The sequence below is a fragment of the Anser brachyrhynchus genome, assembly GCF_964034855.1.
Source record: "Anser brachyrhynchus genome assembly, chromosome: 12".
In the NCBI taxonomy this organism is placed as follows: Eukaryota; Metazoa; Chordata; class Aves; order Anseriformes; family Anatidae; genus Anser; species Anser brachyrhynchus.
The window spans coordinates 3993991-4138169 of NC_137707.1; the positions used below are offsets into that span (position 1 = coordinate 3993991).

Here is a 144179-nt window from a genome sequence, read left to right on the forward strand (position 1 = left end):
ACAGCAGTAAGTTTTTTTATGAAAATGACTGGTCACCAACGATAAAACAACCTGAGTGCTTGCCTGTCTAAATTCATGCGAAGAGACCCAAGTACAGACCTCAGTCATGTTATTATCTTTTATAAACATGCCTCATTCCAGTAACTGAGGATTCTCAGTGAATGTTAATGTGATATAAGAGAAAAAATAAAAAGAAAACCTTACACTTTATTCAGTGAAGCCAGCTTGCCTGCTGTTAACACACAAACACAGAAAAACCATTATAAATAGACCACACCTTCTTAAAAATTAATGGGACTGCAAATGTTAAAATTAATGACAAATGCCATCGACATTTATTAGAAGGGACATCACTGGGATCTCCAACGAGTCAGGCAAAAAATTTAATCAGGTTCTTATCAGAGGGTTACAAATAGATGTGTCATTTTAATAAATTTGACAAGTGTACCATGCAACTGAGAACTGGGTGCATCTTAAAAGACAATTAACCAGGCCTCAGTGCTCTGGAAATTCTTTGCAAGTCCTTTTTCCAAATTACTAGTGTTACTCTGTTGTGTGAGGAGGCACAAAGTTGTGCTCTTCTTCATAAACAGCCCCAATTCTCACCTTTTAAACTGAACGTTTGAACAAAAAATGTATTCAGAACCAGCACACAATCCTTAAGCAAGAGGTCTTCAATTCTTTCATCAGTGTAGGGTGGCAGTGGAGGAGACGATTGGGGTACTTTTATAAACTGGTTTTACAAGCACTTAGTTTTATTTCTTTACAAATTCTTCGCACTGATCTTTTTCTTTAAGGTCAGAACCATTTGAAAATAAAAATCAAGACAGCAATTTAAGAATTTACCACTGGGAACTGGGGAGGTGAATATGACCATGAAGTTTTAATCACCTCCCAGAGATCCCGGACGTGCTCAAGGCCTTCCCCCACCACATCCTCACCAAAGACTTTGTTTGGGATTCAAGGTGACCGATGACCTCAATTATTAATGTCACTCATCAACAAGAAATGTACTAAATTGAAACCCTTGAAGAAGAGGTCTGTCGCTCGCATGATAAAGCTCTTGTTTAAATTCCACTTTGAGCACTTCTAAAACAACAGACAACAGTAAACAGCATTTAGCAGAATGACACCATCTGCCATTTATTTTTTCCTATCATCTTTCCAGTGTTTTAAGCAATGATTTGGTTAAAAATGCTGACAATTGGCACTATAAATTATGACTTTCTGCTCTCTGAATAGTCAGGAGTAAAAACAAAGTGCAGAATTAAATCTCGGTTTTCACGCATTATCATGCTTGCAAGATGTCTCTCCAAATTAACCTGCTCCTGCCTCACAGTCATGGGAGGGGATTTAGATACTGCTGGAACAAATTCGGTGAGGTTTGTCATTGGTTCTACACTTGGTTGGGCTACCCAGAACCACAGATAGGGTTCCACTTCATGGAGATAACAATGAGATGAATGGCTGAAGGAGAGGAGCAAGACAAACCAGCCACCTTTGCATCTTTATTTGGAGCCCCGTTATACCGCAGCGCTGCTCCTTCTAAGGCTTAGAAAAGCAGAAGTGTACTGCTCCTCCAAACACCGTGATATTTACAGGGGCTTTGTGTTCTTCCAGTGATACAAGACAACAAGCAGAATGTAAATTTCTACTGCCTTTACGCCTGTGTAGCCTCCTCGTCCCAGAGTGTTTTATGAAACCCTGCTCCACCCCCCCACAAACACTGAACAAAATTTGTTTCATACATCATGCAAAATTAAAAACAAATTTATTGAACCTGAGGCGTATTTAAGGATCAGGAGGCTTTTCGTGCTGTAAGCTATTTTAAAAGATCTTTGAAACTACTCCATAGACTGAAGTTAAACAATTAAAATGCATAATCACATTTAAAAAGCAGCACCAAAAATGTAAGTCGTTTTGTCACAGAGGCTGCTCCAGTATGGTTTATTTTTTAACGTTATGCTGTAAAACCAATTTATACCCGATACCCTTGATCTCTATTTCAATTTCAGGATGTTAATATATGCACCATTGCTGTATTAGCTGATAGGGCAGAACAAATACTTAGGGAAAAGTCACGAATGGAATTTGAAATCTCTCTCAGCCACGTTTAATACCCAAACGTACTCACCTTGCTGGCTTCTGCTGTAGATTTTCTCCCCTGAACCCCATGTTTTTTTCTTTCCATGCCTGGAAAGAATGATTAATCAGCATCAGTAACAGGTGAATGAGGAGCTCTACAGGGAGGATATAGGTGCAGTCACACCTGCAATGAATGCTAAAATCCTCAGCCATCGACCACATCTCATCAACGTGAGCTGTTCCACAGCCCAGGGGCCTCTGTGGCAGGGCAGGGAGAGCAGGCAGCCACCACGCAACATGCTACAGAAACGTTAGGACCCAGATAGCTCAGTCTGAAGGTGCCAAAAGCTGTTTTCTCATTTTACTCATGGCATTACTCGCACCTCCAGTTTCTGCAAACTTTCTTCTATTTCCTGCGCTTTGTTTCACCGTGCGCAACCCTGCAATGAGATGATGTGAGGGGGTTGGATCAAGCTAAAACAAGCCATGCGTTTTGGAGCCTCTAACACAGTCCAAAACTCCACTCACCCACTTCCAGAGGGTACAACACACCGGATTAATGAGGAGACAGAGCCACCCTCACAGAACACGTTATTTTGTATTCTGAGCACTGGCAAAGATATCAGGGAAAATTGAGCAGGAATTTAGAGGAGTTTAGCCGGCAGGCAGCGTTAACACAGGGGCTACCATCCCCTGTATTGCTAACGCTTTATTAATTGCGTGCATACAGCCTGAAAAGTGATTCATTACCTTTTGTTGTTGGAGACACATTGCATATAAACACAGCCCACTACTGGAATACACATTCCCAAGCGTTTCAAACTAAGGACTTGTCTAGAAGACTGATAACGCGTTCTTGTGCTCCCTGAGGAAGGCACAGAGGGGCAACTGCTCGCATCCTCCTTGAATTCCTCCAGGAAAGGAGTATTGCAGATGGCTGCTTGAACAGCACAGGGAGGCAGGGCAGTGTAGAGCTGTCTCAAAAAACATCTGGTGGAGATGCAAGTCCTTTCCCCTTCAGATGAGCACGTGGCTATGACCCAGTGCCAGTTTCCCACAGGGCAGCTGTCATTTCAAGGAAAAGAGGGACTTGCACTGGAATGGGGATTTACGAGGATGCCTTGGAGAAGGCAGAAGCGTAGGGAAATGCTCTGAACAGCAAAGATTGCAGCAACTTCTTCCATGTCTGCAAATGGGCTGCTACTGCAGCCTGCTAAAATAAGCCTGATTCCCTTAAAAAGGAGCAGATAATTTGGAGGAGACAGCTTTGCCTGGAACTAAGTGAACAGTCATTTTCACTGTGTACTACAAATCCGCTCTTAAGTGTCTGCCTAGCGTTTCTGTAGTAAATCTTCATTCTGAGAACAGAAAGCTTTCACTTTGGTATCAGTCACTTTTTCTCAACGTTTTACAGCTTGTATCAGAAAAGGATGGAAATCTCTCCCTACAGCAGCCTCTTAGAAAAGACAGAAACAAGTGGCTCATTCTTGATAGCAACACCCATATATTTTCAGAGGCAGGTTCACTAAGCAGAGGGACTATGACACTAACTCTGCAAAAGTTCTGCAGTTTTTCTTGTATAAGATAGGAAGGGATGGTGAAAGTAGCAAGCTGTCCTTCAAGCGCCCTTGCCTAAACAAAATGAACAGCTTGAGTTCCTATCATTAGCAGGCAGAACACCTCTGCAGGAGGCACACGGCTTGAAACCCAGAGAATTCTGCATGATTACAGCTAAGCAACTCCTCAAAAATCAAACGAAGTTTTCCTGAGGGAATTTTTCTATGAAAAAACTGTTTACACTAAGGTTAGCATGTATTAACTAGGTCTGAGTAGAAAAAAATGTTATTTGGAGGTAAACAGGGAGTTTCAGCTCTCAGAGGGATAAAGGGTTGAGGGCACATGCCCTCACTGCAAGGACACATGATGTATGCTTCACCTCGGGGTACTGTGGGCAGCATCTCCAGCTCCAAGGTGATGAGCAAACACATGCACTCATAACGGAGCATAAATACACAATTACTGGAAATGTGTTTCTTTGAAGCTAGGAAAGACTAAATGCTCCACAATGCCAGTCTACTTGAAAATCACTTCTGCTAAACAGAAATTGGAACAGCTGACCACCATCACAAAACATCACAGTTTTCCTATCTCTGATTTCAGAATCATAGAAAAAGCTAAAATGAACATTGAGAAGCTAGTTAATTTCTCAGCCTGCTCCAAAGCTTAATGATGCTATGAAGTCTGACAGATTTAGTCTAACCATTCCTGCAGATGCTTAGTGATAGAAACTTCAGTGAGGTTTTGTGGCTCTGGAGCACTCCCACTAGACCCTTTGGACCTTTCTGGAGGAGGTCCTGCAGGTTTTGCTTTATCATAGAATAAATAAACACTATATAATTCTTCAGAATTATTGCACAGATGTCACTATATAAATTTAACTAAGGAATTTGAATCCATGACTAAAGATCTTCTAATCTTTATTAGAATAACTATTGTTGTTTAAACATCACCCTTAATTGTTACAATGACTGTTAGTGAAATGCAAGTCTTATGGCGATATTACCTAGTTAGATTTTTATTTTTTTCCCATGCATAGAGCTGAATCGTCACCTGGGTGGCAGAAGTCTTACTACCAGATAGAGGAAATACTTTTGTAGGTTCAGTGACATAAATATCTTTTTTTCTGAGCAGACACCTTAGGCCTGGTGCTACATTTTGATCACAGTAGCTTATTACAGCTCAAGAGTTTTGCCTCAGTGTGAAATTATTACTGAGTCCAGGAAAGCTGGCTTGCACGGAAAATACATGTCTTGTACTTCAACTATTTCTTTGATTTTATCAGTTTTCAGGTATAGTTGTTGGAACTAAACAGCTTCTGAAGACCTCACATCAGTGAGTGCATGCACAGGCCAGACCCAACTTAGGATCCTGAATTTTGGTAAGCTTCAGAGCCACACTTCTTTGTCTCTACTGCCTTTAGTGAAATAGTTCAGCAACCTCCAAATGACAGCCACAAGCCTGCAGTTGTCACACTGGAGTCAGAGCCTCATGATGACAGCAAGAACAATTCCTTGATTTTTTTTCTGTTCTAAAGAGCAAGAACAGATTTGCTGCCTGAAGGGAAGGAGTGAAGAAACACTAAAGCATTTACAACTGTCAAACCTAGGGCCCGTGGGATAGCAAACCTTCCAGGTTACTTGAAGGAGCAAATCTCATTCATCTTCCCTTTTAGCTAACAGGTGTATATAGCCTTTAAAAACAACCAGAACAGTAGAATTTAGCTCATTAGAATTTAGAAAATTAGAAAACCCTCAACGTTTGAGTTAAGAATCAGTCTCCATGTATTGCAGGACTCCTGGCCACCAAGTGGATCCTGCATTCCCTTCATCTCTCAGAGCAGCCATGTTCTGTAACTCTTTATCACTGTAACTAGGAAGCTTTCAAATAAGTGGGATCTGCAATAATCATTCACAAACAGCTCAGAGTTCAAGAGCTAAGCAACTGCAAAAGATCCTAAAAACTGAAATATATGTGATTTGGATGAAGATATTTTTCTATGAAATATGTCAAATAGTCTTCAAAATGACACAAAACCATACAGCAAAGTGGTTGGAATAATGTGATTTTAGAATTGCTAGTGTGACTCTAACACACCACTGATGCTAAATTACTGTCCATTATTTATCGTTAGAGTGCTCAGCTCCAGGCAGAACATACGGTAGGACTGAACTGAAGGAGCAGAGAGGGCTGTCTTAAATGAATAGTCAGCAGAGAGCACTAGGATAAATCGATAAAGGTACGAGATCATTTCACATTTCTGTGGAAGTTACGAAAAAACACTGTCAGCCTGATTCAGTAGATGGCACTCTACCCTCTGTAATGAAGCAATGCTTCAGAATAGCATTAAGGGAAGAATAAGGTTCTGGATGAGAAGTACAGCTGAGATCCTTACTCCTTGTAGTCATTAGATGCTCAGATACCGTGGCACTAAGTGCCACTGATAGGCCTTAACAGATGGCAGGATCCAGGGTGCTTTTCAACTCCAGGCTTGATAGCCCAATGACCTGGTTGTAGATTGGGTATTGACATTCTGCCTCCCAAAATTGCTGTGAAGTTGAAATTGGGCATAATGGCATCATTCATTTCCTGTCCTGAACTCCTTGGTCATTTCAGTGCCAGTTCCCAATCCAGCAGTGAATTGTATTCCAGCTGGTGTTGGAAGATTTCTGTGTGTGTAAGTATCACACTTGGGTAATCCACTGGGGATGGAGAAACACCTCAGACAATAAAGATATTTTGCTTAGGTTCAGGGGAGGAACTTTCCAAGTTATATAATTAAGCAAGAGGGGACATGGCCCTTCAATTTTTCACAGCCAGTCTCCTTTTCTTCAGATCTTTCTTTGCTAAGGAAAGTTATTTTCTGACTTCAGCTAAAAAATGACATATTGACACATTCCGATACCAGCACCTTTGGGATCGTGACCTCTTATTGCAGTGTGGGGTCAGACTACAGCCAAATTCCCCATACAGTTGAAACTGGACAGAATGGTATCCTTGACTTCCAGTCTTCAGTCACTGCTGACTGCAGTATTTCTACCCAGCATATAGGCTGCATATCAACTACTGATAAAATCACATGGGCATACATATAGAGCATTATAGGGATACAATATACAATAGGGATAGGAAGGTATTGCAAAACTAAACACAAGCAATACAAGAATCTGAAGTTATTTTACTTATTGTAAGGCCTGTGTCTGAAAAACAGAAATGGGTCAGAATTTTAGCAAGAGATTGTGTTGGTGACCAAATAGGAAACGGCATTTCTGACCTACTTTCCCCTAAAAAAAAAAAAAAAAAAAAAAAGGTGTAGAAGGCTCAAACTTCTTTTCAGGCAAAACAAGAATCTGTAGCATTTGTGCTTCTCTGCAAAAATCCTATTCTCTTTTATTACCCCAGCAAAAATCAGAAACAACTCACTTCAGTAAGGTAGAATCAGAATGAACATACACTAGGTGTGAAGAAATAAATCTTTTCGTTCCTGCAAGCTGGCACCGTGCACGAGATGGGGTGGATGGCTGCATTATTGGTGTCCTCCTCCAGCTCAGGTGACAGTTCAGGATATTAAAAACCCATGTCTCTAGGGATGGTGAGGCAGGGAATCCAGAGGTGAAAGCCACAGATCACATTGTTATCTCACTTATGGATGAAAACTCTCTCTTCTTATATTCACTTGAATTTCAAACCCCATCTTGACAAATGCAGGATAAGCACAATTTCGGACTACAGTGAAAGTCAAATTTATGTTGTACTTTTATGCCTGTGCTGTTCCACTCTCATAAGAGACTACACAGTCAAGAGAGGTGATGTTTCACCCATAACTCTGGTCCCATTTCCCCAGGCAAAAAGAGGAAAGAATGGAAGATTCAGCATTCTTCTGCTGATAATTTATTTCTGTCAGACTCAAAAAATAATAAATACAACCAAAAACAAACAAAAACCCATAAGCCTCCATCTAGTTTTGAATAGTGATTTTCAAAACGAGCTCATTCTGCCATGATTCTTCTCATGACACTTTCCATGATTTTTCCACACCAGCAACTTTCTAATAGCAGCAGAGAAAGAAAGAGCAGCTCCATAAAATAGCATTAAACAAGGAGGCTCATTGGTAATTAAAGTGGGAACGGAGATAGAGGAATACTGGGTAAAGCCTGCTGGAATGCCTCTTTGGGATATTTCAAACAGTTTTTTGAAATAACATTTCTGTCTTCCTGGAGCTAATTATACGTTTGCTGCACACTAAGCAGAAGGCTAAATTAATTGGAAGAACAAAGGTAATTTGTTGTGGGTTGGAAGGAGGCCATGGATGCTTGTTTCCCTTGTGGGAGAAGAGCTGATGACCTATCCTAGGTTTGTCATCGACAAAAGGAGGGATGCAGGACCAGAACGTGCATCCCTCCCAGCCCATCGTACAGAACTACTACCCTCCAGCCTCCTCGTCATCCCTAGCTGTGCCAGGCACTGTGACTACTGACTGGGTAGCAGCAGGTGGAAAGTCTCTCTGCCTCTCCTTCCAGCCCCCTTCCATTCTTTCACCATCTGGCAGTAGATTGCTTCGGTAAGAGCTGCCAAATTCAACGTGTCAATATTAATCATGAAAGTCACAATGGAGTATTTGTGAAGCCCATACTCACGTTCTGCCTGTCAAATAGATCATCTCCTTTGCGCTGGTTCTTCATAAACATCTGGAGACACCTTATTAAAATAGAACAGATCATCAGCAGCTGGAGCATTTCAAAGATGAATGGGCTTTATGCCAGTAAATATGGTGCTTGCCAAAACACAGGTGGCAGCTATATCTCTACAAGACTGCTACCCTTCCTATTGTATATATTCATTCGGACAGGCTATACCATGTGGGACAGGTATTGAATACCTACCTCTTTTCCCCAAGTTGTCAACATTTGCAAATATGAATTATGCATTCTCAAGCTTCCAGTATGTCTGCTTAAATACAAAGCAGTTCAGTAGTTCCTTTTTTTTTTTTTTTTTCGATAAAAAAAAAAGTATGATCAAAGAATCTGCTGAACATTTGCAGAAAATCAATTTCTCTGAGGTGCAAGAGAGCCTATAGTGCCAAGCTTGGAAGCCATTTAAAAATACACATTTCAGTTTGAGGTGTTCATGCTTTTTCGGGAAAACATACACATGCAGTTGGTGTCTTTAAACACAGTTTCATTCCCCTGTGAGAAGGATTTAATTAGCTTCAAATAAGAAACCACTGTTTTACATAGTACAATCTTTCACTTAATACCCAAGAATCCATGTCACATATTTAAACTACAAGTAAAATACTTACTAATGAGCTAATGTTTTGCAAACACCCACAGAAATATTTGAACTTGACCACCTTCCTTTTAAACAGGACGCGGTCTAGAGAGGGAGGTAGTTTTCTTGGCTAACCGGAGTGTTGATGAAAGAACATGGCTGTTAAACACAATTGTGGCCCTTCATTTTACTCCCAGCATTTCCCTCTAATTCACTGTTTAACTTCAGGAAAGACACTTAACCTCTACGCGCCTCAGTTCACCCGTCTGTAAAATAGTAGATAAGTCACCTAATTCACAGGGATGTTATGGAGATTAATTAACTAACGTCTGGAAAATGTCTCAAGATCCTTCTGTGAAAGGCATTATAAGGGCAAAGGATAGTAGTATAACCGTATGCAAAAGGTTTTATCACATGGCACAAGACAGTTTGGTTTTATCCTCTTTCGCTCTGCAACATCACTGAGTATTTTTACAGGGACCATTTGCTAATAACAGACTCATGCAGCTTCGCAGAGTACCATTATCTTAAGTCAAAGGACATGTTGTTTCACCCTAAATAAAACTCTATTTAGTCAGCTCCTGATACTGCTTCGAGATCCCCAGTGAGGTCAGAGCCCCGACAGGCTAGATGCTGCACATAGTCCTTGAAAAACAGGCCTTGAATATGCAAGAAAGCTGCATCTACTTAACATAAGAGATCTTTTTAAGCTAATTTAATTGATCTGACAAATGTGCTATGTGGGCTGTCTTTAACGGCGGTCTATTTTCACGGCCAGCTCTAGGTGGATGCAACCCAGGCAGAGCTGCCTTGAGCAGCAGACTGCTGTGGCCATGGGCTTTCTGCCAACTTTGCCCATGCCAATCTACGAAAAGACTGCCTGACCATTGCTGCTTCCTGACAAAAATGAGTTGGGGTGGGTGGGGGGTGAGTTAGCGATCCCTCCTACCCTGAAACTCAGTGGTAGCAGTCTTCCACCCCAGCCTTTACTTTTTCTCTGCCATTCTGAATACAGTAGGTTTCATTCAAACTGAAAGAACAGATGGTGAAGCTGACATGATTTTTAGTCCATGAGATGACACGGAGTCAGACCTTACATTAATTCAACTTCGCAGTACCCACAGTAACTGCTCTTTCTTGCTTGCCACATGAACAGGAAAAAAAAAAAAAAAAAAAAGGAAGAACTGAACAGGGACAAAGTGAGGAAACGGCTTGCCCATCAATAAGAGACAGAAAAAATTCCCAGATCTAGCCACTCCCTAATATGTATTAGTAATTTGTTTTGGTCAACCTGCTTTTCCATCAACGCTTTTGTGTATGATCTGATAGCTCTTTTACCCAGGAAATTGCATTATGCTCTGCCATCTTCTCCACTGAGCCCTATATACAGCTTGACACGCTCCACTCCCCCGCCACTTGTTACCTGCTCTTAGTCAACTTTAAAATAGAAAAGTACCTGTCACAGCCACATTGCCTTCAACTGCAGCACAGCACATTGCTATAAAGTTTTGCATTAGGAAGGGAGCTGGAAAACTTTGTTTCCAAGTAGCTGTTTATCTTCTTGTGCTATTCTTATTCACCGTTTCCTCTTCAAACTGCAGACCTGGAAGGGCAAGGGAATGGGGAAAAAGAAAGGTTTGGTCACAATTTAGAGTCATTTGTTCCTGTCAGAATTTATATGAGCTAAATCTCAAGCCTGGACAAGCCTTAATAACTATCATATTTAAAGTTCAGCTTTACAGGGGATGACTTTGTTGCCCAAGGGGATAAGTAATAGAATATAGAATAGTTCACCTTTCATGTGCCCATTCATACCCAATCCAGCAAGGAAAGGCTGGTGCTGGCCTTTCAGAGGCAAACATGACATGAATTTATCAGTCTCTAAGATAATCCCATTGGACTAAGCTACTGTTAATTGTTGTCCTTGCTAGATAAAGTCACTTAGAAGGTCACTGAGAGAGCCAAAAGAGCTAGCTTTACTGCCAGTCCTGTGCTGGAGGGATGGGAAGCCTCCACATTCTCTTAATAAGCTGACCTATCCAAACAATTTTTAATGTTCCTCCCCATACTTTATCTTTACAATCAATACTTGTTTCAAGAGAATGCACCCTACTGAGGCAGTGATCTACAAATGAGAAAAAGCAACGCGTGGGCAGAGAGGCTTTCCACAGAGCGAGGTGCCTCGTTGATGGCGAAGACATGAAAAAAACGGGGCGAGAGATCCCCCTCCACTGGAGTGTCACAGGTCACAAATGGAAATGTCCACACAGAAGACTGAGGAATGGCTCGAGCAAAGAATTTTTACCACTGCAGACTACTTGGAAATCAATAATCATCTGCCAATTACCTCTTCAGAAACTGGCCGCAAACAAAGACATTTCTCCCATCATTGGCCTCAAGTTCAGAGCTTCCCGGCCCAGGATTACAACTTCACACGTTCCTGCTCCAGAACAGAATAGCTACCACTAGCAGTAGGCCATTACCAGAGAGGTTTTTATTTCAGTTGATAGAGGCCAGTGCTTTCCGCGTGGAAGGTCCCCGAGCAGGTCCCTGCCGACCTGCTGCTGCGAGGTGTTCGAGCAAGAGGCACGAACAAGCCTGCTCAGAAATCCCCCTTGCTGAAATCACTCCTGACCTGAGAGCACAACTCAAAGGCAGTGTGCTCTGCAGTAACCTATTTCTCGTTAGCAGCTCAGTCACACAAGACATCCACAGCAGCAGCCGGCCATCCCCGCGGGATGTCGTGCAAGGAGCAGCGAGTATGGGTGTCTGCCTTCAAAAGGGAGAGGGGCAAACAGAAAAAAGACGGGAAAAAGGGTAGCTAGGAGTAAGTTCAGTTGGGCAACAATCTTGTTGGGGATGTGGATGATTGCTAAGGTGCTTGAATTATTCACGTGTAATCTGGCATGAAGAGGTTTAGCCCAATAGCCTCTGGTGGTAGCTCTCTGGAAGAAGAAATCTCACTGAAAACAAGACTTGGGGGCAGGAGGGAGAGAGAGAGAGATCTGAGGAGAAAACAAAAGCAAGAGGATCGTCCCATAACACCTGTGGCTAGAGAGACATTTCTCCAACACTAGAAGCTGATGCCTCTCACTGGCACTAAATTTGTTTTGGCAAAAGACCAACACAAAGAAAAGGTCTGACCTTGTTCTTTACCACAGCCACATCTGTAACGAGACGGAGACTGCTACAGGATATCAGTCTCACAGAAAGTTCCCCTCTTTACTAGTCTGCTGATTGTAATCCTTACTTGAGGGGACCTGCTTTGCCTCTCCCTGTTTCTTCATGGGGAAGCTGGGACCTTGTGGGGAGCTTTATTCTGTGATGTGCATACTGTTAGTGGGAGTCCACACGGAAGAATACACGTGCATGAAAAACAATGTAAGGGAAAAACAAGTTTCCTTACTTTTAAAAATTGATCTCAATTTGTTTAAAATTCTGCAAGCCAAGGCCAATTTTCAATTGGTAACACCAGGTTTGCATTGAGGGGAGAAAGAAACAGCTCTAAAATTAGAAGACTGAATAATCTTGGGTTTAAAAGCATCACAAATGCTGGTCTTGTAAATACAGTCATCAAGAGAAATACAAGCGTGTTTGCCGTGTAATTGCATATTCAAAAATAATATAGAGAGAGTATTTTGTAAAGAAATGCAAATTTAACACTCATGAGAGGTCCAGTCTGGACAGCCTGGAGAATGAAATTGCTCCGCTGACTCACTAAGGAGACAGAGCAGTGCAGCAGGTCGGTCTCCATTCAGTTCTGCTCACAATGGAACAAGTTCAGTGCAAATCACCCTCATTTAAACGTTGTTCCTGTAGCTCACCCCTCTTGCCCCTTCCAGCCTTTTGTTGCGTGATCACAGGTGGCAGATCTGTAAGGATACAAGCTCACCAATGTCTTTAGCTATTTTGCCTCAAGAGCAAGCCTGTAAATGAAGGACAGAAACTTACTTGCTGTCCTAATTTCATTTCCTTGGACCACCAAGCTTCACAACTTTCAGACAAAATATTTTGTGTGCCTCTCTGATTTCAGGGAGAAAAAGATTTCAAAAAAAAAAAATGCAGTTTCCAGAAGAAAAAAATGGACAGAGATAGGGAAAGATGTCAAGATGAGGGAACAACAGGGACTAAAATAGTCCCTACTTTCCAGCTCCTCAGGAGCTTGGTGTGGGCTAAACGCTACTATTCTAATGATCTAAACCCAGACACTCCCACTGGTGGGTGCTCAACCTTCAGACCCAAATACCAGAGACCTGAATCAGTTTTTCACAATTACATGTAAAGTTGAGCAGTGGATGGATCTACAGAGCTGCTACTAAGCACTGAACAGAGGCATGCTTGGAGGTTTCTCATAAAAGTTATCTACTCGGCGGCTTCATTGTCTCAAAAGCACATTTGCTAAAATAAACTAAAACATCCCAATTTTAAACCTCTGCTCATGACTTTCAGACAGGCCTAGGACCAACACAAAGCAACCAGACATCACACATGCTTACTGACCGCATATGAGCACATACTCAGGGACTAGATCAAATTGGCTTAAAAAGCAATGGAATTAAAACCCATTATGTGCTGTAAATAATAGATTTGCAACTCTGATGTAAATAATAGATTTGCAACTCTTGCAGCACCTTAAGACACAGACATGTTCTTCAAGTAGCCTGAAACTCTACTACAATCAAATGATATTGAGCAGTATGGTACACAGCTTACAATATTCGTAGATATTGGTCACACCAGTTACTGTAAGCTTAAGCTGCAAGAAACTTTTTACTGAGGCTTAAAGGCTTCCATGTCAAGAGCATAATACAAATCCTACCTGGTAAACTTCAGCATTTAGATCCCTTTTGAATACATGACCTCATTTACAGCAGACAAGACCCAAAACAAGTCCTGCTGAACAATGTTCTCCATGTTAAACTTGAACACTACTTTTCCAGAGCCATTCTAGTGAAATACTGGTTTATCAAGGGAAGCTGCAAAAAGGGGTGGGTGCATTTTGTTCCCGCTGCCTTTATTTAGATGTTTTGGTGGAGGCACTCTTACTAAGAGTGAGATGGAAAGGAAGGCAGGTGGAAGAAAGCAGTATGGTTTGAAAAGGGATTTTGAAAATACTTCAGTGGGCACTTTTGAATGCGATTCATGTGATAAGATCACTGGTAACACCTTCTCCACAACTGCATCAGATAGATAATTACAGAGGGATAATTACAGAAATAGAGATCTCCAAGTGTTTCCAAAAGGAATTCTCCATGTTACTGCTTCCCCTATGATAGCAAGCGCTTGAAATAGGTCCAAAGTCCTCAGAAAAGATGCCCTGAGAGCCTGCTGTGCTGGGCGGTCTAGATTTACCTAGCAAGACACAAGACCTGAAGAGCTCAGCCTCACTTGTCCTCGGACAACGTGCGGTACCTGTATGGTAACACAGGGTGAATGAAGAGCTTACAGGCATGGACGCGAGTTGACCGTCTTTTTGAACAAAAGAGAAAGGTTATGCATAGCTGAGAGAGTTTAGCAGAATCTACCGAGATTAATCAGGGTACGAAGAAGGGACATTCTCCTGCCGCCGGTAGCGGTTAGCACCATCCAATTATGACAGAAAGCTTCCCGGGGAGTTCAGCCACCTCACCCCAAGGGCTCTCTCCTTCAGACAAGCAAGCCCAGCTTTCCTTTCTGCGATACAGACACTTGAAGTAAAATTCATGAGTGATGTTCAGCTGGAGTGTTTGCTTTGCTCTAACAACCAACGTGCTTGCATCCCGGCTCAGATCAAATGTAGCGCTGAGTATATGCACTCCCTCTGAGGATTAATCATCAAAATAGGGCTGGAAGAGAACCTCAAAGGTCATTCAGTCTATCTTTCTGCCTAAGGCAGGCTAAGCTACACAAACTCTTCTTGACAGACGTTTCTCTAATCTGTTCTTGAAAGCCTCTAAGGATAAGGACTTCACCACCCCCAAGGAAATCTCTTCCATGCTTAACCACCCTTGCAGTCCCAAAGTTCCTCCTACCAAGTAAAATCTCCCCTGGTTTATGTGACACATGAAATAGCAAAACAATGCAAAATTAGGTCAGAGAGACCTTGTATCCATCTTGCACATTTAATTGTGATTTTTTTTTCCCCTTTTAACTAGAGCACATGCCCAGTCCTGAGTTTAGAGTTCACATTCAATATGACACATCCCAGCACCTTGTCTATCCAAGATGCCAGACAAGTGATGGGATTGTTGTTGACGAGCTTTCCAGTTGCGACTTTATCTTTCAGATTTTATTGGAAATGTGTAATGTATTGCAATGGAACAACTGGGAAAATTTTGAAGTAGTGCCCTTAAAAGGAAGGCATCACTGAACAGAATTTAGTTTAATTTTTCTCTTAACCCGATTGTTAATTGGACCCTTTTCACATTTAAAGACTTTACTGTATTTCTGCCTGTCTGTGCTGTGACACAGGCAGAAGAGAACATTGATTCAAAAGAGATTCTTTTGGCAATCATGCTTAAATGCACTCAGCTTTTAAAGAGAGGCTTCCCATAAGGTTTCCCTTGACCTGAACTGGCATCACTTCCATCCACAAATCTCTCCCAAACCTCAAGTCAATGATTTACTCTCATAGTGGACCAAAACGAGGTCAAAGACCTAAAGACAATTTCTTCTTCAGGAGTTCAGAGTATTTCAGAGGGACTTGCCCTTTGGTCAAGATATACAGATGTTAATGGTCAGCGAGCAGCCCAGAAGAATGAAATTGAGGGCTAGAGAAACTAAACAAGAGCCCAGGAAAGGGAATGCGCTGCAAGAATACAATGAGCAGCAGGATCATGGGGAGAGGTACCCAAAGCTAGGCAAGAAACGCAGGAAATTCTGAAGCCCTTTGGTGGCAGCACTGGGGAGGAGTAGGTCAGAGAGCCATGCCTGCAAAAGCAAGTGGAAGTAGTCTAGAGAAAGTTTTGCATTTGCTAAATAGAAAAAGACAGCAAGTCTTCCCCTGAGCACTGGTTTACAAGCTTTCACTTCTCCATAGTAGTCTTCCCCTTCAAGCAGAATTTAACTCAACTGCAGTGCTCCCAGGAATGGAGACAAACATCATCCAGAAGATGGTGCTCTTGGGTAAAGCACAACTTCTGAAAAAAAAAAAAAAAAAAAAAAGAGAAAAAGTTTCTTTGAGATTCCCTTGGCTTTCATGGCATAGCAGGATTCCTGCACATTTGTTCTTAATTCACTGAGGAAGCTCATGCAATAATCGCCAAAACAGCATGGAGGAAGGCATAAGGAGGCAGACAGATTAATGGAAATAGGACTGGGCCATTGAGAAAATCCCCCACCCACCCCTTCGTGAGTACATACACACAAACAATAAAATTGCAAAAATAAACAGTTTTGCCATCAGCTTGATCCAGATCTTTTCAGGATCAAGGGACTACTTGGAGTCCTCCTCTAAGACCCAGCACTGAAAATATGCCAGAAATGGTGTGGGGAAGGGGAAACAGTTAAAACATGAGGAGCATGCCTAACAATTCATTCCCAGTCATCACATAACTTTTTCTGGGTTACTCTTGTGCCGAGAGCACCACCTCTGACTATTCCTCACAGGAAAGGAGGGGTTAAAGGAAAGGGAAAGAAAAAAAAAAAAAAGCAGCTGTATTATGAAGGCTCATGAATCAATATTATTTAGCCAGCATTTCATTTTTAAATGCACTCATGCATCTATCAAATAAATGTTTTCTCTCAAGGATCTCCAAGTATTTTACATAAAAAAATAAATGTGACTATTTACATAACTGAGATTGAAATGGAATTATTTTCATTGCCAAGGCAATCTGTTTTTCTTACCTTTTTAAAAGAGCACATCCACCATTGTACTGGTGAGATGATGCATTGGAATATGCTACTGTAGCTTGTTCCCAGATTTTGGTACAATATATACAAAAAACTCCAGAAAGAAAAAAAAAAGTGCATAGACATATGAAAGCTTAATTCTCAGATGTAGTTATGTTTGTATCTGAGGGCTGGTGAAATCAAAAACAAACAGAAGGCTTAACAGATTTTAAGGTAAGCATCCAGCAACTTTCTTGCACCAAGGGCAGGGCACCTCTTGCATTCGGCTGAGCCCTTGCTGCCGCTTTCTTCATGCTCTTTGTTTCAGAACCCAAAGCTGCATGAAGCAGCTTTAGTATGGGCTAGCAGTGAAGCCCAGGCTGCCTTTTAAATATAATTCTGCTACCCTGTGAGATGCAGAAAGCATAGTTTCTCTTTTTATTAATCTAACAAGAAGTTAATAAACCTGGTCTTTTTTTTTTTTTTTTTCTTTTTAAAGAATAACCTTGTACCTCAGTTGTTGACTGAAAGAAAAAGACTTCAGCAAAAATAAATGAAGACCCAACCAACAGGCTCAGAAACCTCTATTCCCTAAACCGAGAGTCAATTAGTTATAATCAATTAAATAAAATTAAGGAAAACAAAGTCACATGGGCTTGGGGAGGGAAAAATGATAAATGAACTACCATTGTAGTCACTTGGGGAAAAAAATGTCACCATCAAGGAGAAAAAAAATGGAAGCAATTAAAAAGTTTAAAAGTTTCCTTATTGCAAGGAGACCAGGGAGTGTGCCAGCCCCCCAAGGTTTTTATTGAGACTTCTGAATTCATTTCATTTCTCTGTCTGTGCTGAGGTACCGCGGAGGTACGAAGCCACAAGGCCAGTGCCTTGCAGTGCCCTACTTCGCAGACCCAAGTATAGCTGCCATCACTTGGGCTGCCGCAGGCCAGATGCTTACAGCCGACTTCAACCCAAATGTTTTGTCCCCATTACATTTTAAAATGTCCTCCATGAACAAAGGACAATCCTACAGTCTACGCAGGTGCCAACTTGAGAAAATGAATATCCACCACCAGGAAGATGACTAATTAGACTCTATGGCTGCTCAACTAGCTACACAGGTAAGACCCAGAAGGAAAAGATTTAAAAGATTTCAGATGAGGCATGCAAATGACAGTAGAAAAAAAAAATCATGAAAGTCCAAGCTGCCCAGGACATAGGGCATCTTCTTGATGATACCTTTGAAGCCTGCACTGTCTGGATTTGAGTTCAGACAAATCTGACAAGTCTAGTATTAATACATCTCACTTTTAACATAGATGGAGCTTCCGTGACACACTGCCAACAAGAATGTCAATGAATACCAGCCTTGGTGGTAGGTTTCAAAATCAATATAATCAGCACAGTGTTCTATTCACAGCTTATAAATTGCTGTCACAGTGGCTAACTTCACAGTCCTATCAGTTCCAGAAGCCTTGTTAAAGCTGCCTGTGAAGTTTGCTGGACACAGATTTGTCAAAATGTATTCTGCCTGCAGCTCAACGCTGGCACACCATTCAGTCTCTGCCCAGAAACTCCCCATGTTGCAGCAGCAGAGGCCACAGAAGAGGAGGAAAACATGCTGACAACATTTCAAGAGGTAAGGCAGAAACAAAAGTGGCATATTTGGAAATAAAACTTCTTTTTTCCTTCTCAAAGAAGCATTCTTAAAGGCTGTGAATTCAAGAATCTTTAAACAGAAGCAGAAGTTAGAAAAATAAAGCAATTATAGTGCACTGTTTTCTACTTCACCAGTTCGTATTAATACCACAGATTTCCAGACGTCTAGGAGCACATGACGGCTGAAACATGCTATTTTTCGCCACAGGATAACTCCACACAACCCACAAGACATAAATCCTTTCAAGACAAAATCACATCATTATCAAGCAGCTAATTTAGTCTTTCACCTATCAGGTAATTAGGTGAAGATCTCACCATCCACTTTCTGTAAGCTCAAATATTATTTCAGGATTCCTGTGATATGTGCCTTGGGCCTGCATTTGGCAGTATTTCATAATCTTTCACTAATCCTACTTCTCCAAAAATATCTCTGTTTTCAAAGAATTTGAATAAATCAATTCCTGGTATGGCTCCCTTGATTTCAGTTGAGTTATACCTTCCAGTTTCAAACTTAACAACATATTCTTAAAGTCTGGAAGAATAAAGTGTTGTTCTACACCCAGACAATCCCTTAAGATTATAAGGTTTCATCATGACCCTTAGTGGTAAGGTGTCACTTATTAAAATATTTTTTCTCTACTGTATACTTTATCCTGCAATTGTTAAGACCTTCAGAAATCAAACTATCACCCAAATAAGGTGGAAAAGTACTACTGCAAATCTACATAAGGGGAAATAGACACAAACATTAAGTGATTTGCCTGCAACAGTTGAGGGAACCCACTGGGGCTGGAAAATGAACTGATGTTCCTCAGCTCTTCATTTAGTACTTTCTTTTTGGGCTCACTCTTATCTTTCTCAGAAGTTAGCTTCAATAGCCTGGAAAGACAAAATTTAACTGCCGTGGGTGGTGTCATCTTCTTCCATTCAGCCCTGAAGCTCCTACAGACACGACAAGCTCAGAAAGCATTAGTCACTTCCATGGACAAGGGAAATTTCTCCTTTTTTAACAAGAACAATTGCCTCCCAGTAGTAACTTCTAGTTTCTTTTTTTTTTTTTTTCAGTAATTAAAAACCACAGGGATTAACCCATTATTCACAGGATTTTCTCTTTTCTTCACAGCATTGCTGTGAAAGCAAAGAAACATTAAATCTGTTGTCAAATATATGATGCCAAAACACCGAACTGCTACAGCTATAAGCTTTGTTGGGTAGCTTGGTATTTTCTGCTGAAAGAGCACACAGGAAATATCTGATGTCAAAAAAATATTACTTTGGTTTCTAAGGCAATCTAAATTAGCAACCTCCCCACCAAATCCATTCTTGAAACTACTCCTCCCATTTTTTTCCAGCAAACCAGATCACGACTTCAACCACAATACAAGCATACAGATATGTAGTCATCTAGGAAAACTGCGAAGTTTTTTCAGTCTATGTTGGAAGTTTGGCTGTAGATTGTAACTAAACTAGTCAGACTATTTATATTCAACAGGGATGTTGAAGTATCGTATCAAGATTAGTTTAGCGGGGCCAATTTTAAACCCAAAAAACCTGACTCCCAAGTTATCAGCTTTGTATAGAAAACGTCTGCCGTACAGTCTCGCTAGAAAGCTTGGAACTATACTTCTCATTTTCACTTCTCATCTCACTTCTGCATTATCTCCTACAAGCCACTGCATATCTATTGTAAATTTTCTTGTATGCCTCTGCCCAAAATTTCTCTTTTTTTTTCTTTTTTTTTTTCCCGAATATTTTGCTGCATTCAGAATGGGAACCACATGGGTGCACTTCGCTTATGTTCTTCTGAACCTATTATCTCATGTAACCTCACAGATGTTAACAAGAAACTCAATATAAGCACTTTCAAACATCAGCTGTCATTGTTAAGAGTGCTAAAACTGACGACAAAAACAGATCTCACTAGATTTTTACTACCCCCTTTCTATGCTATCCTGTCGCTAAAAGCTCAGATTTACAGCAAGATAGTTCCAGTGAAAACTGAACCTCCACAATCACGTATGCTTCTGGGAAGGTGTCTAAGCATTCTCAGAAGGGATGCCAGAACTGGGCATGGGATTGAAACCTTTGAATGCTCAGCGGGACTGAGTTCTGAATTAAATGCTGGCTTGATTATGTTACTGGGACCTCTTTTTCCCACTACAGACTTCACAAAGAGTATAGAGACCTTGAATGGCTCCTTAGGGTAAGATTCAACTCACCTACTCCACTCATCTACGAATTGGGTGTCAAGTCTAACTTAGTCTTCAGTGCTCCTTCTCAGTGCCACTGACTGTGTACATCATCCTGGGCAAGTCATTTCATTTATTCTCCCACATGCCTGGTGACAGGATGAGGGGGAATGGGCTAAAGTTGCGCCAGGGGAGGTTTAGGTTGGATATTATGAAGAACTTCTTTACTGAAAGGTTTGTTAGGCATTGGAATGGGCTGCCCAGGGAAGTGGTTCAGTCACCATCCCTGGAGGTCTTTAAAAGACGTTTAGATTTAGAGCTTAGTGATATGGTTTAGTGGAGGACTTGTTAGTGTTAGGTCAGAGGTTGGACTCTGTGATCTTGGAGGTCTCTTCCAACCTAGATGATTCTGTGATTCTCTTAGCTACGTTAATTTCTGAAGCATTTCACAGAAGTGAAAATAGTAAGAAAGCCTCACAATGGCAATGTCCAATGTTGAACATTCAACATTCCCATGAAAGAGGCAACATCAAGACATGGCATCACTTATATGAATATTTTTTCAAAAGGCAAAGGCTATAATGGATCTTATTCCATTGGACAGGTGTCACAGACTCAGAAAAAGTTACCACGGAGTAACAGCACAGTGCCTTTCTATAATTATGTAAATGATACTGGTTATGACTACTAGTTATATTCACATTAATGACCCTGATTTTTTTAGAGATACTCCTCTTCCAGGTGTAATTTTGCATGCAACATAAACTGTGGATTTCAGAGAAGCACTTTAAGCATCTAAATATCAGACTGTGCCTACAAATTGTTTAGACAGATACCTTAATACTATAATTTGTTAGTGCAATTACTTCAGTAGGCAAGACCATGTGCAAGGAGGCAGTAAATAATTAAGACCACCAAGTTGGAGCCTAGGGCACCATTTTAAAATATTTTATCTAATATTTAAATTTGGCAAGTGTAGGCAAAAAGCGCTTAAGGAGAATGCACTTAGACAACCAGCACGTAAGCCTCACATTGCACCACACAATCTATTTGCACTTATTGCTGAAGATTATTTTTGAATGCTCTGATTCTAAAGATATCAAAATTGGCTATTGTACGTAGTTGATGCTGCTTGGCTTTTCAAAGCCTCATCAAGTTTTTAAAAACACAGATGGCTGTTCTACAATAAAAAAGAATTTACCTGCAGTGATGCATTTACACCAGAATAATCAGTCTGTAACAAGAGATAGAACAAGCCATATATTCAATATGGAAAGTTACATCCATGAACTCTAGTGCTGTCAGTATAAACAGGTGCTATGCTGAAAAATGTGAAGCCTCGTTAATGCATCATTTAATAAAATGCACCATTTTCTTATCTTCCAAGTCTCTTTACATCTTCCACAAAGATTTGCTTTTCTAAGTTAGTCATCACAACCCAATGATGTGATAGATCTCAAGTCTCAGAAATGGTTCTGACTACAGCAGTTGACAACATAAAATGCCATACAAAAGAAATACTAAAACCTTTATGTATGTGATTAAGGCTACTGAGAATGCTCCATCTAAAGCCCTGAAAATAAAATGCTTCTTGCTGCTTGAAAATGTTGCTCCGGCAGCATTTCAGCTCAAAAACGTTGTAGGAAAAACAAGAGACAAAAAGCCTTCAACAATCCCCCTTGCAGGAAAAAAAAAAATAAAGCAACATTAAACACAACAAATTTCACAATGTCAAATCAGTCGCCTGCAGCTTTTTCACAGGCTCAGTATTTGTATTGGGGAAGCTGTCCAAGCCAACAGTGCATGGCATGAGAGGGACAGAAAAACCTTGCAGAATCAATGCAGGAGGAATCCTGGAGTGAAAGAAAATGAAAGGCAGCGGGGTAGAGATAAAACCACCGTTAGGAAAGTCATCACTCTGTGGCCAGCAGAGAAGTCCCTTTAGAATCAGGCGGCTGACAAAAAAATGTCTTCTTGCTCAAGAGAAGGTGGCAGGGTGGTCTCGGGCAGCGTACGGGCACAGTGAGAGTTTCATGCTTTGGACATGAAGAGGAAAAAGATGGCTGGGTTGCTACTGACAGACTCTTGGGAAGCAACTGATCCACCCCAAAAAAGCGAATTGTAGCTTACAACCTCATTTTTTCCACACCTCCTCAAGTTGTATTAAGCTTCTGGATGTCTGAGCTTAAAAAAGTCACATCCTGTAAAGCTTAAGAACTCCAAGTTTTGAGATGTAGATATCCCTAAGGATTTCATATCTTCAGAAAGAAATTTTCCCAAGAAATCTTCACCTTTTACAGTTTCCACAAAGCCTTTGCATCAAGATGACCAGTAACTTTGTAAAGTATATTTTGATTTCACAAAGCTTAGATGTAATTGTCTGGTATAAAATTCAGACATTAGACTTGCCTCCAGACCAGCTCCATTTTCCTAGGGAGCTGCACCACAGGACCTGCTCTTCAGTTGTGTCTCACTTTGTATTTTTACATTCCCCAGGGTGGTCTCCTCTGCTGCCCACAGTAATTGTCAATAATAGAATATAATCAGGTAATTTCCAGGAGGTATAAAGTCTCCCCCTGAGTCTCCAGGTACTTTATGAGAGATACAGCCCAGTCAGGGGCCACTTAAGAAAAGCGTAGGCCGGAAACGTCACTTCTTTGAGGCTTTAAAGTTTCAAAAACAAATTCAGGTTTATGTTTAAATGATTTAAATGTGTCATCTATGTTCAGCAAACAAAGTGAAGTGTTGTGACTCACAACACCCAAACACTTCTTGTTGGTGAGAAAAAATGTCAAAACAAAAGTATTCTCCAAATCAACAAAATCTTTTTTTTTCTTTCCTTGTTCAGGAAGTAAACAAAAGATGGAAATATAACTATAACTCCCCATAGGTTACAAATGAGACAAGTCAGTTTGCTCAGATCTGCAAAGTACAGGTCTCCACACATCTGACATATGACAAATTTGGAATTGCAGAAATTCTCACTGCCAGCATTTCTCTTTTCCCTCTAAAGGCAAAACCAAAATTCCCCTGACTTCATGGAAAAGTCCTACTAGTGACACTTTCAAATTCAGAGAAAGGCAAAAATGAACAGCCTGAGGGAACTGAAATACTTTTGAGATAAGTTCAAAATGCAGCGCAATAGCAGACACCTATTTTAGCAAGATAGTATTGCTCCTATAGGGTTTCTATAGGAGTGACAAATATATCTTTTGTATCAACAGTAAATATTTCTTCATGAGACTTCATACATCTATGTTACTTACACACCTTTATTGTGAATTCTCTGATGTCTGATAACATGGCTGAATTGACCTTGCAGCCAGTAAGGCCATCCATTGGGATTTCTTCTCCCCGCCCAACGGCCTGTTTTCACGCAACTTGTTAACAGAAACCATCACTGATACCACTACTACTCTCAAATTTGGCTGAAAATAGCTAAAAGGATCCAAAGTTATTAGAGGAACAAAGAAAAGACAATGCGTTCATAAATCTTGCTTCTTGAACAAACCAGAGATAACGTACTGTATTAAAATAAGAAAATCCTGTATTAGGAATCAAATGTTTACCTGTTGATGATAATGATTGATAACAACGTGTTAAGAAGTGCTTTTCAGTCCATCTCCTTGAGGGGGTGGATTCTCATTGCTAAAATTTATAACATTAAGCTGTGCTATCCCAGTGATCTCTTAGAGAGCAGCTTTTTATTATAATAAGCTAAGAATCTTTCAATGAAATGAGGATAAATAGATCAATCAAAATTAAGAAATCTTTTGTTTAAACAGAGATCACAATCTTCCAGCTGGTATGGAAGAAGTATCTGTGCAATCCTTAAAGCTGGGCACATATTTCTTTGAAGTCATGTTTCGTAGCTCCCTCTAGCATATAAGAATTTCCCCTCTTAACTCCTTATGTACTGCACTTAAGACTGATGCTTTAAACTATATTCTTACAATAAAAATTAGAAAGACCTCTAGAGAAAAGCATACCATTAACTCAAACCCTAACACCTCACTGAAGAGTCAGTTAAATAATCCTATATTAAAAGAGGAAAAAAAAGCAAGTTATCAGTTGTAAAGCACTCAGAGATCTTAAAATTAGGTCTAAAGTGGTATAGCCTTACTACAAATTTTGCAAGTCAAATCCACACCCATCTCTTGATAAATGAAGCTCACCATAACATTGATAATATTGCTTCACTGTCAGACTACCTAGAAGTTGTCAGGTTTCATACAGTGCGCTTGTCATGTTTCTCTATCTTAAAATATACCATTCCCTTTTATCCTCACATTCCAAGGCAAAAATAAACAGAATTCACATATTACTCATGCAACCTTTTCTTCTCTATTAGACGAGATGTTCTTCAAATATTAGATCCTACTTGAAGTAGCTGATGAAAACATTTTCATATAGTATTTTGGCATGTTTTTTTCTTTAGCATAATTTATTTTCAGTTATCCTCTTGTCCTCAAAATTATGACGGAGATTCTATGTTGAAGTTACCAATTTGGTCTAGATAATCCCTGTTCAGCTTTTTCATTGGCTTCCTTTATTTCCTTAAGAGAAACAAACAAACAAACAAAAAAAACTATAACAAAGAAGGCATCTTTACTGCCATTGAAGGCAGTTCATAGCTGGCTGGAAAATTCTTTTTAGTTACGCAATTGAACAGTTTGCATCCATATTCTACCTTTTAAGAATTATTTCAATCTTGAACCCCAGTAATACTTCACTCCGATACCTCTGCAGGGACTTTGTCATGTCACTTCTGACTGCAAAGGAAAAGAGAGTCGAGTATGTGCTATGCAAAACCCATTATTATTCATCTAAATATTAAACTATTCATATTTAAAAAAAAATAGAAAAGATGTTTCCTCAAAAATAACATTCTTAAAAGCAGGTAGCTGACATAGACGCAACATTTCAGGATGCAACATTTCAGCTGAACTATTTAGGAATGGGAGAAAGGTACTGAAATGGCCTTGATGACAAATCCTTTAAGTAAGGGTCACACAAGCAGAGCTGCAGACAAACTTCACCACAAAGCTGGACCCACAACTAGAACGATTCTTGTTACAGCGCAATCTTTGATAATAACTATTACCAGTAAATAAAACAAACAGAACAAGAAAGGTTAAAGCTCCATTTGATAGCATTTTCCTAAAGTTTATTCTTTTGTTCAAAATCCTTAAGTCATGCTGAATGCTATTTTTACTTTAAATATAATCAAGGAGAATGAGAAACTAATATTCTCAAATTGCAATTATGAAAGAAAGTATGCAACATTTAGGTGCTTCATTTAGAGAACACTCCAGGTTAATTACATGATTTTCCTAATGAAGATATTTCCATGAATACTTAGAATTGTTGCATTCATCTCATTTGGTAATGAATAGATTGATACACAGATGATTTCAGCATTTCATTAAAATAGCTGCAAAATAAATGCTGAAATTCATTCGAGTGAATTGAGAATGCTAGTTCCAATTATGCTGCTTCCCAAGATTAATTAATAAGTTGTATTGTTATGATTAATCACAGTCAGATGATTACAAAAGTGAGGTTTTATCATCTGAATGCTTTCTAATTGCACGCTGTGATATACCTACATCTTTCAAGTCCACATCCAGTAAATCAAGCAATACATACAATAATATCCAAGAACTTGGCATAACAACCATGGAGCTGCTGTGAAACCCTTTTTGAACAGCTCTATCTAGATGCCCTCCTTCATTTATTGTAATAAGAAACAAAGCAAGCAAGAGTGGGGCCCCAGCTCAGCTCCTGCCAGGGAGGCAGGTAAATAGAAAACAGAATGCAAAGTTTGAAGGACCAAGATGGAGAATAATTCAGTGACATTTTTATTGGACTGTTGTGATTGCCAGGCAGGTACAACGAGAAATTCCCTCCACCACCTGCTAAAAAACCTGGCTAACCAACCACACACACAGCCTGGCCAAGTCCAGGCCCCTCTACAACCCCTGCTTCTAGCCTTTCATGTTTCTTAAAATCAGCTCTTGACACTTTTTCTTACCCGTTTTCCCCTCTCCCTTTTATCTGTCATAGCCACAAGAGTAGCAAAAGCATTTCAGATGACAGTTTACACCAATACACATTAATTTCCTTGAACTGGAGTAGTAAAAGTCTTACTGTCATTCTCAATCGAGGGCTTATTTCTTACTGTAAAACCAGTGACCTTTTTTTTTGACCTGCTAAGACAGCATTTGGTTTTCTACTTTACCTGGCCATTCTGCAGCTTTCTACCCCTCTGTCTTTTATGGTGTTTTAAAATAAAACTCCTTTTGACACAAAATTTGAAAATGAGTTTTAAGGACTACTCTCTGATAATAAACTAAGAGCCTGATCCAAAGGCCAGCGAGGTCAAAAGAAGATTTCCATGTGCCCATTTCAATGGGCTTTAGATCACAGCTTAGGTTTACCAATAGTTGTTTTTTTTTTTTTAAATCCTTTATAAGTATACTTTTGCCACAATTCTGAATAACTGGGAGACTTGCATTGTGAAGAAAGAACATTGTAGGAAAAAAAAAATCAGGAAATTTTTATTCTTAATTTCTAAGTTGAATCACTAAGAGGAATACAATTGAAAGGGATTATTTTAGATCCATCCTTTTCTATTTCTAATTACATTTAAGATTTTTAATAACAGCAAACTGCAAGCTCTTCTCAAAAGATCAAAGATAAATTGCTTTCATTGGATTCTGCTTGGCTGAATAATAAAAAAAATCTGCTAATGTTTATACAAACCTTTATTTGCAAAGAACACTGAGGTTGCATTTCTCCACCAGAATGATATATGGTTTTCTAATAATGTTCCTTGAAACTACTCAGTTTATTCTTCATTTCAAAACTGCCGTAAATTGGGAGTTCCTAGTTCTATAATTTCTCAAAGGGTGATCTGCTAGCAAGGTGTTGTTTTGACATGCCATTTATTTTGGAGTGGACTTGGAAAAGCAAAGATGACTTGAATAAACAAGTAGAAGTTATTATCTAATAATGATGTTTGTTTGAAGGCTTAGGCCAAGTTAGTTTTAACACCACTGATTTATTTCTGGATGCCTTTGTGCTAAAAGCGATCACATTATTTCGATCAAAATTATTTGGTGATAAAAACATAGATAGTATAGATATTTTTAATAAATCGCTATCACTGACAACTTTTCATTCTGGTCAGAAATTATTCTGTTGCACAGAGGAAGATGTGCAGCCTCACAATCCTCAAATTTCCCCTTGATCTTTTCTGGGATCCTCATGCCAGACAAGTGAGAAGTGAACCAGTTGAAGCGAGGGTTTGCTACATGGCATGCTGTTAGTGTCCTGCTCTGCTTCTACAGCCTTTAGGAGCAAAAGCATGCTCTAAAATTGTTAGCGTACAATTTAAGTTCCCATTGTCAGATTTGCTGCTTGAACACACCTAGCAAGTATCTGGGTTTGCCATTTCAGATACAGAAGTGCTGAAGATCAAATTAAAACATTTCAGGAGGATTTTAGTACATTCCAGAGATCTGACTATAAGACAACTCCTCAACTAAAATATCCCTACCAGCATTTCTAGCTTTAAATTTTCATTCACAGGAGATTCTAGATGAAGCATTAAGTAGGGGCTGGGGAAGACATTACACTTCAATAATACCTCATCTCAGTTTAAAAAAAAAAACAACACTATTCAGTCATAGAAATACAAGGCAGGGACAATAAGGACTTCACTTTTAAGAGGAGTCTTTTAAGACAGTTAGGAACCAAGTGTTCTGCAGAATACACACCACGGTCAGTCTCGCCTAAGTACATCTTAGACAAAAATATATTGATAGTTTGCTTTAAACATTTTTCACCCATATGAAGGGAACTCGAAAGTACAAAGTTTGGTGATGTTGCCTGATTCAAGCAATGTCATTTCTTTCCCCAGAAATCAAGGGCAGTACAGCAAAACCTCCATTGAATAAGATGACTGGTCTTTACTAACCACATCTCTATATTTTATACCAAGTATCGGTGACCTAAGATGTACAGTCAAGTTCCAGAAGCATTCAATCAAGCCCAGGAAGCACAGTGCCTTGGTCATACCAAAACAATATAAACCGAGAATTTACCTTCTACGGCAGTTTCTGTAGGTCATATGCTAAAAGGTGTTCCAAACCATTAGTATGGTATATGAGAGGAGACCTACATTTCTGGGAAGCTCCATTATAAAAAAAAAAATAATAAAAAGTGATAGTTTTGTGATGGCTCTCCACATTAATTGGTTGATGTGGAAAAGGATGTGCAATCAAACCACATCACTGCACTATGATTTTTTAATTAAACAATAAATTAACAGTGTAGAGATCAATACTCAATTCCATTTGAAAATGCCAGATGGGCCCAAATTCAGAAAAGGTCACACATTGTAGATGAGCTCTCCTGAAATAATTAGTGAAAGAAGATGCAGTCTAGCCTCTTAATTTGGAGCACATTTTGAAAAATGTGAGTAATTACTTATTTTCAGTATTAGGAAATTAATACAGAGATTATTGAAAGTCTGGAAATTTTACAACAGCATAAAAAATGTGAACTGAGGGTTGCGAGATGGATGCTATGTGTAAAAGAGAAATGTAAAGTTAGCTGGGCAAAAACAGGAGAGGGATGAGGTGTTTGCACTTTTGTTCTGCTCACCTTTAAAAGATCTATCCGGCACAGACATGCAATTTCAAGTCCTACGGAATTTATCCTTGGAAGTGAATAGCCAAGAGCAAGCTTATCTATTTAAGCAAAAGAATAGGTAAATATAAAAGCGTCAGGAAGGAAGCTGAATAAATCCAGTAGTCAAATACCACCCAGTGGACCTCAACTGATATCTATAGAACTGATCTGGCTACTATTTTGTTGTTGTTGTTAAATATTGAGATTTAAAATGTAATCCTCCTAGGTGCTGCAACGTGTGATACACTATGTTTTACTACATGCAACAGCTAGAAGGAAAGTCATACTACTAACATCAGTTTTTCCATCTTCCTGCATGACCAGTATTCTAAAAAGTTGAGATCCAAACTACAGATAATTTTATCCAGATACATCAAAAGCAATATGGGAAATTTACAGCAGGTAAGAACTTACTCAGGTGTCCTCTGATCATCAAAACAGTGTTACATGGTGCAGTTTGAACCAATTTTTTGATTGTTGTTTTGACAGCTAAGCCTACCTCTTCCTGAAGTAGGACAAGTAGTACTAAGCCCTGTCAGAGTGCTTTTGGAAGATTAGGAACAGCCTCTGCAGTGGCAGATGCAGCAATCTGGTATTGCTACATCAGAGAAATAGATGTGTCCATCTCATGGCATTGAAACCTACACAGAGAGTTGTCCCTTGTTCCATGGACAGCTCAAACTTACTGCTCTTCTCTTCAAAATCTGGAGCAAATCAGTCAGTAGCTCTTCTAAAGGAGAAAAAAGGGAGAGACCCAAAGCACCCACCCCAAGAACCCACGTTCAGATTCCAGTTCCCTGGAGGAGACGTAGGTTCCTACACTAAGTATTTCAGAGCATGAGCTTAACTTCAGAGTCCTGCTGTCTATTTATCATATTAGGAGATTAATTTCTCTAAGCTTCTAATATATGCTGCTAAAATTAGTCCGTACTAATCTCTCCTCCTTTCCCCATTCTCCCAATTTTTCTCTTCTAAGGCCTCATATTACTTAGGCCTCATGGATTACTTACAAGAAAGAGGGCCTTATCCTGGTTCCCCGGGATAACTGACAGAAAAATAGATGCCTAATTATTTTAAGCAGCTGTATTACTGGGTCTATACCACAGGATACAGGCAGACTTCTGAGCCTCAAGCTAACCCAGGAGGGCTTCAGTGTACTCATATTAAGACCCTAGCAGTACATAGATCAGCTTTGTTACTTGAGATTCATTATGATATCGATGAAGACAACACTATGTTCCTCAACAGAGCTTAATAAGGGTAAAAAATGGAAATGGACACCCTGTAGAAGATTTCTCATGTTCCAGCAAGCTGGAAACACACCTTCCACCTCTGTGTATCATCCCCTCCAAATAAGTACAAGACTGCAACTGGCAAGAAACAGGCCCTAGAGACAATTAGAGAAGTATCAAGTGAGATTGCACCTCAAAATGGGAATGACTAGCTTAGCAGTAACTCCATCACTAGTATCCTGGTAGCTGCAAGTCCTCATTACACCTAATATTTGGTAGCCTAGTAAGTATCTGATGCAGTGGTGAAAGAAAAGTGCAAAGAAGGACAATGAAGCCAATAAGCAAACACAAAAATGAAGTGTCTATCTCTTGTGAGAGCTTTTTTTCCTCTTCCTCTTCACAAAGCAAACTCTGCTCTACAACAGATTGGAAGATTGATTTCACACGGCAGCTGAGGCCGTCCCCCCACCCCTTTTCAAAATCAAAGTGCTGTTCAACCAAGGTGGCAGTCTGTCTGACACCTCTGGCAGAATAAGTACTCTTGTTCTCTCTCTCTTGTATCCTTTATGGCCTGAAAAGAAAACACAGCTCTCAGGTGGGAGAAAACTAGAAGGGAAATACATGCAAGGAACACAGACATCAGTCTTAAAAAATAAATAAATAAAAATTGTACCATAATTCTCGTTCACTAATTTGTACCGGTATAACTAGGGCTGGAAAGAAAACAGTTTTTACATAGGGCACCTTACCACAATAGGTATGTGAAGCAGCTGAAACCGTTCCTAAATAGCATTGACATCTAAGAAAAATAGCAAAAATCTTGGAATCCAGGTCTTAGCAAACTAACAGATGCTAAAAAAAAAAAAAAAAGTACAGAACAACTCAACATTTCACAGACACTTGGAAAGCAGAACTAGACACACCTCTGCCAGTTATAAAAAAATAAATACAAGCTTTCAAGCTTTTCCCTAACCTTCACATATTCTTTCAATGGCATTTAACAGAAAAATCTGTGTTGGAAATTGTTAGGTTTCTAAGAATAAGATCCACAAGTGGCTTAGCAAACTGCAGAATTTGGGGAACGGGCAGAAGGACCCGTGCATCTCACTGGGCCGTGTAACACCAGCACACACCAACTGGAGCACATCGGGTCTTCCACCGCAGCTCAAGCTCCCCAAAGGCCGATGTTCCTTTGCAATTCCGTTTCTAGGTAACCAAGTCCCTGTCACACACAGCTTTCCACATTTCCGCAGGGGATGCTGACACGAGCAGCACAGAGACCACTGCTATCAATAGGTAATGCTATATCTCTGTCTTTTTATAAAATGTCAGGGAATCGTAACATTACATTGTCACCTGTGACTGGCGGTGGACCAGGGCTGAGGCTGGGCTGCATATGCTCAAAAGGTTACGTGTGAGCTGCTGCAAGCCATTAGATATCTGTAACACCACTTCACAGGGCTGCAAGGCAGCAACCTCAGGATCTGCAAGAGCACTCTTGGTTGGGGAGAACTGTGCTGTCACAAGGATTAGCCCAAAAGCTGCGAACGCCTGCCAGACTTTGAGCTGCTGCCATCTGCAGCACGAACGGACGGACAAAGCAGCTCAAAAGCCAGCGGGTGCTTTGTGTGGCGATGCCGAGGGCTTGTGCTAGCAGCTTCCGAGGGGGGAATCACAGCTCGTACACTCAGTTACTCAGAAACACACTAGCATGAAGGACTGGCCCTCAAACAGCAGAAATGGCAAGTCAGAGGGGGGCAGACATTTGGGTACTGACTGATACTGCCCTGCTACATGCAGGGAGCTGTACCGCCTCGGCTATGCGAAGAGACAGCAGAATTTGCTGCATCCAACCTGGGGCTTTAGAAGGCCTTCTCCATGACACGTCCTATGCTCAACAAAGAGGCCTCAAGACAGATGATATCAGCAATTGATAAGCCTCACTTAAGACCCCAAAATATTACCATGAATTGAAAGCTCACCATGAATAATATCCTTCAAAGGGGAACAGGAAAATGAATGCAGAGCATCCGTATTTTAAACGGTTACAGCACGTTACCTTTCTACTTTTATTAAAGCGCTTTTAGCTTAAAAGGAAAATACCTAATAAAAAAAAACACATACCAATCAGGAGGCAGTGATAAGAGACATTACAGCATTTGGGTGCTTTTATCTAAGCACACTCAACAAGCTCTATAATTGTTCAACATAATCCAGTTCCTCTCCTGCTCCCAAGACTCTTTCTTTTAATACTCATTTGTCAGAGAGATGCATCAAGGCAAAAACTAGTAAATAACCAAACATCAAATCATTCAGACAGCACTCAGGCCAAATATCAGAGCCCTGTTTCCAGGCAAGTAACAAATCTAAAGGCAGTAACTTACATTAAATGTCTTAAATGTACAACCAATGAATACTATAAACGAAGAAGTAAGTTTAGCAAGAACCTCCAACGCTTGTGTTTCCTACAAAAATATCCTTCACATGCAGACCTAGCTGAAAGCTGATATACAAAAAACAAACAGACAAAACTTTAAACCTCAGTATAAAGGCTTCATTGCAATATATCCAAATAGTAGATTTCATAAGCTTGAGGTAAATGTTTGCCAAGAAATTATGCGGCCTTTAAAAATACATCAGAATTGGGTTAAAGAAATTCAATGATTTATTGATGAAAATCACGTCCATCAAAACAAAATTACTTTGCACTCAAGTCTACAGAGAAAGCCCAGAAAGCCATCCTTGTTTCTCACAATCATGTAGTTAGATCTATTTTTAAATACAGACAATAAGGGGAATTGAATTTAGGTTTCTGATGTCTGCTTTAAAGTTTTAAGGCTCTAGCAGTAGTGAAAGCTTAGCTTCTCTCATCAGCGATGCCCTCTCTCTCTCTCCCCCCTCGGTACCATGCCAAATGTTTGGTTTTTGGCATACCAAATGATGGCTGGAAGAAAAGCTGAGACATGGTGGCATTTCAGCTTAAGCGGAATGGACAGATTGGCTCAAATAAGGCTGCCAAGCTAAATACAGTTTTAAGGAAACCCTCAGCTTTGCTCTAGTCCTGCTATCCATATTCACTGCTGCTGCACATGCCTGAGAGAAGAGAGGTCTAAATGAAAGACAGCAAGAGATGGAGTCAGGACACACGGGGAAGAAAATTCACTGGGGACGAGGTGACTGATCACTGTATCAGTCAGCTCATAACCCTTAAGTGTAGGGGTTAAGCTGCAAACAGGCTGCACGGATTCACAACAACACAACCATGACAAAACCCATTCAGTATAGACGGCAAAACCTTCCTGGGCCTCTGGGTAAGCCCTGGGACAGCCAGCTCCAGGGGCCCTCTATTGCCAGTACCTGACACAGCTCATTTGCAACTGCTTTGCCCTGCAGTTCACCCATTCCTGCAGGATAACGCTAACACTACAATAAGATGACAAGCCTTTATACGTTAAAGACTCATCAGATGCACAGGATTGGTAAATATACAGCTATTAGATGCATCCGTACCAGCCAGCTTTAAAGTCACACGTAAACACCTAGCTTTCAGGTATCTGTTAGACTGCACGTGCTCTGCATCTCCCTCTGCTAAACTATGCGTGTGCTGGAGCCAGGAGCTGCTGGGTGTACAGTTCAAAAGTCAGTGAGCAAGTCCATGGATTTAACCATGAAAAAAATTTACTTCTCATTTAATCTTATAAAATGTAACAACTCAGCAACACTACCAGAGCACTGAAAGGTACCTGTAAAGTGCTCTTGCAATGAATTTTCAGTTCAGTCACAGCTTGCCAGATATATTTCTACCTCTTCCACTAGCTATGTTATTGCTCAAATTTGCATTTTTTTCCCCCCAAGATGGATATCACTGTAGTAGCCAGATTTTTGTCTGAGCACTCCATGATTCTGCTGGAACAATGACAGCCCTCGTGACAGCAGTAGAAACACAGCGTGCCTTACCCATCACTAAGAAAAAATGTCTCAGTACCGAGTGTGGGTTAGATCCCTGATTCCCACCTGCAAGACTACTGGGGAGAGAATCAAAATCTTTGAAACAAAAGATGACACACTACTTCTGCTTTCTGTTTGAAAATGTCATTTAAGATAGCTTCAAAATTGTTGCTGAAGCTGATAGGATATATTCCAGTTCTCCTGTGGCCATATCAAAGTAGTTAACTAGATAGTTTTATCCAGAACAAATTTCAAAACAATGTTGTCTCGTACTCATCCCTTTCTTCTTTTGTAATTTCACAATAGTGAATTAGAAGCCATTTATATCAAGGCTTCAAATTGCTGACATCCCGCACAGACTTTTGAGATGCTAGCACTTGCCGTGCTCATCTCTTTGCCTGCACGAAGACACACAGTGAGAGAAGGTGCAAGAAGAGCGTGAGGCTAGCTGGGTAGCAGTATCTCACCCCAAGTATAAAGAGGGAATTACTGCAACTTTGGTATTTATAAGAGGACTTTCCTTTCATAGCGACTTCAAATCTTCTATTTGGAAGTTGGGTTCTAGACAATATTAGCAGCATTTGATTTTCTTAATCCTAAAACTTTGAAGCTGTAAAAAGTGTATATATATTCTAATCTGTATGTTAAGCTAGGGGGTATTTTCTGCTGAAACTATAGAATCATTCCACTATCTTTCCTTATTCAGCTATACCGTGACTATTATTACAGTAATGCCATTCTGTCAATTGCCCTTTCATCTTTTTTTCTTAACATAGATCCATTTTTAAACCTATCATGGGTTTTATAACACACCACTTTAATGTGTCATTTATGCTCTTCCCACTTGAGTTTCAGCCTTTGTCCAAGACTTGAAAACTATATGATAGCCTGCTCAATCTTCAGGCAAAGCAAAATAATCCCATATCACTTACACAGGAGCAACCCATTTTACTTTGAAATGTAAATAATTCTAAGTGTTGGAGGAATGTGAAAGAAATTTCCCAACGCAAAGTTCCCATTTGATAGCTTATAATAGAGTTCTGTCTCACTGCTACTGAACTCCAAAAATTCTGGCTGCAGTTCAGCAGAATGGTTAACTCATATTTAAGTCCTGCTGATCAATATGGAATTTACGTGCTTTGTCAGATCAAGATCTACACAAATTTAAAAAAAATATTGGTACCTCCCTATGCTTCACATTTAAAAATCTCTAATTCCACTCCACAGACAAGCACAGGAGATAACCAGCACACAGGTAACCCTAAAACATATATATGAATTCACTCTCATGAGCCAGTATTGAGTGGATTGGTGAGTTTTTACAATATGCTGTAGCAACTGCAGGGAAAGGTCATTTATTTCATCACATAGCAACAAATGGGCTTAGAGCTAGCTGCAATTATCCTCAGGGAGCAACAGAAGCCCCAACTGATCTCAATTAAACTGGCATCAATTCAGAAGAACCCCAATGAATCCAGGCTGTAAGTGGAAATGGCATTTAGCCATTTTAATACAGGTAATGCATTAATAAAAGTTGCAACATTCCATCTTAATCGCATAATTTAATAAAACTCCAGAACAGTTTTTGAGCAAAAAAGCATTTAAAAAAAATATTTGTTCGTAAAACACAATTTTTAGTTAGAGCTAGAAAAATAGCAGTTTAAGATGAATCTGACATGTTTTGAGAAGACACTAGAGTGTAATGATATTAATAAAACAAATGTTACTGTTATTCTGGAAACACCACCAAGTAGGTTTGAGAGCTCTTGTTTTCTCTGAACATATTTTTGCTTTTAGTCCCAATCACTATTTACTGTCACTGGCAGTCAGGCACAGAAATACAAGCCTAGCAGAGATTATTTTACAGAAAAATCAGAACAGCCACCACATTATTTATCCAGGTTGACACCCGGTTCTGCATTACGTACATAATATATTCATAAGACACCTTCACTGTAAATCAAGTTGAATGTAATTTAAAATCAAGTCAAATTATTGGTTAGAAATGTTTTTGTTATTGCTTCTATGAAGAGAAATACCATAACATTTCACTGCTTTTTCAACAGCTGAGAAAGGCCCTGTCCCCTCTGCACCTTTCAGTGTATTATTTTTCAGATTTTATGAGGCATTTCGTTAGATGAATTATGGATGGTAGATCTGACCTTGGTGCAATTTAAATTGACCAGTCACGGGTCAACATTTGCAAAAACCGCTGAGCACCTGAAGTTTATATACATTTTTCAAGTGAGTTATAAAGGAATAAAATTAGTGAGGAAGAGCAATTTTTAATTCAGGTCGAAAGATAAAGTGGGAAATATATCAGGATTGATGCTGCTGAACCTAATAAAATTTTAATTTCCTTTCTCCACAAGCATCATCTTTTGTTTAACTTTGAATCAATTGCTAGGTTCATGCAAAACCCAATGGATGTGCAGTTATACTACCTGATCTGAAAAGTGCTCAAAGCTTACACGTTTTGGGGGAAAGAAAAAAAAAGTCAGCAAATTGGAAACAATTCTGTAACAAAAGCCCTCCCTGAACCATACATTTAAATTATAGAGATGAAAAGCCAACTCTAAATGCTCTTGTATGTGTTCAGAACTGGTTCTGTCAGGGCTTTGACATTTTAGAGCAAACTGCAATCATTCGTTTCGAGTTCGTTTGTACAAGGAGGTAGCTGCCACATCCTTACGCCCAGGGTTACCTTCATGAAATACTCAGATTCCCCCCCGGCACCCCTAATTCCCTCCATGCAGACAGCCACCACTATTACACAGGTCAGATCTAAAGCCCTCCAAGGTAGTAGGTAGATTTCAATTATTCTGATAGCCTTTGCATCAGAACTGTGTATGCACAGTTGTACGAGAAAACATTTTTATTATGGGATTTAATGAATAAGCACTGTTTTATTTTTAAAAGGCGTAATGTACGAAGAGAAGGTAGACAAAAGATGGTTTCAAGAACATTTAAAATAATCCTACTACTGATCTATCTCACAGTTCTCTTATTAAAGAGGTTATAGCAGAAAGCAGCTTGCTTGGCAGGCTTAAGATTAATTTTACTTTTGTTTTTTTTTAATATGTTACTGTTAGTTGATTCAGCATTTGGATCTCTTGGAACAAATCAATTATATAAACTACCAAACTTGTTTCAGTAGCTACCTTGATACCAAATAAAAATCCATACTGAAACAATTAGTGCTCATGAGCTCATTACACAAGACATTAAGGCCCGTTGATCAATAATCTCGTCAAGTAGGTGATTACCATCATAAAAAAACATTACATCTCCAGGCAGTGGGCCAGAGGCTGTGTCAAACAACAGACTCCGTTTTTCCAGAATCTTCCATTCAATCACATCTTCATATTTCTTCTCCTCCCATCTGCAATTCATAACAGAGCAGGCAAACTTTTTACAGACACCTACTGGGAGTTGTTAGCAGGACAAATACATTTCTAGGGGCTAAACAACAGAGTTCTTTGTTCACTTTATTACCTCTGGCAAGGATTTGATGTGATCCTAACTCCCAGAAAGGCAAATCCTCAGAACAGTAAAAGCAAAACGCCATGCTGGCCATGCCTGAGTATTCCTTTATTTACAGCACAGAGGAAGAAAAAGCTAGAGAGACATCCGTCACATTAACCTAATAGCCAGTCTAAATTTGTTATCAAAGGACATCATTCTTCTAACATATAAAATCATCGTTCTGCTTTGTTTGTTTTAAAAACGAAGCATTAATTCATTCCAGGTTTTGTTTGCTGCTTAATTTTAGAACGGCCTCATCTCTACCCCAAAATAAAAGCAATCACGTCTAGCACACACCACACTACTGTCATTGCCAAAGACTGCTTTCAAAGTTTTTTTCAACCTAGTATTGCATTAAAAAAAACTTGACAAACTCTTGGTCCAATATTAGTCCTCAGTAAAGCAGATATTGAGAAAGCATCTTCATTTTAAGGATGAAACATTTTTAGCTACTACCATAAGGCAAAATTATCCAAAACTTTGTTGACAGTAAGGTTCTAAGTGCAGCAGAAAAAAAAACTGATTTCAAAGATTAGGCTCAGACCAAATAATATCTTTACAAATTAATGGAATCAAATTCAGTAGCATCTCATTAATAACAACTTGTCTGTTATTTGGCACTGATGTGACTTTGGCAGCTGTTGCTGTTACCAAGCAAATGATATAATAGAAATGTTAGAAAAATGTTACCCAGAAAACATTCCCTGGAAGTAAATGTTGCTCCTTCAGGCAATGCAGCAAATTAATGCCCAGAACACTATGGTGCCACCATCACTAGATAAAATATTTCAGAGGAAATGTTTGTGTGAATAGCAGAAACTTAACAAATGAAAAAATACCTACCTACTTAAAATACAAGGCACTCAATAGGACAACATCACTGAATTTGAAGGTTTTGGTGCTTAAACCCCCCCCACCACAACACCTTTGGTCTTATGATGAAAGCTTTATTCTTATGTAAGCATAAAAGCCCTGGAAAACCCTGGAGAGCTGACTATAGGAAATGTTTAATAATTTTGCAATGTAGAATATTCTTAAGTCGATTAGTTTGCTAAAATCACAGTGCTGAACACAACAACGTTGTGTCAATTGAACGCAAGTTTGTAAAGTTAACTTTGAACTTTTCCTAACCAAAACAGTGAAGAAAAATAGTCTTGACGCAGGTCACCTTATAAACACTGAATATTTTCTTCAGAAAAGATTTATCGTGTTTCAGCACTCTGTTACAGTTATAATTCTTTCAGTCTGGCCATATGCATGCACACTGGGAAACTGATCTGCCTATGAACTGTTTATTGCTTCTACTCTCCCAGGTAGGAGGCAGCAGTGGCAGTATTGAGGCAGCAGGGTTTTTATCCTGGACTCATTCACAGTGTCCTGAATTCAATTCATTCTGTGTCTCCTACAGTGAGGACTTACTGTGTGGTTAGGAGTTGAGAAGCCCTTAGGCTGGGCTGACCATTCTGCCTCAGCTATCATGGATGTGGAATGCTGATTTTGCTTTATAAACAGCTGAGATTCAGCCATAGGTACCCTCCAAATCCAATTCCTGCAATAATCTAACATTGCAAGTAATCTAATTTCAAAAAATATGAAATTGAGTTTGGAAGTTACAATTCATTTATGTGATCCTCCTCCATATGCTTACTCGAAGAAGCTCAGCTTTTTTACCTGTTAAAAACCACGAAAGCAACCATAGATTTATTTACATGCATTCCCATGCATGCTACAGTTAAACTAAAACATGATTTGGGACCTTGAATGAGAAGAGAAGACAGTGACATGGAAGAAGTTTGCAGCTAAAGAGTGGGGTTTAATTTCCTAATTTTTCCCCTTGCATGCAGAAGAGAAAGCAATACACTGATGCAAAATGTGTACAAAAAAAGTGGATTTAAACTGGCAGGGTAGAACTATGCAGCCAAATGAAATCTCATCATTACTTGAACGTGAGGCTCTAAACATCTGTACAGTGCAATCTGATGCTCCTCACTAGCAGACAGGAGGAATATGGATACAATAAGACTTGATAATCCACAGGGACTAAGTCATTTGAAAGGCTTTCCCATTCCCTGAGGCAATAAGTGCTGTTGTTTCAGTTCAGTTCAAAAATTATTGGTGGCATAAATAAGGCATTGGAGTGCTTAGGTGAGGGCAGATGGAAAATTCCATCACGTCTGAGGGGAGGTTGCACAAAAGGAAAACTGCTTCCATCTTAAAGCTGGAAAAGTTTAAGAGCTATGCAGGAAAAAAAAAAAAGCCAACAGCTTTAAAAATAAGAAAACGGGTTTGTATTTGCTCATTCAGAGCTCTCCTAAGACAGCTATTTTTTAAAGAGCTGCCTTTCATCAAGGGATATGTGGGTACACTGCCACAGAATTAGGAAGCATAAATTTGCTTCATCAGTTCTGTCTCGTGTTGCTTCCTCCAGCATTCAAAGTCGCACAGTATTTGGCACTCTGGTTCTTCATAAACAAACCTCCCTTCAACAAGGCCCGAAAAGTTGGAAGGTGGGAGGCAAAGAAAGTAAGTCGATATATCAACATGAAGGAAATAGCATTTTGAAAGAGGGAGGAAAAAGCCAAACTACTTTCAGAGTCAAGCATTGGGAACATTAAAGCATCGGGGACCAAACCTCAATTACAAGGCTTCATACAAATCTGAATCAGAGGAAAAGCTTTCATTAGAATCTGAGTGACATCCACATCCTGGGAGATACATCCCTCAGAAAAGGTCTCCAGTGCTCACAGGAGTTATATCAAGTAGAGACGTTGTTTTCCTTAAAACTGGAGGAGTTACTTGCAGCAGAGGAGTCAAGAGTAAATATTAAACCAAGTTTGCTTCTTATTTGTGCAATATAGCCTTTACCTACATTCCCTGCCAGGTCTGCAGCACAAGATGGACAATTTAGGGATGCATAAAAGTGAATAAACCACCACTTCCTAGCTTTGTCGAGTCTGTAGAAGTGATCTAGTGGGTAACATTTCAAAGACTTTTCAAATGGTTAACAAAATGGTTAAGGATCATGAGTAGACTATGTTGGAATACGAATACAGGATTTGTAACTGTACATTTCAGATCTTGTCATGAGAGTAAGTCATCTTTGTACAAGTAAACAGCTTTAAAAAGTCATTAATATGAAAATCTGGGAATAAAAACAACCACTTACATTCCTCATTATAATTCTGAGTTCAAAAATCCCAATCTGAAGTCAAAACTTTCTCAATATTGAGCTTCCACGCACTCACCTACTTCAGGTCTGTCAGATTTGATATTGATTTAGTAGAATAACCTTTATTTCAACCAAAAAAAAGCAGCAAAAACAGTCCCTTTACAACTCTGAAACAATAAATACGCAGCATCAAAGGCAAAAACCTCTACTCTGAGTCTTGTCTGAGACAATAACCTGGGACTGAATACCTAATGAATACTAACTTGCTCTAGGAAAGAAATACAAAACAAATAAATACAGGAGAACGCTATCTACAGAAAATAAATATGGGATAAACCCATATATCATTTGCAAATAGCACAAATCAGGAGAAGAAACATTATGAAACAGATGCAAATATATGAGTAGCATCTGAGTGATAAAAGAGCCTTCAAAGTAGCTTCTTGTGCCTCAATGAAGCAGGATGCTGGTAGAGACAAGCCCTCATTTGGGAAATGGGCACCTTTTCACTTAAACAAATAAACAAAAAAACAGCCAAGATACTGCACTGAGGTAAGAAAATAGTTTTCTTATTCCCCTTACTATGCACTGATGATGTCTCTGAAGCGTAAAGCTTGGAGAATTTCAGTGAGCTGGGTTTTATCTCCCTAACTACTGACACTGTGCAAATTTCTTTTAAAAACTCTGAGAAGCTTCTTTGGAAAATCAGAAAGTAGAAGCCATTTGTGCTTTGAAGTGCATATTTTTATCTTTGGTGGAAGACCAGTAGCTTGACCAGCAAGACCTCGCATTCACTATGCACTCTTCCTCTCGAGACAGAGTACATCTCAAATACAGTTTGGGAATATTGCAGCTGAATCACAGTTAGCCCTTTTAAATTAACCTTTTGCAATTACTTTAGAGTTTAACTACTATATTTATATAACATTCTTACCGGGATTTCTGAATTTAATCCCAGTTTCATCAAGAAATGGGAAATTTTTCCATTCTTTTTAAGGGACCTAACAATCCAAAACACAAAAGAGAGTCCTATATACATGAAAAAATTAGGGAAGGGGATTCTTACGCTCAGGTGATGGAGGTCAAGCATTTAACTGTGCTTGGAAATAAACTGGTAGTGGAACATCACATCATTCTACTGCTAAATGATAATGCAAAAAGAAAGTGTTTACAAGCGAGTCCTCCAATTTAAAATCAGTAGTACAATATGTACTAACCTGGCAATGAACTCTGATATTTATGGGCACTTGCTTTGTGAAAAAAAAAATATCAAAGCGTATTTGCATCGATCGTGGGTGCTGTACGGGGAACACAATTCATTTCAAAAGATAACAGCAGCAAACAGATTGAAAGAAGAATTTTAGTCTGCTCCACTGTAAAAAGAACAAATAACCACAACAAGTGGAGTAATGCAAGAATCTATTTGCAAATGTCTTTATGATAAAGTATCACATATTAATTCTCTCTCTCCTTACATTTGTAATATCTGTTAAAGTATTTTCTAACAGATACTGGTTTGTCTGTAAATATTTATGAAGCCTGAAGCTACAAGAATGATATTTCATTTGAAAATATGTTCTAGAAATGCACTTTTCAACTCTCACTTTGCTTTAAAAAGACTCAGCAAGCTAGCCAAAATGCAAAACAAGGACCTTTTGAATTCACTAACAAATCACAGAGAAAACTGACACCCCAAATGAGTAGTTTGGCCAAAATTCATAGCTTGGAATTCATCTGCGAATGTTATTAATTAGAAATATCAATTAATACTTCTAGATTTTCCCTTCCTTGGGAATGAGAACATGGAAGATTTGTAAGAGAAGCGACTCAATTTATAATTAATTATCCAATATGATCTTTACTTGTCTTGCTCTAACACAGATAAAATGCCTAAGAATCTGTTTAGAGAATACATTGCTTTAACCCTCCCACTGATTGAAGAAAGATGCACACAAGAAGCTAGAGTAGAGCTGAGGAGACAATTACACAATTACAGCAGCTTGACCTGAAAGGACCATGAACACACCGGTCCCAGGAACTAGAAATGTAATTTTAAAGTCAAGTATTAAGGTCCCCAAAGCTCATTTCCCTCCTTCATAAACTAGCATTAGAGATCCTCTGAGCACAACAGATTTGCTCAAGTTCACATTCAAGTATTATTTTTCCATTCAGTGTTAATTCAGCTGTTTTCCCAGCATACTATAATCTACTTGCCATTGCCGCTACTAAAGAAAATACTGGCAAAATAGGCTACCACATATATGTTTAGAGAGTCACTACATCTTTGTTTCTAACAGATAGTCACGGGAATCACATCGTATAATTACTGGACACCTAAAATCTGTCAAAAACCCTCATGCAGGTAGATTCCAACCACCAGACCCCAGCAGCTCAGCTCCAGTAAGAGAACTGGAGACTCAAGTGTCCAGGATAGAAGTTGGAAAGCCTTGAGCCAGTAACTCAAGTATAATCTACACGTTCTGTGCTGAAGCTTCAGCTTTACATCCTAGTCACTGGCCTGAAATCCACAGATCAAATTCTACTATAAGCAATGCACAGACTACTTCTTCTCAGTAAAACATATATATATATAAATATATACATACATATATATATACACACACAAATATATTTCTATAGAAAATTGATCTTGTGCTTACGCATTAAGACTACATTGTCTGGTTTAAAACTAACACATTTTAACTTGAGTAATCTTGACTTGGCAATCTCTGCATCATCTAATACTTCAAATAGCCTGAAGAGTCAGTTCAAATGCTGTATACTAAAGACAGATGAATCTGTATGGTGTCTTAAGAGAAATTTTTAAATGACTAGAACAACACATGCAAGTCAAGAAAAGTGAACAGAGATGGATGCTACACAAGAATAGGGAACTACTCAGTAAAAAAATCCCATAGCAAGGCTGCTAGTAGTCCTGCTAAATTAGTGCTGGAAAGTGTTCAGCTTTTTGAAGTGGAGAGTAACCAACCGCCCAGAGGAAAATAATAAACCTTTTATGTATTTTACTCACTAAAAAAATCTGAGAAGCAACTAATTCATAATAGGAGCCAAGGATTTCCCCTGTCTTGTGTTCCATATTTTGGTATTTGCTTTTAACTCTACAGAAGGATCGCATGTTATTCTGCCTCCTGTTGTTCATTACTGTTAGGAAACACAAGGCATGCATACAAGCAAAGTACTGTGCATTAATTTAAAACTCTGCTCCGCAGCCAGACTTGTAAAAACCATGATTTTGAATGAATTTAAAAAAACAAAAGAGCAAAGTTTGAAAGACCTAATGTATATCCAACACTTAATTTTTTCTTGTCAAGTTGGTATTACATATCAAAACGAGTCAGGTATGTGACATTCCTTGCTCTTACAAACCCTAAAAACCTGTCAAGTTCTCTTCACTCCCAGATAGGCTGTTTCCCATACCCTAGTTGGAAAAGGGGAACTTTTCCTGAAAGGTTCTGAGTGACTGTGAGATAATCTTATTCTGACTTTAAGGTACCATACTTTGATAAACAAGAAATCTGACTAACAGTAGCAAAGTAGCTTCATGGGAGATGACTCTGTTCTGCTTTAAGACAACAAAGGTTACTGTGGTTGATATAGAAAATACTGAGTGCATCATCCGATCTGCACTGATACATCAACTCGTGTAATGCTCTACTAGTACCCATGTAAATATCTTCCTTATTAAGCCCTACACATAAATATACCACCCACACAACCTGTTTTTCATCCAAAGCCACATCTCTGGGGTTACAAACTTCCAGTAATTCAGGTAAGATTTGACATTCTCATTACAGAATACATGTTTTTGTATCATTTTTAGTGATGCCTCTTCCCACAAGCCTTTTAAATGATGTTAAGATGCCCTAAAGAGGGATGAGGAGTGAGTATACACAAGCGAAAAGAAACAGCAACAACAAAAAATGAGCTCTGGATTTCTGCAAATAAGGGATGGGTTGGATTTCTTTTCCCATCCCAAAGTCTCCTGATGATGGTACCAGCAAGGTACTTTTCCAGCCACTAAGAGGAATATTTCACTAAGTCAGTTTTCTGCTGTTGCAGCTGATGGGACAGGTTTTATAGTTATTATTGAAGTAAAATATTGTTTCAGATGCCTTAACCGTTTGCAGACACTGTCCCACCCACGAAGACCAATGAAAGCACAAACACTGACTCTCCAGTTGCACACTGGTCATGCAGCAGCTTGTCCTTTATTATCATAAAAGTGCTTCCCCCCCAATGTGGATGGTTTTGATTAAATGACATTTCCTAACTAAGCACTTTCTCACTAGATTGTGGCAGATTTTCAGTGCTGTTACATCTGTGGAATGTTTTCAAGTTATTCTCTTAAGTAAACATAAGACTATAAAATGTAAATGTAAACATAACAGTTCTCTAACAGTAAAAGCATAATTTGAATAAATAGGGAAGTTAATGAAACACCATTACATGTAAGAGACTATCATCTCCCTCTATGCACTAAGCAATGAACTTGCGACTGCAAATTTAAAAGTAAAAGAATCTATTCAGCTCAATCTTCTGATTTTTATACAATCACAAAACATTTGTTTCTATACATTAGCCATTCAAGCTACCTTGCAATTTTCTTATTGCTATTAGCACTTCAGTCGTGACTTATCAATCTGAGAGCAGGCAGGAAGTGAACCATTTATCTGTAAACTGACAAGCAGTGCAGTGGAAAGAAGCAGGCACTAATCTGAACTGCAAAATACAAAAAAAAAAAAAAGAAAGGAAAATATTTTTTCAGGTGAACAATTAAGAGGTTCTTCAGTACTGTCAGTCAAATTACCAGACACTTACACTCTTCCAAGAATGTAAAACAATGAAGAAACAATGTGTGACCTCCTTATCAAAAAGGAACCCATGTATACATCCTTTTTTTTTTTTTTTCCTTCATAAACCATCATTTCAATTTCATTATGTATTGGAATCAACACTTTTCAGTGCAACACTTCATATACATACAAGAACATCAACATAACCTGGAGTCAAGATTACTTTTGGACCTTTCTCCTTTAACACAGAAAAATTCCATGTCCTCAACTATACTTTCAAGCCTTTAGCTCTAGTTATGTAATTACAAACAGTGGAAAAGTGATACCTACAAACCCATACAACATTATAAATTCTCTCTAATTTTGGTCTCCTTCAGGCCTAAGTTCTGTCTCATCTAGGGTTTTGATCTCATTTTGCTAAAAAACTCCAGGAGTCTGTGTTATATTGTTTTGATTCTGCCTACAATACAAAGTGGTGGAAACCTACTGTGTCACATAGACTTTGGGGCCTGTTTGGAAAAAAATCCCACAACCCGGCAAACAGAGTTACTTCCAGCTAGACAAAGCAGTTTGAGTCCGTAAATAAAATTAGACATGAAGTAATAAATATAGCAATTTCTGCAATTGTTTTGATAGCTTTGATCAGTGATAAATTTGAAGAGAGGTAAGTATTCTCAAATGTTTGGGTTTTGTTTGCTTGCTTTAAGTGTAACTGTGATTATCAATTAAAGAAGAGATTATATTGTCAACAAAAGACAACCGAGTCTTTCAAATGGCAGTTTGCATATGTTTACCTAGAGTGCTTAAGAATCTGAGACTAGATTTTCCTCATTTGGATGCTTTACTGTTAAACCAGAATGTAAATTCTAATATGTACTTACCATTTCTTTTGTTGCTTTTTTTCTCACTTTAATTTCAAGACAGAACCATTCTCTACTCCTTCCTGAGATTTTATTTATTTTTCTGGAAATTCCTTTTGATAATTCCATCTTCCCTTTAAGGGCAGACATACATGCACACATAAGAAAACCTTAGGAAAGGAAAATGTATTGTGCTGCCTGAAGTCATCTGTCACATAACCATAAAATGTATTGCTCTAAGAGGCAATAAATGCAGCTTTGCTCTCTGTAGTAACAGTGAAGAATAACTGGGAGCTATAAAAAAGTGGAATCTTTTGCTACTTCATTCTCTTTGCAGCCTTGATACATTAAGACAAATTTAAAGATTCTGCTTTATTACTGAATTCTCAAACATGAAATGTTTAGCGTTTATAACACAGAAAAGGCCTTACCTTTCTAAAAGGTAGAAGAACGAATCAAAGCCAAGAATGACCACCTTCCGTCTGCACTGAGAAACAAAAGTCTTTCCAAAACAAGAGATCCTGTGTCTCTGCTACCTGAGAAGTTAAAATGCTCATGCAGGGTGTTTACCTGGAACTTCCCATTCGAAGTATTTGTATTTTCCAAACACAAAACTACTCCCACCTGCTGTGAGAATTTTTAGGAATCACCCTCTTACTCAGAAAAGTGAAAGTTACTGTGTAGTCTGTAGACTACTTTTCTCAAGTCTATATTATGAATTAAAACCAAATAAAAATATAGTTAACTGACAGTATAATAAAAAATGAGCAGAGGATGACTTAATTAATCGATGGGTTGTGTAACACAATGGTCACAAATCATCAGTCACACAATATAATTAAAAGCAAAAAAGTAAAAAATAAACTACATACATTTACCTGATTAAGTTTGGCTAAGAATAGAAACATTAAATTTGCATTATGATTTGACTTTTTCTCACTTTTCTTGCTGTTTTCAGCAAGTTCCATCTTTTTAGGGGCGAATTCAAAAAATGTTGTTTTAACTGGTGCTTTAAAAATTGTGTTACACTTCACAAAAGTCACTTAATTTAAATCATACTACTTCTTGAGAATTCATCTATTATTGTATGGTTTTGCTTAATAGTCTTACTGTTTCTCATGAGAAACTTAATTAAACAACAGTGTTAAGCTGGCAGGGGTATACAAACTAATGACCAACTGACCTTCTGATGACATACAGATGCCGTTAGTTCTAAGAAATGTAGTCATCAGCATAAGAAATGGCTTATTTCTTCATAAACTTCTGCCAGTTGGTCATGAACACCGTACCAGTACAAGTGATACTTATATCCCCTTCTGGGCAGCTTTTGTGACTGAATACTTTCCTAGAGATGCACATCCGAAGCTAAGAAATTTCATGGTCTTCAAGTATCACTTCGGCCAGTTAGACTCATTTCCCTGGCTGTCACTACATACAGCTGAGATTCTGCAGACAACAAACACATATCCTGAGCTTGGATGAGCCATTCTAATAAGTCATACTGTTTAAAAGGTTTTCGAAAACCACAGGCTCAAACGACCACAGCTTGCTGTTGGCTTTCAGACACGGCCATAAGAAAGGAAGGATATAATCTCTTCAATAAGACATACAAAGACTGACTGCAAAAGGGGGCCGTTGTGCATTAATTATAAACAGCAGCTTAGGTGAAAAAAAGTTATTTTATTTTATTTCTTTTTTCTCTAGCTTAGTACCTCTTTTTCTACCCATGATATATTTTGCTGTGAGATTACTATCCTCTGGGGGAGGAAATTATAACTCTCTTGGTCTGGTACTAAAACACTGGATGTGAATTGAACACAAGACATCTCTTACAAGAGGTATAGCACTTTCTACAAAATTAGAGCAATTGTGAGGAAAGCCTTTTATAATTCACTTGGCTTCACTTCCCTAGTGCTCTCAGGAATATTATTTTGTTTTTTAATCTCTTGAACATTATGATCATTGAGACAACTGCTCTCCAAAACTCTTTATAACCAGCCCCTTTGGAGAAAGGCTTCGTGAACATCGCAGATTATGCCAAATCAAGGGATAGTTTATTCCCCCAAATTCCAAACCTCCATAATAAACTGAACTGCACCTGAATTTCAAACACTTGCTCCACATTCAAGTTTTACAACCTCATGGGACTTAAACTGGCAATAGAAAAAAATGATTTTATGACTGGAGCAGATCTGGCTTAAGAAAATTTCACTTTTCCTAGGACAGGTTGGCTACGTTTCCTCTGGAAAATCTTGTGATTTATTCGAATTGACTTTCCATGATGCATCACCTCTATTGGAAGGGGTCCTGACCTGAATCCTAGCAGAGCAACCATCATTTACTGCCATCTCATCATTCCCTGATGATGTAATTGTTCACAAAAGTATAAGGTGCTAAGCCAAAGAACTGAAGAATGAACAGCACATGGTCACTGAAACAGATTCAAATGACATTTCTGGATATATGACTCAAAAGCAAATCATCGCTTAACTTTGACCTTTTGAAATCAAAGAGAAAGCAAAAAACAATCCTCATTTTTTACTTGGTGGTGGTTTTCTTTAAAAAGGTTCCCTCGGTTATGCTTTCCTCCTGCAAGTCACACAACGGAGCTTGTATTTTCATGCAGCCACATTTAAGATGAACCAACAGTCAGTGATAAAACCACATACACCACCTCGTATTTCCCCATCACTGACACTAACAGAGAGTGCTTTGCCAGTCAGAAGCGATTCTACATCGATATGATCTTGTTTCAGCCAAACACTAGGGAAATGCACATACATTATTTTCATCCAAAGCACACATTGGAAAATAAAAGAATTGGAAATTCAGCCAATGAATACAGTGTTGACTGACTTCACAGTGCAGCATCAGTAGTATTTTCACCCAATGTTCCCTCTTTTTTTTGCAAATTATTTTGCATATAATAAAAAGAGCTTCGCAGAAATAACATGAAATAATAAAAAATGACTTTATACTATCATTTTCTATGCTATATTTGGCTTCGTCAAATCTGAGAAAACCTAATCTGAAGAAGTCATCTTATTGAAACAGTATCAATACATTCTCCCCTACAACCTATCACCAAACTCAGATTGGAAGCAAACATGAAAGTGTTAAAGCTGGTTTGGTCCCTACCACACCTGACCACATAGGAGCTGTTCCCTTACTGTGATTAGCACTGCATTAACGGCTGGAATTACAGCAAGCACAGAGAGAAGCTTTGGCAGTCATACACAAAAGGGGCACAGGGGAATTGTGACTTCACCTAGTCTGGCTTTCCTTCCCAACGCTTAATATCTTATTGTCGCATGTACTTAATTCACTGCAGACATACTAAATGTTCACTGGCAACGATTGTGACAAACCTGGCAATCTATGTTTAAAGGTTTAACCTGATGACATAACAAGATATGAGCTCATCCTTTTTATTAAATCAAGAACAAGACATTCCACAGGCTTAAAAAAAATTCAAAATATATGGTTTAGTATAGGTTTGGGGTTCAGTGATTTTAAAACATTAAGTAGTTTCTAACACCATGATAAAATGTTCAGCACAGGCTGTTAGAAATGCAAAAGGTTCCAAAATGCAGATAAGACTGAAGCAAAAAAAGCAATGGCTTTCTGACACTGACGTCAAACTGATTTGCAGTGTTCTTTATCTCCTATTACTGGTTGTTCCAGCCACCCTTTACATCTTTTCAGTCTAGCCTTGCCCAACTTGTCCCGCATGCCTAGTTTTAACGTTTTAACCTTATTCTGGTTACCAGTATGTCACTTGATCTCTTCCTGCTTGACTTTTTTTTTCCCTCGCATACCTTGCTTTGATCTTTGCTCTTGCATACATCTAAGATGTGAATTCCATGCAAAAATAGTATAAACACCTGAGAAACCTGTTTAAGAGTACAATATGTTCCTTTTTTTTTTTTTCCTAGTCAAAGCCACCAAAAACATCAATTGTGAAATGAATTTTCATCACAATTCACTCAAGGGACACTCTAAGTTTCCTATAAAACTAACATTTCAGGCATTTTGAGTCAAGAGAAATATTAGATTTCAGCACTATATTTTAAAATATATAGTACAAAAATTAACATACTTGGAAAAATCCAAGATATTCTCTTCCAGAAATGAAGTGTTTTGACATTCATTGAAATGACTCATTTCAACTTTTCTTTCACAACTAAGTTTTACTGAAGTTCGTATGTACTTGTGGAATGTTTTCTTTTTGGCAGAACTGTTTTCTCATGAGGACATACTCTGTTGAGAGAGTCCCAAGTAGTGATAACTACACAGTAGATGCACTTCCCCCCTCCTCCCCAAGCTACCTGCTCAGATTCCTAGCTCTGAAGCAGCTATTGCTTGTTTTTATAACTCAAAAGCCTCCAGATCTCACTGAGGATCTTAAAGGCCATGCTGATAATAAACAACCATTTAATAATCATTTAAGATTAAGTCCGTGAGATATGTACGAAATCGGTACAAAAGTGATGTTTTTACAGGGATGCATATTAAGAGCCAACACAAAATTAGATTATGATGATGAAAAACAAAGTATTATGCAGACTTAGAACAATGAGCTCTTTTCCCCAAAGTAATAGCGAATGTAAAACTGGATAAAATATCTATATTTATAATTTTCTGAAACAAAACGTCTCCAGTTTCATCTTCATATTTCAAAAAAAAAAGGGGGGGGGATTAAAGCTGGAACTGCTTGTTCAAGCTTAAATATTTGAGTGTTTGCAACACTTAAAAGTACTTAACTAGAAGGATTGTTTTTAAAAAACCTCTAAGCAAGTTCAGCGCTTCCATGTTTCTAGAAGAATAGCTTATGGACAATATGCTGTCTTCATTATGCTTTGTTGTTAAGTACCACAGATACAATTCAGAAGAGAGCTAGCCATTAGCTTTAACAAAAGAATATAATAGGAGTACAATATACATGAGCAAAGAGGCAGAGGTACTAAGTTGCTTCCTCCATTGGCCATTCTGCAAGCAGAACATTTTCCCATTTGTAGATCAACAGCATCTCTTGAGCCAATAGAAAAATGCCTGTGGATAAATGCATTTATCACATCACAAATATCACATTGTCTGCAGCGTGCTATGGTGTCTCTGCGCTCCCAAATGCCAACATATAATAAATAGAAAACATTTTTACAGGAACTAATGACTGTCACGGCAAGAAGGATTTTACACTACATTTTTCAAGTTCTTTTCATGCAATTGTGTACAGCAGCTCTTTACATTGTTATGAGGATGCAGTTAATTGGAAGAGTCATATCTCCCCTCAGCCATGATATTAAGTCACTCTCAAAATTCATCCCTAGCTATAGAAACCAGCTTTGTAAGGTTGTTGTATGCTCCATTTTCCCACTCCTCCAAAACCCTACAAGGGAGCAAAAAAACAAACCACAGTGCAACATGAAATATTAGCCAAAATATGAGTTATGGCAGCTCTTTTTATACCCCTCATTTCTTGGCTACAATCATAACCCAAAGTCAGTGTCTTGATCTCTCTACAATGGGATTGGTTTGATAAGTTTATGACAATTTTTGCTGCTACAACTGATAGGATTTTGCTCTGTACCACAGTTTCTGTAGTTTCAGTACTACCAATCATTATATGTCGTTTATAAAAGCAATAGAAAAATAAAGTAGCAATTTGGAAATTTTGTTAGGTTTTGCTTCAAGTATTTTGCAATGTCCCAGAGTTTCTTCACTCCTGTTTTGTATTTCCAGTTGCAACTGTACCATTATTCTAAAATTATTTTATAGCAGCACATCCTTACAGTTGTCTTCTATAGCATTTGGATGGCCTCTCATCTGCCACAGACCACGTAACAGCCTTTTACTCCCCTACATGTATCCAGTACATAATCTGGAAAGAATTTGGAAAGACTGGTGGAGATTCGATATCAACTTACACATTCGATATCAACTTATCTTTGATCTCAAACAGCACATGGCCTCTTTCCTGTCTTTGGACAGGGATGAAGTCAGAATCTCTGTCTCTTCTTTGGTTGGTTTTGAATGGGAACAATTTTAAGTTTTGACAAGAATGTCAAAAAAAAAAAAAAAAGATATCCTTCAACGTAATAATTTGGTACTTCATTAGGATCAAACTCTTAAGATTTCTCCCTGAAAAAGGGAGGAGCACCATAGGAAAGAACTGAGGTAATGAACGTTTCTGTCACTCACCTTACAAACTCACATTTCTTCCACATATTAGATGCTGCCTGGCTTTTCTCCTCAAACACAAGTGACAGATTGTATTAGATGCATGAATTACATGGATTATATTTATGTCACCAGCAAATTAGCTGTTAAATTTAGTTTGCATGAAGTTATTGACAGTTCCCTGATTTAAAAACCTTTTTACTTTTTAGTCTTTTTTCCTCCAGTTCTTCTTTCCTCTTTTGTCAAGATCTCCACCACATTTTTGGAAGCACCCAGTACATGGTGCAAATGTATGACACAGACTTAAGTACAATGAGATTATGTTACTCTTAAAAGGGTGGGAAAAAGACTGCTTATAAATGAATTTATAAATGAAGTAAATATTACATAAGCATACCAGCCAGTAATGCACCTCTCCCTGCAGATAAATGTCTTAGCAGACTTACTTATTTTTGACCGATTTTCTTTTTGTATCCCTAGAAAGTGCTTCTGTTTCAAACAGAAATCAGGTAACTACTGATACATTTAAAGAATTGTGGAGATTTGAGCTTTATGGCTGGCTCCTCAAATTGACTTTGTGTCTAGGCCTCAGGAAACAATTCCTTTACTATGAAACCATTTCTACACATCATGGGTAGCCAAAAAGTTACAGCATGGTTCATTCATGAGCTACAGCTGCGAAGTTCTGCCTCACTGAGTACATGCAAACCTCAGCAGGATGCATTAGCTTCAGCACAATGAGCTATGATCCAGATTGAAGTCCCAGGCAAAAGAGAAGTTCAACAGGTACATACTCATCATCGCTTATGATTAAATGCCACAAGTGCAATAAATATTTTTGGGAAAGCCTTTTTTTTTTTTTTTTTGGTATAACACTTTCCAATTCATAGTGGTCCATAAAATACTTTAAGAAGAACAAATCCGGAAGGTCCCACCCAAAATTACAGAAAAACCTGTCATCATCTCTGCCCAGTTAGATGACATGGTTAGACCTCAAGCTTTTTTTTTTTTTAAATAAGTTATCAGGAAGAATACAAGCTCTCATCTGAAAGAGCAGGCAATTCCAGATGTGCTGTAATAACCAGTGCACTGAAGTCCAGAAATTTGCAGTAACACATTGTTCAAAAATATACAGATTCAGCTCACTGCGCATTACAGCATTCTCATGCCAAATCCTCTGATCACCTCCCCAAATTAGTTGTAGAGGAATCCCCAGGAAGTTATTAGGATATGCAAAGCTTGATGATGCCATTACATTTGTGAGCTAATGGAGTTTCTATACATACAAAATTATAACCAAAAGACCACTCTGAAGATGAATAGTTTCTCCTGGGGTTCATTTTGTCAAAATTCTTAAGTATTTGGCCACAATAAATTCAAGCAATTGACAAGCAGATGTTCCATGCAGCTCTTCCCTTACATGCGCAGAAGTATTTATCCTTTCAGGATCGGTTTCTGAATTATTGCATAACTTTAAGGCAACTACAAGTTTCATGAATAAACAAACGTTTTGATGTCTGGGTTGAACTCTGGCTCCAATATGCAGTAATAATGTCAAGCTACTTCATATGAGGCACAGTACTAGACATAACCGCATGTCGTTGAAAAGTGTTGGTGTTTCTGAGCAACAAGGGATGTCAACTGGTCATTTGATCTCTGGACGAGTTTGAGAGCTATTTATGCTGCCTGTGGTTTACCCAAGTAGGGAAATTCTGTGGCACACCTCGGCAGGAAAACACCTAAGGAATTCCCTTAGTAGAGCAACCTACCAGAACCGGAACTTTACCTCCAGAATCACAAGGATGGACCTGTGATCCAGGACTCTTCTACAAGGAAGAGCAAAAATACATTACGAAGCAGTTAACTAGAATAAACACTGGAGGTTGAAAAGGAGCCCGTTTAAAAACTTTTAAATGGACGCAAAAAAATGCTCTGTAGGTTTGCTCAAGAAGTATTACAAAAGGTTGTAAAGCTGGTTCCTTAGATGTGTTTTAGCATGAAGTAAGTGCAATACTGTTTTAAATCAAAATAGCCCACGTACTGTTGTTTTGTCAATGCTTCCACAGATATGCATTCTGTGGACTCAGTGGCATGTGGCATACTCGGCTGCCTAACAAGTCACCTGGACACCCTTTTAGCTTTTATGCTTCTTTTTAATTAGGACTTCTGGCTAAACTCAGAACCAGACAACAGACAGTTTTGTGACTGCCTAGAAAAACAGGGGGAAAATGAGTGCTAATGAAGACTCTCCCTTCATTTAGCTTCCTGATATACGAACACGCTTTACAGCATAAATAGAAAGCCACACACTATAGTAACATCACAAAGAATCATTGGCATCTAACCCCCGCTGCGTGCACACAAGAAAGCCTCCTACTAATGATATGTGTGCCTTTCAAGGTTCTGGATTTTTTTAGGGCTAGTCAGATTTTGTTTAGAAGCCATCTCCCTAGCAGAATTAAACTATATTTGACAGAGAGCCAACTAAAACCATCAAAACAGAGGTATACATAGACTTCTTTTTAAAGTCAAATTTCCAGATTGACTCTAATCTTCTTACAGTAGCAGTTTACATGAAGGTTAAAAATAAAGCATATATAAATATCTCTTCTGAGCCAGACTCAAGTTCTTGTTCCCCATTTACATGAACACAAATTCCAAGGGGACCTACCTACCAGGGGGATGAGAAGGGAAGCTTTGAAGACTTTGGCCCCAACACTTAATCTTAAGCACCACGAATTGCAGAGGAAAGACAAAAAAAAAAAAAAAAAAAAGAGAAAATTTTCAATTCTTTTCTCGTATGCCTACACGGTTTTCTTCGGGCAGAAACAAGCTTCTTGCAAGAAAGTGTTTCAATATGCTTAATATATTCATAAGAGACTCTTCCTCTCCCACCCCTTGCCTCCCCCACCAATTCAGGCCCTGTAACAAATTCTCATCTTTTAGGATTTAAAAAGTAAGTTTTAATCCTGGCTCTGCCAATAATCTTCTGGATGACCTTGAGGAAATCCCTTAGCCTCAGTTCTTTCAGCCTCGCTGTAAAGCTGGATTAATTCTTATTCACTCACAGTGGTGTAAAGTAAATGATTGTCAAGCAGTATTCTGAAGCACTACAACACGCAAAAGATAAGCAAGACATATACTAAGCTTTGCATGAACTTTGCAAAGATAAGCTTAGAAACAACTGTCTATGAGGTTTGAAGGGAAGCTATCAATATTCTTATTCAAAAAGTTTTTCATCTTGCATCCCAAATGAATCCCACCTGAAACTCAGGTTTTTATTAAAAGCATTCAAGACAGTAAGCACATCCTTGATTAGCGTTAATAGGACAAGAAAAACACACAAGTAATTACCTTTTTCCTTTTTTTTTTTCTTGTCATGACGTAAGGCTCTGTACTTAAGTATATATAAGCTTTGCTTCAATAGCCTTGTTTCAGGAGCATCCAAAATATTGTTGAAACATTGAAATGACTCAATTTTGCATGACTGCAAAATGCAAAGCCAGACCACCATCTTATTGTGCCTGTAACATGGCTAGACACCAAACAGTGCAGGATGATGGTGAAAATGCCTACTAATATCCATTATCCTCCATTTCAAAATTTAAATTAATTGGTTACTGGCTAGCCACACATTTGTTTTTACAAAACATTCCTATTAAATGCAAAGCTGTGTTACCTAGTGTTCCCAATAATGATTTTAATTAAACTGTCAGCTTTTTCAAGCCAGAGTTATCTAAAGACTGTTCCTGCTGGTCTCTTACTACAGCTGGATTTTGTTTTCATTAATCTCTTTCTTGTGGTGGCTTTATTCTTTGCACTCATTACAGTGAAGATTCGTAGATCAAAATGACACTTCTGCAGAAAACTCCCAATTCAACCAACACTGTGTTTGCTCATAAAAGATACAAACCTGCTTATCAGGAACTTATTTCCTCTGCATAAATAAACACAAGAACTACAATGACCTATAACATTGAAATTAAGTCAATCATTTGCAAAAGATGACAGGGGTTCTTCAAGTACATATACACAGGAACACTGCCCATACCTCCATAGACGTTTGCAGGAATACAACTTTTTGCAAGTCTAAGGTAACTATCTTCAGGCTTAGCTATTTATTTGTTTCTACAAAAGAAAAAAGTTGCAATGCATACCAGAAGAAAACAAACCCACATTTCTTAAAAGCATGGCTTATAGAATTTGAATAAAAAGTCTTTATCTTCCAGTATCTCAGCACTCAGTGAGCTGCTCATGTACTAGAGATTCCACTAGTCGGTGAAGTTGCATTCATTAAAATGCAACTCTTAGCAACACTCATTCTCATTTTTGACTGCTTTTTAGTACCTATTTTCTTAATATGCTGATAGCAAATCCATGGCAAGAAATGCTTAAAGTACTAAGGGGTACACCTGCAATAGTTTACTGAAGATGAAATAAAACACTAGTAAGACTGAGAATCTCAATAACCAGACATAAGAATTACATCAAAAGGTCTTGAGTAATTAATATACGGTGATGTTTCCAGATAAGCTAGTACCATCTCAGTCCCTAAAATAATCCATCTTTTATTTAAAAGTTCTTTAATGTGATCTTCTCTGTACAGATCCTTGGAACTAATTGAACACAACACTGAAATCTCATGCAGCTTCATACTGTTCTTGAAAAAGATCTAAGATCTCAAGCAGCAGTGTCTCAAGGGAACAGAGTGAAGCCATCATCAGGATTGCTCTTCTGGCTGCAGCTGAGCTGGCTTCCAAGTTTACTGACCTGAGCAGAGCTGGCTCACTCCCTTCCTGCCAAGTGTTGCTGCCCCTTCACACCTGCTGATAGAAGGGCTTCTGTAATTGCCTCCTACTTCTGTCAAGTGACCCCGCTTCCTGCTTTTTTGTTTTTAAAACCACCACCACCACAAGAACAACCTGCTATTAAAGGCAGATAATATTGCTAGAAGAAGCGAAAAGCATTTAACATTTAAATAAAGGACTTGAGTGTTAATTAAAATAAGTAAAGAATTTTTGAAACCTATGAAATCCACTGTGGCTTCTCGCTAAGTATTCACAAAGAATAAGACAAAGAAACCAGAACAACGACAACAAAAAGGATCAACTTAAAGCCTCACAAAGGCTTCTGCTAAAGAAGCACTTTTCAGGAGGCGGACGTCCTGTGGGAATGAAGGCAACAGAAAAAGCAAAGCATGGCACAAGCCGAATGCAGAACAGACCTTGCAGAAAGCTCTCACGCAAGAACTCCATGATTTTGTCTATTGGAATCAGAGAAAAATAACTCAGCATATTAACCGCTGCAACCTTTTACAAAGTGTTTTGTGTGTTGCTGGCATTCTCTAATCTGTCAAAATGTAGCCTTAAATCTAAATGGGAAATTTTTAGGTGCAGTGGTTAATGCGACCTTTGTTTCCTATTTAGATAAAAGCTGCTGGTCTTAGTATTTCAATTGCGAGACTCAAGACAGGCACTGTCTACACAGACATATAAAAAGTAATAGGATTACATTATTCAAGCTATTTATCCCACGTTGTACAAGCTTTTTCTGCCTTCAAACTGTAGAAACAGCAAAACAGCATATTTCCATCAGTTTCAATCCATCAGTTCAGTGGCCTTCCTCATCTCTATATCCATTCTAGAGAAAAAATGTTTCCTTTATATTAAAGCTTTTGCGGCACAGCTATCCATCAACACAGAGACCAGCCTGCCTGCAGCCAGCCCAGTGCTGGCTTCTTATGAGTATCAGAAAAAGCTCAGACTTGGAGCAATAAATATGCATTTATTTCCTAGTAAAACCAACGGGTAGCACACTTCGGTCAGTAACTAGGAGGAAACACTGAAACACATCAGGTTGATAGATCATGATCTGACAAGTTACCTAATACCCACGTGCACCAAAATCCATCAGAAAATGCAAATTCAGTCGCAAATTAAACAGATCAAAATAAACAAGCATAAGGACATCAGATCACAGGCTCGCAAGGCACCGACACGAGGGTCAGGATGTCGTTCTCAGCAGCAGAGCTACTTTCAGAACTGCTCAGTTTATTCTTGCCCTATCACAACACGCTATTGTTAAAAATCAATTTAACTGTGCTCATCACGATCCCATTACTACAAGGCCCTATATATTTGATTGTATAATCAGAGAAAAGTTTCTTTTCAATTTATATATATGCCTCAACAGGTCATTTGGACAGAATTAATAGTGTGCTTAAATGAAGGATTAGGGTGTAAATGCACTTGCTTTTCAGTGAAGCTATACAATAGGAGACAAAATGCCTTCCTCTAATGTGAAGACCATTTCAAAGAAAATTTGATTAGATATCTTGAAGAGCTATTTTATCCATACCAGTACTCACAGCAAGCAAGAAGATGAATGTAACAAGCAGACAAAGCACTCCTGCAATCCAGACTCGGAAATGGAAAAGCAAAGATTTTTTTTTTTTTTCCTCCATAAGAGAACAATAAACCCAAGGAGAAGGCTGGAAAATATCCAGAAAAGGCCAAAAGATTTGGAAAATGGAGCAAGAAACATATTAGCTCCGAGAGCTGCAACACCTTGGGCAAAGCACCTTGCCTTTATATCTGTTATCCTTCTAATTTCTGATTAGACTGTATATCTAGAAGATACGTACTACATATTACTTGCCTGCATAATTCCTGACATGAAGACCCCCAAATGTGTTTGACTTGCCACCTGAAGAAAAGTGATGCGTCTTCAAAAATAAAAAGTTGATTAAAAAAGTTTAAAAAGTTGATTAAATCAACAGAGGAAATAATATAAGTGCATTGGAATTTGAAAATTATTATTATTATTATTATTATTATTATTATTATTATTATTATTAAATTAAGAGTACAGGATGGCCAACAGTTACAAAATTAATGAGCTAAACTTTAAAGTTTCAGGGCTGGGAAATTTAGATATTATCCCGACTGCAAACTCCACCAATTCTGAGCCTGGCTGACAGCCACGCTCCTCAAGCAGCCCTGCCGCAGGGACTGCAATAAAGGGAACCATTTCACCTTTGAAGGGAGAAAAGTCAGAGGAATATTTAATATGGCATTCATAATTATCCAGATGAGGTAACGAATCTTCCCCCCTCCTTGTATTTACTCTTATTCTGCAGAACATAATAAACAAGAGGTCGTTTTAGGTTCAAAAACCTTACAGGCATGTGAAGGAGCAACACTGGAGGCTTCATTACTGCAGAACATCGGAGTAAGAAGGTGGTTTCTAAAGGCATCGAGTGACAGGATAATAAAACATTATTGATTTCCCTCTTCAGAAGGAAAACTGAATTCTATTTTAATAAATTAAATGACCGTGGACACAAGAATAATGCCTGTGTGAATTGTAGGCCCAAACCTACTTTGGCCTTGTGTGAGCAAGAATCAGAAAACAGAAAAAGGCCAAGCTGGGCCTTAGGCCTGAGTTGTTTTCAGTTACCTATAACTTCATTGTACTTTCAGTTAACTGGCACTTCTGAAGTATTTATATTTAATGGGTGTCATTGGGATAAAACCTCCAAAAAAAATCACTAAAAATTTGTGTGTGCTATTGGTACATGTGGCCTCTTACATGCTGCTTGACCTATGCTTTATTTTTACTAAAAGCTATTCATTTTCCACCCAAAGCTTATCTGTGTTGAACTGCCAAAGACAACGGCGGATTTGTAATTATCATTAGTGTCTAGAAATATTTAAAGCTGAATTTAGTACATTTTGAAATGAACATTTAAGTAAGAAGACAGCTACCATTTTACTTTATGACACACAGTCGTGCATTAATCCCTAAACAATGTCCCAGATTTCAAAACCTATGGGAAATGTATTTCTGACGTACTGTGTATATAACTGCTTTTATGGTGCCCCTCCACTGCAAGCATCATAAAACACTGAACACATAACAAATAATTCATAGCTAATAGAAGTATGCGTGGTATTTGCCAAACTGCAGGACAAACCTGCTTTTTGTCAAAGTTAGCTTGCCAAAGCACTGAGTGCTTAAAAAAAAAAAAAAGGTTAAAATATAAGCTTAAATAATTTTAATATGACTGGCTTCAAAGGTATCATACAAGGAAACCTATATTTTTTGGTTATTTGAGCTTGAAGGAAAAAAAGCACAATTTTTCTTTTAGTTTTTCTCTTCCTTAGAGGTGTCCTTGGGCTTGAGTAAAAATAGCCTGTGTCAGTGGACTAGTACAATGCTCCCTTTTTTTTTTTTATCCAGTAATATATTTGATGGGGCCTAGCAACATAAAAAGAACGGCACACATTTATGAATTGTTCTTTCCTGAATGGGATCCAGACAATCTTAACACAGTTCAGCACAGGCCACTTCCTAGCTCAAGCACAGCCTTCCTGGAGGCCACTTTCCATAACAGCCATCCTAAGCTTCAATGAAAATTACGTACCATAGCCCTACACTAAGTGAGAGAAATACTTCTGTTGTTGTTACCATGATCTGATATATGGCTAGAATGAACATCAACACTAATAAAATATTTAACAGCCTAGATTTAACTTGGCTTGCTATAGGGTACAATGAAGCTTTTGACTTGATTAAATATTCCACTTGAGTGTGGGATGCAGGTTTAGCATTGTTTAATTCTTCCCCAGAGCACCATGCCAGGTTTTCATATAATTAAGTGGGTACACTCCAGACTGTTTACAATTGGGTCCCTGATGAGACTACTGCCTGAAAACTTTATGTTCTTTTCAAAACTACATATAGGCTATTAAGTTCTTTAATATTTCCTTTGTAGGGGCTGTTTCAGAAAGAGTTTTAAGTAATTTATCATTAAAGAAGCCAAATAGATGCCACTACCACTTCTCTCCCTCGCCTTTTATTTTTTTTATTTTTATTTTTTTTTTCTAATTGTTTTCTGCCATGGGTTTATGACTCTTACTTACACAAGTAATTAAGAAAAAGCTGAAACAGAACTAGCTTAATTTGAGGCATAGAAATGAGCCCTTTTACAACATATTAATCTGTGGAATAATTACAAAGCAAAGAAGAAACCTTTAGTTCATTTGAAAAGAATGACTGTCAAAGCTTCAGGAAAAGAACTATGCTTGATGCATTAAAAATATTAAATTTGAAACACTGTCATCAGAATCAACTGCTATTGCATGGAAATACTCTAATAGCATATGAAATCATTCTCTCAATATATATATGTTTTGTACAAATTTAATAAGACAGAACTGTTCCTTTATTCAGAGGTATTTGTGCTTTATCAGTCCGCTATCCTGTCACATATTGTTAGGATGCAAGTATATATATTAACAACAACAAAAAAACATCAAATTGGAAGGGGATTTCAAATAAGAAACACTCATTCAAGGTAAGTACAACAGTAGACATGGTTGGAAGCTTGTATGCAGAGCAAGTCCTAGAGTTTTAAAAAAGATACTACTAACTACATTGTCTTTGTACAATGATACACAACCCAACATTAAATTAATTTGTGTGTTCTTACAAACCTCTTCCTTAGAGTCCCCAAGAACATACAGTAACCACAAAATAAATAGCACTCCAAGTTGCAGGTGATGAAGTCACAGTCAAAGAACGCAAAACAGAAGAATTTTAAAAATGCTCCCAATAAGCAGTAAGAAGATATCCACAAAAGAATCACAACACCGAGCCTTTTCTTCTTGTTTCACATAATTACTTTGAATGCCACTTCCAAAGATCACTAGCAATTCCAGAGATAAACTGCTTCCTAACATGGATCCTATCCATGTTCTGATCCCATCCAGAATATCGTGTAGGTGACAAATTCAGTTGTTCCTCTTAAAACCCATCTACAGTGTAGACATTTGCTTATTAAATACTTTGAAAATAAGGTATAATTATATTAATTATAAAAATAACATACAAGTGGTAATCTGAAATTAAATCCTTAAGTTTTTTATTTCCCTGAATATTATACAAAGCATTACACATCACTTAAAAAAAAACCACACACAAACTTCTGTACTAATCTTTGTTAATCCATATATATCTTTATATATATAATATATATATATAGACAGATCCCTCGATTATCAGTGCAAATACCCAACTCTTTTGAATACATGGTACTACAATGAATTCATTAAGCATGCATCCAGCCTTAACTCATGTTCTGTTGCACGCACACAACCGTGCACATCTTTGTACCAAATCCTGGCTTTGGCCCCGCAGTTGTGGTGCAGAAGAGTTATCAGCCCCAGTCTCCACCCACCCTAAAAAGGGAGACCAGACACACAGTACATCCTTGGTACAGCACTCAATTACAAGGGCAGAAATACAGTGGCATATCAAGAGACACAAAATCGCAATTTCCTCCTAAGAGGAGCATTCTCTCCCAAATCCTTTCAATTTCTAATTTTGTTATGCTTTAAATTGAGGTTGTGGCCTTGACTTTTTTTTCCTATCCTTCAGAGATTTCACCAGCCACCACAGTATTTGCAAAAACCATCTGCAGCATCAGACAAGTCTCCCTAAGATTCCTCTCCCTCTTGTATAACTATATTTACCATCACGTTAAATGAAATACACCTCCGCACAGCACGTTTTCATGCTCCAGTTTGTGGGTAATTTCTTTGGGGTCAGTAATCAATAAAAGTTTAAATGAAAACTATGAACTAGACCCAGCTGCATTTAGATCCCTAAGTAACGGCATAACAGTACTTTCACACACATTAGTATAAAATTCAGAAAACTCCCCTCTCCCCTAAACTTGGGCACAGAATTTACATTTCAATCTCTGCTCGCAGATCTCACGGGTACACATGAATTACATCAGCTGCATGCAGCAAGGCTCAAAAATTCAGGCCTAGGAACAAGGACTACATCACAGCCAAAATTTAATTCTGAAGCCGCTCTCTGCACTGAGTATGTATTACATCTGAGCCTTAGCCCTTGGACTGATTGACATAGAAGTGTCTGGTTTTCACTTTTTCTTCTTTAATGACAGCACAATGAGCAGCTTCATTCGAAATTTGAGTGTTTGCTGGTGTGAGATACTTGCTCAAGCTTACAGTTTCGAAATCACTTCATTATTCAACATGTTCATCATTCACTTGAAGGCATTCTCGTGTTTCCAAACCACCAACTTGCCTTACATTGCAGCATGACTGCACCTAAATATTGTCCACTGTAAAACAGAGAGTGCAGATCTTTTGTTCTGGTGACTGTGCAACACAAACGGTAATGGGGACAGGCCACCGACATCTGCCATTTCTGAATTACCGCGGTAGGCTTCTGTGGGAGGGAAAAATCGGCTGGAGCCTGACAAGAAAACGATGTGCAACTCTTGGAAGTAAGTACACTAAAACACTTTTAATCTCCAAGACACCTTGTATTAGTACATAAACTAGAGCACGATCCATTCTTGGCAGACAAAAACAATGCACTAAGCAAGAAAGATTTCAATGTCTAGCAACAACCACCTCGGTGCCTGCTGGGCCTTGGCTTATGGGGCCGTACCTCCAGCGCTGCTCAAGTTGAGCAGCAATCACTGGCTACTTGACACGGCCTCCTACGGAGCTTAGTGAAATCCCCTTCCACTGCCTAGGAGAAACAAAGGCAACCTGCTGCCCTGTAATCTGAAGGCATAAGGGGAATACATGCTAGCTAGTTCAGCTGGGTGATGATGGCTACAGGCACCAAGATTCCTCCACTGTCAGTTGGGTGATAGGAAGGCATTTAATTCCCTTCTGTAAACCTGGTGAGATGAGCAGAAGAACAGAAGCTAATTGATATCTATTTCCTGCTCACCAGTGATATCACCAGTGAGAGCTCCTTTGCATACACCACTTAAAAAGACCAGATTAAGTGGCTGACAAGACCTTTTTTTTTGTTGTTCGTTCTACAGTTGTAGCTACTTTAAGAAGTTAAGCAAACAGTATGTAGTACATACATGGTAACAACAGAAATAACAAAAATTAGTATCACTATCTCCTCACCAGCAATTTACACATGGGAATATATATATACACACACACACAGAGTCAATATAATATATACATTAACCATGGGAATAAGGCAGAGAGACCTCAATGAGAACCGATCCTTCAGAGACCTTTAGAGTCAGTGATGAAGACTAATACGCTGGTATCATCAGTTTTGACACCCTTGCAAATTCGATATTATCGGTTTTATACACAAAGTAACACTGTAAACACTTCAGTGCATCACCTTTAGCATTACACATATGATTAGTCTTCTGGCAACTTTATGAAATATGACCCTGGGCTTATTTCACATTGCAAATCATTGTGGAACAACAGAAGTGAGGCCAAGCACCGCAATTATTCCAATAGATAACTTTCAAAAATAAAAGTTGCCTTCCTTTCTTCTTTCCAGCAACATAAAGTCTGTTGAAGACAATAATATAAAAGCATTATTTTAATTGCCATCGGTATAACACCAAAAGATTTCAAAACACTTTGTTTTCTGAATATTAGGTGCCATGTTGTGTAAAGTGATTGCCACTTCTCTTAGTTTCCCAATATTTGCTTTATTCTGTTAAAACTAGTGAATGTTTTTAGCAAAGAAGAGACCATGTAAGTTTTCATTTGATTATAACAGCCAGCCTGCACTCATCCCCGCAGCATTAAATACCAATTGTAGAAGAAGAAAAATTTACAGGGTAAGTAACTATGGTGCATCCTGAATTGCTCCTCATATGATCGAGTAAATCCTTTAACTGAGCAAATGCCTGAAGCAGAATTGGATGGAAAACAAACAGAAATCACTCTAATCAGAGAGAGGGAGGGAGAGAGACTGGTCATCCAAGGCAATGCCAAAGCCACTCATGGGCAATGCAACACTTTGCACATAATCCAGTTACAAGAAATTAGCCCTCTAGTACAGTAAGAATGCTTTGACTGTCAGCGCTTTGGGTCATGTTTTGCTCTAAGCTCTGCAGAGCTCACTCTGGCTCATCGGGCTGCATGGAGCCATCCATCTAGTCTTTTATGATGGAAAATTAAAAGAAGAAAGCAATGAAAACTAGAAAATTCACATATTCTAAACTGCTTCACAAACTAAGTTAGAGGACAGGTGAGTTTAGCTCAACATCTTAAACCATGTCACGACAAGATGAAAAGCTGTACATCCTCCCACCAAGAGTACCAAATATTTCGTTACATTTCTCATCCAGCTGCTGTGACTGAACACAGGAATGAAATAAATAGTAGTTTCCATATTCGAGACATGCAGCTTCTCCTTCTTGATACCCTCAAGTTCAAGGAACTGAACAAACTGGGTAAATACTAATATCTAAAAATTGAATCATGAACTAAGATTTCTCAAAAGTCAGGAAAAGACAAAAAAAGAAAAAAAAATGGCAATTTGCAAGAGGGCGGGGGGAAAGGAACTTTGCTTAACATATTCAAAGTCTTCTATTTTTCATGCTAAAACAGAAGTTAATTATCAATAGAAGATGGAGTTTTGTTGTTGTTTCTCATCAGTCCAGAATAAACGGGAGGAAAGAAAAAAAGTCAGCTTGAAGTCTGTATGTGCCAAATTCCACGCTAATTGCAAGGACTCTGGAGTAACAAGGATGAAGTACATACACAAACTCATTTGCTATATCTCATTTTTATTTGCTATCAAATTCTGTAAGAGCACAATCAAGCATCAAACAATAAAGTAAATAAACGTTCATCTGTAAATTAGTAGCTTCCAACACTGTAGTTAATCCCCATGACTGAAAATAAAAATATCACATTTGTTTTCAACTATAGACTGAAATCTTAGAGAGACTTCTTAGAATCAAGAACTTTTTTTTTTGAAGTAAAATTTGAGTGTGAGAAACATACTCATCCTACTGACAGATATAAATATTCTTAAAGTTAGTAGAACTAGCAAGATCAGATTTTTTTTATTCATGAAAGCTCTGATTTTTCATGAACTTGCAAAAAAAAAAAAATCCTTAACTTCTTAACCATTATTTCAGAAAACTGCTCAAAACAGCAAGATTAATCACTTGAGACAAATATTACAATGATCTGATCTTAAAGACAGACACCTATCCCGTTCAGTAATTCATTTTGTTACCTAGAGAACTACTCTCTGCAGGCAAATTAAACAAGTATTTTGAAGATCTGAAGAATCACAAGTGAAAATACTGAACCCAGCTAGCCTTCCAATGAAGCTCTAACAAAATTATTCAGTTGAGAGCAAAGAATTTAATCTATTGCCTCTGTGCATAAGCCTTGTGTTTAAAGCCAAGTAATTCTATAAAACAATATCATATTTATCTAAAATTAAGATTAAAGCTAAACAGCGGCTACAGCTCTGGCAATTGAACATTGCTATCTAATTTTAAACAGAGAGATCTGGGAGTTGTAACAAAACAATCCTCAAAATTGCCATATAGAATTGCCTATCTGGAGGGCCTAAATAATTGAAGGCCAACTACGAAAGCTGAAAAGATCCTGCTTTTTACTAAGTAACTAGAGCAGCATTTTTTTTCCAATTATACTTCCTGAGATTTATGAAATCTTCAAAACAGGATATTCTCTCATTTAAAGTCATTTTACAAACTCTTTCCAAAGCCATTACCAAACTCATTTAGAGCTCGCAACGCAGCTTGCCACTGTGTTATGACACTGTAAGCACTGCTAACTCACCAACCTTGAAAGAAAAAACAGGGGAAGAGGCCTTTTATCATCTCTCAGCTTTTTTCTTGATATCAAACTGAGAAAGGCCGTTTTTCAATAAAATAAATAGTTCGATGTTTTTAATATGTTCTGGTAGGTACTTAAAAATAAACTTTGAGAGCTCTGCTTAGAAAAAGAAATTGTGTATATGCCTGATGATTACACGTAAGAATAGAAGTCATGATACCCTTATGGCAGGTGTGGAGTAACATTGCTTTATAAATCTCTCTAGGATGAACAGTTATAAACACAGGCTTTATTGGAAATGCCTCTTTCCATCTTCTTTCCTTTGAAGTTAATGGAAGTTCTGCTACTCTTTTTAACAGTAGCACAGTTTTTTCCTCATTTAAGACTCCCATTTTACATATACTTGCACGCACGTAAGTGCAAATACTAAAACCTACAGGACTGTATTCACATCCAACATAAATCAGTCTATCTTAATTACAGAAGAATTACCAAGCAGAGAATCCAGGCTATCTTCTTTATTTTTACTTAACATTTGAACTGATTAAAAAGAGGAAAAAAAATCATCAGTCAGATTGACTTACAATCTTTTTTTTTATGCTTCTCATTTTGCTTGGAGACAAAAGTTACAATTACTAAAGTATAATTAGTCTCTTTCAATCTCCAGCTTTCTGATAATATATATATATTTTTCAACAAATCCAAGAAAATACTTCACTTTTTAAGACTATCTTAAATTGATTTCCAAGTATCCCAAGTTTAGCAAAGTCTTTGTTATCTCAAGGAAGACAAGTTCTTGGAGCAGCAGGGGTTGGCCGCTACCTACAGGCCAAGGAGCTATGGCCAGTAGGCGCCTGCCACCTGAGCGGGGTGAGCAGGGCAGGCCTCACTAGCAGCCTCCTTCAACCAAGAGGCCAGATCAACGCGTAAATACAACATGTAAAGTCAAGCCAGGGGCATGAGTCAGAATCAGACCTCGCAACAGCAACCAGAGTCAAACACAGGACGGTAACCGCTAGGTAGGCCCATGGTGGCAGTCCAAAACCAGGCCAGGAAGTGGTGATGCAGATAGGAATCAGTAAGGCCCGCAGCCAGGCACAGGCAGGGCTCTGCCTGAGCTGGAGACCTACGCTCCTACAACTTAGTTCAGAAAAGGTCTGAAACACTCCAGGCTGAGTCAAAATGGAGCTCTGAGGGCCATGGCAGGGTGTGAGAGGAGGCCCCAGGTGAAACTGGTCAGGCCCCTTAATCTCCATTAGAGCCCTCAGGCCCTGAGAGAAAGAGACCTATTTTCATTTTTGAAGCAGCAGCCGACAACGATAATAGTTTTCCCCGGGGACAAAAGAAGTAATAGAAGATTTCAAAAGAAATCTATTACCTCACAAAGCCTTATATCTTACATCACACTGTATTTACTTGCAGATCAACTAGGCAGCTAGTTTTTAACTGCCTGTAGGTTATACAAGAGAAGTATGTTATTTCAAGAATAACCAAGGCCAGTCTGAGAAGGTCATCAAAATGGATTTTTGTGTAGGATTTTTAAAAGCCAGAAACACTGGACTAGATCCTAAGAAATGCTGTTTCTTGGGAGGTTGTAAGGAAGCCTTTAACTTATACCACCACCCTCGCTTTATTAACACTTCTGTCTTGAGCTTCCTAAAGTTTCTAGGAATCATTGAATCACACAGAAACTGAACTGGTGTGTAAGGCTTCCTATATTTTTGTAAATACCTTAATACTTTGATTTAATTTATTTTACTCATAGATACTCAAGTGTCCTGAGACACTAAGGAGGCACGTCTTCCTGTAGTTACCTATGCGCGTAAGTCTTTAGGTTTTCTGGCTGATGAGGCAGAAGTAACCATTTTGTAATACCATTTTCAGAAGCTGATGTGCACTACCAAGAACAGTCAGAAAGACTAACCAGGCACAAGCATTCTTCTGGCACAAATTTTAGGCTTACGTTAACAAAATCTGCATCATGGGTTGTAAAGAGGTTTATTATATGACCATGTATCTGACAAACAAATACAGCAGTTTAAAGATAACTATCAAGCATACAGAAGAATATGTTCAATTTCTAGCCACCCGATGTAAAAAAAAATAAAATAAAAATAAAATAAAAATAAAATAAAATAAAATAAAATAAAATATCTTTCCACCTCTCATTATGGAGCATTGATGAATAATGGTTTATTTTAGTTTTCATGTGGAAAAAAGTTGTGCCCAGCTAATGGGTACCCATTTAAAACTGCAGCATCCATGTTTCTAAACAGTACGTGTGAAAATATCATCATGTTAATTGGTGAAAGTCTTGGAATTCCTCTCTCTTGGAAAATATTAGTGTGTGAATCTGACATAGACAGAAGCTGGCTTTGACAGCCTGTTTCATTTAGAGGAGAAACAGAAGCAGTAACCAGCCAACTTTTGAGGGTTTTTACTTTTACTGAAAATGGAGTTATAAAGTTGTTAAGGGAATTTCTGAAATGTAAGTCATTGCCTCTGGATTTTTTTAAAAAGTATTTTTCATATATTGTAATCCTTCTGAGTCATATTTCCTTCCCTTAACGGTATCTAAGCTTATCGTATGACCCTCAGTTTCCCAGTGCTACACTGCTGACATCACTTAATTTTTTTTTTATTATTATTATTTTTTCTTGGGAGCTCTAGAATATTATTCTAGAAATTTTTAATTATATTTCACACAAGTAGTGGTGCTGTTTTTATGTTTCTCTGTTCACTGGTAGAGAGGGCTTGATACTGTTTTCAATTCTTCAGCTGTGGAGAATCAAGAATCCTTATGTTTCCCAAAGTGAGGACAATTGCTGCTCAGTCCTAATCTCACTGACAGCAATCTGACCTACATGTTTTTCTTGGTTTAATGGGCATGTCAGAGTAATAAGGATAGAGCATATGGAATGTCAGAATCAAATATATCTTTGTAAAACTGTACATATAAAACCCATAAGCAGCGTGTACACATTTAACTTAGTTCATAAAGAGTCCTGTCATACTCCTCCCAAAGAGGACTTTTGGGTTTACCACTGGAGGCTTTTTTACAGGTTCCAGAGGGCACACTGCTTTCAGGACTACATCCTTAAATTACAAAACTGAATTTGCGCAATCTCATGCACTTATTTCAGACTGGAAATATGTCATCAGGCCTGGCCCAGATGTCCTGGGACTACGAAATAACCCTTGTACATTGCTCAGCCACTCAAGCTGGCAGTCTTCCAGGAGCCCAAACAGGTTAACTCCCTTAAGACCATGTGGACATGCGGTTTTAGATGTTGCCAGTCTTAAATCAGCATTATCCATGTTGCCAAACAAAGTTTTGTTGTCAGGGCCTTTGGCTCACCATGGAGCTTGGCCTAAAGCTCATGTACTGGGTATGGAGGAGCCGTGAGGGAAACAGCAGTGCGCGCATGGAAAATGGGAGCAACAGGTGAAGAAAGAATAGGAACCATTGGGCTGTACAGTGAAGGCTAGAATCATAGAATCCTAAAACGGCTTGGGTTGGAAGGGACCTCGAAGATCCTCTTGACTCCAAGCCCCTGCCATAGGCGGGGACACCACCCACTGGATCAGGTTGGCCAAGGCCCCATCCAGCCTGGCCTTGAACACATCCAGGGATGGGGCAGCCACATCCTCCGGGCAACCTGTTCCAGTGCCTCGCCACCCTTTCAGTGAAGAAAGGAGGGCGAGAAAAGCTTTGTGCGATGAAGGCGAGCCACGTAACACCTCTGAAAGAGGAAGACCGCTCGCCCGCGCGCCACTCCCAAAATGGCGTCCGCAGCGCCCCTCCACCCCTTGCCACACTCTCCTGCGCTTCTCCTTCTCGCCTCCGATTGGCGGGGGCTGCGACGCCAGCCAATCAGCGCGCCCGACGCAGCTCCGTGGGCGGTGCCGCGGCCTGGCCCCGGCGGCGGCCGTGTGGGGAGCGGGGATGCGGGGGCTGCGGCGCGGGCTAAGCCGCCTCGGGCCCCGCCTCGGGCCCTGGGCGGTGCCGCGGAGCCTCCGTCGGGTTTTGAGGGCGGCCGGGCCGTGGAGGGGTCAGTCCTCGGCTGGCTCCGTCTCCGAGCGTGGCGGCGCAAGCATGGAGGAGGTGCTGAGCCGCTCCGTGCCGCTGCTGCCGCCCTACGAGACCAAGGAGAAGGCGCCGCCGCCGGCGGAGCGGCGCAGCGCGGAGTTCGTGCGGTACTACCGCGGCCTGGAGGCCGGGTCGCGCAGGGCCGAGCTGCTCGGCTGCCTGGCCCGCGACTTCGGCGCCGATCACGGCCGGGTGGCGGAGTTCAGCGCCAAGGTGCTGCAGGCCCGGGAGCAGGAGAGGGAGCAGGGGGCCCTGCTGCAGGCCGAGGACCGGCTCCGCTATTACCTGACCCCCCGCTACCGGGCGCTCTTCCAGCACCTGGGGCGCCTCGAGGGCGGGCTGCGCTTCCTGGTGGAGCTGAGGGGCGACCTGGTGGAGGGGCTGGCGGCAAAGGCGGTGGATGGGCCTCACGTCAAGGTGAGGGCCGGGCCGGGGGTCCCCAAAATGAGTCGGGGGAGGCTTGAGGGGATGTGGTGTGGGGTGTCCTGTGATCCCACTTCACTGGTGTAACAGAGCAAAGCTGCTTCCCGCAGGCCATGGCACCAACAGGAGCTGGATTTGGTGACACAGCTCAGCCTGGCAGGAAGGGAGCGGCTGGTGGTGTGAAGTAACGGCCTCTCCAGTGGGAACCTGGGCTGCGAGCTACTGTGGGCTAGCTTTAGGGCACTGGAGGAAGGGCCACGCTGCCACAGGATGACACAGTGTGGCTGATGTTACAGCTGCCAGGTGGTGTCATGCTGCACCAGACACTTACCGCAGAAGTGATGTGACTTCTGAGCCTGGTATAGGGCCGCAAGTGACATAGCTGCCGTGCTAATGGTGAAGAATATCAACAGGAGAAAGAAGTTCTGTCGTGGCTCGGTTCAGTACTGCATAGAAAATGGGTGAGCTGGAACATCCACCATGATTATATGGTGCAGCAAGGTGTAGTGAGCGTGGAAGAAAGAACAACGTGGCAGGCAGTGACAGGACTTTGTGAAGGCAATGAAGATTCTCTCTGGAAGAAAGACAATGAGTTGGTCACATGTACTGACTAAAACTTGTCTATGTTTAGATCCAAGTTAAGTTTGTTAAGAAAAGGATGTTTTTGATGTCAGTGATGAGTTCCTAATTTTGCTGAAAAAAGAGATATTTGAATGAAATGTGGTCAACACATGACTGAAGTAGTAACAGAATGGTAAGATCAGTTGGATCAGCATGGTAAAATCAGGCTGAATTTGCAAAATTAGCAAAACAGAAATGCGTAAAACATCTGAATGCATGTGCAGCAAATAATATGTTATGTCAGAAACACGCTAAACCCAGTTGAAAGTAGGAGAATATTGTCTGCAAAACCGAAGCTTCAATAAAAGGGTTCTCCTCAAAAGATTTTTGAAAGGTTTGGTGTTGTCATATGACTGTGCTTAGTTCTCCAAATCTGTTCTTGCAGTCATTTTTTTGCACTTGTTGGTAAGATTTATTTTTCAAATGTAATATGGGCTAAAGTGAGAGGTGGCAGTAAGTAACGCATAGCCAGGAAAGCTTAAGCTAGAACTGGTTTGCCTTGTTTTTTTTCGTTTGTGACTGTTTTGACTGTGAGAATTTACTCCAGATACTGCATCTTTTCAGTTTGGAGTTTCATTTATGTTAGTCTAATCTGTTTTGCGCGACAGCCCGGATGTGAAGCTATGTGTTACTCAGCTCTTCTTGCTAGGTTGTCTGGGAAAAGTTAGGTCTTGCTTCTGAATTGCTCGGCCTTTAAAATCTACTTGCTTCTATTGCAAGCAACCATCGGAATAACTAGAGGCTACTAAGGGAGTACCCAGCCCATGGGAAACTTTGACTGTCTCTGCAGTGGAGCTGGTTACTAGCAGGTGGCCAGCTCAAGTGGGTTATCAAGAAGTTGTGTGCGGGTGCGCGTATTTACTTTGACAACTCAAGACGTAGGTGTGAGTTACTGTATTACCTGTTCTGAGGTTAAACGTCAAGAATAGAGAAATCGATACGGCACAATATTCAGGTTATTTTTGAAGTGGGGATTGTTGTTTTTTTTCTCTATTTAATAAAGGATTTAAGTCTTGAGCAGAGAAGGGTTCTCATGATACAAGATGTATCTTATGATCTTTTAGTGGACAGTTTTAGAGTGGCTTTTGACTGGATTCCCTCACTACAAGAAAGATGGAAAAAAAGTATAGAGAAGCTCTGGAATTGGGGATGGATAGTAAATCCTGCAGTATCATCATTACATATGATGAACTCTTGTCAATCTAAATTTCTTAAAATATATTTCTAGACCAAGAAGATGCAAAATACCTGGCGATTGTTTCTCCATTAATGTCATTGTTCTTGAATCATTAACACAATAGATGAAGCTCTGCAAACCAGGGCAGTGTTGTCTTTTAGTTACTCCTGAGTATAGACACCTTCATAAAGCTTTTGGTTGCCTGTTTCATAAATGACTTTTTACCTTAACCGTCAACTAAAGTGAAGAAATACGTTTGCTTAAGTTACTCTGATTTTTATGTACTGTGTGATATGTGCATCGCTGCTCTGCTCTCCAAATTGCGTCTCATTATTAGAGTTGTGGAAGGCTCAGAGCACTGAGGTCACTGAACTGTATTAGCAGTGTCCATTAAATCAGAAGTCATAGAAAAATTCTGCAAGTGTCTTATCTGTCAGGATCCAGTGTAAGGCAAATTGGGTTAGAAAGGCTCATTTATAAGAAACGGAGAAGAGTGGTGACTGCCTTACTGGAAGACCTCCATAGATCCTTAACATAAACTCCGAACAATGCGTTGGAAATGCTTAAAATGGCATGCTGTGCAAAGAAAAGGCATGTGCTGTAAGCGAGGTTCAGTTCATATTTAATTTCATTATTATAATGCAAAACTGTCACCTAGAGCAAGACAGAGAAAATTATTGGTACTTGCAGTGACAAGTTGTTATGACATAGTCAGTGTCTTTCTGTGGATGTTTAAAAGGTGATGAGTTGTTGATAATCAGATAGCAAAAATTAGCAGTAAACTGTATTTTTGAAGCCGTGCAGCCTCTTTCCTAAAGAGTCCACCAAAAATACATAGAAGATGTATTGAAGAGAAAAAATTTTTTTCATAACATGTCCCAGAGGTGGGTTTTCTTTTCTGTTAAACATATGGCTCCGTTGTTACTATCATAGGCCTTATGGATAATGTTACAATGACCATTTCCAAAAACCAGTAGTGTCAGAAGGCATTCTTTGAAAAGTTAAATTACAGTGTAGCTGGGCACAATTCTTTTTCGTGATGCTGTTTGGAATTTTTCTTTCTCTCTCCTGGTCTTTTTATGTGTTAACCTGCCTTCCACCACAGGCCATGCACGTTTCCTGGTGTCTTGATACATGAGTTAATTTTCTGATGCCTCCCCCTTACAATGCCCAGCATGAAATTTGCTGAAACCCTCTCGTTTGAGGGTAGCGCTCCGTATTGCAGTGCAGAACGCTCCCAGGTACATTAGTTCTTTTTCTGCCCCAGCTCCTTCCTACTGAGAGGTGTGTTTTTTTTATTATATATTTTTCTTGTTTTCTCAGTTCTGGCATTTGAAATATAGACTCTGGTGAAGAATTCATAACATTATCCTTGGTAGCAAACAGTGATCTATCACATTTAGAATTTTCTTCATCTTTCTATATGATTTAGGAAAAAGTCAGTTGAAAGTTCAAGTTGCTGGCAAGAAATAATGGAAAAAGAATTTTTATAAATGAGCCTGGTTCCATAATTAAGCAGTAGTTACGACGTATCTGCAATACTGTGGTTCTCATATTTGCCTACTAGAAAAAAGGAAGAATCTCGTAGTTGTTTTGATTTTTTTTTTCCCCCTCATAGCAGCCACTCATAAATACAAGGATCTAAAGTTACATATTTTCTTGAATTAGTCTTATTTTTTCTTAATTGTCTCAAAGGTTTGAACACTACGTATAATTGGGGAAAATGGTTTTAAATATTTGTGGAGAAATTGGGCTTCAGGGGAGAATTTTTTGGTACGTAGGCTGTACATGACTATCTGGGGAGAGGAGATATTTGTGGCAATAGGTGTTTTACCTACATATGTCCACAGAAGGATGTATTTATTTATTTGTATGTATTTCGCACAATTGTATTGACTTGAAATAACTGTAGTCTCCTTGGCAAGGGCACCAATGTTCACTCCGAATATTGAAGCAGTTTCCTTTAAAGATCTAAGCAGCCCTTATCTAGAGGAAACAACCAAAAGTTAAAAGTTTTTGCATGAAAAAAAGAAAGTGTTTGGTATTTACCTATCAGAAGGCATCTCTAGCCGCTCAGTTACTGTAGATTTGATTTAAATTCTAACATACATAAAAGCAAACTTGCAGCAAGAGTTTTATAACCTGTGTATTTGTATCTGCATTGAAAGCGAAATGTGGAAATAAAATTGAATGGATCTTCATGATGCTGGAGGGAAATTATAGAATGCGTTATATGGCCTGCTGGGATTTTGGTTTTGCCCAGTCCAAAATATTTCTTAGATGGTCTTAGTTCTTACTTTGTGGTTTGAAAGGCCTATTAAAACAAGGATTACTCACTACTGTGGTGTGAATATAAAACACTTTTGTATTTCCTCAAAGCATATCAATGCAGAAACAGCTTGGACTGTTTGATTGTAGTTGATAAAGCATTAATATTTTGTTCAGTAGAGTACATTAAATAACATATACAGGTGATAAAGTCACTTGAAAACACTTCTGTACACTGTAATCATTGTGCAATTGAGCAAAAATGATGCCCCAAAAGAGGGAAAATTAATAATAAAAAAGATTAAGACATCCAACAATATAAAGCTACTGATGGTAACTGAGCTGTCTGCTTGATCTGCATGGAGTGTTAGTTGCTGCTGCTTCCTACTACATTTATTTGTTAACATGTGAATATGAATTTTTAATGTAAGGGATATTTTGTTTTGGTAGTTAGAGAGGGAAATGGAAATAATAGTTTCCTCATCAGAGGCAGGTTTTCTTAATTAAAAAAAATATTTTTTTCATAAAATTTCCCATCTGTTGCCCAATAAATAGGGACCTGATGTGAAGATCAGAAAGCCTGTGTTTTGCCACATTGTAGCAAAATCACTATTTATTATACACAGTTATTAGAAACCAAAGTATAGCTGGTAATTTTTAATACTAATCTGAGTATGTCTTGTTGCTTACATTCAAAATTGGGCTGCTAAATAATAAATGTGTGATTCTTTTTTTTTAATGAAACATTGCCAATAATTTTATGGCTAGAAAGTCCTCTGAAATTAAAATAATTTATTTACAACTACATTTATGAAAAGGCAGAACCTTACTTGAGAATGTTGTTATTTGAATTGAACCTTTCAGTGACTTAGCGTATGTTACGATGTTAAACACAACTCAGTATTTTGCTCAAAATGACTTGAATTAAACAGAATTTTGGATCCTACAGAGTATGTTGTGTTTCTCTACGCAAAGAATTTTTGTCAGTATGCACAATTCTTTGGCCTGCATGCAGCCCTGTTATTGTATGAAACATTATTATTTACAAGTGACAGATTATTTGAATTGAGCTACAATTGCCCATAAACAATATTCCTGTCTGCCAAAATCATTACCTAAAGCACATCTGCTTCGCTTTCTTTGTTACAGTTGCATGGCTTTTATACCAGCCTACCTTGGACCTAAAGCAGCTCAATAATAGGTTCTGCATCTTGGAAAGCAACTTTCAGTTCAGCTGGGCAACATTATGTCCATCATATGGAGCGCACTTGCTAAACCTGTACCCGCTTCAAAGAGGCAAAATACATCAGATTCGTGCCTTTTCCACTTGTACCAGTCTTCCCGTAGTATAACTGGCCTTCTCCCAAGCCACTCGTTGCCATCTGAGCCATGGCTGTGCCAGTAGACGCGGAGCAGTGTGCTTGAAATGACTGGTGGGAGTGCAGCCATCGGCAGCTTTCCCTCCTAGCTGCTAGCCTGCAGCTGGAAGTGGCGCTGCTTCTCCAAAAAGCAGGTGGATGCCGGGAGAGCCGCAGGAATCTGATGGTTTGACCCCAGCTCCGACAACTGTAGCTAACTTTTTCTGGCTTATGTTGTGCCCTGACCACAAAAAAACAAACCAAACAGAAAAATCACCAACAATCCTGAAATATGTGGAGGTGGTCACTACACCAAGGGATATTTGACCAGTGTGTTGTACGGTTATTTTTGAAAGTCTTCAGAGCTTTCAAAAGAAAAGCAAGAAGTTTTTTTTTTTTAATTTTTTTTTTATTCATTTATTAGCATATATTGCCTTGTGATACAAGCACAGGTGGAAGTATAGTTTGACTGAAGACTTTCAGGACATCTAGCTAGTCTATTTTGTAACTTAAAGACAGCTCTACTGAGCAAGACCAACAAAGAATTAATTTATTAAGTTAGTTTCAGGTAAGCCTACAGTTCTGCTCAGGCTGCTGGTAAGGTGGTGCTGGTATCACACTGCGTCCTATATGCAAAGCAAAAATAAGAAAGAAAAATAAGCTTTAGAATCTCTCTAAGGAATATTCATGCTGTGCTGAGTTCAAGAATACTTTCTAAACTCAAAGAATTTTAGACAGAAAGTCTTTAATAATGTAGGCAGTAGGAAATTAGTACAGAATATAAAATTCATTATTATGATGAATGCTTTTGCAAGTATTCGATATTAGAATTGGCTTTAATTTAGTATCACACTGTTTCGAGTCTGTTGTGATTTTTGAGTTCTGTAGTCTTATGCTGCTCCTTTTGCTCTTCTTCCTCAAAATTTTTCATGTTTATATAGACATTAAAAGAAAAATTCTGTAAATCCTATGGTTTTAGGTACATAGTGGTCAGAGGTATGCGTTTTTCTTTTCATTATCCTGAATGGACGGGCATGTGCAGCTGCAGTGCTGTTGGATCTAGTGCGGAAATCTTCCTAAGGCATGACCTACTTGAATACTCAGAAGAGATTCAGAGGTAGAAAATTTTCTTCAATTTAAAATCCTTATTTTCATCAAATTTCCTATGACTTGTTTCATGATATTTAAATTAATGCATCTGAGCACCTGTGCAGCTGCTGCTTTATTGTCAAGACTACTCCAACACTTGCATTTATTGTTTGCTTTTTATCTACGTTGTTTTGTGTTATCTTCCATTTTCCTATCTGCAGTTTACTACTGATGGTAAATTCATTCTGTCTGTAAACAGACGTTGTTTTAGTCCCCAGTGAGAAAAGCTGAGCTGTTAGGCCTTTCATCAAATAGATGTATTGTTTTCCTTGAACTTCCCAAGGATGTAGTTTGAAGTAATTAAGGTTGTTTCTACGTGCATTTGTATGCTATACCTAGCTTGCTTAGCAAATATGTCCATCTTTCTCCTGTGTGCAGGAAATGAGTGGTGTTCTGAAGAACATGCTTTCAGAGTGGTTTTCAACAGGATTCCTAAATTTGGAACGGGTCACGTGGCAATCACCTTGTGAAGTGCTCCAGAAAATCAGCGAGTAAGTGCTGAAAGTTCCTAATGCTCATGAGTGAAGTGGTGATGAAACACATCTAACTGTAGAGATCCACTATTTTCAAGATAACTGCTTCTTCGATACTTAGCCATAGGCAAAGAATAATTAAGGAGTAGTTGCATTTAATGCACTTAAGAGCACACTTACAAAGATTGAATTAAACAGTGAAGGGGAGCTGTTGTCCGACACTATGATCTTTCAGCATACATGCTGCATGTGTAGACAGCTGTCTTTCTAGTAAATGAATTTCCTTTCATCCTTCTCAGTTACTCTCTCTACCACACTCCCTGAGTTGGTTCCCTGGTTGGAACTGGTGAGGTGTGCAGAACTGGTGGTTGTAAACTCTGTGAAGAGAGCACCCTTTTTTTTTTTTTTTTTAAATAATCAGAATCACAGAGTTGCAGGGGTTGGAAGGGACCTCAGGAGATCTTCAGGTCCAATCCCCCTGCCAAAGCAGATCTACAGCACTTATTCTTGACCTTCTGTCTAATACTTAAAATTGTAGTGATGAAGTTGGAGATGATTGAATAAAAGTTAAATTGTATGGCATTTTGTCATATTAAAACTAAAAAAAAATGAATCTATAAATAAATTTCTGTAAGTACGTGACTTAAATGTTGATGAGGCAAAGAAAATAGGTCTTATACAAGCTGATTTTTCCAAATAAAAAGAATTTGTAATATGTCACTTAATCTTCAGGTTATTTGGCAAACATACTAGACTTTCAAATATAGTAGAGAAAAGAATGTTTTGAATGATTGTTTGAAGGTGTGGCTGTGGGAGTGCTAGTAGAAATTTAATTTCAACTAGGTATATATATTGTTAAGATATATTAAAGCATTTGGTTAGCTTACTAAAACCTATTGAAATAAAAGATGTTGCATTCTCGTATCTGCCCAGTACACTACATAAATCTTCAAAATAACCATTTACAAAACACCCTGGAGTAATATCTGAATACTCTTAAAAGCAAGTGACACTGTAATGTATATGGGTGGTGTATTAGTGACAAACACATTTTAGCATAGGTTGAAGTAGAAGAGCAGAAATGCTCTAAGATATGCATCAGGCGGAGCTTTTAAAGTTGTGTGTTAGACAGCATTATTACTGGAAATCCTTTCTCACGTTTTTTTGTGAAAACTTTGAAGTATTCTACAAGGATGATCATGTCTCTACTTTGTAGTTTGGGAAAGCTAACTCCTTAGAAGTGTGTTCACACTTATTCAGTGACTTAGTCGTCTGAATCAGGTATCCTACACCAAATAGAAGGCGCAAGTGAAATCTTGTAATGCGCATATCGCAAAGCTAGAGAGTATTGGTATGCAGTAGGTTTTTACAGTTGACTTTGTCACAGTTTGGTGATGGATTTTACTTTTTTGAATTGCAGCCTGATTCTCCTTTTTTGGTCTGAGAATTTTGTTGCTGATATCAGTGGGAAAAGTACTGAGCTTGTAGGATTGGCAGCTGACCTTTGTTTTTAAATGGGAAAAAAAAACCACAAAACAAACAAAAAAAAACAAACACTTTTTTTTTCTTTTCCCCTCATTGAGTTCTGAAGCTGTGCATCCTGTTAGAAACTGGGTTGATTTGAAGCGCCGAGTTGGGCCATATAGAAGATGCTACTTTTTTTCTCACTGTGCAATCCCAGGAGAACCACTGATAATCTTGCATGTTGCATTAACCAGTGATATCTCCAGCAGCATCCAGGTACAGTCACTGATATATCCAGTACGCAGCAAAGTGCTCAAATTACAATGTATGCCTTGGTTTGGTTTCATTTCTTAAGGAGTTGAGAGAGTTGGTTTTCCTTTTAAAAATGACAGGGATACTCAGAAAATTTTGGTGCTTTCTTCAATCACAAGAAGAATAAGATAAGAAATAAATTAAGAAATGACAGTAAATGAGATTAAAACTTCAAAGCAGTTACAATTGCTTCTGAAAATTTTAAACCCCATTACAGTTATTTCCTGCACTTCCTAATGGATAAGTAGCTCTTCTTAATGCTTTTTGATTAGATTTTTGTTGTTTTTCACAGAGAATAATGAATAAAACGGTGGGAAAAATGTGTTAATACATTTGAAAGTTAAAAAAGAAAGGTCCCCTCACCATAATTAGAATAATAACTACAACTGATTTTTTGTTTTCTTTCTCGTTTTCCAGTCCATAGTAAAAGATGTGGAATCTTTAGAAACAGAAGATGCAGAGAAAATCACAACAGCAATTTTCTACTCCATCAGTTTGGCTCAGCAAGGACTGCAAGGTGTAGAACTTGGGAATCACCTCATCAAACGGGTTGTAAAGGAGCTGCAGGTAGGTGTGGCATGTAACATAACATTTGGCCAATGTGCTCCCCTTACATTGCTGTTTTAGCTTCCATTTCCTCACATCTATCAGTGTGAGGAACTGTCAGATCTGATACACTTTTAACTTCTTACCAGAACAGCTTTTGAAAACGTGGAAAGAGTTGGAAGAACATTTTCTGCGATTGGTTGATGTCAGCCAGAGGTAGATAGTGTAGATACTTGGTTGACATATGCTCGTTACAGTTGGATAGGTGCTTAAAAATCAAATTAGTACTTTTCTGTTGAACGTATCTCTAATTTAGCTTTAGTTTGATGTGTGTATTATCAGATTCACTATTGTCCCACAGTTGAGCGGGTGGAGTATTGTTCACACATGCTAAACAGGAGCCCTCCTGCTCAGCATGTGTTAACAGGGCCTTGACCAACATCTTCTCTTTTCAGTGTACCTAATTGTTTCTTGTTTGAAATCTAATGGCTGCTCCAGTAGGAGTAATTTCATTACATAAATGAATTATTTTTTCTGTTTGTTACACTGAATTGCTGCTAGTTATGTGTAATGTTCATGTTTGCCTGGTAAAAAATATATAATTAAAAAAAAATCTCTTTGCTCAGACACTCCTTAAAATATAGGAAGATGTCTTCAACACTTGAAAGTTACAGGAATCAGTTACTTTATGAAAACCTATGAATTTATACAATATGGTGGCATGCTGTAGGGTTATTGTTTGTGGCTTTAGGACTAGCTCTTTTAGAGCCGTCTTCCAAGTAACAGGAGAAAAGAATGAAAATTCATTTATACAGAGTGCTGTGAAAGAGACAGATTTCTGTTTTAAGTACATTATTTCATTTAACAGTCTTTAAGTATTAAATTATTAACAAGGATACCACTTCAAAGTAATGGTCAATGCCTGTGTTTGTATTCATTGTTCCAACTTGTGGATTAGCAATGATGCCTGGAAAATTGTCGATGATTTAGAACTTCAGTTCTATTTACAAAAAAACTCAAAATTGGATGCACCAAATTTCTACTACTACAAAATGATTGATTAGTCAAGTACTGAATCATAGCTGGCTGCCCTGAAGTTTTTTTTTTTTTAAATGGATATTTTGGCTGAATTTTGTTGCTTCTTGCTTTCAAAATGGCTTTTAAATTAATTGTCTAAAGTGCAATAGTCCAGGTATAATTAGGCTGTGCCATCTGTCTGATCTTGACTGAGGGGAAATTGGAATAAATTCATGCAGTTATCTACTTTCACATCTGAAAAATAATTTCTGGATAATTGAGTTGCTCTCATAAAATAACCCCATTGACAATGTATTTGTCCATCACTAAATTGCTTACAACACTGGAAGAATTATGAGTGGGTTACAAAGGAAAACGGACAAACCATGCTTTGATAACATAGACCCAAGTTCTGAAATTTGATTTGTCTAACAGAATAATTGGTTTCTTATTCGTAATTAAGACAAAAGCTTCTACATTTCAGCACTGTAAAATGCAGCCCTCCTTCATTGTTCATCAAATACATGATGAATAGAAAACAGAATGGTTGAGACACCTTTAAGAACTGGATTAGGCTGTTCTCTTGTGATTCAGGAACAACTGTCATTATCTGTGCTCTTATTTCTCATTCCTATTCCCAAAGCTATTCCATGCTGCATGGATATAGTTTATTCTATCTGGGAGTACAAAAACTGACAGTTGGTTGTGTGTTGCTAGAAATCTTAATCTCCTCATCTCTTCAGAACAAGGCCAGATACTTTTCTTCATCCTTCAGTCAACCTGAAATGATCAGGCTGCGTGCAGGTGAAAATTTATGAAGGGGAGCGCAGGCCAGTATTTCAGGAGGCCTGATCTGATTGTACAACTTGACGTCGGCTTTAATAATCTGCCAAAACCAGCTTTTATTTACAGGTCAGACTTTTCCCTTTAGGTCAGACCTTTTAAAGTTAAATTTAATCCTCCCAATCTCGTCTTACTTCCGTTAGTCCTTACTTACCGTTAATGGCCTTGCAGACTTCGCATCTGGACAGTAAGTCACCTCTGCCCATTATTACCTCACCCAGTACACTTGGCTAGCCACCGATGTCCTTCAGAAGCATGAAACTGCAGTAACAGTCAAACTGATGTTTAGGAGGGAGTGTTTAAGAATATTTTCCCCCAGTTTTCATGTTTTTTTAACCATTTAGCAATAGAATTTTCAATCAGCATGGGGAGGGGCTGTCCCTTTTTAGATTTAAGTACACCTGAAAGATAACGATTTTAGTATTTTTTTTTTACTTTCTTGCTTATCATAAGATTGACATTATAATAAATAAAGTTTCTATGTAGTGTTTTATTGTTTGTTATCAAACATATTTATACTACATTGACATTATGAACTTTTACGCACATTATCCCCATTCGCTTTGCACCTCCAGCCCTTTTCTTCTACTGAATCTTTTTAAGGCATAAAATAACTAGCACTGTTGTGTCCCATTCCAATCGGAATTTCTGGTCCTATGCCTGTTACTCTTGAGTCACATTTCATAAACAAATAACATTATGTGTAATAAGTGAAGAAATTAAAAAAAAAAAATAGTAGTTTTGACACTAACCTTGGTGAAAAAAATCAGTAATTGGTTGTGGCCATTAACAGCGTGTAAGACGTGTATGTAATTGGAAATGCAAGGGAATGCTTATTTATGTGTAGGAATTCAGATGCAGAAGCTGAGTTTATATTTTAAATTGCACAGTGATGAGATCCATCTTTGTATACACATTATTAGGCTTATTTGGCCAGATACCAGTCACTTTTTTTTTAATAGCAACAGTCAAAATAAGGTGGTATTGTAAATCCAAGTTCTGTTCTGCATTGTGAGTTAAAAGTATGGCACTCATCAGTCACTGTGCCTTCCGAGCAACTTCATATAATGTTATTTTTAACCTGCACCTTGTAGTTAGAGCTAATTGATTTAAATTTTTCTTTGACCGGACATACAGTCTTACCAGTCTTACAAAATCAAAAGCCCACCCAGTTACTGTGGCTATTTTTAATAACAGTAATGATGGGAACACAACGCAAGAAAAGACTTTTTTTCTTCCTGACTCTTTGGCACATTTCTGATTCAAAATCAAAGCATGGTTTTCTCTTACTTTGAGGTGGGGAGAACAGATAGATAGCTTCACCTCACATCCACTGCAGATCTGTTTCTCTGCTGAATGGATATGAAGAAAGCGTTTACAGAAGTGTAAAGTACAATACATTTCATGCCTTTCTCCAGAAATCTTTTTATTTGGTAGTATTTTATGACAAGCTTGTAAAGCTTGGACAGCAAAGGACCCCTTCTTGTAGGTAGATGGCAAGCTGTATAATTTTTGTGAGGTCTGGAGTGAAAAGATAGAATTTAGTCCCAAACTGCTTGAAGTACCACTTGCAAGCACGTGGAAGTGTTGTTATTTTGGTTCTATAATTTGTGAGTTAAAAAGGGCTTAAAGCCCCAATCTGTTGGAAATGTACAGTGATTTTAATGAAAGGCCAAGTTAAAGGCTGGTTTACATCTGTAACAACCACCGTTCCTTGTCTTCTTGGGGTGCCATTGTAGGGCTGAACAGAGCTAGCGAGAGGAAGGATAATCCAGGACTGTTTATCCATGATGGATGTGGTTCTCTAATAATTTTTTTCAGTTCTTTGATATTTTTTTCTTATCTTCCCAATTCTTCCTTTCTTCCTCTTCATTCCAGAGCAGAGTTCTTGAATCTGTTGCCTTGAAATCTGCGAGAATCATTTCCCATCTGTGAAGTGACTCTAAGTTCTCATGCTGTTGTTATCAGTGTTTGGGGTGAGGAATTACTTAATGTACTTCTGTGATGCCTACTCATTCAGCTTTCCTTGTAAATGTGGTGACTCTTGCTTCAGCGGACTTCACCTTTCAGAGGAGAGAAGCTGTGTGCATTTCAGCTTCAAAATACTTATAGTGTGAAATACTTACACTGCAGTTAGGTTCAAGGCAAAGGCAGGGCATGTGATCGGCACTGCTCTTGGCAGCCTGTTTTTTACCCTCCTCTGAAAGTCCCACTTCAGTGCGTTAAATTGCATGCATGTGCACTCTTTCTCTCTGGTCAGGTCTAAGTAAAGGACTTTCCAAGGTTGTGTATGTTCAGATTGAACATAATTCTTTGCAGCAGCATAATAGTCACTTACTTGAGAAGGCACACATGATATAACAGTAGTGCTGAGTTGACTTGGTGACAGCAGCTGAAACAATGTAGTCTCAGCAAAAAAAAAAACTTGTTAGTATCAGAAATTACATCTCATTAAGCTTGCAGCTGCCTTTGTAAAAAAAAAAAATAGATAAGGTCTCTGGTAGGAAAATATTTTTTTCTGTAACCTTTGCATTGCTTTGAAATAAACAAATCTCTCCTTAGAGTACTGCTAAATGTTCAGGTGTTGCAGGTTATGTTGAGCCTGTCTTTAAATTAACTAATTAAAATACTTTGCAGAGAGCATTTGAAGGACTTGAGGATTTTGTTGTTCATTGTACGTGAGCAGTTGATGCTTAATACACTTTTGTAACTTGTTATTTGTTTGAATTAACTTCTGTGGACCTCTGTTTGATCTGCAGAATGTTATCCAATTCAAACTTTCCCAAGACACTGCAAACTCTTAAAACTTTTTTTACCCTATAGTAAAAATCCTTTATCTGACTTTGCCTTAGCTTAGCCTGCTCTGACACTTCCACTTGTAAATGTCTTTGTAACCTCAAAACTGAGTTCTCATCTGTCATTCCTCTTAAGAAAAGCTCTAGATCGGACATGTCATGAATGTGTATCACTAGATCAGAAAAAGACATGCACTAAGTTAGAAACATGCTAATAGCCATTCTTTCCCCCTCCCCAATGAAGCCTTTATTTGGGAAGACTTTTGAAAACTGTACTGAAACATTGAATTAGATAGTATCTACGCTATAAAGTTACGTCTATAAATCCAGTTAGTACCAGATTCCTTAAAAGAAAATCTCATTAACGGGCAATTTAGACCTTAAGTTTTAGAAAGCTTCTTGCTAATTCTCCCGAACCAGTTACATACACTGCTGACTTATATAGGGTAGCACTGCTCACCTTCAAAGACTGTCTATCACAGCTTGCCTCGTGAAAATATTTCTTGCAAATGTATTTTTATTAGGACCATTCGGGGAAAGTGCAGCAGTAGAGGCTCTGGTGAGGATTACAACCCTCGGTGTTAAGCACAGTTAGTCTGAGGTTCTGCACAGAAGCCAACGGCCCCCCTTTGAGTCCTGCACTAACTTAAGCAGCTGGAGGACATGTGAAGTTGAGTCACAGAAATGGGTCCTCATTTTCATCTCTTTATATGCGTACATTCAGTAGGTTGAATCCTTAATCTCTGCATAGTCATTACGATTTGGCTTCTGCCACAGTTATTGTAATACAATTGGGTAAAAGGGAGGGATGTAACGGAGAATAACAGGGCCTCAGGGAAGGAGCTTGTGTCACGTACAAAGGAAATACTGGGTGACAGTGTGCTGCTCTAAATATGTTTTTTTTAGTAGTTGCTTGATGAAAGTTTGTTACACGAGTAATTTAAAGGGTTTTATAAACACTTCTGATGTCTAAGTATGTGCTTTTTGGATTATTTTGGGGCAAGGAGTGGGATGAATTTGTTCATCCACTGATGCTACTTTAGTCCCAGTTCTCCCTGTACAGATCTGAGAGTAGGCCACATGTTCGTTCTTGGCTATACTTTATATACATATAAGGCAGGGAGCAGACAGCTTAAATAATCTCTTCCATTTCTTATATTTAAGCTTGTTTTGCTACTGGAAATGAAATGGATTCTGAAACAATCTCAGAAAACTAAAGAAAAAAAAACGTGGGTGCTAGAAAACAAGCAGGCAGATGCCTTTCTAGCAAGCTGATAGGTGCTGGCAAAAGAGTAGACAGACAGATTTCTCATTAGACAGACATTTAATTCAGAACGTGTTTATAGCCGATCTAAGTGGTCTGCAGCTCTGCAGAAGGTACATCATAGCAATTCAGTCCGCAGATGACAGACACAGATAACTGGTGGAGCCTTTGAGAAAACTGCTTAGAATTTTATAGCCTGTGGCATTTGGGGGAGAAAACTGATAGCTACTATGTGACTCAATAGAATGCTTAACAATTGGTGGCAGATTTTAGCTTTCTGGTTGGACTGTTGATAATTGCTACCTTAATTTGATCTAGGTGACCTGGGGAGATTATGATTTCCAAAACACGCTTTGCTTTCATTGATGAAAAATGTGACCTTGGACTACAGCTTTGAGAGTGCAAGACAGTTTCAGATGAGTTTTAGATAATAGGAGAAATCTGCACGCTTCTGCAATTAAAAAAAAAAAAAAGAAGCCCCAAAACTAAAAGACAGTCAAAACGAAAAATCCACTCCAAAACAAAATGAGCAGCTGCTGCTTCTTAATGGTGTGTGGGTTTCTGACAAGAAAATAAACATTAATGGATCTCCACCAATAGTCTTAGAAACTCGCACATCAATTTAGCAACAACATAAATGTGCACACTTCACTGCATCTATTTATTTTTACAAGAAGTGGCCGGCTAAGATAAGCTCCTACAGTCAAGAATTTATCAGATATGTAATAGTCTGTGCTGTAGCTTCAGAATGGGGTCACTTTCCTATGTCTTATCTGTCCTGAGAAGTTAGTTAAATAAATCCGTTTTGTATCTATTAATAGAGCAGGAGCTACCAACTTCCTGATAAATATTTTTGCATTGGGTTTGGTGAGCAGGTCGCTCCTGGAAGTGAATGATAAATAAAGAGCAGTCAACATCATAAGGAAGCGAAATGGCAGTACTTAATTAGGAACTTGTCAGTGGTTAGTACTAAGACACAGGTATGGGAAGAAATCATCCACTTGTTTTGTCGTAGTGGATGTTGTGTTACCCTGTCACCTCTGCAAACTGGGAGATGAGATCAGAATTTTTACCCTACGTAAGCACAGGGAACGTTGTGTGAAGAGCCATTAGTTTTAGTTCTGTTCAGTACCAAAACAGTATTTTCAAATACTGCGCTTTCATAGAGGTCGTGCAGAAGACTTCTAGATTTCACTTTCTGGTAAGCAGCGTTTTCTTTCGGTCCAATCAGTTTTTCCTTTTAACCTGAAAGAATAATTTCAGCTTCCCAAATTTCAACACTACCTTCCATCTTCCTCTCTCAGGTTTTAACCCCAAACATCTGTGAAGAACACATCAAAAACCTAGGCAATGTGTTCTCAAAGGCACTACTTTTTATAGGATGAAATGATATAATCAGGGAAAAAAAAAAAAAGGAAAATCCTGAAGGAATATAATCCCATTTTTGGGTCAAAAGAAACACATCCTGTATTCATTGAATTCCTGCCTAGAGAAAGATAGCCTCTAACAACCTTCTTCTTTTTCATTTTCATTTTCAAACTTATACATACATATTTTAGTTTACCATGGTCATTGCTCCTTTTTTCAAAGGCAGAGGGGAAACTTTCCTAAAAATGTTGAACTGTCTTCTCCAAGGAATATTTTTTAATTAAAACATACTTGCTATATTCATATCTTATGTGGCCATGGTTTGCAGTAAGAAATAACTGTTTTGCTTTATAAATGCAATATTCTCTAAAATTGTGGAAAGAGATGCTAAGATATCACCAGAAATTACCTTCCACAGACATCTCTTTCAATCAATTTCCAAAGAATGCTTTTTCTTTTATGAAATCCAAATGCAGTGAAACCTTGTTGTACTGCACGAATCTTGCTACAAACACACGCTTCAGAATGACTCTCAAAATAAAACATTATCATGTCCTTGAGTGGAGACTTGAAAAAGTCAGAGGAGATCAACACCTCAGTAATATTGCGCTCTGACCGTGGTAGCTGTAGTTGTTGGGAGTATGACCCAGCCAGGATCTCCCAGGCTCTCTGATTACAGAAATGCTTGTTTTGTTCAATGTGATACAGAAATGAGTGTTTTTATTAAATAATTTGCTTTTTGCTTTATCCAGTTCTCCAAGGAGATGAAATGGGATGATTTTTTGTAACTTCTGTCTCCTGATCTAGTTCCTGTCTGTTCCCCAAAGAATTCTTTGCCTTATGTATCTGTGTTCTATTTAATGAACTTCAGATGAGGGGAGGTGGTGAGGTTAGTCAGTTTATGCAGTTGTAACTCATAAAACTGAGGAGACGGTAGGTCTGAGATGACTGGCTGTATCGTGGTGCTGGAAGGCATCAGAATAGCAGTACTCTATTTGGGAAGCTCCATGTGGAAAGGAAAAAGATGTAAATAAGCAGCCGAGTATTATTTCAATTATTGAAGCTATTAGGAACATTGCAGGGCTTAGTGCTGCAACTCGTAATGGGAATATGGCACGTCTGCTTCTCCTGGCTTCTGTATCCTCACAAAACAGACCACAGACAGCAGCGGTGCGCAGAGCACAGCGGTACCTGAGGCTGCAGCAGTGCAGGTGCAGTTCAGGTGCCGTAGCAGTATGCATGCCATTAACATTTGCTAGCATAAGATAGCGTCTAAGTGATGATGACTTTTTAATGGTTATCTGGGAAATGCTTAAAGTAGAACAAAATGTGGTTTGTAGTCATTTAAAGACAATTTTCCGTTGACATTAAGATGCTTCTGTAATGCTGATAAACGTCTCTGTTCTTACCACTGCCTCCTTTATGAACAGTAATTAAAACACAGTGGTTGTTCCACCTCATCAGCGGCTTATCTCAGTTCTTGTCCCCCTGCTCCTTGAATAGGGTTGACTTTTGATGTCAGTTTTGTTAAAACCAAGTAAGAGTGAGTTTAACAGCCTTCTCTATTCTTTGCTATTTTGCCTCAAAACTAACATAGAGTGAATAGCATGAAAAGTAGCTGGCATGTATAAAGAACCTCTCCCAAAACTTCAGGAAGTAGTTAGTTATTTCCTAAAAAACATAAAACCACCAAAACAACAATAAAAAACAAACATCATACCTCTACTGATTTCCTCGTGGACTGAAATCATGAACAGTCTTTCATTAGTTAAACATAAAAAGTAAATTATTTAAAAGGTTTTGAAAACTTACATGTTGATTTGTTTTTAAATCTTTTTCCTCTGAATAACGTCCTTATGGCACATGATTGCATTTGTTTATTTCTGCCTATAAAATGATAAGCCAGAACAAAGGTTTGGTAAGTACTATGGAAGTACTTTTAAATAAATGGTGTGTGCGGACTGTAATTCAGTCAGTGTTAAAATTTTCTTAGAGCTCCAAATGCTTTTTAGTCACTTACCTGTTACTGTCAGTGTGATAGATTTTTTTTCCCTCCTTTGGTCTATGTGTATCAGTTAATTCTCAGAATCCTTCATCTTCACTCAAACTTCTAATCGTGAGTCATAACAGAACTCAAGAGTTTTTTTTCTCCTTTTGTCTGTAGAAAGACCTTCCTCAGATAGAAGCTTTTTCTTCCCTGTCGCCTATCCCTGGATTCACAAAATGGCTTGTTGGTCTCCTCTCCTCACAAACAAAAGAACTGGGAAGAAATGAACTTTTTACGGAATCAGAACGCCAAGAAATCTCTGAGATCACAGAGGACTCTACTACTGAAACTCTAAAAAAGCTGTTAACTAACAGTGAATGGGTGAAATCAGAAAAATTAGTCAAAGCACTGCATTCGCCGCTTATGAGATTGTGTGCCTGGTATTTGTATGGAGAGAAACATCGTGGCTATGCTCTTAATCCGGTAGCAAATTTTCATCTTCAGAATGGAGCTGAGTTGTGGCGGATAAACTGGATGGGAGACACGAGCCCTCGGGGCATTGCAGCTTCTTGTGGCATGATGGTAAACTACCGATATTTCTTAGAGGATACAGCCAGTAATAGTGCGGCGTATCTGGGGACAAAACACATTAAAGCCTCAGAACAGGTTCTTTCCTTCGTGTCTCAGTTCCAGCAAAATAGCAAGCTCTAAGTATTAAAAGAACTAAGAACAGGCATCTTCACCTATGAAGAGCTTTAAAACTTACAGTGTCCATATTTACATGAGAATATCCTTTATAAATCAAATTTAGTCAGCACAGCAGGATGCAAAATTATTTAAGTTATCAGTTGTTCTACTTACATTGCCATATATTCAAAGTCTGATTTGTTGTGGTTGAGTCACTACGAGTTCTAGACACCTGTTAAGTACAAATGAATTGGAGGTATGTATTAAAGGGTGACTAAATTCTCAGTCAGTTTCAAGACAATGGTAACTTGTATAGAAAATATTAGAGCAATACCATTATTGTGTTGATGATAAATCTGTATAAATGTCATGCTTTTGGTGGGGATAGAGTTCATTTTCTTCACAGAGGCTCGTATGATCCAGTGCTTTGGATTTTTGATGAAGATAGTGGTGATAACACACCTATGGTTTTAGTTGTTGCAAAGCAGTGCCTACCCAGAGTCAAGGCTTTTCTGCTCCTCGTGCTGTAAAGCCAGTGAGGAGGCTGGGGGTGCACAAGGAACTGGGAGGGGACACAGCCAGGACAGGAGACCCAGCATGTCCGGAGGGCTATTCCATGCCATATGGCGGCATGCTCAGCAGTAAAAGCTGGGGTGGAGGAGGAGGAGGAGGTGATGTACAGGGCAATGGTGTTAGTCTCCCCAAGAAACCTTTACATGCAATGAGCCCTGCTTTCCTGGACATGGCTGAACACCTGCCTGCTGATGGGAAGCAGTGAATGAATTCCTTGGTTTGCTTTGCTTGTGGCTTTTGCTTTACCTGGTAAACTGTCTTTATCTCAACCCATGAGTTCTCGCACTTTTATCTTTCTGGGTAAGAAAGGTAAAAAACTCTGGAGAGAGAGAGTGGCCAGCTGCGTGGTGCCCAGCTGCCTGCCAGGTTAAACCACAACACTAAACCACAGCTTCAAAAAGAGCTGTGCTTCTCTGTTATACCACTACCATAAATAAATCGGTACCAAAGCACCTGGAAAGAAGCACTGTATGAAAGTAATTTGGGGGTGAAACATATTAGCAAAACAGTAGTCTACAATTTTATTTCTATAATACCTTTGTTTTTTTCTCCATCACTCTTACATAAAACATCTTACTATTTTCCTTTATCAAACCCACTAAAAATCTCACTGAATCTGCTTTGTTGGGAGCATAGAAAAAGCCTTGCATTAATGTTCTTGAAAATCGGGTCTTCTCAGGGAAGCAGGTATGTAATATTATAATTGCACTTTAGTCTGCTAAAATATAATGAGCAAGAAGGAAGTGTTCAAACAAAAGACTTGATAAAGAGCTATTTTTAATGAAGCGGTAGGCGTGATGTGTAAACCAATAAAACAAGATTTCTCATTAAATCATGTGTTGTGTATTTAATTGTGTACCTTGATTTACTTAACAGCTTTCGTCGATAATAGTATCACCATGGAAGTAAGACCATCTTAGCACAGTTTGATGCTGTCATATAATTCCCGATTTCTTCCCTTTCTGGTCAAATCTTGTTCCTGTTTTTGAGAGAAGAATTATACAAGGGAATTGAAAGTGGTAGAGTCCCTGCTCCTATATGAAAACCGGAGTGAAGAAAGCTGTAAGTTTATTTACTATGAGAAGTTAGCCTTTCTCCTAAAATGAAATTATATAATTGGTTTTACAATTTTTTAAAATATTAATTATTAGAGAAAAATCCCATCCTCCAGACTGCTAACCGTTACATGGATCTTTTTTATAAATACCTTCTAACCAGAGAAAAGCCAGGTTAACTAGCTTGTGTTCATGGTAGATTTCACAGTACCAATGGTTAAAGGAAAGGGTATATCCCCTGCCTGTTACTCTCTTGAGGGGGAAAAAAAAGACATTTTTCTGCAGCAGCTGGTCATCGGAAGTGGCAATTATCCTATTCCAGGTTGCCTTCATTGTGTTTTTGAGAGCTGGGGACTTAAGGCCTAAGGTTAAAACAGTTGAAGTATTGGAAACTTTCAGTAAAAGACTTTGAAAAAACCACCTCCATCCTGGCCAACGTGCGGAAGTGATGGTCTAATTTTGCTTTTGGGGCAATAGTTACCGTAAGTAGTCTGCACAACCACATGTGTGTATAGTCTTTATGGTAGTTCATATGGAAGCTTATGAAATTAAAGTAGATGGTTTCCAGTTCCATCTGAAGTTTGATGTGCAAGTTTTAGACCTGGAACTTGAACATATGGGAGAACACTGTGTGTTAAATATGTACGTATACACTCCATATACATTTTTCAATCACTTCATAAAAGGTAGCTGTCAACAATTCAGAGCATCAGAGCAGGTGATTGAAGAAACTACTTACTTTCTTTTTGAAGTAGAATGGGCATTTTGCTAATCAGATTTTTATATGGAGCCTTAGGGTGAACGTATGCACATAACTGTATTAGTACAGAAATTTTCACTGAACTATTACAGGATCGGCTACTTTTGTTCTGAATGGTAGTCAGAAGATGTCTTCATTCTGTTGTTGGGTTTCCAAGCTTTGAAAAATACTTCTTCCTTTACAGTTCAGGTTTCAATTTAGTTGCTTGTAAAAATAGGTACAAGGTACTCTTGGCAGAGAGGAATGAAGAAAGAGAACCCTTTCTCTCTCTTTTTTTTTTTTTTAAGCTCTTGAAATTTGAAGAAACCAGGTTACTTACTTCAAATGGAAGAGTTCTGAAAATGCAATTTTTTTTCTTTTTTTTTTTGAAACAGGAGGAGCTATGAGGGCAGTGAAATGTGCATCCACCTCTTCTCCACAGTTCAAATAGTACTATGGCTCCTGCTTATTGCAGATGGAAGTAAAAGACAATGCAATAGTCTTAATGGCTGGACTTACAGGATAATGAATTTTTTCCACTTGAAGCCCCAAACAAAATGTATGAGAGTTAGTTCAATAATTTGATAATATCTTACAAGGAAGAAAAACAAAGCTTGCTAGCTTTTTGTTATCATTTCAATTATGTCCGAAGACCTCTGGCTTACACCCAGTGCAGAAAACATTATTCTGCAGTGCTTATATCTGCCCTTGGCTTGAGGGAAACATGCACGCCTCTTTCTTCCTATCACTCCTAAAATTGAGAAGATAGATACTGTCATTTTGGCATGTCAAAGCAGCCACAGAAGTTTCTCTAAAATTCTGATAAACTCCTGTACCCCATGGTTCCCAGGCTGCCTGCATAGCTGCCTACCAATGTAATTTAGCTGACATGTTGGGAACAAGTCTGCCCCTTCCGTCTTACCTTATGCGTATGCCCCATTTCTCATGAATTGACTTAATAGTTGCTTCCTGCATTAGCAGTCAACTCAGTTTAGTAAAATTCTTAGTTGTTGTTCTAAGGTGCTTGAGATGTGGGGCTGAGCAGCAGATTAAAGGCAAGGATCTGCAGCATCTTCCAGGAGCCGTTATGGATAAGTACGTTTGTTACCCAACATCTGTTCTCCATCAGAGCCCTAGCACCTGCAGAGATATTTCCTCTTCAGCCATTGTTATGGTTTTGGTTATTGATTGTGTTTCGCTTTCTGAGGTCACTTCATCTGTTTTATTGATAAGCTAGCAATGGGAGGCTCAATTTCCTACTGTGAGTTCTGTACCAGATTCACGGTACAATTTTAAATGCAAAAAAATCAGATGAGGGTGAAGGTGGGACAGTCTCTGCTCATAAAAGCCACCAGCTGTTAATTGCTATTAGTTTTCTTTCATTGGTCATTGATTCCTAAGCATCTAGCAGTGCTTGGATTTTCCAATTTCTAAAGAGCGATTTTAGCATGAATGATGCTGAAGAGAAAAAATAAATATTCACCATCTGTACTACGTCTTATGATAATAAGCATGTCATTAGAGAGGGATTTTATTGTATCAAAGGGTGTCTTCACAGCTCAAAAAGACAAGAGGAGGCCAGTTTCTTGCCCTCCTTCCTCTCAACGTGTAAAAATTGTTACTCTGGTTTTGAAGAGCAGGCTGTTAGCAGCAAGGGCGTTGATAGCTGTCAGGTAACACCCACGGGACTCTTACGGGGGGACAACTGGCAAAAATAAAAGAGCAGTAGCTTCAAATCTGTCACTTAGTGGTTCTAAAATGAGACATACTAAAAGCTGAGAATGGTTTGGCAAAGTTACAGCTTTGTACCAGTGCCGTGTGTGACCGTGCCAGCAGCCCTCCCAGCACTAACACTATTCACCTGTCCCACCAGGTTTCTGCTCTGGTAGGAGGCAGTGCTTTTGAGTGCAGGTTTTTAACCAGCACTGCTGAAATAACTGTGACTTTAGGCCACGATGTAACGCTGTAAACAGTGTTTGGGCTGCCCCACTTGGTGCAGTCCATAGCGTGAAGAAAAGGCCAAAGCTGTAAGGTGCGGTGCCGTTCGTTCCTCACAGAAACCCACCTCGCGGCCTTGCCTGCTCAGGCCCTCACAACGTCCTGTGAACGCCTCCTCAAGGGGGCCCATTTTGCCAGTTGCTTTCACCGACCACCCTGGCCCTTCAGCCTGGATCCCTGACCTTCTCAGAACACTTCTGTCACAACTTGGGGTACCATTTGTCTAGAAGGAAAAAGCGGAGGCTGGTTGTGGTGGCTCGCTTCCTCAGTAAGCAATGAGAGCTGCTGTGCTGTTAGGCACATTGCGGTTTCGCAGCTGCATCCTGCTCTTGAAAGCAAATCAATAGAAATGATGTTACTTTGTCACTTAACGCTTGTTTTATGACCAACTTACACCATTTTTCTTTTCACAGGAGTAGGGCCTCTATCGGTACAAGTTGTGTCGAGTTTAGCAGAACTGTGCTCCAGCGTGTGCCCTGGAAGGGTAATGAGAGGCCAAAATATTGTTTGAAGGGAGGATATTCAGATTAGTTGCAGATGCTGAGCTATCACAAAGTCCTGTTAAAGAAAGCAGTAAGTGTTTCTTGAATCAGATAAACTCTCTATGTATTTCGCTATACTCTTTTAGTTTATAGTCTTTTGGTTTAGTTCAGACTTTCACGGCCTACAAAACATGCCGCCTGTGGTCTCTTTGTGGAAATGAGTACAAAGATTTAGTAGGCCTGATGAACTAAGATAATGGGGGTCCGATTCTTCAGTGCTTTGATAAGGAAACCTCTGGAGCAGTTACACATTTTTAGCATTGTTTTCTCTAGAAAAATAAGGAATGAGGAGCTATCACGTTTACTGAAAGATTAAAAAAAAAAACAAAACAAAACATTTGAATTTTTCAAAAAATTAAATAGTACAGAAGTGTTATGTCTCCAAGGTACTCATTTCCAAACATAGCAAAAATCAGGCGGAAGAAAAAATCTTTATTAATGTTACTCAGAGGTGGTTTCTCAAGCAGACGAGCCAACCACTAGGCTGTTGTACGGATGTTTCTCACTATTTAGGACCCCTCTTTGAAAGAGGACTCATGAATGGACCTAAAGGGAACTCCTATGTCTTAAGCACGTTCAGGCATGTTTCTGCACTTATTCAGGTGCCTGTCAGTAGATATTTTTCCACATGCAGCTACCATAAAACTTCCATCAAGCCATCTACATACATGGTACGCAGGGTAATAGGCAAGCTAAAACGTCCCGATAGTGTTGCATCCAATCTAGGTGCCTACATTTAGATAATTGAGCAATTGCAAGTGGGTCAGAGTCAAAGTACTTTGCAGTTGGACTTTTTTTTTTTTTTTAATTTATTTAGAATATCTGAAACTCTTCAGAAAAAAAAAATGCTTGTTGCCACATAATATCTAATAAATGATAAAGCAAACATATACTTATTCATCTTAAAATAAATTTGTATCAGCATTAGTTAGTAGTTGGAGAATGCTGTTGATACAGCAATATGTAATCTGCCTTGGTAGTTATTAAGTTATTAAACCTTATATACTCAGATTTTAGCTGAGAGCCCAAGGAGAGCTTAACGTGGGATTGGGTTCCAGGCTCTGGTTTCAGCTCAGGTTTGTTACGGTAGTGCCCAGAAGCCATTACCCGCCTGATGAGTCTTGCAGCAGACGGTAGTTCACACAACACATGTCAAACCTTGCTGAAGTTGTCACTGTTCATTGCCTTCTTCAAACTTGATACCAGCCCACCCATTAGCTACTACTCCGGAGCTTGGCTAGTTTCCTACAGCTCTCCTAATTCTCTCAGAGGTGCAGGGCTGGAAGAACAGCTGGTATCTTAGCGAGCTTTCTCTGGTTATCAACCCCATTTAAAGCCTGGTATCAGCACCAGATGCTTGCTGTCTATGCAGATTTCTTAAGGTAAGGCTCAGAAGTTCCCTTTAATTTGGCTTGCTAAGCGCTGGAATCTGCTGATCTTATTTAAGCACTGCCACTGTTGAAGTCAGTGGGAGATTTGTTCTCTTGGAAAGAGTTGGATTTGGATGTATTGATTGTTTTCTCACAGAGAAGTCCTTCCAAACGCAAACACGAACTACATGCTTTCAAGGCTGTAATAAATGCTGCAAATGCAATTTTTTAAAGGAGTTGCATTAATTTTTCATGTGACTGGAGCTGCAGTAACTGCAGAATGCACTATCTCACTGCAATAGCTCACATCACATTGAAAAACAGAAAAAGGTATTGCCTTTTTGTATTCTGTATAGTATTTATGAATATCCATCTCTTCCACTTTTTCTTATCTCTTTATTATGGATAGAACTAACAAGGACAATCTCTGAAAGGCAGCATATGCAACTAGTTGCTGAAACAGATAAACTAGGCAGCTATTGGATTGGTAGGGTCATGAGAAAATAAAAGGTATTCTGGTTCCTTTTTTTAGAAAAGGCAATCAAAAGTTATATATATATCTAATATACTACAGTTGTTCAAACTATTAGAGCCTTTTAATTTTTTAATTTTTTTTTTTTTAATGAAGAACAGAGAAAAATTAAGGTAACTATTTTGCTGAAACAGATATGCAAAGTTCCCACCCCAATGTGATTTGTAAACCAGACAACTCATGAACCCAATTACTGGGGATTAGGCTGGAATCATGTACTGAATCTTAACTGGAGCTGGAATTTGGGAGTGTTGGGGATGCAGGGGAGATAAAGGGGAAAAAATGAGAATTAAAATGACCTAGGTTGTTTCTGCTTAATTAAAAAAAAAAAAAAAAAAAGGAAATGATGCTAAAACTTGAAATAGTGAAAAAAATCATTCAGTTGGTACGATCTGTATATAAGAAAATACTTAGATGGACTTTATGTCCCAGGACAGTATTTAAAATGCAATTTAAATATTTAAGATGTTTGCTTAATTTTTTTATTTTTTATTTTTTATTTTTTTTTATTTTTTTTCTCCCCAAAGAATATTCTCCAGAAGAGATGGCCTTGTTCAAAGTTCATGTACTTACTGGAAGTACAGCTCTCATAAAGACTTATTTTAAAGTTAAGAGAATGCCTTTAGTGAAAATATAAGGTTTTAATTTGGTTTCTGAATAAAAGTATTTTGAATTCTAACCAAATTTCAAATAGTTCTGTATTCAAAATGCGTACTACACCATAGATCTTTGATCTTGTACTGAAATTCTGAAGCTCCCTGCTTTCTTTATGGCACACTCTCAAGCCTTTCTGTAATGTGGTAGTTGCAGACTTGGTCATGGGGTGCATGTCACTGTGCTACTTGACAGGGTTGTTAGCTCCGCTGGGGAAGAGGCAGGATAACTGCTGTAGAGCCATGTGTGACAGAAGTGTCCCATTAATTTTGGGAGCCCAACGTGAGATGTCTGCGACTTGATTCGAGCTAGTACTCTCGTAGCCCATTATTTGTGCAAAGTGGAGCGTCTGTGTTTTGACTGTTAGTCTACACTGCTTGACAACTTTATGAACTGGGGCTCAGCTGTCTCTTGCTTGACACTTAAAAACAATGGAAAAATCCCTGCTGTGCCTGTGAAAGTCTGCCCTGGAGCTAGCTCTTCAGAATCCCAGGGAAAATATGAGAACAGGCCTGAATAGCATTTAGGTCTGAAGGTGGACACCAGAACTCAGGTTCCCAAGGTGCCTGTTGCCCCCTTTCAGCACCACTCTCCTTCCTGCTCTGCTTTGGTCACACTCCTTCCCCTTTTTGTTTTGGTGACTCACAGCAGAACTGATGCTGCGGGTGACAGTTTGCTTGCATCCCATTGACCTGCCCCGTGCTGCATGCTGCCCTGGGAGCCAGGGACTCTGCTGTAGGGCTAATCCTTGCTCAGACCCTGCAGACCTGACAAGGAGCATGAACTCAGCAGTACAGCCGAACCGCTTCGTGGAACTAGCTGATTATTTTCCCCCGAGCCTGGGCAAGCAAAGATTTTGGAGGCTTTGTGGGGAGGGAGAGCCTAAAGCATCTTTGTGAAATACTGGTAATATGCACTTGAGTAAACTGATACCTGTTCTCCCTAACTATGTTCTGAAGGAAATATCTAGCGCTTTTCTTGCTCACATTTTTTTACCAATAAATACTTGTCCACTGTTTCCTTTCATTTTTTTTCCCAGGCAGCCTGTAGGGGGATGCTTGACCGAGCCATGGTGAAAAACAAAGGTTAGATTTGAGCATAAGAAATTACTCTGTGAGTCAGAGCAGCATAGCTGTATTTCTCTATGTTTTTCGTTATGAATCTGATTAAGATAAGGTCACTCGGAAAACCAGGGAAAACAAGAAAGGCTATTGTAGTAGGCCACAGTTACAGAGTTCAATCAGGAGCCTGTGAAATGTCAGGTGAGAGAGCAATAACCACAGAATGAATGATGTAGGAGTGAATGCTTTTAAAACAGAACAAGGTTGTTGGAACTTCGACATAGAAGTATCATTTCTTTTTCAGAATGAAATGATATGGAGGATTTGAATATGTCCAGGCTGAAACAAGTGGCTGAGAAAGGGAGTACTGAGAGAACAGGCTTTTGATAGAAAATATATTGAAGTAAGTTATCATGTGAACACTTTGTGCCTCCCTGAAGTGCACACTTGTACGTGTAGGTCATTGTTAATGTAATAGGATTTATCAAGAGGGATTTATTCATTGTGTTGGCACTTCTGCTCTTTCTGCTCCCTCCCTAATGTACAGCGCATATACCAGTAAGTATTTGATGCATGTATACCATATATACATACATACCAGTATGCATGCTTTGATGCATACGTAATAGAAAAGTAGGAGGAAAGGAAGCGCTCATATTATCTTGTTTGTAGAAAAGTTCCTAATGAGAGTAACCTAACGTTTGAGATGAATACATGTCTGTGTCTGTTCCCTGAAGCAATCAAGCCATTTTGTTTCTTTAGCCCATACTAAACTCTAGGGTGGTTATGGGTTTATATAAGGAAAACAAATATTAGAAAAGAGTGAACCAAATCTTGATTATTATTGTGTTGCACATGTATTTTTTCTCAGTAAACTTATTTATTAGCGTATCAGTGAGTATCATTTCCCATGGCCAAGCTTATAAAAGGGAGAAGAGAACAATAATTAGATAATCTCCCTGACTCTTATAGGATTAAAAACTTCTAAAATACAGCTGAAATACTGGTTCTCTTGAAATCAACACTAGAACTCCTAATGACTTTCAGGGAGCCAATAGTGATTTGTCTGTCTGCTTGCTCATCTGGTCTATCTTGATTTATCTCAGGTTTGCTCTTCCTTTGTGTGCTTATTGCTCTTGATGCAGCCTATCAAACCATGCAACCCCCTATGATAGCTCTATAGAGATATATTTAATTTGATTTGCTGCTGTCCCCAGGAGCTTATTTTCTGTCAAACAGCTGCCTGTTGCAGTGAAACCACAATATAGAAGAGTATAATGGTTTACGGATAGAGCATTTAACCACCACCACTGAATGGCATATGTCTGATAAATATGTTCAAAATATAGTCTTGGATATGCAAAGGCCATTGTTTTGTGGCAGGTCCAAAGATACGGCTAAAAATGCAACACAGAATTATCTGGCAAACTTAGTCAAGAGTTTAGAAATGCTTCTGCTGTTTGAATGTTTCCACACCGTACATTTTAGTTCATTGCTTCTGCTCAGGTTGTTAATGTAAGAATAAAATAGTTTCAGTATATGTTCCTGTGCTTTGTTCCTCTTCTATTCTTAATCTCTCTCCATCCCTTCTTCTTACTCTCTCTTCCCTCCTCCTCAAAAGGTGAAATAAGTGTCTACTAAGGCTGGCTCAAAATCTATGTTAACAGCAAATTAACTGAGGCTGCTAAACCAAAAAAAGACACAGAAATGCACATCATTTGCATGTGTTAATAGGAATAAGGAAACAAAAGAAAAAATAGAAAATGCCTGTACTCCATCACTGCCAGTGCAGTCATTTGTAGCTACCCTGACACTGATCTACTGACACTGGCTTCATGCCAGGGTACATCCAGTAAGTGAAGTCCTGCCCTTGGTGAAAGTGCTTTGATATTAATTTCAATAGGGCCTGGATTTTATCCACTTATTTTAACGGAGTAATTAATTTCTATTATTCCCATTTGTATGTTGCTTCCCACATGCTCTTGGGATCATATAGATGAGCAGTAAAACTAAAAATGGAAACACTGGAGTGTCGTGTTAGAATGACATTTTCGACTGGTCGTAAAGATGTTACCTTAAACCTTAATGAAGTTTCATGGGAGTACGATGGCACGTTCCCTAAAAACTTGCCTGCCCACCCTTTCCTTGAGCTGCTTCCCACCCACACTGCTCCCCAGCACTTCAGGCAGTTACCTGTCTCCCTAAGACCCTCCAGCTCGATGGCTGTGAGGAGTGTTCACTAATATATTTCAGTGCTCCAAAGATCCCCCTGGAATTTAAACTATTCGAGCCAAACCAGCTCATTGTGAGGAAAGTATTTCCCAGAGTAGCCAAGATGGTATTTCAGAAGGGTACCAGCAAGAAGATACCATAGGAATGGTTTGTGTGAACAAGCCCTTCCTGTCCTTTAACAATCCTGACCCCATGGATCAAATCCTGGCTTTACACAGAGTAGAGGAGATGGTCTGTGTCTTCAAGGACCCTTTTGAAGTTAAGTTGAGCTTCACACAGGCGGTATCAAATTCAAGTTTTCCTTGCCTGACGGGTTCCTCTATTGCTTCCTCCCAATGTTGCTCTATTGCTCTTTTGTCCCAAGTCTTTGCTACTCTCTTACACCTGATTTACAGACTGGATTTCTGAAGTCTATGTTCATCCAGCTCCTCACACAGCAAGGAATTACCAATACGTGGCTAAGGCACTCACGTGTTCAGGCAGCTTCACTTTTGAGAACATCTGAACGGATGCAAAAAGTCAATCTTCTTTTCTAGATCCCAGCATTAGCTTTCATTCTGGCCTTGGTACTCATCTCATAGGCATATTTACTCACAGGATCTTGAGTAAATATGGTCCAAAGGTCCTCTGAAGCCACTACCAAAGGGTCTTTTTTCAGAAATATTCATCGTGCCAAAGGCATGCTTTTGGGGCAGATATATACTTCTAAAAGGTCTTTTGCTGATCCCAGTTCTCCAAAATGCAGAATTCTAATTAGATTTTTTTTTTTAATAAGAAGAATGACATTTTAAAGTGATAACTCATTTCTCTCAAAAAAACAAAAATAAACAAAGTTTCTGTGCTTTTGTTAACTGCTGACTAATGCTCTTAATAGCAGCTCCATGCATGAAAAAAAGGCCTATAAATTTATTGGGCATTACAGGGATGCACCCTGTTTAGATTGTGTTAGTTTTCGTTATAGGAGGTGTCAGCAGACATCCTCAAAGTGTTTTGTTATTGAGCACTAACTACCACTGTGTCTAGCTTCATAAGCACAAATTTTGTCATCAGAATTTCATTGGGATGAGGAAGAGAAAAATAACACTTCCTTACATGCTGCCAATCAAGTGACTGACACTTATATTACAATCTTGGCTGTGCTCTTCACATGAAACTATGGCACGTTACTGCAAGCTTCCAGGGAATTGCCCTTTTTAAAGAGAAAAAAGAGAGGAAAAATGATATTTGCCTTCTTTCACCAGGGTATGTCTGTACACAGCAAGCACATTTCATAAGCTTGTTCTGTGAGTGGCAGGCTACCCTAGGGTGGTCACACATGTTCTAGCAATAAGAGGCACAACACATTCGGAGGGGAAAATCTGCAGAATAACTCTAATCCAAGTAAATCAGAAAATAGTGATAATCAGGAATAGGATTATAGTCCTAACCCAGATCTTTCATAATTTCTGGAGAAGATGCTGTTGCAAAATTGTACCAACGTTGTAGCCAATACCCATGCCAGAATAGAGGAGGTGGTGAATAATGATTAAAAAATATCTATTTGCTTATTTTTAATATATTTTTAATGTTACTGTATTTGAAATAACAGTGGAGATGAACCAGGTTTTGCTTCCTTGCCCTCCCGCAGCCTCATGGTCATGATCAGCAGAGCCCATGTCGTGCCGCGGGCATGGCTGCGGTGGGCTGGCCAGCAGCCAGCTGCTTCCGTGTTCGTGTCCAGCTCCTTGTCCCAGAGCAGCTGTGAGGATGTGGGGGTACCAGCTGCTGTCAAGACCTCCTCATGTCTTAGATTGATGACCACATGCAGGTTCTGAACATTTTTTTTTTTACCTGCAATCATAGCAGTCTTTGCCTTTCCATTGCAGTTCTATCCCACAGCTCGAAGAGCTGGCCTTAGCTGAAATCCCCAAGAGACATCTATAGATTGTTAAAGCATTTGCAGTCTCTGCAGTAGCCTTTATAATTCTCTAATATGTGCACTTCTTTTTTTTTTTTTTTTTTCTGTGCGCAGTAAAATATTGCATTGCTACTCTTTTGCCTAGCTTTAGTAATTGTTTTATACAGTACTTCAGATAGTAAATCTTTTTGGTGTAATGGTAATGAAAAATTCTTCTGACAAATTAGTATATTTAACCAGTTTTATGGGATATGTGTACACCTCTGAATAATGAGATCATTGTTTGTGTGCTTTCAGTTTTGTTTGGTGCCATGGGCTTGAGGTGTTTTGCTTCTTGGAGAGTACAGAAACTTCAGGATGTAGCAAAGAGGTCTGGGGAACATTTCAAAATAAGAACAAGGGCATCAATGAAGACGAGTAAGCAGAAGGTGGCTGTAGAAGAAAACTGGATTAAAGGGAAAGTTGTCATAGGTCTTACTTCTGCTGGGTCAGTATCAGTCTGTCCTGGATGCTCTGGTGTCCTTGAAGTTTTCCTTGATGAATTTGAAATGTTGTTTTGTGTGTGTGTGCTCAAACAAAAAATGTACTTATATATTTTTAAACAAGGTGTTGTTTTTTCTGGATGTATTGTTCTCTGAGTAGAGTTTTGCTGTGCATTTAGAGCAGGTGAGCACTCCAAGTAGGTAAGCGTGAGGTCTGATAAATACTGCTTGAAGAGGAAAATGAAAAAAAAAATCAGAAGGCCTGGACAAAGCCTATCCTTTGAATGTTAACAACAAAAAAATGAGGACATGAGTGCATGTTCAGGTGTTGTACATTTATTGCAGGTTATTATAGAGTGATCTGGGTTATAGTTTGAAGCTTTTCTTATTAATAGAGAAGTGTGGAAGAATGTAATATGTTTAGTTTGTCAGAATATCCACTAGAGGGTGAAAATCAGGGGAACCTTTGTAGGATTTAGCACTACCTCATTGATTCAGTGGGACTTTACCAGCTTGCCCTGGCTAGAATATAACCCAGTAAGTGTAAAAAATACATTAAGCCACACGACAATATGAAGTTAAGCAGCATGAAGATTGTTTTTGCAATCCTTCCTTAAGTGGCTTGGGGTTACCATTTCATGAGTGAAGGAATTTGTCTTGAAATTTGTCCAGAGTGACAGGGAGCAGCTGAGCATAGAAGCTATGAGAAGAGGAAATGTAAACCAAAAAAATAAATTCAAACCTTCGTTTTTCTCACTAAGTACTCCCTCGTTAATCCAACTAAGTCTGCTTACCCCCTTCCTTCTGTTCCAAGGCTGTACTTGGTTGGTAGCCCTCTATGGTAAAACACGCGCACTACCTGTTCATGTTTTTTTTTTTTTCCTCCAGTAGGGTCCCATAATTCTTTCTAATCTACTTAAAGGATTTAGCCAAAGTATTAATGTGAGCCAGAAGGGATAATGTTGTTATTTGATTATAGAATAACATTGAATATCCTTTAATATAGGTAATGTCTATACTTCATACCCCACCTTTTCTATACTTTACAATTTCCTTTTCTCCCCTTGTTCTTTGTTTTCACTTTGGCAGTAGGTCAGTTCTTTCCATCTGTTTACACATATGATCAATAATTCAACATGAGATACTTCCCAAACAAACCCCTGAAAGAGGTCTAGGTGAGACCGAGCACGTTGTCAAGGGATCTTTCTGAGTGTTCATTCTAGCAGCTCCAGTGCAACAAGCTGTGTAAGCATGTGCCAAGTCTCAAGCCTGTGAGTGGTCCCATTTCTTTGACTTAATTACCGATGTACCCTGATGAATTAGGGCTACAAGTTGTACCAACATTGTATCAAATAACATCAGACAAATCCAGCCTTTATAGTCTATGCTCAAAGCTGGGCAGCTGTGGGCTAGCTCCATTTTGGAAACTGTACATGCCTATTAATAAAACAATTGGTTGGAGCTCATAAGCTTTGTTAATGAGCTAGCTTGGGCATGAGTCTGGACCCATTTATTTAAATGGTTTCAGATCGGAGCAGGCTTACATCCTACCAGTTATAACACAGGCAATCCATGTTTGCCATCCTCTTCCCTCTTCCAAGGGGGGATCAGAGGGGACAAATAATGAAGCTAGAGTCAATGTGTGTGGATGAGTGGCTTACCCAGGGCTCAGCGAGGTCTCCTCTGCCAGCACCACTGGGCTAAGAGCTTGTATTTGTGTGTCGCATCCGTTGCAGAACCTGGAGATCTGCTGACAGTAGTCATCCTAGTACAGCATTAGGCTGATGTTGAACTGGGAGGGTTCTAGACTGGTAGGTACTAAGGCTTCTGCTCCATCCCTTTTTAAAACATTTTGAGAGGCAGAAAATACATTTTTGCTTCATTTCAATGCCTCTGCAAAAGATTTACTATAATCCTTGTTTGCGGTAGTCAAACATAACCAATGATTCTAAGGTTTGATTTGGCAATTGAGCTTATAAAATAATGAATATAATCCCTCCATCCTCTACTGAACAGCTGGTGCAAACTTATTAAAAGGCAACCTCATTTTGCACTGGCTTCTGTTGGATTTTTAGCTATTCCATCCTCTGCATGGTGTGCTTACTCCACACATTCCTCTTTCTTTTCTGTATTTCCACTAGTCTTTTCTCTATTTACTTACTTTAAGAAAGGTTACTTTCAGTACCTACTGTTCTGTATATTACATGCATCGCTTCTTGTAGTATTACCTTTGATCTAATGCCTACTATCGACCCAAATGCTGTCATCATTCTCGACTTCTCACTCTATGATGTTTCTGAACCACTTTTAAAATCAACACTTCACAACCTTCTCTAATTGATTTCCCTCTACTACCACTCTGTGTTTGAAAACTTCTCATATTCTTGTCATGCCACACCTCCTCATTGCTGTCTGTCATCCCATCTGCTCACTTTCCTATGAGACCTCGGTCTATTCCATACACATTTTTATATACGTAGTGTGTGTTCGTGTTATTGGTCCTCTGTAAAGCAGTGGATTCTTAGAGAGCCTTGGTGTTCAGCTTTTCCAGAATAACATTTATAGAATCATAGAATCATAGAATATCCTGAGTTGGAAGGGACCCTTAAGGATCATCAAGTCCAACTCTTGATACCGCACAGGTCTACCCAAAAGTTCAGACCATGTGACTAAGTGCACAGTCCAATCTCTTCTTAAATTCAGACAGGCTCGGTGCAGCGCCCACTTCCCTGGGGAGCCTGTTCCAGTGTGCAACCACCCTCTCTGTGAAGAACCCCCTCCTGATGTCGAGCCTAAATTTCCCCTGCCTCAGCTTAACCCCGTTCCCGCGGGTCCTGTCACTGGTGTTAATGGAGAAAAGGTCTCCTGCCTCTCGACACCCCCTTACGAGGAAGTTGTAGACTGTGATGAGGTCTCCCCTCAGCCTCCTCTTCTCCAGGCTGAACAGGCCCAGTGACCTCAGCCGTTCCTCGTACGTCTTCCCCTCCAGGCCTTTCACCATCTTCGTAGCCCTCCTCTGTACACTCTCCAACAGTTTCATGTCCTTTTTATACTGTGGTGCCCAGAACTGCACACAGTACTCGAGGTGAGGCCGCACCAGCGCAGAGTAGAGCGGGACAATCACCTCCCTTGACCTACTAGCGATGCCGTGCTTGATGCACCCCAGGACACGGTTGGCCCTCCTGGCCGCCAGGGCACACTGCTGGCTCATATTCAACTTGCTGTCTACCACGACCCCCAGATCCCTCTCTTCTAGGCTGCTCTCTAGCGTCTCATCGCCCAGTCTGTACGTGCAGCCAGGGTTTCCCCGTCCCAGGTGCAGGACCCGGCACTTGCTCTTATTGAACTTCATGCGGTTGCATTTAAGCAATACTGAGGCAGGTTATAGGGTTATTTTACTTAAACTGTGTATAGTAGTCCTGTGAAGAGACAGTCACGCATGTAATCACTCCGGTAATTAACCCAGACACAAATACCTGGCTCCTACACCAGAAGTTTAGCCTAACTCTGGAAAGAGTTCACTTCGTACTGGATACTGTCTTCTTACCTACTGCAGCTTTAGCCATAACGCTTACATCATTTTACTACTTCTTGAGTAAGCAGTTCTTCCATGTATTAAGACAAAATAAAAAGAAGTGTAAAAGTGCTGTTTAATGGAATGGTTTCCCTATAACAATGTAAGTATGGGTGCAAGTGTCTCACTAAACATATAAACGTAGATAATCCTCGCTTTCTAACTCTCTTCTTCCAAGCTACATTTTTTCCTTTGTAACTCATCCCTGGAGAAAGGTTCATAGTGAAAAATCATTGCTAACTTCATATTTTTGCCTTCCCTGTGCATTTCTTTCCTGGAGCAATAATAAGAAATAATGGGTGTAATGCTTTCCTACGGAGTCCATAGAATGTAACAAATAATCTGTTGTTTTATTTGTTGTTGCCATATTTAATTTAAGCGTATTAATTTTTCTCCTTGCCTTATCTATTTTCTTTGTAAGTTCAGAGGGCCTTCCAAACCTTTTTGTAATAATATTTTAGGAGCAGATCAGTTTTGTAGTTAGATGAGGAAATTACGATTCAGGTCTCAAGTCTCTCCCACTTCCTTTCTGGATTAACTTCCACAGTTCCCGTTTTTCCTGAGCAATCATCAATAACAAGTTGTAGGTATCTAGCTTAATAAATTGATTGCGAACCAAAATCAATCAGAGTCTACAACTTAAACTGACACAGGAATACAGATGTTTTCTTGGTGTCTCTGAAAAGCAGGCCAGCTGAGCCACAGAAATCAGCCTTGTTAGTCTTAATTCCTGTATGTCTCAATTTTCAATTTCCTTTTTTTTTTTTTTTTTTTTTGTAAAATGGTTGTAATATCTAATTTACAAGGAAGGAGCATTCAGTCTATTTAAAGCTTGTGAAACATTCACAGCTCTGAGTGGATTGCAGCTGATGGGTGCAAAGTTAAGTGACATTATTTTCTGTCATTAAGTGATTCTTCTGATTAAAATAGATTTGGAAAAAAATGGCTGGACGGGCAGATTCTCTTGTTATATCTAAGCAAATTTAGCGAATCCAAGGACAAAAATATTTCCTTAGTTACATCTTTGTGACCCTGTTTTCTTCATTCGTTCAGAGTTAGAAGAGACATTTGTATTATAAATGGAATCTGTAATAACTTACTCTTCACTTTCTGGATTACAGGTTCAACTTGGTTTGACTAGTGAGGATTCCCACTAAGTAAGGGTAGAAAAACAGAGACTGGAGAATCTAGGTCTGCACCATCTGGACCAGACTTGCTGGGACCCGGTTTGTTCAGATAGTCCCTGTGCACCTGGACAGAAGGTTGGAGGGACAGCGAGTGACAAAGCAAACCATGCAGGCCTGCTAAGTGCTCTGGCGGTCCTGCAGCTGAGCAATGCAGTCACAGAACACAATTCATCCTCATTCAAGGCTAAAGTGGCACTCAGGTGTGCAATTGATTCTTTGTGCTTTGTGTCAGTAGCAGAGGAAACACCTCGCTGGCCTTTCTGTTCTGCTATGTACCCACACCATTCCTGCATGCCGCTGAGGCCCAGGCTTACCTGTCGCCCAGTCTGATAAACATCAAAACACAGAGGAGATTTTTTTATGTATGTTAAAGAAAACAGGGTTTGCAGGAAGATAAATTCTCCTTCAGAACTCTTAGGAGAAAAAAAAAAAAAAAAAAAGGAAAACAGAGGCAAATAACGCACATTAAAATGTTGGTTTAAAATTTTTTTTCACTATCTCTTTAGATCTGAGGAGACTGTATCTGTAGTCATTCTGTGGCATTTTCTTTTCTGCTCCTTAGGGTTGTTGAAAATAAACAGCTGCGTGCTGTTTATTTTGTATGTACTTGAGTACAGGCATTGTTCTGGATTATGCTGCAAATAGCTGAAGACTTTCCCTTCTTCCTGTGGTATCCTTGCAGGTTCAGTTGTACAGGATCACCATAAATACAGAATCACTGCTTGAGCACTTCATCCAGCATAGTGGAGCTTCCATTTCATGGATGTAGTTACCAAAGGAATGTAGTTGCAGGAGTGAGAGCATGACTGAGAACTGCTTAATTCTTTGGCTTATGGACCAAGGCTGCCAGGGGGTGCTTGTTTCCTCGTTTCTTTCTGGCTAATATGCGGAATGATTTTTCAGAAATAATTTAATCTCTTTTGGCTCCTTTGCAAAATGGGTAGCATTTTGTTCTTGCCCACATAAATGCTGTTTAATGGTACACTGAGATCCTGGAATGAAAGCTGCTATATAACTTCAAAACATTGTCAAGCTAAAAGTGCAGCAGCATCAAGTATGGATTCAGCTACTAATGCTGGAGGCTTAAAAAATGTAAAGAATTCTTGGTCTGGTATTTGAGATCTAGATGAGTTGTCACTGTCCTAGTAGATTGTCCTTAAGCAGACAATATTCTAGTGCCTCATCCAAGCAGATGCCCAACAGTATAAGCAGGGGAATTTGAGGTCTTCATCTGCAGCACAATGCTTACTAAAGATAGTCATTTATTTCTTTTTCTTCAGCTCCCATTCCAGATGGGAAAGTTTTCCCTAGCCAGCTCAGTTTGTCTTTTCAGGTAGTTCTCACATTACATTCTTTTGACGGATGTAAATTGCAGTGCAATTATAATTTACTCTATATGAAATTACTATTATACTTTATAATCTTTTCATTTCTAAATTTCTTCTCATAGCTGCAAACCAAAATAAAGACTGTGTTTCTTTTCTTGGAGAAAATTAAACATGCATATTACTGTTTTGTTATTAAACGCCACTTACTTTATTCCACTTGTTCTATGCAAAGAATGGACCCTTTAAAAAATAATAATGATAAAAACTTACTTATCCTTCCATTCAACCCATGGGTAGTCTGTCCTTTAAATTACAAAAAAATATTTGTAATAATCTTTAAAAAATTTACACATCTCAGCAGTATTCACTTCTGAACCCAAGCTGCACTTTTTGCTTTTCACCTATACATATTTAATACACTTGGGGACTTATAAAACAATATGTCTTAGACTAACAGCTTAGACACAGCTGTTCAAAGGAAGTTTCAAATTATGTTCTTGGCCTGTAGCTAACAGTATTCTAATAAAATATAATAGTAAATAAAATGCAAATAAATAACTGGGAAATATAACCAAGAAACAAGAAAATAATCTCCCTTAATAAAAATAAGATTGCATTGCATAGCCATGACTCCAAGTGCCATTGGGATGTTGGCTCTCCATTATCTATAATACCCGAAATGTTTAATTTTCAGCTATGAACAATATTTAAAACACAAAAAAAGCAGGGCTCATGCAAAAGTAATTTGGAAGTAGTTGAACACCTCAACTTTCAGAATAATATTTCATTTATTTACTGAATAATATTTCATGTTGCAATACTGAGGCAAGAATCCATGATTTGGTGCAACAACTGTGCTAGTTTGTCTTTAGGATCCGCAGGCTGGCCCCTAAACTGACATAATATGCCTTATTTCTGTTGATGTCATTTGAATTACGATGGCTTACTCAAGCTGAGGTTCTGGTCCTATAAGTTAGTAGAAAGATTATTCCCCTTTGGTGACTTTGAGCCAAAACAGAATAGAACTACGACAGTGGGAAACTGAATTAGTCATAGATGATAATTCAGCAGTGCTCTGGCCCAAAGATCTGCTCTGGGCACAAGAGGGGATAAGGCAAGATGCTCCCGAGTTCAGGGCATGAACATAAGTCTTTCTGCAAGTTATGCTGCTGGGAAATAAAGCTATGCTAGTGATGTGTGTGCTTTTAACCTTCAGTACATTTATGTGAGAAAGCAGGGGGAATGAAAATGTGTAAATGTGCCTGTCAGAAACCTTGATCAGTCTGGGAGGTTTATAATGTGCTTGTAAAAATATAGTATGGTCTATGGCTTTTATATGGTAGTTCTTAAGACAGAATCACAATTTTTTAAATAACTGCTACTTAGTCATAGGAGAGCAAGTCATAAAGAAAATTGTACCGAGAATTTTCCGATGTTAAAATTTTGGTGAATTTAACAAATGAAATGTTTCAGCCCTTATCAGGCAGTTTCTTATTCTGTACATATTTATTCATGTGCTTAACCTTGGGCTTCGTGAATTGTCCCATTAACTGCCCCTGATACCCTGCTTTTATATTAGTTAGTTAAGATGGGTAACGGCAACAGCAAGTAACCCTGGAGAGACATCAGGATGCTACTGCACTAAGAACCGTACAGACGCACGATAAAAATGCTCCAAAAGTCTTCCAGGTGGAGTCAAGAGAAAAGAGGTGGGTACAAGAGAAGCAAGCTCAGAGCTTGCGTAGGGAAAGCACCAACATTTTGTGGTCTGTCTGATAGGGGCTGGTATAGCCAGGCCTGACTCTTGGTAGGTTTGAGGACACTGAAGGGTTTAAAAAAGGTCAAAGAAATTGTTTCAGAGGTACTTGAAGAATACATGCCTCAGGGGTGAGACAGTGAGAGGACAAATGAAAGTTCCCCTTGGACAACTTAAACCAGTGGGATGAAAACTATGTACATGTACAAATCTTTGCAAGACCAGTAGCTATGTTTTCAGGGCTATTTTTCACGTTTCTCATAATGTATTTGGGTTGTATAATCAGAGCTATAGGCCTAGCTCTGTGGGGTAAAATAATTGAAAATTAATAAACAGACTCAGCACAATAAAATTCTAATTATGAAGAGGCACAATTTTTCAGCTTGAAAAGACGTAGGGATAGATATACAAGCGCTATGTGTGAATAATTTCCATAAGGTTGGAAAAAAAAGGCAAATATAGCTTTCACTATTTATGACTCTTTTCTTGGACAGTTGCTTTGGTTTTTAAAAACAGTTTTTGGTATTTCCTTAATTTCTTTCTTTTCCTTTCTATTCTCTTTATGCCATGGTTGAGGAATTGCTACCATTAATATTTCATAACCTCCAGAGTACGTGCTAAAAACGTGGAAATGTAGAAACAAATCACATTTTGGTATTAATGCAATATTGCAGAGTGTAGTTCTCAAGGCTGTGCAAAGAAAGGATTAGACTTTATGGGGGAAAAACCTAGCAGTAAAAATGTGTCTAGCAAAACACATTGAGAGTTTTTAAACAGTTTAAACAATTTTATCACATTCTGTAGTGACTTATTAACAGTGTCTTCAACCTTTATATATTCCAATAACAACCTGATGTCTTCATCTTATCTTACGGAACTATAATTGGCTGAATCCAGGTACCAGTGCCTGGAGGCCATACAGTCTTATAGACTTTAATGACTCATTAGGTATTTATTCACTTTAACTTAAACAGCTCAGCCATTTGTGGAAAATGAGCCTTTAAAATAGAATTAGGGTTCTTTTACCTAAGTGTAGTGTATAACCTGAACTGCTACTGAATTTAAATTTCCAGACCTGCCAGTTTAATTTGGCCTTGCTATCTTCCCATTTCAAAATGGGTTATAGCTTTGTAATAACTTCTTATGCTGAAGCTCTGGTGGTAGTTAAAACTGTTTGAATTAAACAGAATGGCACCTTTAGTTAAAAAATAAACCAACCCACCACTAAATATCTGGTTAATGTATTTTGATAACTCATGCTGACAGGTGTCATCTCTACAGGCTATCTCTAGCCTTTAATCATCAGAAAGCAGGGACTGAAGGGGTCCTAATTCATCTGAATTTTAGCCAGGGTGGTGGGTGGTTCTATTTCACTGTTCAAAATAGCACAAGTCTCAACACACATGGTGAACCTTGGGTTGTGTCCAAAACCATGAGCCTGTGAGAGAAAGAGAATGTAAAAGATCACAGAAGGTGGGGAGAATGTGATAGGCAGTTGCCTTTAACAGCTCCAGTTGAAGCCTGCACTCTGCACATTGAGCAGTGGTCACACAACAGGTGAATCTATTGTCCCCTTCCACTTACTGATCTGGAAGGTCTGGCACAGAGGAAAGCGTGGTTCATGTGCAGGATTTCACATCTCTGTGTATGAGGTCACAGAAAAGGCTGGGCTCACAGTGCAATGGCAGGCACTGTCTGCTGAACCATAGTTCTCTCTTGACAGGAACTGTGGTACAGCAGGTAGGGGCTAAAACTGAAATTATCACTACCCTGGAGTGGTTTGGGACATCAGTTCTGGTGGATACACACTCTCTATTGTCTCCCATTCATGCAAGTCCTCTCTGCACGTGGTAAAGATGACTGACAGTAAGAGCCCGTTCCATCCTGTTTTGAGTCTCTGTCTTTTTCCTGAAAAAAATACAAGTAGTTCAACGAAAATGTACCATAACCATCATGTCGAATGGTTTTGCAGGAAATTACTAGGCAAGGAGATATGCTATTGGGCTTAAAGGAAGTTCATTTATTTAATGTGGTTAGCTCTATGTAGCCATCCCTGATTATTTCTTGGTGCATGCAAGTTTTGCTAAAGCGTGCTCGTTCTTCACTGTCCATGCTCCCATGCTAGGGAAAATGACATGGGCATGTGGCATGTGAAATAGACAGCATTATGTGAAGGACACCATGGGATTTATAGCTGAATTAAGATTTTTGGACCATAGGGTTCTGTGTAGGAACGATGAGGAATGCTAGGAATAATTCTTGCCCCATGAGAATGCTGGCTCTGGTAGGCTTGTGATAATGATGAGTGAAAATTTTCATCGAGTCAAGCTACACAATTTTACATTCTAGTAGGCCTATTTCTTTCAGAGATACCTGTACCATTAGTCTCAGGCATCACAGCCTAAGAGAAGTTCTATTTTATGAATGCATAAAATAATAATAATCTGGAGATTGCTTTTAAACTGCCATTTTTCCAAGTTTCCTTTGTTTGTTCATTTCCATTACGTATTTGGTCTGGAAATGTCCATATTTATTCTATTTCATTGCTCTTGTTAGAAGAAGATGCTTTTTTTTTTTTTTTTTGGGGGGGGGGTTGGAATATAAAGTGGAAAATTCAAAGCCCTTAAAATGCTTAAGAATTGTAATGGTACCTTTAATATGAACAGATTGTGATAGGCTATGCATGCTTCACTCTCATGGAGGCATGGGGGTGGGGGCAAAAATACAGCCTTGTTAAAGTTGTGGTCTAAAGAGTGAACAGGCCAAAACTGAGGAAAAACAGATTTTGTTTGTTCTTCCATTTAGAATCAAAGGAAAATTAAATACGGAAGGATTGATCCTCTTCCAGAATGATCATTAAGGTTGGTTAGTTACTTTAATTCACTTAGAGTGGTGCTCAAGACAATTTGTTTCTGATATCCCCATCAGCTGAAGCAAAAGGTTTTCTTTTCCTTTCTTCCTTTTTTACCTGATGAGACCACAAAAGGCATTGTGAAGTGGGAAGGGCAGGAGACAGGAGCCTGTTTACTCATGCCACGTCCCTTTTTCATTATCCTGGGTCTGTTTTCTGCATGCTGAACACTATCTACAACTTTTAATGCCCAATTTAAATTGATTTCAAATAAGCGTCAGAAGAATGCATAAGCAGAGATGTCTGTTTCACATCAGGGAACAGCAGAGAGAGTATCTTGGTCACCATTTCTTTTAAGCTTGTATACTCTGCTGCATGTATGCTAACTCCATGGATCAGCACCTTTGAAAAATGAGTCCATTATTATACAAAATGTCCCTATGAACCATTTTTTTTAAAAAGCAATATATCTACAAAATTAACCCCTGGACAGCTTTCAAGGCTCTCTCCCTTCCATAATAACACGGTCACAGTTAGAAAACACATCTTGATGTTTAATTACTGCAGACAACCGGGATGTCTGCAGTATCTATGCTATTGAAAAGACAACAGTGATAGTATCACCAGGTCTGCTACGATGTACATGAAATGCTGCTGTATCCTCTGCTGTGTGTACCCTATATCATGTAGTGAATAGAGGGGTCACAGTCCCATAACCTTTCCTGTTCCCATCCCATCAGATCCATCCCAAGAAACATTATTAGGATAATGGTTCTTCTGGGGCAAGATAGTTACCTCCTAAATCAACATTACTTCCTAATGAATAGCATTTTTTTTCTGTGGAGCTCTTGAGTTGGGCCTAGCTCTGCTTAATTTAAAGTAGCTGTGTTGACATAATATATTTAGACTTCTGTAATGTGTTTGACTTAGTACTGCACAACATTCTGATTAAAAACAATTATCGCTATACAAAATCGGTGTTGTACATATTAAACGGCTTTCAAACTGTCTCAACGATAGCTTGTGGAAGGGAGCTGTAAATCAGGAATCATCACTCAGGGGAAGTTTCCAATTCCTCTGGGGTCTCACCGCAGGTTTGGTGAGACAGAGCAGAAGATCCAGCAAAGGACGGCTGGTATGAAAGACACAAAAGGTTGATTTCAATAGTACGTCAGGCCATGCAGTGGACAGAAATCATCCAGCGTCTGCTTTCAATGTAACAAAACCCAGGCTCATAATTTAGGCTATACTTCTCCAGTAAGTGCTGTATAATAGAAGTGAATTAATCTGAAAATGCTGGAGGACATCACGAGAACCCAGCTGAATGTGACCCCTCAGAACAGTGTGGTAACTGAGGAGGCTGATGTGTGACCACATGAACAAGGAGGGTGAGGCAGGTTGAACCACTTCCCTACTTCCGTAATGGCAGCGTCTGTCTGACAGAGAGACACCATATCAGCTTTTGAAATCTGCACCTTTTTTTTTTTTTTTCACTTTTTTATTTTTTCTTCTGTGAGTGGTGCCCCTGCCTGGGAGCCAGTAGCGGGGGCCTCTGTGAGGAGAGGCCTGCACTGCCTCACACAGGCTACAGCTGGTTCCAGATTGTTCTGTGGCGGCCCCACCTCAGCACACCTGAGGCCCCCAGCGACAACGGCGCCTCAGGGACAGCGTATTTAAGAAACAGCAAAAAGTACTGCCTGGCAGTGAGGAACGAGGGAAAAAAGTGTGAGAAACAGCAATGTGAACCCCAAGGACAGAGGAGAAGGATAAGGAGATGCTCTGAGCAGGTATTCCCCCGCAGCCTGCGGAGGACCTAACATGGGAACAGGTGGATATTCCTGAAGAAACTGCAGCTTGTGGAGCAGGGGAAAAGCGTGAGGAGGAGGCAGTTGGCAGAGAGGAGCTGCTAGGTACAGACCACAGCTCCCTTCCCATTCCTTTGTGCTGCTGAGAGGAGGGGAGGAGCTGGGAATGTATTAGTGGGCTGAGCCTCAGGAAAAGGGGGTGGGGAAAGTGAGGATTTAATTTTGTCTTTGCTTCTCACCATCCAAATCTATTTTAATTGGTAATAAATTAATTTTTCTCCAGGTTGAACCTGTTTTTCTTGTGAGAGTAATTGGTAAAAGATCCCCTGTCTTTTTGCTGACCCACAAGCTTTTTCATCCTGCTTTTTTCTCCTGTCCTGCTGAGGCAGGGGAGTGAGAGAGTGGCTGGGTTGGCACCTGGATGCAGCCCAAGGTCAACCCATCACTATTTCCCTTCGTAAAGGGTTCATAATACACATATAAGGATCTGAATTGGTAAATTCAAGGTCATCAACCTATTAATCTGGCTGAAGAGAAGGTTTTGATGTATTTTGGACGTAGCCTGTATGAGGGAACAGACTGCATGAGGTACAGCAGGTAACTCCTTAACATAACAAGCAAAGTCAGGATAAGATCTCGTTAACTTTACTTAAACTATAGTGACTTATTCTAATTGAAGATATGGCCCTACAAGTCATTGGGAAAAATAGCTGTCCTGTGTTGACTTTGAGCCAAAATACAGTAACTTAGCAACTGAAAGCAGACTGAGACCTGGTGGCAGACAACTGGAGCCAGCAGAAATTCAGGTCAGACTTCAGGTGCTAACATTTCTCAGAAGAAATAACTAAACATTGGGATGATTTGCTGAGAGCTATAGAAGAGTTTTCATTATTTCTTTTGTTGTTGTTGTTTTAATATTTTTCTAAAAATCTATTAACTCCTACCACAAAATAAGAAGATGATGCAGAATTACCAAGTGACATATTTTGACCTGGATTATACTGGAAGTCAAATAGATAAACATAGTAGTCCCTTCTGGTATAAAAATTCCATGAGGCTGAATGAGATCACAGCCCGCTATGATAGCGTTTGCTGTCTCCTAGCACCACAGATGATTAGAGGCAGAATTATAGCAGGGTGATTTCATGTCAGAGGACAATGCTTTATTACTGTTTGATTTACTTAGTAATATAAGTACATTGAATCAGAGCAGAGGAAGTTGTTTTAGAATTAGTTTTTTCTACTTAGCTCAGTTATTTTTCTTTAGTTCTTTCTAGTGACCTTCATTTGAGTATAAGAGTTTCTGTATAATAGAGATGTGAAATGTTTCTTTAAATTATGACTCACCCAAATGTAGCACTAGTGAAACAGCAATCTGCCAGGGGGACGGAGGAAATTCAATGGACTTTACAACAAACTGATTAGTTCTGGAATGAACTCTTTCTGTAATTTCTGTAAAGATGCTAACAGCTGCTGTTGATTACTAGGTAATCACTGGTAAGATGGGTTTCTGTACTCAGAAAGCAGGAAGGAATTTATACCATTTAATTTGCCCATGTATAAGGTAGATTTAATCTAATTTGGGAGTATAGGTTCTCTCTACAGTCCAATGGAAAGAATTAAGCCTCTTCAAAGATGATCATCCCATCATAAGATAGGTTCCTGAGATAGGTGGACCAGCATAACTTCTGGAGATATCTGTAGTGCTATGTATCATTAGAGTCATCCTAAACAGTTGCCTAACTTCTAGATTCCAACAGAAAAAATACTCACTGCTGGCTTGAGCAGCCTTGTCTCTGCCTATGGTTTCAACTTCCATGCTGCCCATTTAGTAGCACCAGCACAATAGCTTGTGGACCTGTGTCATGTTTCACTGGGGAGCTGTCCTACTCCCTGCTGGAAGGGCATGATAGAAGGCAAGGAGATATGGTGGAGGATAAGTAGAGCAAGATGACGAGTAGGTGGGGGCTGCTGCCCAGGAAATCTTAGTGCATTTGTAGCCTTGAGCAGCTAAAGCTGGGGGAGAACCATACCTAGGTGCTCACACTGATCACAAAACCTATAAATAAGCCAAATAAATAAGAGGATTTGTATTTGGAAAACTTGTTAGCATTTGATGTAATATGTCTACAGCAGTACAAGAGATATGGGCAACATAGGTTAGGGAATAAGATCTGTAGCTGTGATTTAATGAGGGTGGTGATCCTTAACTTTCCATTAAGGCTAATTCAGTAGTTTTCCTGGGCACTTAAATTCACATGAAAAATACATTCTTTGCTATTGTATAGTTTCTGTCACATTAACCCCTGAGTTCCCCACCCTCAAAGGTAACACCATTGTATTCCATACAGCAACATGACATATAACATCTTCAGTGAATGCATTGCCCTTGAGTACACTAGGGGTTAGTTAAGCAGTATTTCAGGATGTTTGATTACCATGTTGAGTTAATTAATGGGCTGCATGCGATCTCTATTAATTAGACCATGCTCAAGCCTTGATAAAGTGTGTGTACTTATAGTACAGCATAATAGTTTCACAAATCCCCTACAAACTGTGGTTAATTACAAGCTCATCATGATTTCAGATCTAAGGGAGGAAAAAAAGATTAAATGCTTTTTTTTTTTTTTTTAAATCGTTGTTAAATGGTTCTAAGAAAAATCTTCCATGAAGTGAAAGCAAGGATGCTTTTTTGAAGATGAAATGGTTTGGTGAAAGGATACAATTTTTCTTTTAGAAAGACAGTTTTGACAGTTTTCCTCTAACTTCATCATCTTATGTGTATGTTTATGAAATTCAAAATAAGAACCCCAAGACCCTTTTGCTTTAAAACTCCGGAGAATGCACTCTATTTTTGTATCTGTGGGGTGGAGCAAGCTTAGGAAGGAAAAAAAAAAAAAAAGTGGGTAGACATTGCTTCAGTGTCTTTCTACTGTCAGTGGAAAGACAGTAACCTATACTGTTACTATTTCTTTAAATTTGATAGGTCTACACAGCAGTGTAAAAATCCCCATTTTAAATGCCATGAGAAGACACCTGCCATTTCTCAAATTGTAAGTTCCCATTGTAGCAAGAAGCCTTGCTCACTCCTGCAATCTAGATTTCATCCTGTTGTCCTTGGTTCTGACCAATTTGACTGCTAGATTCTCACAGACACTCAGAGGCAAAGACATATGACCACATTTAGCAGGTGGACTAAATGAATGCCTACACTCTTCAGGCAGAAGATCACATATATAGGTTTAGTAAGACAGAGACTGCTTATCTGCCAGCTCTGAAGGGTCAAATTCAAGGGTGAACAAGCAAATTAAACAGAGCTAATTGACAACTGCCTGCAGTGGGGAATCAGTAGCTGCCAGGCAATCTGTATGTACAATTCTCATAAATATAATTTGCCAGTTTGCAAGTTGGCTTTTGGGTTTGTGAAGTAGGAGTCCTTGACTGGTAAAGTGGAGATGTGACTGGTAGGGGATCCAACGAGCAGCTTCTTAGTGAACATAATTATTTATGTTGCAGCTATAGAAAAGTCCATAGTTTTTCTGTTTGTATTGATCCAAACCCTTCAGTTCATTGCCCTTATTCTGGCTCAGCTGCCCTTATAGTCTACAAGAGCTTAGGTCGAGCAGGAAAAAGGCTCATTGTGTACCATAAAATTCTTTTAAAATATTAGCATTTAATATTAAATGTAGTAGTTAACATTATTATATGTATTTATGATATAGAATATTTAATAAAATTATATTTAATTAAAATTTGATGATCTACATGGAACTGAATTTGTGTTTAAATTACAGCTTTGCTGTTTCCTCAGTTACCGAAGAACAGAGTCCTTGTGCAACATTACATATTGCCTGTTTACACTGATTCACTGCAGCATCACTTGGCCTCTTCAGCTATACCTCTCCATCGGATGAAGGCTTCTTGCATGGAAGCACCAATGTAACAGTAAGCTTGAACTTAAATATGAACTTTAAAATATTATCAAAACAGATTAGAGAGTATTTGTTCAGTTACTGTCTATCCAAGTCATTTTGCAGGACAGGAAAGGCAATCAGCTTCATTTTAGGAGTGCTGTTTCACTTTGAAAGCACCTTGATTATGATAGATGCAAATGCAAGTCTGGCTGCCTTTAAAATGGTGGCTGATCACAACTCTTAAGACAGTTTAAAATTACTTCAGGAAATGTAATAGTTGCTGGGGAAAAGGTAACATGTCTATCCAGACAAGTGGTTTGCCTGGGTAGAGAAACAGATTGTTTTCAAAAAGAAAAGGAGGAGAAACTCAGAGGAAAAAAAAGGCAGAAAGAAAGGAAGAATAAAGAAGAAAAACCTACCTCAGTAGGAGCTGATATTACTCAATATTTCTTACAACAAAGCAGGAAGAATGATTCTCAACACTGTTGAATCAAACCATCATAAAAGAAGTTTTAGTGCATTGTAAAAGCAAGATAAACTTTTCCATTCCCCTGTAGAAACAAGCAACAATCTTGAAACGCAACAAATTTCTCCTGCTTTGACTTCCTTTTCTCAACCATAACTGGAGTGTGGCCAGCAGCAGGACATATACAAAAGTAAACTACCAGTTCACAAAAGACATGCAACATTATTTCTGTGTAAACTCACCTCGAGCACAGGGATCCCTTACTGTTTTCTGCACTAGATAGGTGGCAATCAACAACGTATATTTAGTATTCCCCTGTACCTTGTAGCACAAGGAAGGACAGCAAAGAAGAGCCAGATGTAAATGTTGGAGGATTAATTTTTAGGAGGCTGACAGCAGGTGAGTGAGGCAGAGATGAGGTGCTCACAGCAGCAGCTTTCCAGTAGATGGCTCCATTATTATATATCAGACTGTCCTGCAGCTCCTCCACCTTTCCCCAGCAAACTTGTGTTTTGTCTCAAGCAAAACTTTAACACAAAACAGATGTACACATTTTTGCCATATCATTGGGCACTAGTGTCAAGTGTAGGTGTCTTTTATTATTATTAGTTTTTCCCCTGGTCATAACATGTAATTATGAAACTATCATGACATAGAAACTTTCAATATAGAATAGACCAGCACTTGGCAAGCTGATAGTCTGAGGACTGATAGCTGATGGAGAGAGTTCTACTGAATTATTGGTTGCACGTTTATTCAAATAAAATTTAACAAGATCAATTAAAGCTTTTTGTTTAATGCAAGATTACTTCACAAATGTTATTTCCAATTTCAGAATTTTTTGTGTTTTGTTTTTTGCAAAGAGCACAATATGGGATTGATGAGTCTTGTTATTTTGCCTATAAAGAGGTCTTAAATGCTCACAAATGCCTGCCAAGTGCAGCTATTCAGTTCTACACCACAGAACGAGATGAGTTTTGCTCGAGTTATAAAATGCATTAATTTAAGATTATACCCCTGTATGCTGTGGAACATATGTAGGTACAGCACAAAGATGACAATTTGTCAGGCCCTTCTCCAAGCCCTTTCTGTGAAGAATGAGATGCCATTTGGATAGATTACAAGGGAATAGAAATTATACACTCAAAATCGTGCCTTTGTTGCTTAACAGTGCAAAATATTGTTGGTGTAATTATTTTTGTATAGTCCTCTTGCCCTGTGGCATCAATCCAAATGTGATTCCAACTCTACCTGGCTTTAACCCAAGACCATTCCACATAAGGCCCTCAGGATCCTGATTCTCTCATTCAACTATGACCAGTGTCTGTGGTTTTGGTTCAACATACAATGATCTGTGCAGGGAAATCCAAACATTGTTCTAGTTGTCAGTGGCCTTCTGCAAAAAATTGTATTAATCTCTTGTACATTGCCAGTTTTTCATAGACATCTCCTATGTATCTGACACAATTTTCCCATTTCTTCACTTTAGCCCCTGATATTTTCAGAGCCATTATATCCTTCTGTTTAAACTCCTGATACATTTATTGCATTACATACAAGCAGCCATGCATGCAAGTAAAGTATGTTTCCAAAAAACCTTTATTAACTGGGGCACCAAATCCATTCTGAGTAGCACATAATTCAGAAGGGAGCTGGAGCATATGACATATAAGCAGAGGGCAGAAGAACAGGATTTGTTTAGCCTTGAAAAGACAAGATTGAGGGAGCTCTAATTACAGCTTTCCAATACATAAAAGAGGATTAGAAATAAGTCAAGAGTCAGATTCTTCTCAGAAGGGTACAACAAAAAGGCAAGACACAACAGTTACAAATTTTAACATGAAAACTTCCAATGGGATAGGAGGAAAAAACTCTTCACATGTGAACCACTTGTTTAAACACTGGGGCAAGGGCCGGAAGAGTTTGTGGAATTTCTGTCTTGGACATTTTCAAAATTTGAATGGACAAGTACCTTTGCAACCTTATACAACTCCCGAGCCAACCCTGCTTGGAGTGGGAGCTTGGATTAGATGAACTCTTGAGGTTCTTTCCATAGAACTTCTCCCCAACATCTCTTCTGGGTTGTTTTTTTCACTTCACCTTATAAGAAGTATTCTAGAACAGTTCTAGAAGTTTTGGGTGAAGAAAGCCAGGACAAATCTCCTTGGATTGGAAGGACTTGGAATTTGTGATGCTCTTTAGATCTTTGAGAGGGAGGAGGAGGGGAGACAAAATCTAGGTATGGCTCTTAGGAAAGTTCATTTTTCTACAGTGATGGGTTTCCTTGTTAGAAAATGTTTCTTACTGCCAGAGAAGCAACAATATTTAACCATAGCCCTTATTATTTGTGCTGAACCCAGTCTACTGAATAAGTTGTAGCTACTTCCCGTCTAACAAGACTCCATTCTTGCTTTCCCAAGTCCTCAAACCCTTACTTGTACTTCGATGTCTTTAAAAATTAAGTAGAAAATGAGCGTGGTGTCTTATGCTAGACTGTACTACTGAGCTGCAGAGTACAGTTTTCTGGAGCACCTGAAGTTTCCTGGATGGTAACGGTTCCTTCCATTCGGGTCCTAGCAAGATTAACGCTGGACCCCCTCAGATGGTGCAATCTGACAGATCAGTCTTTGACTGAATCAATGATGCACTGATTCAGGAAAGTCCTGAATCACCACATTGTCCTGTAGTTTGGTGTATAAAATAAATCCTATGGATTTTTCTCTGATGTTTTCCAAAGAGTTGAAGAGATGTGGAGTGTGGGCACTGGTCACAGGAAAATTAGAACTTTGGAGGTTTGTGATTCAGTATAGATTTTTAGAGGCCACTAAGGAGGTACTTTTTACATTTGCCTACAAACCTTTGCCACAACATGGAGGATATTTTCTCCCTTATCAGAACTTACAGATAGATAATCAAGTCCAAGCTTTTCTCAGAAATAACTTGCAAGAAACAGCTTTTCATGCTACATAACATAAACAATTGCTAAAATATGCAGATCAGGAAAAGTAATGATGTGTAATACTATAATGTTTTAAATGTCTTAATTTAGTTTATAGGCACTCCAAAAAAATCTCTTAAGGAGCCAAGCATCAATAATGTGAGCCTGTGCTAGCTGAGTAATTACGTCTTGGTGCTGAATTCTTAAATATTAATTTGCTGTATGCTATTCATCATGTGCAACACTGTAATCTCTGAAGGAGAGGCAAAATCAGGGCTCCAAAGTAAAAGGAGAGAGTAACTTTTTCAGCCAAAGTTCAGAGTTGCCAGTTCTTTAGTCTTGCATCTCCCACACTTCCTGACAAACATGAATATGACAGTTTCCAGTGCCCATTTGTGTGGCAAGTTTAAATACTGAATTAGCAATATCAGACAACATGACATCACTACATACTCTTCAAAGCACTGCTGTAGCTTACTAGTAGAAACCAGTTTGATGTGATGGATGTATGAGAGAAGGTGTGAATCTCTGAGATTCTTAGAAGTATACTGATTTGCTCCTAAATTACTCAAGAATTGCTTTTATTTCCTTGTGAGGTGTCTAAAGAAATACTCATGGGTTTATTTTTGCCCTCAGCAAAGAAATGCAGTTCCTGTTGTTAGTGGGGTCAGTGAATATCTTTGCAGAACAGCTTCTATGTAATCAAGTCAGGATATATTTGCATTGCAAAGTGCGGTATGGTAAAGACACCCAAGGTAAGGTCAAATGAACGAGGTCAGATACCAAAGGCACTTCAGCTGCAGTAGAATACAACCACCCCAACTAATTCCCTGTGCCTGATAGACTGTAAGGAAACAAACAAATATTTAACTTTAAATCCTGAAATGACATATTTTAAATTGATCTGACACCATATCTCATGCTTTTCCACTAGGAAAACTTAATTTCTTGGACTTGAGCAATTCTCTGTCATTTCAGAGAGGCAAGCATATCTTAAGCAGGTAAACAGAGGAAAAAATCAGTATTTCACGTGCCCTGAAAATAAATAAAGCTGACTTGGAGAATCTTCTCCTAGATTGAGCAGGTTGTATTGGCTGGGGGGCAGTCTTTTAATGCAAATCTACCTTCTGGCGCTATGGGCACACTGCTGGTTATGGTCACACTGTAGTCATACTTTATTATGGTTATGCTGTGGTCATGATTGCTAGCTGTAGCAATCACTAGGATAGCAGGTTAGGATAATCACTAGAATGACAGGTTTCTGACTTGAGAAGGAAACCTCAGCCCTGATGGAAGTCTCTAGTTCTGCTATTAAGATGATTTGTACAAGTACACCGGTGTGCTTAATGGATAATGCTAATAAACACTGGGATGGAAAAAATAAAACTGCTTTTACTACTCATTTGGTGTAGGATTAATTGTAAACCATTAGAACCATTTGGGGCCTCAAGGATCTAATTTAAGTGGTAAGTCTCCACACAGCTTGTGAAGTTACAATACCTAGTGGCAGAATTATGAATAAAAATCACTCCTTTTTCATTGTGCATCATGTTAAAAAGTGCTCATTTGACAGGAGAGGTCCATCAGGGTGGATGTCTTCCTTCATCTGGAAAACAGGGGATACCTAAAGTTAGGCAGAGAGAATGATCTTTTCCAGTGGTTTATCCAGTAGTAAAATAAGGATAATTCTCCTTACAAGTGTGCTGTGGAGTGCAGGAGTTTTCCAAAGTCCTTCACAAATTTCCTGCCAAGTTTAACAGTGAATCTATGAGCTAAGATAGAAATCTGTGAGTGGGTATTAGATGTTTGCAGCTGCCTGAAAGGCTATGCCTCTCTACCCCCTCTGGGTATTATGAAGTTCTTTTTTTTTTTTTTTTTAATCGTGTGAGAGGGCAAAACTATAGGTAACATCTATGTGGAAAAAATATTTCTATATTTGGTCTCAGTTTTAACATCTGTGGCCTTTCAGCCAAAGCTTTCATGTCCTTCTGCCTTTACTTGTACTTTTCCTGTTTGCTCACACCTCCCGTCACAGCCTCCTTCATCCTGAGCTAGTTGGAGTACACCAAGAGTGTGTGCATGCACCACATGCATGCATGCTTAGTAAGGAGCAAGTAGACAAGCAATCTTGTTCTAATTCATTGATTTCTCAAAAACCAGAGTCTCTTGGGTATGAAGATTAGAAAATGCTACAGCATAGTCAGACCAGAACTCTGACTGGCTATACAGAGAAACACAGTGTGCTCCTTGGGCTGATCCTTCAGGGAAGCACATTTTCAAACTCTGCATCATCCCATTTGGTAGTTGTTTACCTTTTTTTAACATGAAATTTTTAAATGATGCTTAATCATACCAAAGAGCTTTCTTTTCCTCAAACAAATTATGTATTTACATACAATTCTCTAATTGCTTACTGTATGTTGTCTTCCAAATGTAACACCTGCTTGGGGATGCTGCTAATTTAGATATAACAAGATAAACAGTAGAGTTCTGCATTGTATGAAGCAGGAGAAAAGTCATTCTTAAAACATAATTAAATAAGATTACATAATAATAGGAATAAAAATGTTTTTTCATATTTCATGTCTGCTTCTGTAGAATGATTTATTTTTCTATTGATTACAGGCATATTTCTAGGAAAATGTAGCTTCATTATATGACAGAAATGAAACTAAAAATGCCTCCTGTTTAAAAAAAAAAAGGAGTTGTTGGTTTAGGGCTGGTAGGTGGCTTTGCATCCTGCTTTAGTGCTCTGGTAGATGCAGATACCTATGTCTTTTCTGAGTGACAGTACCGTGGTGAATCCTTCATCATATGCTTCACTTCTACATCTGCCACTGTCCTTTTACATCCTTGAATCTTCCTTTATAGCTACAGCTTTGCCCACCAGAGTGAAGATGAAGCATGCTGATTTTGCTCTGTCTCCTTTTTGCTTTCTTTTGCTTTCCCAGGTCTTATTGCAGAGACCTCTCCCAAACCTTTCTCCTTCATGTGCAGCTCCTGCAAGTACAGTGGAGAGCAAATATTCTTTGACCATCGGGAATTCACTGGCAGGGCTAGGTCAGTGTTGGTAGATAAAGCTGTGTTTGTCCTACTGGAAATCTTGCTGCAGTTCATAGTTGTTTCCTTTATTGACAAAAATGAGTTTCTGTTGCATTCTGCCTGCTTGTCTTGTTCTGCTCCATACGTCATAAACTAAAAGGCCTATCTGGTTGTGGCTGCAAAAACGTTGGCTGAGGTGAAATGACCTGGGCTGAGAAAAGCATTCTGATTTTCACAAACCGTGTTTTGAATATTGTACTAGACCATTCATAGAAAATAACTGTACAGTGATATTTTGTAATGTTTTTATTCCTACCACTCAATTTCATTTGCTGTTTTTTGTTCCTCCCTTGGAAATAGTTTTTCTCTTCTGAAGATCAGAAAGTGCTTCACAAATTACTGTTTTCTCAAACTCATATGTAGTTAAATGTAGTTTGCCTCTTTTTAAAAAATGGAGGGAAAATAGGCTGCCTTCTTTGTCCATAGTGTACAAGCAGGTTGGTTCCTGCTTGGTTTTAGTTCATTCAATGAGTTTCTGAGTTGTTGCGAACCCAGTTCGCCATAGCTCCAGAAACGTGTTCCCTCTCTATCTGGGGCCTGATTATCTGCTCTTTGTATTCGTACCATGAACGACAGGTTCCAAGCTGCACTGCCAATCTGCCTACCAACCTTAAAACCCCCAAAGCGTGTTTAGCTGCCCGTCTGAATCCAGCTACATCCATTCCCTCCTACCTGCCTTACAAAGGGTTCCCCTGAGTTTATTAAAAAATAATAATAATAATAATAAATATATATATATATAATGCAACCTGATAAGCAAACAAATCCATCACAGAATGAGTTTTAAGTGATCTTTGTGTACTCACATCTGAGTCTAAACCAGAACTCAGATCCTGTCCATGCTTTTAGCGTTTGTTTCATTTGTTTCCACTGTGGAGCATTCCTGCTTACGTAAAGGTTGCTCTGTGAAACCTAGAGGAGTGCCTTTGATAAGTGTGCTGTGACAAATGGTAGTCATGCCACATGATGCCTGATGATGAGTGATCCCTGATTTCTGTGGCTTGAGAACTTTCACAGAATTGTATAAAGTCACTCTGGATTCTTTTTTTTTCCTGAGGAACATATTTCATTTTACACATGGATCTTACTAAATTCTAAATGAGCATATACGGAAAGGACAGAAGAGGGCTGAGAGGTAATAGTGCCTTTTGCTTCTTGCTTGAAGTCTGTTCTTTGCTGTAAGCAAGCAAATAGCTTTGCCACCTGCAGCCGTTTGCAAGCCAAAATGAAATGAGCTGATGTTCTCTACCCTATTCCAAGCATACAGGTGTCCACTGTATGAAAAGTGTTATTGCCATTGGCATCATTTTTAATAGTGTCAGCACAGAAACCAAATGGCTCTGGTTGGAAATTGCCCTTTACACTGAACTGGGGCATGCTGGCTGGCAGTAGGGATGAGCTTTGACACAAAGCTGCACCTCGTTAGCAAGGAAACAGGATTTCAGTCTTTAATGGTGGTAGTCCAACATCTGCACCCAGAATATGACTCAAAATTCATTAAATCGCTGTGGTATTTTTATAGAATGCAAAAACCTTTACAGAAAGCCCTGAAGTCCTTGTTAGAAAGGATGCGGAGCTTACATTTGCAAGGCAGACCTGAGTTTCTCTATCCTCACTCACCTTCTTGTCTCTGATAGCGTTGTTACCCACATTTGCTAGGAATTTTGTAGTGGAAGAAATGTGCTGCTCATGAACCAAAAACATTTTGTGGGAATATATTTACTAGTCTTGACGGGAAGGCTGTCTCAGACCTCAGGTGGAATTTCATTAGTATATTAACCCTACTACAGAAGGAAAAAAGGCAGCTATCAGGGCACTTCTTTGCCAACTTAATCAGCCAGGATTCCTCTCATTGTGAGGACAAGAGGTTACTGTGTTCACAGAACACAAAGCTTTTTTTGTGTGTGCTTAATTTTTAAGCATATTCACATACCAAAGCAACCTGCCTTGCCTCCCTTTTGTTGTATCCAAGATTCTAAACATTTTCAAAATTTGAAACATTTTTGTAAGGCAAAGAAACTGCATTGCCCTCAGCATTACATTATAATTCTTTCTCCCTGTTCTACCCAGGTCTTGGACATTTTTACTAGTGTTATTATTGTTTTGTTTGGGACCTAAGGATAGGTACTGAATTCTGTTCTGACAGCAAGATTTTGGGAGGCTTTATTCTTATAACTCTTCTAATACTGTTAATAAATCTGGTGAAAAGTGACCATAATTTCAGCTGCCATGTCTGAGAATTGCCTATTTTAATCTTATTTTTGGCTTCTGAGCAGTGCCAAAAATCCAATACAATGAAAGCAGCAACAGCAGAGAACCCCCTTCACCCGAATTCTGGTCCAGTGCAGAGGTGAGCCTGAGAAAGCCGGAAAGTAAAGGTTGTGCAACAGCAAGAGAGTCAGCAAAATACAAAAGCCTGGATAAAAGCAGAAGGAAAAAACGTCAGTGATGCAAATCAAAGCAGAAAGGCAGGTGAAAAACAGGCATCGAGGCAGTCGAGTTAATAGGGACTCAGAAAAATCATGTTATCATTTGGTTGGAAAACCCATCAAATGTGCTTGGCAGGAGAAATTTATTTAGATATAACTTCAGAAAATCCCACAAAGGATCCATTTTGACATGTGAATGCCTCACATTATCTATGAACACACAGGTGGCTTTTGGATGCAACATGCTGCATAACAGATGCCTTTGCCAGTGTCTCAGGAGCCACTCTTTGTGTATTCATATTGAGCCAAAATACTTTGACAATGCAAAAGATTTGGGAAATGCTGCTTGGCTGATACTTATGTTGTGAAGCAAGCATTTAAAGCAGAAAATCAGGATTGTTTTCATTGGTCATTAGAGGATAGTTTAACTAGCTTACTGCTTACTGCTTTTATTCCCATAAAACTACTTAAAATAATTGTGGAGACTGAACCATTGCAAAATAACCCTTGTTTATACATATGTATATTGACATCACTGTCCAATTTGGTCTTTGGTACAAATTTCATTAGCACAAAATGCATAAACACAAGTTTCAAACAGCAATCAATACTTCACTAATATACCATAAAGTGCTATATCATACATTTACATAAATGATTAAAACTCCTGTTTTGCTAATGCATGCAGACTTGGTGCAGTGCAGATAACAATGCTGCTTACATGTCATTTATTAGCACAGTCACCAGCACTGCAAAAGTTCAGTGTTAGGGTTGAAGGAACTGCAGCAATACAGAGCCATTAAGTAAGAACTCTTGCCTGGAATGACAGTTCTGCTCAAAGAAATGCAGTATTTTTTTTTCTCCTTTTTGGGGATGAGTGTGATTTTGAAAACAAATCAACCCCCGTTTCAGCTGTGTCTGCTTCTGTGCTCTAAGACCGCTAGGCTTTAGTTTCCTGCAACAATTCTGTCGGAGGAACAATTCTGTGTTCATTTCAGTGATTTAAAGGTGTAAGGGAAGCGATGCTAGAAGCTAAGGAGCATTGTGCTTCTGGCTCGCAGAGACCTCTGTAAATTGAACTTTCCCATAGATAATGCAGAAATATTGTAATGATTACTGTGGGCTTGTGGTCCTCTAGTTTAGGTGATGCAGGTAGGAATAGCTCATATGGGACTTAAACTCCAACTACCCAGAACTACAGTTCTTTGCATGTCTTTCAGCAGGATTTAGATTAGTTCCTCAAAAGCAAAGGAGTTTATCCATGTCCCCAAATTCAGACCATTGCTCTGAAGTATTTGTAATCACTTCAGTATTTTCATTGCTATGCCTCTGTTTTTCCAGTCTTTAGCAGAAATGCATTCTTATTTCCTATTTCTGGAGGGATGTTTGCTTATTTTCTTTCGACTGTCCTGGCCTTTGGGAGGTTGAAACAAAAGGGCAGAGACCCCCCTGCAAGAGATTTTGCTTCACAGTGGTATAGTATGTTTTATTGCTGAATGATGAATACCAATTTAATTATACTTGGGAGCCCTGTTTGTGTTTTCTTTTGTTATGTCAGAACTGTGGAAATGAGTTTCAACTATGGTTAAAAAAATTGTTACAATACTACTATAAAATATAGAATTTCCAGTGTATCCAGCTTGTTCTACAGCCCTTCTAAATTGAACTTAATTAGGCTGCATGTCTCCTTTATTGTCAAAAATATAATACTTTTACATTCACATGTGGGATGTGGTAATGCATTAAATCAGGAGATTTGTCAATATCTCTAAACAGTGTCCTAAGGTGCCCTTTGTTGAAGCTCATTTTAAACTAGTGTGAATAACTGCTGAGATGATAATATGCCTTTATCTATATTTAGGATATTTATTATGGAATAGAACCAAGGGTTTGCCATAAGACAAGAATTTTTCTACTTTAAGACTTCTGAGCAGTGTTCGTACGCATAGATAGATAAACGAGTATGATCACTATAAAATTTCTTTTGTGGCATGGGTGAAGAAGCTTCACATAGACACAATTTCCTTGAGTTTAGTCATTCTGTAGAAATATTATACACAACATGTGCTTCTGGTAGAAGCTGGTGCATTTTCAAAGACTTCAGTGAGCTTCATCACTTAAAATTTGCAGAAAAAGATTGCCTTATTTTGTGGAAAATAAAACAAAGCAAAACACATAAGAACCCAATGCAAAATTCCTTTAAGTTCACAGAAAGTTGTAGTGACCTCCATGGGCACTTTATGAAGCACTAAAATTATTCTTAATACCTGCTTTTGAGTCATTTTATCTCTGTTGTTGCTGGTTCTTCCTGCACCCCCTTTAAACTTTAAGAAGCAATACTGGTATTGAAGTGATATTTCCTAAAAGTATGTGCTCTAGATGACAAAATGTCAGGATACTTTTAAACAACAACAACAAAATAAAATGCAAGTGTATTTATTTTATCCTAAAGAAGTGGGATGAGATGAAAAGCCCCATTGTCAGACACCTATTGGAGTAGTGAATTAGGAAGCAGCAGTATACTATTCAAATTCAGAGCATAATTCAATAAATACATACTGCATATTCACATTCCACAACTAGTAATTACAAACAGATGCAATCACCAGGTCTTTTTCAACATCTTTACAAACCTCACCGAACTGTTAAGAGACCTCAAAGAGGAGTTAATTGAGACATACGCCCACATCTCAGGCTCTGCTCAAATGTGTGTGCTTTCAAAGCTCGGCACCCCTCCCCCTAAATAAATAAATAAATAGAGAAATAGAAGTGTGTGGGCAGGCAGGTTTTATATAAGGAGAGAATTCAAACTTCAGCATGTTTTCAATTATAGGAAAGAGACGACAATGTTACCTTTTAAAACAGACTGGGCCTAGCTCGTCAGTCCCCGTCACTTCCCATTGTGATGTGTAAACCGCAGCATAGAGGGTGCTAGGAGAGGTGACATAGTTACTCGGTGATGCAGAGGTGTCAGAGCAGTCCCTGCAGCTGGGCTCTTCAGTAGTTATAGGACTAAGCAACGAATCTGTTGAGGAAGACGATACGTGCAAAAGTAGGTTTCCTTTTTTTTCTTGGGTGTAATGATGTCATTTAGAAATGTCACATTTGCCTGATGTGTGGGAGTGGCAAACTCTACTCAAAGCTAAATATTATTTTCATAGATTTTAACAGCTTTTGAAACACAACTAACTTTCAGTTCAACCTGCAGTTTCCTTTCTGCACCCTCGGACAGCATCAAACAAGGAATTGTGATTACAAGAAATGTTCCATTTTTTTTGTGATCGGTATAAAGGTTCATGTCACAAAAGGCATAATCTAAAATGTGGGGGAAGTCGCGGAATGAACAGCAAATCTTTTTGTGAATAAGCTCAAAGCGTTACAATAATTGACAATATATACTTCAAACAGATGACATGGCGTGAAAATGTCTTTCACAGTATCAAATTAGTTATCACTTAATGTTCCAAATATAAAGCAACCATGTACTCCGTAATGCCATTCTGTTTTCCTGCTTTAAGAATGGAGCAGCATAGCACTGTCTATCAGCAGCATGAGCAGATATCTCATGGAGCGTGAAGAGTCTCAGATCCCTTGCTGTAAGGAGAAAGTAAAGATGTAGGAAGTCCTGGTGACTCTGAGCAGAGCAGGAGGGAATGATCAGGTTTTGGTTCAGTTTTCCTTCCTGAAAGTTCTGAAAGTTTGTAACTTCCTCATTGCTTTCTTGGCTCCAAAAATGGCATGGCATTTTCCTCCCCGCCCACATGTTTGTTTGCTGCAGGATTGGTAAAAGTGGTAGGTAATAAAAGAGGGATTTATGGAACACAGATGGATAAAGCATTAGTAGAGGCATCAGGAGCTCTGACACTGATTTATGGGACAAGTGACTTGGGGCCACATGCAGTAAACAGTTTGAACATTGTTCATAATCTTTAAATTACATCCCCAAACTATTCTATCTGAATTCGGTAATCACCAGACTATGTTTTCTAGTGCTTCATTTCTGTGTTAATGAATCTTTAATACCTCTCTGCACAGGGGCCAGATTTAAGAGAACAGTTGGTGGGTATTTCTTTTCTGACAGTGTTTCCTCCTCTGAAAACTCCTCTTCCAGATCCTTTCCCAATCCTCAGGATATAGGTGTTCTGGGAAAACTCCTTGAACTCAATCTCTGATAGAAATGGCTAGGGAGACCACACCAATTCAGTCACAGGAATCATTGGTAGACATCTAATTTCTGATCATGTGAAGTTCCAAGTGGGAGCTGGTCCTAGGGCAGTGTCTTGAAATCTTTCATGGTAACATGCAAGACTGTATTTTTTTATTCTTCTCAAATCAGAGGTAAGGATAGTGTTAGAAACTTAGTGAGAGCTGTAACATAATGTATCTCAAAGGGATAAGCTACTGCCAATCAACTGATGAGCAGTATCATCACCCTATCTGCAAGGCAGAAGCAGTCTTGTTGCCAGGTTTCACTGAGTTCACAATTTTGCCTAATGCTGTTTGCAATCACAAGTGTAAGTTGCTCAGCCTGAAACTAGGAGCAAGAAATCCATTCCTTTTTTTTTTTTTTAAAAAAAAAATCTGCACCATAAGCTGTGAAATACAAATTTTAGATACTCAAGGAAATTTTGAGTAGAAACTGTACTACCTCTGGGATGGGTGGTCCTAAATGATGGGAGCATGAGTATACTTCGTACTTAGGTACCTATATTCTGATTCAACCTTATTTTATCATCTTAAATAATTGGATCTATATTTTCTCCATGTTTTCAATGCTCATTTAACTTTGGAAAGCATTTTGTGATCAATGGGTAGAATGTGTTTATTAAGCATGAAGTATCACTTTATTTAGTTGATGATTGACTTGAGGGCCATGTATAGCTTTATAGCAGAGCATAAAACAAAGCAAAGAGAAAGAAACTATCATTCAGATGAATTACAAATACAAAGAGGCCTGTCTGCAGCTGTTTTATGCTAGGTGTATGAAGTGCCCCTCATTAATCTCTGGTAACAGGAAAAGAACCTGTTTTCTTCACATTTTTAAAATATAGCAGTCCCAGAGCCTCCTGTCTTCACCACAGGGATCTGGAATCCCAGAGTGGTTTCTATATCAAGACTGTGTAGAGGAGTCACGTCCCTGTGAGAAAATTCCTGGTGGGACAAAAGGCAGCAATTGCTCACTGTGAGCAGTACCATTCTGGGGTGTCTGAGGCAGGTGGGACAGCCCTGAATCTTAGAGTTACCTGAAGGTCAGTCTGGGCCCATTTTAGAAAGATTAACTACGAGGGAGTTATTCTCCCTTGAGAATATTTTTTGGGTGATATTCACTAGACCAGCAAGAAAGATGAGAGAGTCCCCAGGATGTTTATGGTGACAGCACATGGTCTGAATTTAAAATGGAGGACCAAATCAGCTATACATCAAGCAAAATTCTCATGATTTGAATTTCTGTAGGACAGGTCCCAAAGGCTCCTTATTTAACATGTTTCTGAAGTGACCAGCAGTTGTGTTCTCCTCATGCTGGCTGTGTGGCCACTGAACCAGCAGCCTTTAATTTGCTACAGCTCATCTTTTCTAGTCAGATCTTCACATTCATCCAGCACACCAAAGTTTTCTCATTTCACTTTTTTTCCCTAAGTGCAGCCAGTCATAAGCTCATAGATTCAGATATACTCTTTTAAGGAACCCCCTGCCTGTGCTGCTTCTGTATTCAACTAGATACAAGGGTCAGTAGTTTTCCGCACCACCATTTCTTTCTCATCTCTTTCTCTGCTTCTTTGAGCCTGGGCCAATTTTTCATTAAGGAGAGCTCAGCAGTAGAAAGAACACATGTGGCAGCAAAAGCAGAGTGGCTTTTTCCATTTCCTACTGCCATGTGATTTTTTATTTTGAAATCTAAGCACAACATGTAGCATGCTGTTCTTCGACTCAATGAATTGGTAACTTGCTTCTCTGTATGTTGTCACCAGCAATCATGAACTAGGGAAAGGCAATCTCTCCTAATACTGTTCCTTTCTAGGCTAGGGTAACAGAAGCCCTAGATGGAAGTTTATTCATATCCTTCTATTTAGACAGTCTCAGATGGTGATTTTCTTTGGAGAAAAAAAAAAATCAGTAAAATTTACACTTCCAGGATCCTGTCTAAACTCTGCAGTTTATTTCATGCCTCTAAGTCAGAATGGCATTAATCAAAATACCTGCCACAGAATTTCTATCTGCTACTTTACTGGCTAATCTGGACTCCCTGACATGTTCACATGTGTAGGTTAAATGAAAGATTGCACAACAGGGCTTAAGTTGTCCTTGCAGACACTTTTATTATTATTATTATTATTATTATTATTATTTTATTTTTCCCTGTTTGAGGCTGGTGAACAGTACATTCTTAACTGGGGACATTTCTTTCAAGTAATCAAGTGCCTGATTTACAATTGGAGGGGCTGGAGTTTGAAGAGGGCTCTACAGGTATGGCCAGATGATCACAAGCAATCCAATTCAGAAGCAAGGCTGCCCATCTGTCAAGAGTGGTAACTTTCAACTAATGAGTGGTTATATCTTAAGACACCCTAAGTTGGTCTCTTGTGATCATCTGTGTACATTCTTGCTCTTGTTGGAGGTACAGTGTTGAATGCTTAATTAAATCCCAAGTCTCTTAAATATTAGGGAAGGAATTCTGCTCCCTTCTACAGTCTTTTGGCTTCACAGCCCACAGTGCTGTAGACAAAGAACAAGGCTCTCGCTTAGCACTTTCTTAGCACAAGAACAACAATGGTTTATTGCAAGTGGCCACATTCAAATTCCAACATAAGAGGGAGGCATGTCAAAACGCTATCTACAGTCAGAAAAAGCATATCCAGAAAAAATGATATTGTGGAGATGCTAAGCTGTATCAGGCTAGAAGGCAGCTCACAGGTAGAGCCTGAAAATCTGAAGAGGATAAATAGTCATTTGAAAGCATCTCTCAAGTACTTCTCTTAGGCCTCCTGGAGAATCCCCTCCCAGAAGTAGGTGCTGCCATGGGAACAGAAAGAAAGAGCCCTTTAATATTCTGTGCATTGAGTAGATTTGCTATCAATATGCTCTTAGGATGGTAGCATTTCTGAGCTTAATGATTAAAGATGCAAAAGTATGGTGTTGTACTACCCAATGAAAATTGGACCCTCCAGAGATTACAGATAAATGGCTAGATATCCCAGACCATAATTTGAGCAAGTTCCAGACCACTGACCAGAAGAAAATTCAACTACTGAACACAAAGACACGTTTGCAGCCATGAACACTATCTGACAGAGTAACTAGATTATATCAGAATTTGCTTACAGGCAAATGAAAGTAAATAAACCTGAAAAATTATCTTACAGTGTATGACTGTAGGTAGTGAAAAATACTGCTCATGAAGAATTATGATACAAGCAAGAATTACCTTTCTGTCCCTAATCTGCTCTCAAGGCTTCCTTTTTGTCTTTAAAATAATAATAAAAAAAGAAGCTACTACCTTAATATTTCTTACATGTCAGCTCAGACCCCCTTGGGTTAATACATTCCGCAGTCTTGTTGTTTCCTTCTCATTAAGCTAAATGTTTTATGCAAATCATCTGACATAAAGCCAGACGACCAATCTAGAAAGGCTGTAATTCCATCTGATGAGTTCATTCAACTGAAATCTGTACTTAATTTCCATAATTATACTACCCTATTCTCATAATGTGAACTGATTGCTGCAAAAACACAAAATAACTAAAATGCATTCAGATTTAAAATATGAAAATGATATGTCCCTTTGGGCACAAGAGTTATGTTTTACAAACAGTTCTTCTATTTTTTTTTCTTCCACAAAATATCTCTTTATTTAAGGCTGTGTCAGCCTAATTTAAAGACTAATAAAATGATAAGAGCCATTTCTAATGCAATTTTGTCTTGATAGTGAAAAAAAAATGGAAGGGAGGAAAGGAGGAGGGGGAAAAGAAAATTGAGAAAAAATGACACCAGGGCATTAACAATTATATTAATGTGTTATGCTCAGAAGCCTGAAGATTGGTATCTTCCTTGTCATGCAGCTTAAACTTAGAACAAACTGGCTGTGTTGTTGCTGACAAGTCTAAGTATCTTCTTAATTATAGAATCAGCCAAATTAAGTCACTGCTGCACCAATCAAGCTGTAAAAGAGCTAGCGTAGCTGCTTTTCACATGGCTTGAAAGAGATGACAAAGGTCTGAGCTTTCTTTTGGGAAAATCATGCTTTTCAAATATGTCTTGTTTGGTTGTCCAGAACCAAAATGGAAATCTGTGTTGCTAGCTTTGAATTGGATTTATTGTGGGTATTTGAAGGAATCTAGTCTAACATAGAGTGATATCTACTCAGCACGCTCTATCCAGCAGGCTCCCAAAGTATTCCAAAGTTTGAGCTCAACATAACTCCCTAAAAGACTAAGTCATTGAGTTTCTAGAAAGCCAGGCTTTTTATCTTTTTCTGTTTGGTTCTATAACCATGGTCTAACTGAGAATAGCAGTTACGATGTGTGACACTAAAAATGTGGAACAATATTCAAAAAACCCAGTTCAAAGGCAGGATGCAAAAGAGGCATTCAAAAAGTCTGACTGCCATTAACCAGACTGCATTACCAACCTCTGTTGGTGTGCAGTCCTTGCCATTAAAGTGATCACTGAACAACCTGCAAAATTAAACTTGTGGCTGTTACCCAAAGAATAAGTGCAAACTGATCAATCCATCTCACACGTGCTATGTGAAAAGGTACGCTGATATTCAGAAGTACATACTTCTGTTTAATATAAAGCCTCTTACTGTTTTTGTTGTGTCCTGCATACAACAAAGCATTTTTTCCTTGTATTACTCAGAAAGGTAGTGGTTAATTTTTGTTTTGGGTCACTGACTCTGTCAGGTTCTGCTAGTTATATACTGCATGATCTTCCTTCTCCACCGTCGACTGAGGGTCCTTTAGTATATCACGATTTGTGACTGCCCATTTGTCTATCATCTAGGATTTGTGTTACTGAGTAATTTTTCTGCACAGGGTAGATACCCTTGACTGATAATCTCTCATTAGGCAGCAATGCTCAGCAATTCAGTTCTACTAATGATAATTGTAATACTGTACTTCAAAACACATATTCTTTCTATGTAGGTGGAATAAGTATAAACGGTGGCTGTTTTATTTCTCTTATATTTTAATCACTCTTGTCTCAGATATTTCTTCTTCATCTAAACTTTTGTGTGTTGTAGTTGGTTTTAGGATTTGCTTGAACTCTGTGTGCTCTTAATTTGCAAGGAGCTGAAAAACAGAGTTTACTTTCTTGAAATCTTCCAGGGGTTCAGGTATGCAGTAGATGATGTTGCATATGATGGATGTTGAAACCAGTTAAATATGCCATGCTGCTGTAAGTATGTGCTATAATATTGCTTCAGGAATTCTATGGAATGGAGATAATTCTGTTGTTACCATGATGACCTTTCTAGGGAAAAAAGCAGAATCACATTATAGCTTTCTAATAAAAATAAGAACTAATCCTGTTAAATTCAAGCTCATCCAGCTAAATCACTTTAGCTTTCTCATACCCCTAGTTTAAATATCCTCAGCTGCCTTTCTTGAAATGACAAACACTCACAGATAAACAGCATCAGCCACTGCTGTGTAGGGAGAGGGGAGGCAGGCCGTCTGTCATCCTTTTCCAATAATGTTGACATATGCAGGCTTACAGCCATCTTTGGTCAGAGAAAAGTTCTTAGGGCACTTGCATTTGTGAAGTGGCTAAAGAACTACAACACTGGATTTCTGTGCAGTTGCCTTAGCCTCCATTTAATGATTTGTTCTAAGAAGGTATGTCTAGCTGAGCAGAGCTCCTTGCTCGGACACTGGGTTATGCTTCAGAAGAAAGAGTGTCACTTACTTAATTGTCAGCATCACTTCCTGGAGCAACTGGTTATTCCAGAAGAATGAACTCTCTCTTACCCAATTAGCTTAATGGACTGGAAGTGTCTAAACCCAAATGCTCACACCAGCTAACTGAAAAGCTTTCTGTACTGAATACAAAGGTTGTTCATAGCCTTATGGATTATTAAGTTTATACTTTGTAATCAGAACTCAGAAGAAAATATTGTTTTGTAAGCCAAGTTTTATGAATTTTACAGTTGAAAGGAGTCCCTTTAAAAAACTAAATTGCATTTTATTTGGATGCAGGATAGAATGAAGAGGCTAATGAAGCAAATTTGAAAAGGATGTCATTTGTTCTAAAAAGTGTTCGTCATTGTAGATTCCTCCATCTATTGGAGAAAATGACCTAATTTTACACAAGGTGAATCTAGTTCTGGAACTAGCAGTTTTGATTTGCATACACTGAATGAATCTACTTTTACCAGGCTTATTTGCATGAAGCAATTTGGATGCAGCTTGGTCATAAAAATACTCTTGTCTGTGTTTCACTGGAGTTTTCTAACTGGTAAAGCTTAGTAATTATTTAATAGGAAATATAAGAATATTTTTCAGTGTCTGTGACTCCCTGGAATTTACCTTGAATTGATCTCAGTATGTTATTGCAATAGTGATCACCAAATATACATCTTGGTGATTTCTCTCCTCCCTCTTATTTCTTCCACTCAAAATTACATTAAATCAAATGGATTGGTTTTATATTACATAAAATTTCCATGAATTTCAACATTGATTTGCATATCAATTGAGCAGATTTAACAATTAATAGTATTTTTATTGTGGTTGTAAGTACAGAAGCCCTACCAATTTGACTTACTACAGAAGTATCACCACTTATTTTTATCTTGAATTCTCTTTTAATGAGATAGCTGTGAGTCACAGAACTCATTGGTTTATGCATCTGAGGAAAAGAGTAAACTTACCTGCTGTGAGCACTCTATTGCCATTGCTAGATTCCTTCTAGTATCTCGTAGCTTGTTTACAGCTAGCTGTACACTGCACTGCAGGCTGTAACACAGGCACACCCAAGATTGTTTTGCTAGTACAACTTCTCAGTATATTGATACTAAATCTGGCAGATAAAGCACTATAGCTGCACATCTGTTGCTGGAAATACCTCTTCCTTATTACGCCAATTTACAAAATGCCCAGTTAAAGTAATATCCAATATTTAGTAACAGAAAATGTGGGTCTTACGTCTTAGCTGCAGATCTAAATATCAGACCTTGAGAGAAGAGAGAATTGAATAGTCATTGAGAAAATGACTCGGAAAAGGATTTTCAGAGTGACTGTTCACTGCCTTCAAGCAGGCAGTTCCCTAAGCAGAGCCTTCCCACTGAGGATGCCTTGAGCTATTCGCAACTCATTGTTAACCTAAGATGATAAAAGACCAAAACTCAATTGGCTTATGGAGACACGCAGGCAAGTTACTTCATTTTCTTGGCCCCAATTCAGCAAAGCAGTTAAGCATGTGCTTCTGCATCATTAGAGTCCAATGGTGCTTTAAACCCATCCCTTAAAAAAGAGTTTTAATATTGCTTTCATCAGGTGGAACAAAAATGGTTAGAATGAAATAATCAACTAAAGAGAGTCTTGGGGTATAGCAGGGCAATACTATATATACAGAAAATGTTTAGTACCAAAATAAGTATTTATGAGCATATGCAAATATTATTGCACTGTACATGAAGTACCCCTTGGTAACAGCTTAATATTTTTCGAAGCTAACGGGAAATACACTAGAATCTTCCCTTTGCTAGAAGATCTTTTTGTGAGAAGTGGATAAGAGTGCAGAAGGAATAGAGAAATGGAGTTGCCTTGGGGGAAAGAAAAGGAATTAAATTGAGGGGTAATTATAGAAATCTGCTTCGCAGACTCACACCAATCTTACAGACCTCAAACTAACTGAAGTGACTCAGATAAGCTTAAACTATTGGACAGTCTTAATCACACTTGGTCTAAAAGTTTGCATTGAAAATGCCCTCCCTGAATATTGGGTAATCGGAGATCATGTAGTGGCTACTAATTGAATGGCTGATCAAAGTCCATTACAGCATCTCCTCCTAGCAAAAAAAGATAGTTCTGGAGTGTAACTCAAATCAAATCATCTTTCATGCCTATAGATTCAGCCCTCCTAATCTTCAGAGAAAAAATTGTGCAGAGCAAATATTGACACATCATACACGTCAAGTTGCCATCTCCCTTGCTCTGTTTTTTTTTTTTTTTGTGTTCCATTTAAAAAACAAACTTGATTTTAATTTTTCCCTAGACCTCATATGGTAATCTATGCATGTTTACTTTACAAACAAGCTGTCTAATTGGGAGACTTCTAATTAAGTTCATATGCAAAATGGTTATACCAAGTCAACATTTCAAGCAATAAACTCCTTGGAACTCCCGGAATAGCTTCTGGCCATGGATGGCATCTCCATTTACATGAGGAAAACACTGTTTTAAAGTATCAACTAAGCTCTTGTGCTTTTGCCTAACAGTTTTAATAATGATTCTTGCACTGTTGTTACAAGTTTTGCCTGAAGAAAAGTGATCAGGTTAAGCTGTTTGGAATCCTAGGGATGGTTGAGATGGTGACATGATCGCTGGCATCTCAATCTGGCTGTAAATTTGCTGTCAAAACCAACCCCATGCACAGGATTTTGCATGCCATTTAAATGCCAGTTCATCTAAATTTGCAGGTCCACCAGTGGCAGATATGTTGTGGGAACATCCACCTCCCTTTACTTTCTGTAGGTCTGGCTGCCAGAAGAGCCAACAGCTATGCCCAAAAAGGGTAAAACAAAGATGTATTACCCACTTTTCAGGAGTACCCTCCAGATAACCTTAGTTATGGTTCTCAGTGACACATCATTCACATTTTGTGAAAGAATGCTCACCTGTGAGACCATAATGAGCAGGTTATTAGAAGCCAGAAATATTCTGCTTTGATTTTTTGGACAGATGATAAGCTCCCTGAATAATCAGAATGACTTGAGCAATCAACCTCAGCAGGAACTTATTTTCTAGTTCTAGTCTGTTTATAATCCATATGATATCTTCACTGTACTTTCACTAAAGACATATGTTCTGTCTTTTATATATATTTCATATGGACTTTACATTATGGATTTAAATGAAATTCGCAATGTAAGTTCATGCATACACTCCCCATATACAAATAAATTATACATGCTCTATTAATTCTCCTTTTTCTTCAGCACCTATCATGTATAAACCAAGATAGCAAAAATATATATGAAATGGATTACAGTGCTTCTTAGGATGTTCTCACTTTTCTGTTATGTTTTTTATTTCTATTTACTGAATGAGAATGAAGATTAAAATTGGAAAAGATATTTTCATAGTTTTTCTACTTGGGAAGAAATCAAACAGAATGAACTGATTACTGCATCAATGGATACATAGATTTACTGTTAGCTTTAGGAGAGAGACAGTGATTGGAATGAGAAGTGATTGGTTGGTATCTTACGTTTATGATGGATTATGAAATACAATGATTTAATATTTGATGCAAGGGGAAGAACTGTGACATTCTTAAGCTTTGATTCAGGAAGGAAATGAGATATTCACACAACTTTCAGCACACAAATAGCCCATGTTATTCTAATAAAATTCCTCATGGGTTTTAAGTCAAGCACCAGCTTTAGCTGTAGGTAAACCTTTGTAGTAACCATAGTGTCGTTGGCTTTTTAATAGTAGCCACTGGAATAAGGACAATCGGGATTTAGAGATGCTAAAGTGAATCCCAGATGAATCATCTGTTGAATGACTGGGTAATTAAGCATGCCTTTTCTGAACATAACCCTCTAGGGGACTTTGAAACATTAAAAGGACTTGATGCAAAAAGAGGAATAGCAGAAAGAGCTTGAAGTTGTGATGAACAGCCTGTAGTGGTTTTCCCTGTAAGTACAAGTGAGGATCTTGTTTTTCCAATGCTCGAGATAAAAAAAAAAAAAAAGCAATTATCCATAGATTCCAAGTCAACATTCCTTCCCAGAGCGATACACTCATACCAATAATTTTATCCATGTATGAAATGTGATGAGCACAGAATGACTGTCTGTTACCAGTAAATGTATTACAGGATGTTAATTAGAATTCATTAGTCAAGATGTGCAGCTACACTGCAAAATATATTTCCTCTCAGTGCACGTTCTGGAGTTTGAAGCAAGAATACTGAGGAAGAATGTGAGGTTTCAATGTCTGGACTGAAGGCTGGTAGAATATCTTTCATTTTCCAGTCCTATCATCCC

At 38.8% G+C, this 144179-nt stretch overlaps 1 protein-coding gene and 2 long non-coding RNA genes across 4 annotated transcripts in view; 2 read left to right on the forward strand and 1 right to left on the reverse strand.

Moving 5' to 3' along the window:
* Nucleotides 1–205: 205 nt before the first annotated feature.
* LOC308176305 lies at nucleotides 206–59352 on the reverse strand. Its single transcript, XR_013938217.1, has 5 exons — nucleotides 57772–59352; nucleotides 10370–10516; nucleotides 8280–8340; nucleotides 2135–2193; nucleotides 206–1089 (listed from the first exon to the last, which is right to left on the reverse strand). It is a non-coding gene; the product is annotated as an uncharacterized lncRNA (long non-coding RNA).
* A 12053-nt stretch (nucleotides 59353–71405) lies between these two features.
* MLYCD (malonyl-CoA decarboxylase) lies at nucleotides 71406–92884 on the forward strand. Its single transcript, XM_080551867.1, is given in 6 exon segments — nucleotides 71406–71498; nucleotides 71500–72144; nucleotides 79102–79214; nucleotides 80780–80936; nucleotides 81390–81539; nucleotides 90970–92884. Coding segments are annotated over 6 exon segments (1677 nt in total). The 5' UTR covers nucleotides 71406–71420; the 3' UTR covers nucleotides 91504–92884.
* Nucleotides 92885–120857: 27973 nt separating this feature from the next.
* LOC308176548 overlaps nucleotides 120858–144179 on the forward strand; it is a 131310-nt gene continuing 107988 nt past the window's right edge. The window contains exon 1 of one of the 2 annotated variants that reach the window (XR_013938367.1): nucleotides 120858–133016. This is a non-coding gene — a long non-coding RNA (uncharacterized lncRNA). The remainder of the gene's footprint in view (nucleotides 133017–144179) is intronic. The other variant, XR_013938368.1, reaches the window with a different exon arrangement.